Source organism: Garra rufa, chromosome 20 (assembly GCF_049309525.1).
Source record: "Garra rufa chromosome 20, GarRuf1.0, whole genome shotgun sequence".
NCBI lineage: Eukaryota > Metazoa > Chordata > Actinopteri > Cypriniformes > Cyprinidae > Garra > Garra rufa.
Window position 1 is genome coordinate 10,745,072 of NC_133380.1, and position 123,563 is coordinate 10,868,634.

General features: G+C 35.3%; 3 protein-coding genes across 4 annotated transcripts; all 3 read left to right on the forward strand.

Moving 5' to 3' along the window:
- Window positions 1–1,091: 1,091 nt before the first annotated feature.
- On the forward strand, window positions 1,092–65,370 carry atp13a3 (ATPase 13A3). Of its 2 annotated transcripts, XM_073825464.1 has the most exons (34): window positions 1,092–1,227; window positions 21,404–21,494; window positions 26,232–26,319; window positions 26,394–26,567; window positions 37,553–37,735; window positions 37,832–37,902; window positions 37,986–38,069; window positions 38,195–38,264; window positions 38,397–38,531; window positions 40,401–40,473; window positions 40,724–40,855; window positions 42,211–42,393; window positions 42,622–42,779; window positions 42,968–43,156; window positions 44,582–44,643; window positions 44,796–44,946; window positions 45,055–45,171; window positions 45,259–45,285; window positions 45,386–45,539; window positions 49,008–49,128; window positions 49,271–49,395; window positions 50,627–50,799; window positions 51,056–51,184; window positions 51,265–51,344; window positions 51,459–51,501; window positions 52,814–52,923; window positions 53,965–54,061; window positions 54,159–54,231; window positions 54,339–54,504; window positions 54,668–54,846; window positions 55,099–55,187; window positions 55,931–56,011; window positions 59,232–59,324; window positions 61,964–65,370. In XM_073825464.1, the coding sequence occupies exons 3-34, from the start codon at window positions 26,269–26,271 to the stop codon at window positions 62,162–62,164; spliced, it is 3,774 nt and encodes a 1,257-aa protein (XP_073681565.1). In that variant the 5' UTR covers window positions 1,092–1,227; window positions 21,404–21,494; window positions 26,232–26,268; the 3' UTR covers window positions 62,165–65,370. The 2 variants fall into 2 exon arrangements, with proteins under 2 accessions (XP_073681565.1, XP_073681566.1); XM_073825465.1 differs by lacking the exon at window positions 59,232–59,324.
- A 4,112-nt stretch (window positions 65,371–69,482) lies between these two features.
- Window positions 69,483–75,081, forward strand: tdo2b (tryptophan 2,3-dioxygenase b). The gene is made up of 12 exons (XM_073826139.1): window positions 69,483–69,576; window positions 69,666–69,768; window positions 69,883–69,973; window positions 70,060–70,130; window positions 70,786–70,913; window positions 72,035–72,221; window positions 72,331–72,438; window positions 72,522–72,633; window positions 73,735–73,792; window positions 73,910–73,989; window positions 74,075–74,165; window positions 74,419–75,081. The coding sequence occupies exons 1-12, from the start codon at window positions 69,542–69,544 to the stop codon at window positions 74,576–74,578; spliced, it is 1,224 nt and encodes a 407-aa protein (XP_073682240.1). The 5' UTR covers window positions 69,483–69,541; the 3' UTR covers window positions 74,579–75,081.
- An 11,538-nt stretch (window positions 75,082–86,619) lies between these two features.
- col6a1 (collagen, type VI, alpha 1) lies at window positions 86,620–121,614 on the forward strand. The gene is made up of 27 exons (XM_073826389.1): window positions 86,620–86,880; window positions 87,929–88,058; window positions 89,082–89,282; window positions 89,366–89,525; window positions 90,968–91,081; window positions 91,920–91,940; window positions 92,039–92,059; window positions 92,144–92,188; window positions 92,341–92,394; window positions 97,324–97,368; window positions 97,476–97,502; window positions 97,645–97,671; window positions 97,756–97,800; window positions 100,122–100,175; window positions 101,253–101,315; window positions 101,980–102,042; window positions 103,701–103,754; window positions 103,866–103,901; window positions 104,030–104,092; window positions 104,683–104,745; window positions 109,388–109,450; window positions 109,544–109,606; window positions 109,697–109,747; window positions 109,843–109,878; window positions 111,242–111,304; window positions 119,872–119,937; window positions 121,561–121,614. The coding sequence occupies exons 1-27, from the start codon at window positions 86,793–86,795 to the stop codon at window positions 121,612–121,614; spliced, it is 1,770 nt and encodes a 589-aa protein (XP_073682490.1). The 5' UTR covers window positions 86,620–86,792.
- Window positions 121,615–123,563: the final 1,949 nt, after the last annotated feature.

A 123,563-nucleotide genomic window follows, 5' to 3' on the forward strand; every position in this document is an offset into this window, starting at 1 on the left:
TTTGCAGGGCTTCTTTTCTCCTACGTGCCTGTAAACAAAGGTTTCTCAGAAATGACATAAATGTAGAGAGTTCGCAACTACACGCACACATTTTACTAAACAGATTCTGTTACATAGTGTACACTTTGTCTTTTCATAAGTACAGAACATTTCGTCTTCTCATAAGCACAGAACATCCAAAACACAAATTTAAAAGTATAAAAGAAAAAGTATAAGCATTTAGAAAAAGTATTTTCTACACTGTTACAGTATAGTGACAATTTTATAGGATAACACCAAAAAAAAAACCTAAAGATGTTACTACCGAAACTTCCCCAGATTTTTCGGTCGTGACTATAACAGTAGTGACAGTACAGTAGTTTTATGGGATAACACCCAAAAAATCAAAGATATCACTACCGAAACTCCACCAAATGTTTCATTCATGACTGTTATGGTAGTGAAAATTTTATAAGACAACACCCAAAAAAACAAAGATATCACGAACAGTTAGATGTCACTACCGAAACTTTACTAGTGACTTTAAAAATGCGGGACAATTTTTTTTGTTACATAAAGTTTCATAATATATATAAAATATTTTCTTTGAACCTCACTTTTTTTTTCTATTCAAAAAGATGCTTTTAAAAACAACAATGGAAAAAATAAAACAGCCACCTCCTAATTGAAAGTACCCACTAAATGATGATTTTAAATATATATTAAGCTTACTGATATTTTAAATATTATTGTGGGTTTCAATAAATAATAAAAGGATCTTAGTAAACATCTAAGATTTGAATACATAAATGCTTTTCAAAATGTGTTTTTTGGTTGTGGGACAGCAGTTTGCACTAATTTTGTAGAATGGCCTATATATGTGTGTGAGAAAAAGGATGCTACTTCACTTATCAAAGTGTTTAATGACAAACGATTAATTGTATGAAATGCTCTAATAGCCTTTTGGCGTTTTTGCTAAAAGCAATAAACGGTCCAAGTACTGCTCACTGCAGAGCCAGATGGGCCTGTAGCGCGCGCGCTCACACGCACCTGACGCAGTTCCACCGTGACCTCATATCCTCTGCATCACTTCCTGTACATGCTGAGGCAGAACTAGGCAGTCTGGTAGCGTCACACACACTCATCTGCTGTCAGCAGTACACACGAGCTGAGTCCCGCGTCTCTTTGTCCGCGATCCTAGCGCTCTCATCATGACCCAGAGGTGATCCTCGTTCCCGGTGGTTCTGGGTGAGTGCGATTTAAAACACACACACACACACACACGACCGCGCGTGCGCTCGCTCACACGCGCACACAAACACACGCGCGGATCTCTTCATTGATGTGTCAGTATGAAGTCATGGCTGCCTGTATTTCTTCCTCGTGTGTTCTCGGTCAGTCTACGGGGTTTGTTTCATTACTAAATGACTGGAATTAACTCGATAGTGTTTTATAACACTGGAGATTGAGATGTTGATTTATATTGGTCGGTTTAGTCTGTATCGCTGTTGTGATGTGTAGTGGAGTAGCCTATGTGTACTTTGAATTTAACTCCGTTTTATGGTTTGCATCAAGCGGCGTGGTTTAAAAAGAGATAACGTTAGTTCACCCAAAATATGTCCCATGTCCTTCTAAATCTGTATGACATTGTTTCTTCAAACAAACACAAATGAAGATGTTATTCAGAATGTGAGGGACTGACAGCATCAGTCACCATTCACTTGAATTGCATCCTTTTGCCATACAGTGAAAGTGAATGGGGACTGGAGCAGTCATTCTGAAAAAAGTGTCATACAAATAAAATAATTCAATTTGTACTTTAAATAAATACAGTTTGTATCTATTTGCAATATATTTAAAAGTTTGATTTGAGCTTCATAAAACTGAAATATGTATAAGCTGTATTGGTTGATGTTATGTTCATATGAGGTTTGCTGTTGTTTTATGTTTAATTGGGGTGAGATTAGTTTCTTGAACCTGTGCATGTTTTGTTTACCCCAGATTAACACACTGGTGACAGAACTTGTAATTAAATGTTTAATTAATGATTGTCTTAAACCCAACATTACTGTTTGTGTGTCACTTGATCCTTCAGAAATTATTCTAATATGCTGATTTGCTGTTCAAGAATAATTTTTTATTATTAGAATTATCATCAATATTTAAAACAGTTGAGTGCATTTTTTTAAGATTCTTTGATGAATAGAAATATCCAAAGATCAGCATTTATCTGAAATAAAAAGCTTTTGTAACATTATACATATATCATTCAATTTTTTTTAAAGGATGTTTTTTAATCTAATGGATGCTTTAAATTGATCAAAAGTGATGATAAAGTCATTTATTATGTTACAAAATATTTCTATTTCAGATAAATGCTGTTCTTCTGAACTTTCTATTAATCAAAGAAACCTGAAAAAATTTTCAATGTCATAATAAGTGTTTTTGAGCAGCAAATTAGAATGATTTCTGAAGAATCGTGTGACTGGAGTAATGATGCTAAAAATTCAGCTTAAATGTATTCAAATATTAAACTGTTACTTTTCCAATATTACTGCTTTTTCTGTGCTTTGGATCAAATAAATGCAGGCTTGGTGAGCAGAAGAGACAAAAACTTCATAACTAGTGTATACTATCATTAAAAACACTTTTATTTAGCACGGACAATTTAAATTGATCAGAAGTGAGTAAATATGTATATTTTTCAAATAGATGCTTTTTTAAATTATTCATTACAGAATTCTAAAGTAAATGTATCATGTTTTCCAGAAAAACATTAAGCAGTTTTTAACTGTGATAATAATGAAATATTTTTTAAGGACCAAATCAGCATTAGAATCATTTCTGAAGGATCATGTGACACTGAAGACTGAAGTAATGATGCTGACAATTCAGCTTTGCGTCGTGGGAATAAATTGCATTTCAAACTATTAAAATAGAAAGGAGTTATTTTAAATGTTAATGTTTCACAATATTTTTGCTGTATTTTTTTAATTTAATTAATGCAGCGTAATGCATAACAAATATTTTAAAATGATACTGCCCTAGAACTTTTTAACAATAGGGTGTGTTTATATAATTTAAACTAAAACTTGATGTTCAGGTCCATGATTCCATGATGTCCCTGACTAGTTGATGGTTTGCAGCTGCTTTTAATATTTTAAGCTTTAACTTTTGTATTTGTAGTTTGGATTCAAAGTGCAGTCACTAGAGTTGTTCTATTCATAATTTTTCATAAGCTTGTTAGGATGTGGTATTTATGATTGGCTAACTTCAGTATTGATTCCTTTTGGCCTTCTTTATATCTTCTAGATTTAAGTTAAGAGTGATTCACATCGCTGTTTACATGCATGTGTTTCAATATGCCTCACTCTGTCAGTAATTCACTGTTTGTCGATCCAAGCACAAAAGTGTTTCAAGCTAAATTATAAGTTGTTGAATAGCTGCGCTAGTTGAACTTTGGATTTGCTTCAAATAATCTGGTTCTGGTTGCTTCAAGTCTCTGCATGTTGATCTCAGACTGTTCAGAAGTTGTTGTCTTGTTCATGCATGGGCTTTTCTAAATTTTTATGATTGCAGTTAGCTAGCAAAACCTGTTTAAGCACATTTACACCATCTTTTGCTTAGTCTGCTGCACTGAAGGTATCAGTGTTTTGAGTACAGAATGAGTCTGAAGTACATTTATGTTTAAAAGTTTGGCGTCAGGTTTTTAGACAGGAATTTCATCCTTAGGATGCATCAAATTGATCAAAAGTGACAGTGAAGACATGTTAGAAAAGATTTAGTTTCAAACAAATGCTGTTCTTTGGAATTTTATATAAAAGAATCCTGGAAAAAAACTCACATTTAACTGTTTTTTGTTGTTTCCAGTCCACACAGTTATTAAGCAGCACAGCTGTTTTCAACATTGATAATATTAAAATAAATGTTTCTTGAGCAGCAAATCAGCATATTAGAATGATTTCTGAAGGATTGTGTGACACTTAAAGGATTAGTTCACTTTCAGAACAAAAATTTTCTTCAGTCATAAAGAAATAGTTTTTTGAGGAAAACATTTCAGGATTTCTCTCCATATAATGGATATGTATGGTGCCCCCAAGTTTTAACTTTCAAAATGCATTTTAAATTTAGCTTTAAAGGGCTCTAAACGATCCCAGCCGAGGAAGAAGGGTCTTATCTAGCGAAACGATCAGTTTTTGTTTTTCCCCAAAACAAATTGACAGTTTAAATACTGTTTAACCTCAAATGCTTGTCTTGTCTCTGCAATGCCTAGTCTGTGTAATCCGGGTCAATACAGTTAGGGTATGTCAACAAACGCCCGTCTCGTTTTCTTCCTCAATTTCAAAATCATCCTACATCACTGTAGAAGTACCGACCCAGTGTTTACAAAGTGAACATACAAAGATCATCAAATGCCCTTTACAAAAAAAAAAAAGGTAAAACAGCGTTGTAGTTATAGTGATTTTGAAGTTGAAGACGAAAACAAGATGGGAGTTTTTTGACATACTCTAACTGTATTGACCCGGATCACACTGACTACGCATGCGTATTTATTTTGTCAAAAGTATTTAATCGTTTCACTAGATAAGACCCTTCTTCCTCGGCTGGGATCGTTTAGAGCCCATTGAAGCTGCGTTTAAACTGCATTTTGGAAGTTCAAACCTGGGGGCACCATGCATATCTATTAGATGGAGAGATGTCCTGAAATGTTTTCCTCAAAAAACATAATTTCTTTATGACTGAAGAAAGACAGACATGAACCTCTTGATTGACAAGGGGATGAGTACATTATCTGTAAATTTTTGTTCTGGAAGTGAAATAATCCTTTAAGTCTGGGGTAATAATGCTGAAAATTTAGCTTTGTATTACTGGAATAAATTGTTTTAAAATTCACTACCGGTCAAAAGTTTTTGAACAGTAACATTTGTGATGTTGTCTCTTCTGCTCACCAAACCTGCATTTATTTGATCCAAAGTACAGCAAAATCAGTAATATTGTGAAATATTTGCATCATTTTCTATTTGAATATATTTTAAAATGTCATTTATTTTGATTTCAAAGCTGAATTTTTAGCATCATTACTTCAGTCACACGATTCTTCAGAAATCATTGTAATATTCTGATTTGCTGCTCAAAAAGCATTTATTATTATTACGTTGAAAACAGCTGAGTAGAATTCTTTTCAGGTTTCTTTGATGAATAGAAAGTTCAGAAGAACATCATTTATCTGAAATAGAAATCTTTTGTAACATTATGAATGTCTTTTGATCAATTTAAAGCATCCTTGCTAAATAAGTATTCATTTCTATCATTTCTTTCCCCAAAAATTGTATATGACTCCAAGCTTTTGTAAAATGTTGCAAAAGCTTTTTATTTCAGATAAATGCTGATCTTTGGATCTTTCTATTCAGCAAATATTCTCAACATGTGATGGAACATGTCGTTTAGAGCCCATTGAAGCTGCGTTTAAACTGCATTTTGGAAGTTCAAACCTGGGGGCACCATGCATATCTATTATATGGAGAGAAATCCTGAAATGTTTTCCTCAAAAAACATAATTTCTGTACGACTGAAGAAAGACAGACATGAACATCTTGACTGACAAGGGGGTGAGTACATTATCTGTACATTTTTGTTCTGGAAGTAAACTAATCCTTTAAGACTGGAGTAATGATGCTGAAAATGTAGCTTTGAAATCAGGAATACATTACATTTTAAAATATATTCACAGAAAATCACTATTTTAAATAGTATAAATGTTTCAAAATTTTACTTTTGCTGCACTTTGGTTCAAATAAATGCAGGCTTGGTGAGCAGAAGAGACTTCTTTAAAAACATTATAAATCTTACTGTTCAAAAACTTTTGACTGGAAGTGTATTCAAATAAAAAAATGTTCTAATATTTCACACAGACCATTTTTACTGTATTTTTTGTTTAATACATGTATCTTTGGTGGTCATCATTTAACAGGATGAAAAGTTTTTTTTTTATCTGGCTTCAGAGGTCAAGTGTAGGGCGCCGCTAGTCAGACATTGATTTATGTTGTTAAGCGGTGGTTTAAAAGGGGGCAGGAGGGTTCACAACAGCTTTCAAACATTGCAACACTTTTGTGGAGTGTAAATATTATGATTTGCATGGTTAAAAAGCATTAAATGTTGGTGAGTCTTTAGCAGAGATACAATCACCATAGAGCTAATGGACAAAGTGACTGACGGCGTACATACACCTACTTGAAATGCTTTCTATTCCAGGGATGTATCTTTGACATGGTGACACGGACAAACTGGAATTCAGAAGTTTGTCTGTGCGCTTTTGCTGTCATGTCCCGAAGAGCTTTGAGGTAATGCCGAGATTACTCACAGAATACTTTTAGCAGACGTGCTCTAAGACAACAGCGTATGACAGAAAGTTTGCCAGTGTTGAATCAGAGCCGATGTGTGACATATCGTGACATGGTGCAAGTCCCTTGTGCAGCTTTCTGAGTGTTTGCTCACAGAATCCTCGATGGCAGTGGAATTGAGAAGATCTTTTTAGCTGTCTGTGTGTGGTTTACCTAAAACAAGTTCCACAAAAAAACGACTCCGTTCATGGGAGGTACTATAAAAGACACTGGATGAAAATAGTAACTAATGTAGAATTTGGGACCAAAGTGTGAAGCAAAAAGCACTGATTAGAGCCAAAAGAGCCCAAATGTGAAACAAGACTTCAAGAGAAACTGTATGATACGTTTTAACCTGTTTTTTTGTTTTAATTCAATCAGAATGCTTAAAGTCTGACAGTTATTTTATTTATTTTTATTAGAATGAAAGTGCATAACATACTTTGATTTGTAATTAATTAATTTAAATAAAATTTTATTTTTCTCTTTCAACAAGTGTGCCTCAGGCAAGAGAGTCTGACATTTTAATTTTATTAATTTTATATTTTATTTAAATATGAATGTAGAAGTCTTTTTAAAAATTGTTCATAATTTTATTTGAATCAGAATGCATAACAGAGTCTGACACTGAAGGCTGGAGTAATGATGCTGAAAATGTAGCTTTGAGATCATAGGAATAAATTACATTTTAAAATATATTCGCGTAGAAAAGAGTTATTTTTAATAGTAAAAATATTCCAAAATTTTACTGCTTTTGCTGTACTTTGGATCAAACAAATGCAGGCTTGGTGAGCAGAAGAGACTTCTTTAAAAACATTCTAAATCTTACTTGAAAGTGCATAACATACTCTGATTGTAATTAATTAATTAATTAATTAAATTTTATTTTTTCTTTCAATAAGTGTGCCTCAGGCAAGAGAGCCTGAAATCTAGATTTTATTTAATTTTAATTTATTTTATATTATTTAAATCAGAATGCCACATAAATAAAAGTCTGACAGCTAGATTTTTTATTTTAATTGTATTTTTTATTTTATTTTATTTTAATTAGAATGCATAACAGAGTCTGATTGTAATTATCTAATTTAATTTAACTTTTTTTTTTTTAAACATTTATTTTATTTGTTTATTTTTTTGTTTCAATAAGTGTGCCTCGGGCAAGAGAGTCTGAAAGCTAGATTTTAATTTAATTTAATTTATTTTATATTATTTTATTTCAGGATACATGGCTAAGTCTGATTGTAATTATTTAATTTAACTTAATTTTTTCGTAATTTTATTTCAATAAATATGCCTCAGACATGACTGATGAAAAAAGGACTCTGACAGCATAGATTTTATTTTCATGCAGAATGCCTCGTATATAAGAGTCTGACAGCTAGATTTTTATTTTAATTGTATTTTTTTATTCGTTTATTTTATTTTAGTTAGAATCCATAACAGAATCTGATTGTACTTAATTTGTATTTAATTTAATGTTATTAATTAATTAATTTATTTATCTATCAGGCAACAGAGCCTGAAAGCTACGTTCAAAATGTATTTTAATTTATTTTGTAGCATTTTATATTATTTATATTATTTAAACAGAATGTGAAGAGTTTTTTTGTCATTTTATTTTTTTATTTAGCTGAATTCTCTTTCTTGTTAGTGTACTAAGACTTAATTTGTGACCTTGGACCACAAAACCAGTCTTAAGTCGCTGGGGTATATTTGTAGCTATAGCCAAAAATACATTGCATGGTTCAAAATTGATTTTTCTTTTATGCCAAAAATCATTAGGAAATTAAGTAAAGATCATGTTCCATGAAGATTTTTTTGTAAAATTCCTACTGTAAATATATCAAAATGTAATTTTTGATTAGTAATATGCATTGTTAAGAACTTAATTTGGACAACTTTAAAGGTGATTTTCTCAGTATTTAGATTTTTTTGGAACCTCAGATTCCAGATTTTCAAATAGATGTATCTCGGCCAAATATTGTCATATCCTAACAAACCATACATCAAAAGAAAGCTTATTTATTGAGCTTTCATATGATGTATCCATCTCAGTTTTGTAAAATTTAACCTTATGACTGGTTTTGTGGTCCAGGGTCACATTTGTGTTTACTAGACCTTGTTTAAAGGAACCGTATGTAGGATTGTGGCCAAAACTGGTACTGCAATCACTTTCAAAATACTGTAGAACGGTGTATCCCCTCCCTCCCCCCCCTGACTCGAGGTTGCCAGTAGGGCTGCAACGATTCGTCGACGTTGTCGACAAAAATCGATAATAGAAATAGTCGACAATGAATTTCATTGTCGATGTTGTCGCCAGACAACCGAGTGAGGCATCTTTCTGCCGAGAGTCGCACATACGCAGCTTCTATGCTGAGCGATAACATACAGAAATGGCGGCGTCCAACGCAGCAGCTGCGCGTACCAAAACACGCCCGTTTCACACATACTCCGTCTGCAGTGCGGTTTTTTTTTTCACACCCATGTTAACGGATTAGAACGTTCACAATGTACGGACTGCAAACGCGTTCTGTGTGAAAGCAAAACGAGTCTGTGCTTCTTCTGCACCGCATACGTAACGCACACGGACTGTAGACGCACTGCAGACTGAGTATGTATGAAAAAGGGGTAAAGTTTGGGAGCATTTTAGCCTGCTACGGCGAATTAAAATATTACCTGCATGGTTTGTAAAGCAGTCCTTGCGCATCACGGCAGCACCTCTGTGATGCACGAACATTTAAAGAGAAAGCACGTCGGACAGTTGAATGAAACGGAGTTTGGCTGGCCTCGGTAAGATTTAAATAACATGGAAGCCAATACGTTTTGTTTTGGATATACATTTTTGTTTACTGTTTTATTGCTGCTGATGGTTTACAGGAAGAAAATGTTTACTTGATTTTAATTTATTTTTTCTTATAAAACAAATGTGCCTGTCCATTAAAAAAATTATAGAGTTTCTTAATTTATGCATTTATGTCTGTACTGACCGAGCACTGTGCCTAATTGGTTTTAGACAGGGCATTTTTATTTACTTTTAGTATGAATTGGCCTATCAGCAGTAAAATATGCATTTTTTATTGAAGTACCCCCTTCTTTCTTGTGTTTACTATAATTTTCCACATAATTAAAGCAATCTCATGCTAAATTTGAGAAAAATTGAATAATTATCCGATTAGTCGACTAATCGTTTCAATAGTCGGTGACTAGTCGACTATTAAAATAGTCGTTAGTTGCAGCCCTAGTTGCCAGCTAAGCTGCAGGATCCAGCAGGAACCTAGTCTGCTACAAGGAGCTTCCAATGGCAAGTGACGAGTCCTACACAGTATTTTTTTTCTTCTGTTGCTTCACGAGAGATGTTTTGCGAAGTAATTATGTATCGCAAAAATTTACTAATGGCGATTAGCCAAATATTTCGTAAAGATGTACTGTAACACACCGTGTCTACACCGAAGGCGAGCGACGCGACAAAATACAATAGAACCTATTATGCAGTCTACACTGGATGTGGCGCGACACGGCAAATCCCCGACAGTAATCTGCTGCCGCGTTCTATTTATGACGTCATCACACAAAGTTTAAATGATTTGCAACGGTCGCTTTGTCGCGTCCAGTCCAGTGTAGACAGACTTTAGCTGTTGCGGCGCGACAACTGTCGCATCCGGTGTAAACACGGTGTAATACCACATTTCCGTCAAACATAGATTGTTTTCATACCCTGCTAGTGGTGCCATATAAAGCTTTTTATGAACGCATTTAGCACGGCCGACCGTGGAAAATCCACTGTGTACGGAAGCAAAGTTAGCCAAACATAGATGAATCTAACCTGTCCAGGAGAAAATTAGCAACGTTGGCATCTGTCTTCAAATTCTTCTCCGTTTTCAGCCGTCTCCATCTTTCAAAGGCATCTCCTATACAAATCCTTGTTTTATTTCGGACTTTGTCACGACGTATTTCGGATTCATAACGAGGTCTTTTAGGTTTTGTAACGTTATACATGTTTTATCTGACACGTTCATAGCTGCAGGCAGCTGTAACAGAGCTGGCAACAGTGTTGTTTTTGACAACCATCTTAGATTTAGTCTTAGTCTTTTGGACTAAAATGCTTCTTAGTTTTAGTCAAATTTTAGTCACTTCTATATGTGATAGTTTTAGTCCAATTTTAGTCGACGAAAAGTCAAAAAGGTTTTAGTCTAGTTTTAGTCGACGAAAAGTCAAAAAGGTTTTAGTCTAGTTTTAGTCAAAAAAAGGGAAAAAAGTAGTCTTTTAACAAATTAATGTAGGTCAGTAAGTATTTTGCTGTTGGGTAGTGTCACTTATAAGTTCTGAAAATAGCAGATCTATAGTTCAACACAATGTGAGCTTCCGGATCGACTATTTTCACCAATAATTACAATAATGAAGGAATGTTTTAGAACATAAAAGACAAACAAGGATGGAATGCTAAAACGGCTTGCCATACTAGTATAGCAAAGAGTATTTAATGCTAAAACGGCTTGCCATAGCGTCAGCTACTTTTTAAGTTTTAATTGGCATGCACAATAAGCGGAAATGTCATGCACTTTAAACGTCTGACGGACCACCCACTAACATTTTCGTCTATTCTCGTCTCGTCAACGAAAACTCACACACGTCTCGTCATGTTTTAGTCATCAACGAGCCATTTTTATCTCGTCATCGTCTCGTTATCGTCATGAAAAAAAGTGGCGTCAACGAAATGATTTCGTCATCGTCATCGTTGACGAAAACAACACTGGCTGGCAACCCGGATGACGAAACTCTACTGACTTCGTGATTGGTAGATAGCTGGAGGGTGGAGCCTCAGACCAAAACACAAAATGACAACAATAACATCAGTCGTGGGCTGCAACAGTCGCTTTTGAATGACAATAACCTGGCTGGACCACTGTTGTCAGTGATATAAGTATTATCTAGTGACATGTCAGGGCCATTTTATGATTAACTAAAATAAATTTCTTACATACAGTTCCTTGAACTTTATTATATTTCCAGATTGATGAAGGTTGTTTACTCCACCTAAAATCACAAACTTTTATGAAGGGTAATTTACACAAGGCTACAGTACTTTGAAACTATGGACTTTCAAAAGATTACGATTTTATATGTGATGTTTTTCTCCTCTAACCAGCATTGACAATGGGAGTTGCTAATCCAACACTATGTGGCCAGTCTCTGCTCCCTTTCTCCGTTTAATCTTTGTGTTTTTATTTCTGCCCACCACCGTTTTCAAGACCACTTCTTTCTCGATGGGAATCTCTCTCTTTTTTTTTTTTTCTCCACTCTTTCTAAATGGACCAATGCCATCATCTTCAGCTACAGTATGAAGTCAACCGTAGTACAATAAAAGCCTGATATCTTGCATGAAAAGAGTAATGGGATGCTTGAGAATTTAAACATTTGATAGCTAAATTTGAATGGACTTATCAACTAGGCACTTAACTGGATAATTCCTAACGGAGAAGATAAGACAAATTCCCAGGTAGGCTTGGCTTTATTTATCCTGCAGTAGCTTTAAATATTATAATGTGAATTAATAAAAAATATATGTGACCCTGGACCACAAAACCAGTCATAAGGTTAATTTTTTTTTTCAAAACTGAGATTTATACATCACATGAAAGCTCAATAAATAAGCTTTCTATTGATGTATGGTTTGTTAGGATAGGACAATATTTGGCCGAGATATGTCTATTTGAAAATATGGAATCTGAGGGTGCAAAAAAATCGAAATCCTGAGAAAATCACCTTTAAAGTTCTCCAAATTAAGTTCTTAACAATGCATATTACTAATCAGAAATTACATTTTGATATATTTATAGTAGGAATTTTCCAAAATTCTTCATGGAACATGATCTTTACTTAGTTTCCTAATGATTTTTGGCATAAAAGAAAAATCAATAATTTTGACCCATACAATGTATTTTTGGCTATTGCTACAAATACACTCCAGCGACTTAAGACTGGTTTTGTGGTCCAGGGTCACATATTTGTTAAACATCTGACCAACCTGATGGTCAAGAGCTTTGAAGTGTCAGAAGGTTGTTCTTTTTTTCTTTCTTGCGGTGCTTTGATCATACTTTTTTGACCCGAGTTATTGACCGCGATCGGATTAGAGGATTTTTTTTTTCTGCGCCGTCCTTGACTACAGAAGAATCACTTGAAAAATGCATGAGAAAAGCACACATTTGTTGTTCTCTGGATCCCAAATGACGGCAAAAATGTGCCCATGAATTAGTGAACCGCTTGTCCAGCTGAGAGTCAAGCTGCTTTGCCCTGTTGGTGTTTGAGATTCAGTATTTTTTCAAATGTTTTTAGGGTTAGCCGAGTCTTTTCAGTAAGCATATTAGAGGACTTCGAAGCACATTTCCTATTAATTATGCTGAATATTAAAACTAGCATTTAATGCATGATTGTGGACTTGAAAGAAGCCTTTCTGAAACGATTCAGTGAAAACCAAATGCCCTTATTCCAGTAAAACTTGCTCTTATTTCAGTATTCTTTTTCTAAAGTATCATAGTTACTACCAAGATATTTTTTTATAGGTTCATCTGTAAATCAAAGTGCTTCAAGTGCTTGAATTTGAAATATAAGGCCTGGGAAATCCTTGAAAACAGCAATGTTCCTGAAGAGGTAATTGAAAAGTGCTAGAATGTATCTATGAAAAAAGTGTTTCATTTTGTCGATAAGCAACTTTTCACGCAATTCAAAAAACATAACTTTTTTTGCTTATTTCATTCAATGTCAGAAAACAGTCAAGCTATACAAGTAGTAATACTGACAGTGTCGTGTAAACATGAAGATGAAAACTGAGGAACAGATGAACCAAATCAATTGAGTTATTTACGCTGGAACCGCTGCGGTTGATTCAAACTTGTGAATTTGATCATTCATTTCAAGCAATTCACTAGCAAAAACCAGATCAAATTAAAAGAGCCATTCATTTTTGAATTTCAACATCGCTTGGAAAGTTTTTTTTAAAAGCACGTAGTGATGGGTGAAACAAGGCTTTTCGAAACTCTCAATCAGTTAAACCAGTGGTTCTCAATCCTGGTCCTGGGGGACCCCTGCTCTGCACATTTTGTATGTCTCCCTTATTTAACACACCTGTTGAGATCATCAGCTCGTTAGGAGAGAGATACATAAACTGAACTAACGAGCTGATGATTTCAATCAGGTTTGTTAAATAAGAGAGACATGCAAAATGTGCAGAGCAGGGGTCCCCCAGGACACGGATTGAGAACCACTGAGTTAAACTATTGCGTTGCAAAATGATTCACTGTTTCAAAGTGCTCCAGTCAGATTGCATATCGCAGATTGGGACTTCAAATTGTGTATCGCGAATCATTTGATTTAGATTGGAACCTCACGTATAGAGAATAATTTGATTTAGGTTGGAACCGGTTCGTGAATCATTTTGCGATTTCAATGATTCAAGTCAAATGATTTTTGATATACAATTTGAAGTCCCGATCTAAATCAAAGTTCCGATTTAAGTCATTTGATTTGCGATCTGTGATCCGGGTCGTGATCTAAAATGGTGGATGGAATCTTAATTCAGATTGGGACTTCAGTTCGTCGATCGTGAATCATTTGATTTGGCATTGAACTTTGGAGCGCAGAGCACGTATGATTTGATTCTGTTTTTTTTTTTTTTCTTAAACAGTAGAAAACATTAAACCATTAAGGCAGTGTAGTTATAAAAACAAAACAAAGAAAATAGAAAGTAAACATAAATAGAAATTCCCTTTACTTTAGTAAAAATGTAGTATACTTTGTACTACTTTAGTAGTAATACTTTGCATGTGCTTCACTTTATTTTTGCCATTTTTTTTATTTGTGTTTTTTTTAGAATTTAAAATGGAAGACATTGTTCAATAAGTGAGATCTATGATCTGAGTCTTCAAAATAGTCTTCAAAATAAGAAAAAAGTAGTGCTTAAAGTCTTGGAATTTCATTTAGCAGTATCTGTACGAACCCTAGTAAATTCATTATTATTATGAACTCTCCATAAAATGTTCAAAATAGTTTTTCCCTTGATTTTTTTTAAATGACATCTACTGTAATACCAAGTCAACAAAAACTATTTTAAGTTTTTTGTCCTTGGTGAAATTCTAATATTCTTTTAAGTACTTTAGATCATTATGACATTTTCATATGAATATTGTGGTTAGGACTGTCACAATTCCTCGATTCAGTGCAAGCACTCGATTTAAAAAAAATCCTCGATTGCATTTTGCCTATGTCGAGTAACCGGCAATACCAGAAGTGCCGCATTCCACTGACAACAATCCATGAAATGCATTATTAGACGGTTTTCCAGAGTTGCATGATATATTAAACACTTATAAATAAGTATAATGATTTTTAAAGCATAATACTATTGTGAGTTCACAATACTGTCAGAGTCTGCGTCAAACAAACAGTTATTATTTACATGTGTGGAGCGTCTCAAACTCCTCCTCTGCATAACGTGCGCCATTTCATTAGATTTGTAAGGTAAGCAATTAATAATTGACGACGGGCCGTTGAATTCTTAGAAAATAATGCGTAGTGGCTGTTACACCTCGAATGTGCATTATTTTTGTAAAATTCAATGGACAGAAGTCAATTATTCCGCTTATAGGCTTACCACACCTCAGGACATCGATCAGATGATTTATTTCAAGACATTCGTCCGGTTTTTGTCTTTAAACCGCTATTGTGAGTAGGATTAATTTCTTACGCAGCTCATCTAACCCTCTCCTTGCTAGTTCCAAAACGTCATTTTAGACTTAGTAAGGACACTTGAGCCGTTGATGGCAGACTTGAGCAGTTAATAATGAACTTTAGACAGACCGACCGACAGACAGAAAGAAAGAGAGAGATTAAGTGCATGAATTACCTCTCAAGTCTGCGCTTCTCAAAGTGATTGGCAGCATTGTCTCTACTAATAGTGAAACTGTAAGTTCATTTTCTTCAAGACCACGCTGTTGTTTCCTCACTTGTGAGAAATGTCATGTAGTTTTTAAGTTGTTAATCGTCAGAGCAGCGCTAACAACATTAGCGCGTATGCTAACGTGTGCGCAAACCAAGCGGCAACCTCCCGTTCTCTCTATTGAAACCAACACGGAAGTGACTTAAACTGCAATTCATCGACTGGCTGCAAAAGGGAGTCAGTCCCATTGACTCCCCATGTTAAAATGCCCAACTTTACAGCAGAAAAAAGTATGTTTACAGCCTGCTTCAAAAAATGGTTTTGGTCTATATAGCAAGTTTTGCCCTTCATGTCAACTGTGAGGGGGGTGAATTTTTTTTAAAAACTCATCCGTTTAAGTTATATTAAGCCTTAAAGTTCAGCATAATTAAGGGCGTGGCCACTTGAGTGACAGGGGGATTACCGCTGCTGTCACCACTGTCGCGCTAGGCGGGCGTGGTTTCAGCAACCAGCTCCACCCACGTCCTGCCTTTTTGCCCATTTTTGGTTTCAGCAACCAGCTCCACCCACGTCCCGCCTTTTTGCCATTTTTGGTTATCCGGGAGTGACGCGCGGTGACGCGATTCCAAGATGGCGACGGCCGAATCCCGCCCACTATGAGCTTCAAAATAGCGCTTCAGAATCCTACGGGTGACGTCACGGATACTACATCCATATTTTTTACAGTCTATGGTGCAAACTATGTGTGTGCGTCTGTGAGGGAGAGAGTGGGAGAAATAGAATATGTGATTTCCGTACATAAAACGTAATGTTGTGGCAAAAACCTGGAAGTAATCTGTCGTTTTTATCCTATTGTTTACTGTATTTATTTGTTTGGCCAGTGTGGTTGTAGGTTTGGGTTATTTTGCTGTTTTGGGCTGTAATGCCCTTTGAAATAACTGAAATCGTGTGGCGAAGTGATATAGACATGTAAAGGCCCTTTCACACGGTACGCGGCAAGCGGTGGAATAGCCGCGCGGCTGCCGCTTTCTCTTGTAGTGAAAGCGTTTTGTGCAGTTGAGGCGGTGTTCGCGACGCGGTCTAGGGACGGACGTTGCCATAGTTACAACTGTCAAGGTCACATTTGTATTTACTAAAGACTAAAATAAAACGTAACGGAAATTTGTGTTTGTGTCATCCTGTCATTAATTATTGTCATTATTCAAACTTTGGAAAGATATAGTTTATCAAAACACCACGCGTAATAATGTATTGTTTGGGCATTTTGTACGCATTTGTATTTTTACCTGGCAAAGCAAGTGGCGCTCACAAGTATGAGATTTTAGATGGGTCATACAATTCTGGGAAATCCATCACACTTAAAACAACCTTCTCCTTTATTTTCAACTGTCCGTTATAAGTTCAGTTAAATGTTCTATGATTGGTTATTAATAATCCGTTCACTGATTGGTTAAAGCCGACGCGGCTGCCGCCCACAAAAAGATAAAATATTTTTATCTATGGCGGCGCCTGCCGCGAAGCGCCGTGCTCGTAGAAGCGGCAGGGTTTTGGGTGCACAAGCACCGCTTGCGCTCCGCCTCCGCGCCGCCAGCGAAACCGCCCGCGGCTTGCCGCATGTCTCCCATTGAAAATGAACTAGACATGCCGCGTCCCGTGTGAAAGGGCCTTAACGCGGTCAAGTTCTGCCTGGAACTACGTTCGCCGTGCGTTTCCCTGAAAATAATGCACACCATTAGAACGTTCGTCAGCCAATCAGATTTAAGCATTCAACGGCCCAATAGTATAAATCATTCTGAATTTATCATAATTTCTCTCCTAAAAAAATGGCTAAATATTAAAGATTAAGTGGATATGTAAATTTAAATGTCGTTCAGTCAATATTAAACAAGGATTAGATCGTGTAGTAAAGTGTGAAAACAATCGTCAGGCCGTTGGCGCCCTCTGCAGTCATTTTTTATAATGCGTAATGTATATTACCTCTGTGTATTTTATCTGTTTTGTTTAATAAAACCATATGATTACTTGCTTTTGATACTTTATTTGAACAACTTAGTATTGCCTCATTGCTATTATAAATGTATTTTAAGTCATTTTAAAGGCTATTGTTTACTTGGGTCTATTATTATTATTATTATTATTATTATTATTATTATTATTATTATTATTGCACTATTACAAAACAAATATTACCCAGTCCTTGATTAATCATCAGAATAATCAATGATTGCTCAATTTACCAAAATAATCGCTAGTGACGGGTTCATTTGTGGTAATCATTCAGTATTATGCCATGTATTTGGTGTCATCACTGTACTATGGTACTGTCACAGTGTTTATAGGGTTTTATTACATTTTTAAGTGTTTTATAAGTTGTTTTGGTCTAAAATTTGACATCTGTCATCCGCATAGCAATGTCAGTGATTGTATTATAAAATGACGTTGTGGTGTGTTTTCTGTACGGTGTTGAAGACGGACTGATATGGGAAGCTAGGGGTTTTGTTTACATTAATTCATATTTCATTTAGCATGTGTTTGTTCATTTATCGTTTTATAACTGTCTTTGTAGATCAAATCAACAACCTTCCAGCTGGTTTTCTAAAGTCGTATTTAGAAACTTTTTTATTTTTCCTCACCGTTATCTCCCTTTTCCTGCTCTTGTTTAATCTTTATGATTCCAGACTAAATCATGCAACCAAACACGCCTTTATTGTGACACATTAACCCAGCGGTTAACTCCATTGTTCAGGCCATGTAATTATTAAACCCTTACCATCTATCTTGCCGCTTATCAGCGAATATGCCATGAGACTTTTCCGTCATTCTTCACAAGAATATTCCTTCTAAACTTTCGAATGCAGTGTTACTGGAGTCATGCCGACCAAAAAGAGGAGTAGAGTTCAGGTCAAAGCGATGGTGACCCTGCAACTGAGAAAGAATAAACCAAGTGCAGTAAATCTAAAACGTGACTGCAAATGAATACTTTTTGTCTTTTAAAGCTTCCATGAATTATTGCGAGGGCTGTCAGTGGGTCATTGCATATTGTTAGCTGTTGTCTTGAAGCGGGGGTGGAGTGTGTTTTCACTTCTGGAAAGCGAGACTGGCTGTGTCTGACTGCTGAAATGGCTTGTTTTGATGCACGGCCCAGCGAGCACTCTTGTGAAATTGTGTGTAAACGGAGCTACCTGCAGAATACTGACTCAGCGGATGCAGCGCTCTCAAAAAACTAAAAAAAAAAAAAGTACAAATTGATCAGTCAGACAGCTGGAGAAAGCCATGCATGTAGGACGAGTTTGTCAGACAGCTCTTGTGAAATCTCTTACCTGACGCATTCTGAATGAAATGCTGCTCTTGTTTTTCTTCATTCTTTATGTTTTTATTGATTTGAATCTTTTTTCTAAAAGAAAAGAATTATATTGTGGGCTCAATTCAAGTTCACATTTACCGCATGAGCTTGATATCTCAGAACTAATTGCTAGGTCTATGGACACTTGTTGCTTGTCATAAATGAATTTTGTGCTGACAGTTCTTCTTAAGCTTCTCAAATAGGCTAGTCATCCAACAATTGACAAATATAGATTTGTTATAAATTTAGTGTTAAATTGGCATGGTGAAACAATGATTTAATTTTTTTTCCTTTTAATACAATGCATCTACACATTTAGACAGATGACCATTATTGTCATGTCACATTTTTTTATTCTTCCTGTCGCAAGCATGATGTTTTTTTTTAATACATAGTGTGAATACAGTTATAAATAGACCAAGTTTTTAAACTTCATCTGTTTTTGGTTGTTCTTTTAGACTTTGTGTAGACATTTTGGTTTTTATGGCTTCATTTGGATTTATTTTAACACTGCCTGTTTAACAATGAAATTTTGAAATGAGATTAAATATTTATTATAGAAATAAGAAATATTTGTTAATATTTATTAATTTGTGCTTTTTTTATTTATTTACTTGTTTGTGTGTTTGCTTATGCCCATAGTTAAATATTTTAATTATTTATTTGCATCTAAAATTAATAAATAGTTGTTTATGCTTGATTTATTTATATAGAACATATAAATTAATAAATATATACTTGTCCTATTATCTTATTTATGCACTCAAAAATAAATAAATATTTTCTACATTTGTGTTCACATTTTTTAATAATCATTTATTTAAAGTAATACATTTTTATTTATGTAGTAGGGATGCACAATATATATATTTTTTTCCTGATATTCGTTATGCTGATATTTTTCAACTAATTTTGGCCGATAATCGATGCCGACACCAATATATTTTTATTTGTTTGGAAACATTACCAAGTCTTATGCAGAGATTATATCAAATACTTTTTTAATTTTTGATTCATTTTTAACTAAAACAATAATGAAATTTATTATGAGAGTACATTAAACTCATTAATCATTCTTTTTTACATTGTTGAGCACAATTTTTTATTTATTTAATTAATAATTCAACTTTTTAAAAATGTATTGATTGTATGTATTTATTTATTTATTTATTTATTTATTTATTTATTTAACTCATTTATGTTGATACCAATATGTTTCTTTTTGTTTGCAAACATCAACTATTTCCTGTGCAGAGATTTAAAAAAAATAATAATTTTGGTTCATTTTTAACAAAAAACAATAAATAAAAGTTATTTTATCACAAAATTAGTTAATTAATTAGCAATTCTACAATTTTTATTTAAATTTTTTTAATTAAAGTATTATATATTTTTTTAAATATATGTAAGTGGGATGCACTATATATATATTTATTTATTTATTTATTTATTTATTTATTTATTTATCTTCAGTATCCATTATGCTGATTTTTTTCAACTCATTTTGGCCGATAATCGATGCCGATACAGATATATATTACCTCTTGTTTGGAAACATCACCAAGTCTTTCCTGTCCAGAGATTATTAATTAAATCTATTTAATTTTGGCACAAACAATAATGTTAAATAAATGTAAAATAATTAGTTATTTTATTATGAGAGTACATTGCATTCTGAATTAATAATTCTTTTTAAATTTATGATCACTAATTTTTTTATTTAATTAATAAATGATTCATTTTTAAATAGTTTTTTATTTAAATTAAATTATATATATATATATATATATAATAAAAATCATTTTATTCATTTAAATTGAAGTAACTTTTTGTGTAGGCTATATATAAAATTATTTCATTCACAAGTCTGATTTGTGATTTTTATTCACCTTTAAATCAAAACATAGTCGTGATTTTATGACATCAATTACTGCTTAATTTCATCAAAATCTTATCGTTAGCACACCCTAAGCACATGTGAGTTATTCGTCTTATCGTCAAGGCATATCTGCCTAATTTTTCTTACCATGCCAATGCTGATGTAGTTAATTATTAATACATTTTAAGTCGTTATCAGCCGATTCCGATAACATTATGATGTAGTTATATTAACAATAAATGCAATTAAGAAGTTTATTGTAAATCACTTGTATATAAATGCACCATCTGTTGTTTTACACACTGACGATTGTACTAAAAATGTTCTAAATGATCCCGGTTCACACAGTTCCTTGAAAACGACTGTCACTTGTTTTATAGGTGTCATGTAAACACCCCCTAAATAATAAATTACTAAATGAAGATAGAAGCTGTCCAACCAATCAGGTGAAGTCTTGCAATAAAGCGCCAACCCTCATAGTACAGAATGGCATGGTAACCTCTCCGAGCTTTATTTTATTCAGTCTTTTTTATGAATACAGAGTCAGATGTTTTGAATAACGGACTCATGATATAAATTTCCTGTGGGCTTTATGCTGCGCTGTTGGCGGTGTTGTGGCTTATTTATATTTTTCGAGTTCCCAGTATACCAGCCAGACACTGTTTGTTTTGTCAATGTACAGAGCCCTTTTCTATTTAATTTCTTTCACTTGGAAACCTTGAAGCGCTGGTCACTTTAATGTTTTCTCTCACTGTGAGCTGCTTATAAAGGCTCTGTAAATCTTTGAAAATGCTCTCATTTGAGAGAGCTGCAGAATGCTTCCATTAAAAGACAGAAGGCTGTGTGATTCATGGGCTTTAATTAAGATTTCCTCTTTTGTTTTCTCTCAGGAGTCCAGGTCTGCGGTGAGAGAGCGTAAAAGAGAGAGGCCTCTTTATAGGTGAAGGGATTGCCCAGGGCCACAGCGCCCAGAATCTGAAGGTAAGGTAAATCACATTCCTTTGAATATTTTTTTTTCTGCTGCTGCTTTTCTACACAACAAAAGCATATAATAGTAACCTGGAGCTGTCAAGCTGCAAAAAAGACAAAAAAGGCCCTTAAAAAGATGCTTGGTGAGGCTTGTGTGTTATGCAATCTCACAATCTCTGCATTCTTTTTTTATGAATCAGTCTCTCAAACATGTAGAGCATTTTTCACTCTTTTTTTGTTCTTTTCTTTTTCTTTCCTTTTTTTCAAATTCAGTTTTTTCTGTTTAAATTGACACTTTTAATGGTTAAATAAAAAAAAAAAAACTTCTCACAATTCTGACTTTGTATTGCAATTGCGAGTTTATATCATGCAATTCTGACGTTATTTCTTGCAATTTAGACTTTATAACTCACAATTGTTTTTATTTCAAAATTCTGATTTTTTTTTACTCAGAATTGCGGTCCTTCGTGTACCACTGATTTGCTGAGATTTGAGGGGGGGTTTTTTGGGGGTTTTTTAAAATAAATTTTTAGTCTTTTTAGTGCTTTTTTCCTTTTTTTTATAATCCTGTTCACTTACAATACATAGGGCTTAATGAAATTTTATTTTTTTCCCAAATTCTGTTTTATTTGTTCAAATTCCGTTTTTTTTCCATTTTATTTTTACTTTTTCCATTTGTACATTTTCACATTATTTTTTTATGAATCAATCTCTCAAAGAAACATGTAGATCTTTTTTTTTTTTTTTTCAAATTAGTTTTTTTCTGTTTTCTTTTTTTCTTTTTTTTCAGTTTAAACTTTTGACTGTTTTAATGGTTAAATTAAAAAATATTTTAAAAGCATGTTTAATTAATTGAAGTCATGAAACGTACACAATTTAACAGCAATATATTAAAGGTTTAACAATTTTAAGGCCCTATTCATTTTTTTTTTTTCTCAAATTTAGCTTTATTTTGACAATTATCTGACCTAATTCTAATGATTCCATTAAATTGATAATCGAAAGCATCTCTTATTAATTGATTTTATAAAAAATTAGTTTATTATTATTTAGTTTTTCTTTTTTTTCACAACTACTGCTGTGTGTTTACATTTTTCTGGTGAATACATTTTTGTAAATCATTTTTCTGGTAAACATTACTTTAAAAATAATGTTTTAATAATAATTTTTAGTATTATTATTTTTATTACTAGTAGTAGTAGTATTACTACATTTAAGTAATTATAATATTTTTTTTTAGTTTTATAGTTTTTTTTTTTTCCCCCAAGTTAAACCAAATTTATATTTTGACGGGTTGCTGTGAAGACCTTGTAAGTTTCTCTTTGTATAGTATATGACAGTAGTTTTTCTCAAAAGAAACTGGAAAATGCTCATGAAATGATTTTGTGTTTATGTGTTCATATTGAGGCAGCAGCAGTAAAAACACTGCAAGCCTTACACGTGCTTCAGTATGTGTAGTAAACAAAGACATACGTCTGTGCCATTCATTCACACAGAGACGCGGAACATGCAGAATTCATATTTTAGTAGTATTTTTGCGGCTTAATATTCACTAGTCCATATTACATTTTGATTTAAATGTACTGACCTACTTTTGATTTATTAATCCAAAATTCCATGAAATTCCGTGTTACACAGACCAAATTCAGTCATAAAAGTGGAATTTACTGTGAAACACAGTCTCCGTCTGCGGCTCAGGCTGTTATTAATTGGTTTAAAGATGGTCTTTTTGCTGTCATTTGGAAACTAAAAGTAAAAAAAAAGTATAATGACTGCTTGCATACTTATGACACATTGACATGGGTTGGGTAAATAGGCCTGTCAGGTTTATGATTGCAGTGTTTCCTTGCATTCATCGTACAGTCTGCTCTAGAGGAAGTTTAAAAAAAAAAAAAAAAAAGGGCCGCATGTTTCACTCGCGATTTGCGTATATATTGTAGCCGAGAGCGAAAAAGTAGCCATGTAACAGCTGCTCCAGAAAGGGAAAATTGTAGGAAGGGTCGGTCCTAGTTTGGGTTTCCCCTTTCCGTGGCGTGCTGTACGGGTGCGAGGGCCTGATAAGATCAGAGCCTGTGGCAGAGGGCAGGGAACACTGAAACCCGTCTGCCTAACACACACTCACACACTTTCCCTGTTTTCTGCCATGCTGCCTCCCTGCTGCCCTATTGTTGATGTGACCACACCAGCACAGCACAGGTTTCCTCCCTGCTGTCCACTTTCAAGCAGCTCGATGGAGCACCGCTTACAAAACCTAGCAAACTGCCTTCTAAAGAAGCATCCCAAATCTCAAAAGAACAGAGTTGGAATGCTCTTAATAGGCAGCAACTGCACATTCCCTCAGTATAGGTAGCTTAAGGCCCCGATCACACCGAACGCGTCTTTTAGTTCTAAAAACGCGAGGCGCACAGCACTGCCTTTTTTGGCGACTTTTAATAAAAAAACAGTGTGCTGCAGTATTTTTTATGTTGCTAAGCAACGACCAAAACAGCTGTCCTGTCAGTCAAATCAAAGGATTATAGCGCGAGCGCTCTAAAATCTTAGTTTTTTTGCTGTTAATTAAACTGTCATATTAGCAGAAACCCTAAAAAAATACAGCTCCGGGTTACCCACGACAGACACCAAAGGTTTCTCCTCCATTTCTTGCAGTCTCCGGACTTTTTAAGCAACGATAAACTTTCGTCACCACAAAAGGACGAAAGCACAATTTCCACTTAATTGTCTTTACTGTAATTATTAAATTATTATAACTTTTTTTAAATTTACTTACTGTAATATAAAATAACTGCACTTTTCTTTTAAAAATCAGAATCAGCTAAAAGCAGTAATACAAATTACTTCAGTGTATAAATATTTACATTTAAAAGCAATTTTACCTCATTTTTAATTGAGAATTTGTGGGCACATGTTCTGAAAATAATGTCACGATGCAAAAACATCTTGCTAAAATTGACTTGTTTTGATAGTGTAAATATTGTAAAAAGTGAATGAATCATTAAAGGAGTCAGATAATAATTTTATAACACGGGGAGGAAAAAGACTGTCATTTATGGCCAAGTTTGTCTAATGATTATGCGAGCCGGAAAAAGCCTTTTGAATGACTGAGCCCAGTGTTTTTCTCCGATCCCCTGCTCTTTCCTCTGCAGAGAGCTTCGGTTACACACACATTTTTACATTCCTGTCAGTCTTCAAGACAACTACACTTGCGGAGTCATGAAATATTTAACCATCAATCTCTCTCATCCTCAATCTTTGCCTCCAAGGTCCAAAATTAACACCCAGTCAGCACCAAATGAATTTAAAAAACGACTTTGGTGAGCAAATAAACTTTGTAGTTTTTGGCATTCTTACATTATTTATTTTTTTATTAGTAGTAATTAATTAACTTAAATATTATTTCGCCATGAATATAGCCTTTGCTGATGTTTATTATTTATAAAAAAATACCAAAATAACCCTACAAAATTATATTTTTAATAAAAAAATAAAATGCATTGTATAGATTAAAATGATCTATTTTTCTTTTATGCCAAAAATCATTAGGCTATTAAGTAAAGATCATGTTCCATGAAGATATTGTGTACATTTACTACCATAAAAATGTTAACATTTATTTTTTGATTAGTATAATGCATTGCTAAGAACTTTATTTGGACAACTTTAAAGGTGATTTTTCTCAATATTTTGACTGATATTTCTTTATTTAATTTTTTTTGCAACCTCAGATTCCAGGTTTTCAAACAGTTGTATCTCAGCCAAATATTGTTCTATACTAAAAACCATACTTCAAGCATATGTGACCCTGGACCACAAAACGAGTTTTGAGAAAATAAGTGTAAATTTGTCCAAAATGAGATTATTACGTCATCTGAAAGCTGAGTAAATAAACTTTTCATTGATATATGGTTTGTTAAAATAGGACAATGTTTGTCTGAGATACAGCTATTTGAAAACCTGGAATCTGAGGGTGCAAAAAAATCTAAATATTGAGAAAATCGCCTTAAACGTTGTCCAAATTAAGTTCTTAGCAATGCATATTACTAATCAAAAATCAAGTTTTTATATATTTATGGTAGAAAATTACAAAATATCTTCATGGAGCATGATCTGTACATAATATGCTAATGATTTTTGGCATAAAAGAAAAATCGATAATTTTGACCCATACTATGTATTTTTGGCTATTGCTACAAATATACCTGTGCTACTTAAGACTGGTTTTGTGCTCCAGGGTCACATATTTATTAAGCTTTCAGATCATGTATAAATCCTAATTTCCAAAACATTACCCTTATGACTGGTAAATTCACAAATTTAAATAAATGCTTTAAAATAATTAATAAAAAATCTAATAAGAAACAAATAAGGGAATAGGAAAAAATTATGACTCTGTAATTTTGTCAGTTCACCCATCTTTGGTGAAAAAAAAAATCATTTAAACCCTCATAAATAAACCTCGTTTAATTGTCAAATTGGCTCATTGGTTTGCCAGCTGTTGTCTTGGCTCTCGTATGTGTCTTATAACACTCTCAGCGTGGCTTTCAGCTGTAGCGCTCAGGATCGTGACTCACAGGAAGTTCTCAGAGTGTTTGTGTTTACGTGTGCACATGATTATGTGTCATCTCAGGTCAGCTGGTTGTCAATACAATCCAATGGTATAACAGCTGTTGTTGGGCCTCACACAATCCTCACTGTACTACACACACATACACAAACACACACTTAGCGTGTGATCTCTGCATGTGTGTGCAGGAGACCAGCAGTTATCCAGCCAGGACTAAAGATCAAGATGGAGAAGGAAGATCTGAAGATTGTCAACAAGGGTTTGGAGGATGAGATGGTATGTATTCTAATTGTTTCGTTTTCCTTTTTTTTGTATTATGAAGCACATGAGCTAATTTTCTTTCTGTCCAGGAGCTGAGCGGGTATCGGCTGTGCCGGTGGAAGCTGGTTCTGGTGGGTTTGGGTGGTCTTTGTACGGGTGGTTTTCTCTTCCTGCTGCTCTATTGGATGCCTGAATGGTGTGTGAAGGCCACATGCACACGGACCACTGTCAGAGACGCAGATGTCGCCCTCTTACGAAGCACTGTATGTTGTAAACCTCAAGGAAACTCTCACACACCTCACATTAACATGTCTTGCGTATCAGGTTCACCGATAAATGGCCAATTTTAAAATTCCATACTGTTTTGTATAATGTACAAAATATTCATTGCATACAAATATAAATATATATGTATGTGTGTGTGTGTATGTATATGTAGTACTCTCTTAAATTGCAAATGAAAGAGACAGAGACAAGAGTTAGTGGTTGCCCAAGCGGTCCTCTTTGTTGTCTTTAATATACATTGTACTGATACTTTGTTACACGGTAATAATACATAAAAATACTTAAATCACAGTAAATAAATAAATAAATAACCTCCTTATACACATCTGGACATACTCATAACAAATTGGTAAGTATTTCAGGTAAGTATAGTACATTAACAACTCAGTTAAATGATACATGTTTGAAATTTCCTCTTACACAAGTATCTTTGAATTACACAATTACAAAAATAATCAACTGTAACAAATTATTTAAACATTAAAGCATGTGAATTAAAGTTTAGTATCAATTTTAATAAATTTAACTAACCTTAAATTGCAAATGAAAGAGACAGAGACAAGAGTTAGTGGTTGCCCAAGCGGTCCTCTTTGTTGTCTAAAGATGCGCCGCAGTTGTCACGGTAACGGTAACTCTCTCAACTGTCACCAGTATTTATAAAATGCAGCTGGACTCTACAGTGCAAACTTATACTAAACATACAATAAAGTAACTTGAATTGAACACATATGTACATGTAAAAAGAAACAGACATAGCATGGATACAAAATAAATATATACAAACAATAGAATATTTTTATGGCCCAAACTATGCAGGGTTCACACTCTCTCCAACCAAATAAGATGTCGTCCCGACATCAGTATTCTCAAAGTCATAAACTTCGATATATTTCACTTCACACTCATGTAAAAGTACCAGGTCACATGTGATGTTTTCAATACATTTTCCCTTTTTTTTTTTACATTCATACATTTAATAATCACATATCATGTTCCTGTTTCACAGACAGTCCTTGTAGGCTGATAATCAACTTTCTGAATTCAAGTTCAATGAGCTAGTGCCCTAAACAGTCCCAGAATCAAGGCACTAAGGAATGTTCATTAAGAATGAAGTCCATACAGGAAACAATCAAGTTCAAGTGCAGAAAGTTCTCAGATTCAGGCCATTCTCAGGTTCTCCAAGGAACGTTTCAAAATGTTCAGTCCATTTAATTTATCTGGGCCTTTTAACAGTCCATATTTTCAATGTGCAGAGTCCATTTTATCTGTCTAGGCCTTTAAACAGTCCATATTTTCTTTTCGGCCCAACAACAGTTCATTAAGTGTCACAGTCCCTTAGCTGGCAACAGTTATTTGCAATCAGTCAAGGCAGTTAGTGTCAATATGATGGCAGTTTGTCAGTAGAGTTCTGCGGTGCCATCTGAGACCTGGTCAAGTGAAAGTTCATTGAGATTCTTTAAATGGCTGGATAATAGATAAGTGAGGGCTGAGAATAATGGATCGGCATTGGCACCCAAGAATTCATATTTGGTGTCCATGTGTGTATGGGGTGTGGGTTAAAGTCATTTCTTGCATTCTGTACACTGTGGCATGTAGGATTTCCAAATTTTTCATATGTGAACCTCTTTGGTGGTCCTCGTTGTCGGACTCTAGATGGTTCCGTTACAGGATTCCTCCATGCAGGTAAGTGATGTTCTTCAACAGGTAAGTGTTGTCTAGGTGAGTGCCGTTCTTTTAAACTTTGTTCTTCAACAGGTAAGTTTTGTTCAGGTAAGCAGTGTTCCTCAGCAGGTAAGTGTTGTTCCTCAACAGGTAAGTGTCTTTCTTCAACAGGTAAGTCAACATGTTCTATTTCATCTTGTTTCCGTTCAGCTTGGTGTGGCAACACTGACAACTCAACCGTTCGTTCTAACTTTGCTGATGATTTCTCACCAGGAGGTAACAGGCGTTGTGTGGTTTTATTTTGCACCTGACTGTTTGGCTGTGTTCTAAACTGATAGGGTTCAACTTGCACATAGTACTCATCATCACTTTCACTGTCATTCTCTGGCTCATATTCCTCGCTTCTCCCTGCAGGTAAAGCTGTGCTTTTCTGTTGATGTTTTTGCTTTGGTGTGGCATTTTGAGTTGATGTGGTAACCTGAGGTAAGTGATCACAGGGGAGAAGGTGATTACGATGCAACACTCTTGATCGGCCTTTGCCCTGCTCTGGTTTCACTTCATAGATTGGAGTATCTACAGCAGCCTGGCGGATGACAATGTGGACTTCATCCTCCCAGAAATTTCTTAGTTTTCCTGGGCCCCCTTTTTGAGCTAGGTTTCTCACCAGAACTCTGCTGCCAGGGTATAGATTAGTGCATCTAACTTTTTGGTCATAATTTCTTTTGTTTCTCTCAATACACTTCTTTGCATGCTCACTGGCGATCTCATAAGCCTCTTGCATACCCTTTGTCCACCTCTCCACATATTCACTGTGGTCGATGGATCCCTTGTCTGGATTGAGATCAAACAATGCATCAACTGGAAGCCTTGGAGAGCGGCCGTACATGAGGTAGAAAGGTGAGAATCCAGTCACTTCGCTTTTAGTGCAATTGTAGGCAAACACTAGCTTATTCAATGCCTCTTTCCAATTCAATTTCTGTTTTTCTGTGAGAGTTTTGAGCATTTGCAGAATGGTCCGATTGAATCTCTCTACTTGTCCATTTCCCTGTGGGTGGTATGGGGTCGTCCTAGAGGCAGTAATATCACTGTATTTTTGGAGCTGGTCGAAGAGTTGATTTTCGAATTCCCTGCCTTGGTCATGGTGAATTCGTGAGGGGAACCCAAACCTTAGGGCAAAATCATTGAACAACCGGTCTGCTACAGTTTTTCCAGATTTTGAAGTTGTAGCATATGCCTGCACAAATCGAGTGAAATGGTCAACAATCACAAGGATATACTCATAACCTCCTTTGCACTTGTCCAAATGAAGGAAGTCGATGGATACTAACTCAAATGGATGTGTTGTCTTAATGCTTTTGAGAGGTGCCCGTGTCTCTCTGCATGGTTTTTTCTGTTTTATGCATGAACAGGTTCTCAGGACATAGTGCTCAATATCCTTTTGCATGAAGGGCCAGAAAAATCGATCTCTAATGAGGCTGGTTGTGCGGTCAAGGCCTTGATGACCCATTTCATCATGCAATTCCCTCAAGACAATACTCTTAAACTGGGCAGGCAACACTAGCTGCATTCGTTGTGATGTTTTGCGGTGCAGTATGCCATATTCATCCAACACCAGTTTGTCCCACTCACGCATTAGACCTCTAACTGTAGGATTGGCTGACCGACACTGTTTTGAAGACGGTCTTGTTTCTGACTGCAAGTAGTCTATGATTTCTTTGACATTCTTGTCATCTCTTTGTGCTTGCTGAATCTCCTCTTTTGATAATGATTTGCAGGGTTTGTCGCCAATCTCCATGCATGCTGGTGCACACTGACTGATTAAAGTAAGGGGTGGATCTGGGTCGTGCTGGACCTCCACAGCTTGTATTGTGGCTCCCACACACTCTGATGAAAGCTCCTCTGTAAATTCTCTCATTGCTGTCTCTATATCAACTGGCATTCTGGACAGTGAATCAGCATCCACATTCTCTTTACCTGGGCGATAACGAATGGTGAAATGGAAGTCTGCAAGTTCAGCGACCCATCTGCATCCAGTGGCATTTAACTTTGCAGAGGACAACACATAAGTGAGGGGATTGTTATCACTGTACACGGTGAAGGTAGGTGCATAATATAGGTAGTCTCTAAACTTTTCTGTTATAGCCCATTTGAGGGCTAGGAACTCCAGCTTTCCACTGTGCAGGTGGTAGTTTCTCTCTGCATTGGTCAATGTTCTTGAACCATATGCTATCACTCTCAGCTTCCCGTTCTGGTTCTGATACAGGACAGCACCCAGGCCTTGGTTGGACGCATCTGTGTGAAGTACAAATGGTTTGGAAAAGTCTGGGAACCCCAATATTGGAGGTTGAACGAGACAGTCAATCAGCTTTGACAGTGTTTCTTGGTGATACTCTGTCCATTCAATCAGCTTACTGGATGGCACCATGTGACTTTTTCTGTTGGTTACTACTCTGCAGTTTCCTTTCTTTGTGCTCTCAGTTTTCTCATTGCCCTTCAGAAGGTCGTAAAGGGGCTTAGCAATACTTGAGAAGTCTTTGATGTACTGGCGATAATAACTTAGTAGACCGAGAATTTTCCGTAGATCTCCCACAGTGTTTGGTCTCTTCTCTTTAAGTGCTGTTACAGCGACAGTGTCTTCAGGGTCCATTTTACTGCCTTCTGCAGAAACAATGCGGCCTAAGTAGCGAACCTCATTCTTGAACATCTCACACTTTCGTGGCTTCAGCTTTACTCCATGGGCTTGTAGACGTTGCAACACTTTTTTTATTGCTTCAAGATGTCCATCAAATGTTTTCGTGAAAACCAGGATGTCATCTAAGTAGGGCACACAAATTTCATCTCTTAGTCCTTCTAAGCACTCCTCCATGAAATGCTGAAATGATGCAGGCGCGTTCATGAGGCCGAAGGGGATACGAACCCACTCATATAAGCCCCATGGTGTACTGAATGCGGTCAAGTGTCTGCTGTCTGGGGACATAAAACCCTGATGGTAAGCTTTGCCCTGATCTAATACTGAAAACCAGGCATTACCACCTAAACTGTCCAGAATGTCTTGTACTCTCGGGATAGGCTGGCGATCAGGTAGTGTCTTCCTATTGAGGTCTCTATAGTCAATGCACAACCTAAGGCTGCCATCTTTCTTACGAACACACACGATTGGTGAAGAGTAAGGTGAATGGGTTTTCTCAATCCAGCCCTGGGCAATCAAGTCATGCAGGTAGTCCTTCATTTCCTGATACAGTGGCTTGGGGACTGAAGTGTACATACGGACAACAGGAGTATCGTCAGTCAGAGAAATACTTAGCTGGAGACCTTTGATGCACCCAATATCGTCATCTGACCTCGAAAATGAATGGCACTCTTCTCGTAGTAACTGTTTTATTTTGCTTCGCTGGTGCATAGGTAAGTGGCTTACATCAACAGGTGGGTCCCACAATTCTTCACTGTTACTTTCTTTAGAATCTGTGGTATTCTGAATCTCACTGATCATGGCTGTTGTTGCACAATGTGATGCTGCAGCTGGTAGTACAGATTTTATTGATTGTATTGTCCCAAGCTCAGTTTTTCCTACAAGCCTTATCTCATGGTCTGTGACATTCTGTACACTGATCTTGACCACTGGACGACTTCCTTTCTTGAGAGTTAGTAGGGTTTCCAGAGGTTCCAGACCATCTGGACAGTGTGGATTTAAGTGTGGTTCAAACAAGAAAACAGTGTCGTGCTTCATGTATGGCACTTTAACTTGACATTGTACCTGCATTATTGAACGTTTTGGTATATTCACTGTGTCTTTCATTGTCTTCACCAAATATTCACTAGGATTCTCAGTAGTCACAAGATTAATGAAGGTCTGTATTTTATTTTTCTTCATGCCAGGGAAGGCATACTTGACAATCTTGTGCAGACGTCCTTTACTCACTTCACTGTTTTCACTTGCTTCACTCTGTCTCATCACTTGTTCGATCACATTGTAGCCGATTATTGGTTTGGATAACCTTTGGTCTTTTAAGACAAGGACAGGAATAACTAACTCTTTTACGCCATCAACAGGGGAAGCCAATTTGAAAGTAATCTCTACCCATCCAACATAAGGCATACTGGTCCCATTAGCCGCAACAAGCTGTAGGCCACCTGTAGCTTCTGTTGCCTCAGAGATGTCCTTCAGTTTCACTTCAGGTATGTACTTGTTTCTCCATCGTTCATCTACAATACATACTTGGGATCCTGTGTCCCATAATGCCTCAGTTTTGTGTCCTTGTAAGTAGCAGGTTACCAGACATTGTTTGCCAATGAGAGAAGTGACGGGTGAGTATTTATTAACTTGACATGAAGCAGATAGAATGTTATCAAGTGGAGACAGTTCAAACTCTTTTTCTTCATTTTCAAAGTGTTGTTTTGGACGTTGGTGGGACGTTTTTGCAGTTCGGGTCACTCCCTGTCCCGTGGAGGCAACCCATTTCCGTTTAAAGGTGTTCTACTTTGAAATCTTGCACCTCTGGTTCTGCAGCCTGCTGAAAAGTGCTCACTGCTACCACAACAAAAACAATGGGTGCATAATTCCTCTGGTCCCCTTTGCTGGCAATGGAAGCACTGTCTTGTCCTTGGGGGACGTGGCTGCCGAAACTGCTGAGGGTACTGTCGTGGTGGTGTATATTGTTGAGGGGCTGTATTCAACTGTGGTGGACGAAGCTGTGAGGGAACAGCATATCGTGATGGCTGAGGTGCATGCTGTGTTGATGCTGTATGTTGCAGGGGCTGCTGTATTGGCATTAAACATGGTTGCAAACTGTAAGGCTGTGATACCATATACTGTTGTTGCAAAACTGCATTCTGTTGTGATTTAGGATGGTGGGGCTGCAGTGGATAGTGATGTTGTTCAAAGGTGTTATGACTTACTCCCCATGTTTGGTTTGGCAGCTCTTTATTCCACTCTGCTACTGGCTGATAACTTTGCGAGAAATCTTGCAGTGGCTGATGAGTTGCTATTGTCGCCGGAGACTTGTTACTGACTGCAAAACACTGAGAAGCAGGTGAGGGCTGTTGAATTGTCTCTTTAATTTGCATTATTTCATTGCTTAAGCTTTGCAGTTGCGACATCAGGTCAACTTTTGTCTGTTTTATTTGGTGTTTTGGTTCATTTAACTGCGTGACATGAACAGCAGCACTGCGTTCGGACTTCCGTTTGTTTTGTCTCTCTGTCTCATGGGAGCAAGCAACATTTAATCTCTCCAACAGCACTTCATCTGAAATTGTGGGGTCAGACAGGAATGGCTGGAGGTCACTCTGAATACGATCATTCTGTAGGCCAGTTAGCACAGTATGAAGGAACATGTTTTGGACTAAAGCTGGATCATATTTTAGGCCAGACTCATCTTCTTGTGAAGCGAACAGAATTTTCTGTCTCAGATCAAGAACACGAATGAGAAAACTTTGTGGTGTTTCTTTAGCACGCTGGGCCTCTGCTGTGAGCTGTTTGTATAGTTCTGTTGCATTTTTCTCTTGATAGTGAGAACGGAGGATTCTTCGTAATGTTGGAAGAGTGAGGTCTGCTTTGCCTTCAAGATAACTACGCAACTGAAGCCCTGGAGTGATTGCTCTGATGACTGAATCAATGATATCTTGTTCTAGATAGCCTTTATTTAACCCACTCTCTATTTGGCGTGCAAGACTTGAAAATGACAATCTGTCCTTCTGGCCTGGCTCACCAATGAGGCCTGAAATTTTGAAGTCTTTGTGCCACACGGCTGGTGCGATTTGTCTCTGTAATAGGGGAGGAGCACTAACCAGTGTATGATCAATTGCTACTTGTTGCGTTGTTGTACTCTGTGAGATGGTAGGACTTAAGTACATAGCAGACTCATTCATATTTTCAAGTTGTCGAAATGGTCTTTGATCTGTTCTTACTTCTCTTTCCGGTGGTCTTAACTCTGTTCTTAGCTCAGTTCCATTAATATTGGTCATCATCAGATTGCTTAATTTATCATTAATGCTGAGGAGCTCAGCCATGCCTCCATCCTCTAGCTCTTCTAGTTCTTTTCTTAGTAGATGATTACTGAGAAGATTTACTAAAGTCAGGCGAGTTGTGTTTCCAATGTTCTCTGCAGAAATGTTTAAGATCTGGCAGAGTTCTATGAGCTTTCCTCGAGTTAATGTACACAGTCTTTCACCTATTTCTTCCTGAAGGCTCTGAAGTGTATCCATCTTTATCTGCAGTGGCTTGACAGTATGATGAAAGTGGACGTTTACTCACTGACTTGACTTTGCAGCCTCTTGTAGTCACTGTACCTCAAGTGCGTGCACTGCTCAATCAGTTTCGTAAAACCACTTCACTCAGCTGCTTGTCTTGTAGGTAAGTATGAATGTTACAGGATGGGGCTCTGCTGGTCAAGAAGATGAACCACCCTATACACATCCCAGCGGTGCCTCCAAAATTTGTAGTACTCTCTTAAATTGCAAATGAAAGAGACAGAGACAAGAGTTAGTGGTTGCCCAAGCGGTCCTCTTTGTTGTCTAAAGATGCGCCGCAGTTGTCACGGTAACGGTAACTCTCTCAACTGTCACCAGTATTTATAAAATGCAGCTGAACCTCAGTGCAAACTTATACTAAACATACAATAAAGTAACTTGAATTGAACACATATGTACATGTAAAAAGAAACAGACATAGCATGGATACAAAATAAATATATACAAACAATAGAATATTTTTATGGCCCAAGCTATGCAGGGTTCACATATATGTATGTGTGTGTGTATATATATGTGTGTGTGTGTGTGTGTGTGTGTGTATATACATATACATACACTGTCAGTCAAAGGTTTGGGATCGGTAAGATTTTTAATGCATTTAAAATAAGTTTCTAATGCTCATAAAGGCTACGTTTATTTGATCAAAAATTTACAGAAAAAAATTTAATATTGTGAAATATTATTACAATATGGAACAACATTTTTCTGTTTTAATGAACATTAAAAATTTTTATTTATTTCTGTGATCAAAGCTGAATTTTTCAGCATCATTACTGCATTATTCAGGGTCACATTAACCTTCAAAAATCATTCTAATATGCAGTCAGTAAATTTGTATTCTTTCTTCTTTTTTTTTTTTTTAAAGAAATTATTATTTTTATTCAGCAAGGATGTGTTAAATTGATAAAAGGTGACAGCAAAGACTTATATTTTGAATAAATGCTTTTCTTTTTAACTTTTTATTCATCAAAGAATTCTGAATTTCTGAAAAATATCACAGGTTCTAAAACAATATAACCGTTTCCAACATTGATAATTCTAATAATCAATCAGCATATTAGAATGATTTCTGAAGGATCATGTGACACTGAAGACCGGAGTAATGGCTGATGAAAATTCAGCTTTGTATCACAGAAAAAAATATATTTTAATATATATTAAAATAAAACCCTTATTTTATATTGTAATAACATTTTGCAGCAATATTGTTTTTTTGTATTTTTCGGTGTGTATATAAAATTTTAAATATAATACACACTATACATTTTGTTTTATTTTTGTGCTCTATACTATAAGTAAATATTATGAAATATAATTTTTGTTCAATATTATTGGTGTTAAACATACAGTAAAGTAACCAGACAATCAATCAATAAATAAATTAGCACTTAATTATGCATAATAAAACTACAGACATTTCAGAAAGTAAACATTTTCATATTAATAACAGTATTAAATGTGCCTTTGTGTGCAATTTCACACTTTTGCTTTATCAGTGCATGTGTTTCTGCGTGATTTTATGTAGGAGAAGTTAACACTAAATAGTTCACATGCTTCACCTTGATAGTCTTTAGGATAACTATGAATTGCATAATGCTTCTGACGTCATGTTTATTGGTAGATAACCCTCAAATCTGAGGCAGATAATTAGTGAATGACTGCCGGTCATAATTACAGTGCAGTGGTATTCAGCAAATCTGTTTGTGTTGTAACATGAATGCTGGCAAATCTCACCTTGAAATTCTTTAAAAAGACAGTTCACCCAAAAATGAAATTACCCCATGAGTTACTCACCCTCAAGCCATCCTGAGTGTACATAACTAACTTCTTTCAGAAGAATACAGTCTGAGTTACTTTGAAAAAATCCTGGCTCTTCCAAGCTTTATAATGGCAGTGAATGGGTGTTGAGATTTTGAAGACCAATAAAGTGCATCCATCCATCATAAAAGTGCTCCACATGGCTCTGGGAGGCTAATAAAGGGCTTCTAAAGGAAATCAATGCGTTTGTGTAAGAAAAATATCCATATTTAAAACTTTTAAACCGTATTTTCTAGCTTCCACTAACTGTCATACACATGTTCACAAGTGAGTGGTATTCCAGTGGATGACGCAGGATGTGGGCGAGCATGGTGATGAATGTGGAAGTGCATAGAAGAGAGCTAAAGAAACACCGGTCACAAATTAGAAGTACAAAACGAGACTATCATATTCTCACCGGAGCTTACGCTATGCCTACGTTATCCGCTGGAACGCCAATCTCTTGTGAATGCGCATACAACAGAAGAGCTAGAACAGCTAGAGATTATGCTTTATGAAGTTTTAAATATCGATGTTTTTCTTACCTCAGAAGGCCTTTATTAACCCCCTGGAGCCATGTGGAGTACTTTTAATAACAATGGATGCACTTTATTAGACTTCAAAATCTCAACACCCATACACTGCCATTATAAAGTTTGTAAGAGCCAGGATTTTTTTTAAAGAACTCTGATTGTATTTGTCTGAAAGAATAAAGTCAAATACACCTAGTATGGATTGAGGGTGAGTGAATCATGGGGTGAATTATCCCTTTAATTTAGGGGTATAACTTTACAAACATGATAGTTTGTGTACCACTACAATGCAAAGTTTTGCACAAACGCATCAGTTTGCCTCAGAAGGCCTTTATTAACCCCTCGGAGCCATGTGGAGTACTTATAATAATGGATGGATGCATATTATTGGACTTCAAAATCTCAACACCCATTCACCGCCATTTATAAAGTTTGTAAAAGCCAGGATTTTTTTTTATATAACTCTGATAGTATTTGTCTGAAAGAATAAAGTCAAATACACCTAGCATGGCTTGAGGGTGAGTGAATCATGGGGTAAACAATCCCTTTAATTTAGGGCTATACCTTTACAAACATGATAGTTTGTGTACCACTACAATGCAAAGTTTTCAAATTTTCCTACAACATTTTTTGTTTTTTCATTAATATCACAAGTTGTTTTTGTTTCTGCCTGTTTGAAGTGGATAAAGTCAAGTTTTGGATATGTGTGTGTTTGTCTATAGGATGAGTTCAAGCGCTGGTTTCGAGCGAAGGTTCGGATAATACAGGCCCCTGGGAAGGACCCTTATGACAATGACAACCTGGCCTCTCAGACCGCCTCCCCTCAGGCCAATGACCACGCCCACAATCCCTCTGACTCCACCCCTGGGAAAATCACCTGGAATCCAGGGGACCAGCGTGTACCGGTATCACCCGCATAAAATCCATCCCATCCAAAAAAGCATTTTCCACAAATTCTAGTATTTACAAACTCAACTTTTTCTTTCTTTTTTGTATTACAGTTACGTTATTTTACCCTACACAGCACTAAATACTTTTGGAACGACACCATGCAGAACTTTGAAGTATTGAAGTAAGAAAACGCACGTGTTTATAATCCCTGAATCTGCTGGTTGTTTTTTAATTTCTAAAACTGTTGTTTTCACTGTTCTGCAGAGGCCTGGAAGATCAGAGCATAACCTGCTCATCCATCCACTCAAAGCACAGCGCCGGGCTCAACAAAAACCAGCAGGAGTACAGGTGAAACCTTTGCTTGAATTTGTCAGTTGCTCTACCTGGAAGTAAATGTTGCTTGCTGTGCTCAAGTGTAAAGTTGACTTGTTGATCTGTATATATTTGTTGAATATTTTTCTTCTTTATTTTAGGAGATTTTTTTTCGGACTGAATGAAATAGACGTGAAAGTGCCTTCTCTTTTCAAGCTGCTAATTAAGGAGGTACGGCTGAAATGTGAAACTGACCCCCAGCCGGAGAACAGCATGACACAGCACTGCTGACTCTGCTGTTGTGAATATATCTTCACAGGAACTTGAAATAAAGGAACTGATACTTCTTTCTCTCTTTTTCAGGTCCTCAATCCTTTCTACATCTTCCAGCTCTTCAGTGTTATCCTGTGGTGTACTGATGAATACTATTACTACGCAATGGCCATAGTCGTCATGTCAGTCATATCAATAGCTACCTCTCTCTACACTATTAAAAAGGTAAGCAGAAACCATTCGCAAAACATTTTATTTCCATACTGATGGAACGAAATGTTCAGTGAGTAATATAGGGCAGAATTTGAGTTTTAAATTTCAAGATGACTGGTTTGTATGGAAGCTCATTTCTGCCACTGAATAAAAAAATAAAAGGTTATTGCGACTTTTTATCTCACAATTCAGACTTTTTCCCTCTTTTATGAGATATAAACTCACAACTGCAAGTTATAAAGTCAGAATTTTGAGATGTAAACTCACAATTTTTACTTTTTCCTCAGAATTGCATGATATAAACACAATTGTGAGAAATGTTCACAATTGCAAGACAAAAACTTGTAATTCTGACTTTTTTCTGGAAAATTTTCTGGAGTTTATATATCGCAATTCTGACCTTTTTCACCTTTTTCTCAAAATTGTGGGATAGAAACTCGCAATTGCGATTTTATAAATTCCAATTTTGAGAAAATTACGTTTATATCTCACAATTCTGAGTATGAGTTTATATCTTACAAATCTAACTTAACTCGCAGTTGCATGTTATGAAGCCAGAATTGTGAGATACTCGCAATAAACTCACAATTTTGAGCAAAAAGTTCATTTCTCGCGATTCTGACTTTTTCTCTATTCTATTTCTCAGAATTACATTCTTTACATTCTTTTTTTTTTCTCAGAATTGAGAGATATAAACTGTGAGAGAAAAAGTCGCAATAACCTTTTTTAATTAATTAATAATTTTTTTTTTATTCACTGACAGAAATGGGTTTTCCATAGGTTTGTAAGATGTTGATTTAATTTAAATAAATAGCATTAAAATTTTTATTAACTAATAAATAACCAACAATAAATTTCAGTTTTATTTTGTATGATATACAAGATAATTATGTCTAGACTTACTATACATTTTATATTCTATACTATTATAAATGTAGTATTACTAATAAATGTAATTAAAAAAAAAAAAAAAAAAAATATATATATATATATATATATATATATATATATATATATATATATATATATATATATATATGTATATGTATATGTGTGTGTGTGTGTGTGTGTTATTTTATATAAGACAAAAATCACACACACACACACACACACACACACACACACATATACATATACATATATATATATATATATATATATATATATATATATAATATGTGTGTGTGTGTGTGTGTGTGTGTGTGTGTGTGTGTAAATTAAGTGTTTGCTATTATTAACCATTAAATTACCTATATTAATTCCGTATACTATTTTGTATATTATACCACATATTTATTATATACTTTAATACTATAAATTGAGTTCTATTTTAGCATAGTACATACTTTTTAAAATTGAATGATTAAATATTTTATTAACAAGGCTAGGAAAATTAATGAATAAACTATAATAAATATAATTATAATATCACAATAATTAAACAATTAAATCACAGTTATTCATAAGAAATAATTTAGTAATAATAAACTTTTTTATTAAAGACTAAAGTCAACCTATAAATAAATAGTCATTTTCAAAGCAATATTTCTTTTTAATTTTAATGTGATTTTCTTATTTTAGAATAACAAACACTGATGACTCATGCATAATAAAGATAACATTGCAACCTTTTTGATTTCTATGTTTTTACTACTAGATCAGTATAAAGTTTTATTTTAGAGTTATCAAGGAAAGGTGTTTGTCACGGGGCATATCCAAGGTTAAAGTTGATGCTAATTTTCCGATTGCGTAATCAAAGGTCTGTTATCAGTTAATGTGTGTATTTTTATATGCCTATTGAATTATCTATGCTTTATGCTGCCTAGTCAGGTGAATGTTTGTTTGTGCTTCACATTAACTTTTCTTTTTATTGTTTTACAGCAATATGTAATGCTGCACGACATGGTGGCAGCACACAGTACTGTTCGAGTTACGGTCTACAGGGGCGAAAACGGTACGGCTCAGATGTACTGAAAAAGCATTTTTCTCACTCTAAGTATATTTGTAATGACGGGCGCTGCTGCAGGCCTGGATTACCTGCATCAGGGAGCCTGGCGCAGTGGCCAAAATCACAATGAGTCAGCACTCTGCCTCCTGTGCAAGGAAGTATGGGTAATAAGTGATCTGCTGAGACACTGGTTTTATTTCACTGCTCACTCATTCCCTCTCTTCCTCTCTCTCTGTCTTCTGTTTTTGCTGTACAGAAACAGAGGAAGCCCTGTCCACAGACTTGGTCCCCGGCGATGTTATCGTCATCCCCAGCAACGGGACCATCATGCCCTGTGACGCGGTGCTCATCTGCGGAACCTGCATTGTTAATGAGAGCATGCTCACAGGTGATTGGTTGCGTGCAAATGCAATGTCATAGAAGTTGATTAGGGAGGGGGATTTGGTCAAAAGTTTACATACACCTTGCAGAATCTGCAAAATGTTAATTATTTTAATAAAATTACAGGGATAATACAAAATGCATGTTTTTTTGTTAATGTATTTTTGTGTATTTGAACCCAACAATGTCTGAATGATTGAGGACAATTGAGGGACTCATATGCAACCATTACACAAGGAAGGAAACACAATGCATTAAGAGCTGGGGGCGAAAACTTTTGAACAGAATGAAGATGTGTACATTTTTCTTATTGTGCCTAAATTTTTTTTTTTCAAGCGTATGTAAACTTTTGGAGGGTCATTTTTATAAATTCAATTTTCTTTTGTGGACTATATGTAAACGTATATGTAAATATCTTATCTTATTTAGGTCAGTACTAAATTAGAATCATTTTGTATGATCCCTCTTATTTTGGTAAAATAGTTAACTTTTTGTAGATTCGGCAAGGTTTATGAAAACTTTTGACTTCAACTTTATATTCCTTTGAAATTATAACTCATGATCACTCAAACATATTGCAAATATGTGAATCATATATATATATATATATATATATATATGTATATGTGTGTATATATATGTATGTTTTAATCTCTTAAAACAAGGTTTTTTTCTGAGAAAAAGTGTGTTTTCAGAGGGTCTTAAAATATTGGCAAAAGTTTTATTCCCTTACAATTAATTTTTTTTTATTTAAATATATATTTTAAATAAATGTAATAATTAATCAATGTAAGAATTTATTAATTTTAGCTTTCTTCTCTAAAATGTTTCACTTGTGCTAATAAAATGAGCATCATTCTAATTATTTTGTGTTAATGTTACAGATTTCATGTTTATTTTGTGCTTTGTGATCACTAGTATAGAATAACTAGTATTGTCATTGTTTAAAGGGATAGTTCACCTAGAAATGAAAATTCTGTCAATAATTTCTCACATTCATGCCGTTCCAAGCCCGTAAGACCTTTCTTCATCTTCAGAACACAAATTAAGATTTCTGTCACTTGTATTTTTTTTTTTAACAATGTCCTTACTACCTTTCTGGGCCTTAAACATGGAAGTTGCGTTGCTGTCTATGCAGGGATATAAACCTCTCGGATTTATTAAATATCTTAATTTGTGTTCTAAAGATGAATGAAGGTATTACAGGTCTGGAAAGACATAAGTAATTAATGATTTGAAATTTTTGGGTGAACTATCACTTTAACAGCAGTTTTTTCGCATGAGCATATTTTTTATTATCTGTGAACAAAATAGATCTACATGTCTTACAGATGTATCTCTTCTCTCATATCCTACATTCAGGTGAAAGTGTTCCAGTCACAAAGACTGACCTTCCGAACCCTCAGCGGGACAAGAAGGGTGGGGATGGAGACATGATCTATAGCACAGAGGAACACAAAAGACATACGCTCTTCTGCGGCACACACGTCATACAGACCCGCTACTACACGGGAGAAATGGTCAAAGCCGTGGTGGTCCGGACAGGTTAGAAGGCTACTTGAACTACATTATAAGCAACGTCTCTTATACTTTGCCTGGCATTTTAGAATTTTTTTGTCAACTAATTTGTATCGCAAGTATTATGGTCTGTATTCAGCCAAAAAAGCTACCTTAGTAGAAAGCATAATCATGCCTGGCTGGTGCTTTAATATACTGCCTATGTATGCCCATATGTATATGCTTACAGTTTCATTATGTTTTTTTCTTTTGCAGGTTTCAGCACCTCTAAAGGGCAGCTCATCCGCTCTATCCTGTACCCCAAACCCACAGACTTTAAACTGTACCGGGACGCCTACATGTTCCTGCTGTGCCTGGTGGCCGTTGCCAGTGTCGTCTTTGTCTATTCGTTGGTCATGAAAATCATAAATCAGGTTTGAATCTATCTTCACTGTCTTAAAGGAAACGGCAGCATTTGATATTAATTATATAACAGAATTTGTGTATGTAGCTTTGAGCAGAAGTTTAAATGTAAGTTCTAGCAGAGTGTGACCAGTTCAATGAATCTAGTAAATACAGTATGGAAAATATGCACTTTATTGGTATGTTGTGTATCCTGCAGGAACCAGTTAAGGAAATCATAGTCAAGTCTCTGGACATCATTACTATCACGGTGCCCCCTGCGCTGCCGGCAGCCATGACAGCAGGCATCGTCTATGCTCAGCGGCGTCTCAGGAAAGTCGGGATATTCTCCATCAGCCCACAAAGAATCAACATCTGTGGGCAGCTAAACCTGGTGTGCTTTGACAAGGTAAATATGGGAAACTGAAGTCACTTTCTTTTGGTTGTCTTTTGAAAAACAACTCTGCTTTAGTACACACATTTAATCTTGTTATTTTTCATAAATCTAGGGTGAATTTAGGTGAATTATGACATTTTGGCAGCTTATTTATTTACACTTTATTATTTATATTATTTAATATTTATTTTTGTTTAATAATTATTTAATATTTAGTTATTAAACAATGTATTTATTTTTGTTCATCTATTATAATTATTGTATTATAACATTGCTATTATTGGTTATAATATTGATGAAATTTATTATTTAATTTCAACTGGTTATTACTACCAATAATAATAATAATAATAATAATTATTATTATTATTATTATTATTATTATTATTGTACTGATAATATTAATATAATGGATTATTGTGGTGGTGGTGGTGTTATTATAATTATTATTATTATCATCATCATCATTATCATCATACAAACAATTAAGGCTTGCTTTTAGTATTATTTTAATTATTATTCTGTAATATTATCCTATTGTTGCTTGTAATTATCAATTATATTATTTATTTATGTTTAGTAATTATTATTTTTGTATTATTTCATTACTGTTACTGGTAATATTAATACAATCGATTATTAATTAAACGGTTTATTACTACTACTACTACTAATAATAATAATTAATATTATTATTATGAATTATACTAATAATATTAATATAGTAAAATGGATATTATTATTATTATTATTAATTATCTCACAAACAGTTAAGGCTTGCTTTTTGTTTTTTATTCTTATTATTCTGCATCATTAGCAATGCTTTTATTCATCATTTATATATTTTGTTTATTTTTGTTTAGTAATTTGAATATTTAGTTATTAAACAGTGTATTTGTTTATTTTATTATTAATATTGTTGTATCACATTACTATTATTAGTAATAATATGAGTAAAATTAGGTTTTTAATAAACTGTTTATTATTACTACTACTACTACTAATATAATATTAATTATATTAATAATAATAATATAATAAAATGGATTGTGTTGTTGTCATCCAACAAACAGTTAAGGATTGCTTTCAGTAATTTTGAAAAATCTATTCTGTGTCATACAATACATTAGCAATGCTTTTATTTAACATTAAAATTTATTTTTAATTTAATATTTAGTTATTAGTTAAATATTATTAATTTATTTTTATTCATTTATTATAATTACTATTATATCATAACTACTATTATTGGTAATATTAATAATATATTTAATTAACTGATTATTACTACTACTAATAATAATAATAATATAAATTATACTAATAATATTAATATAATAAAATGTATTGTGTTGTTGTTATTGTCATCACCATACAAACAATTAAGGCTTGCTTTTAGTATTTTTTTTATTGTTTTATTATTCTGCCTCATTTCAGACAGGCACCCTTACAGAAGATGGCTTGGATATGTGGGGAATTCAGCGAACAGACGATGGCAGGTATGATCATTTTTATAAAATAACGATAAAGTAATATATTTATAAAATGTGTTACTTACAAAATAATGATAATTATAAATGATCAGTTGCCTTTGAATTAACACTGCAGACCCTTTAATTACATTTCTGACCAAAGAATCTCTGTTTCCTAGATTCCACCATTCAGAAGAAAAAGCAGATGATAAGAGCTTGGTTACAACCAAGTTTGTGTCCTGCATGGCCACCTGTCACTCCCTCACCAAGATTGAGGGTCAGCTCTCTGGAGATCCACTAGACCTCAAGATGTTCGAAGCCACAGGCTGGGTCAGTGTCTGCTGTGACTGGAGAACATTTTCAAATATTCTCATTCAAGTTTTGGAACAAGTTGTACTTATTTATTTTGGTGTCACTCTGTCTATCTGTGCTCTTCAGATATTGGTGGAAGCTACAGAAGAGGAGACGGCTCACCACGACCGCATTGAACTCACTTACGTAAAACCACCCAATCAGCTTCTACCGCCACCAGTAATATCACCTGAACAGGACATGGTAAGCATTTCTTTGATTATTAGAATCTAAATTATTTGTATTTAAAACGTTCTAATATCTTGCTTTTTTTTTTTTTTTTTTCCTCAGGAACTGTCTGAACTCTATGAGCTCTCGGTATGTACAATTGCTAATATTAAATGCATTTATAAATGTTGTTATGGACACAAATGGGTGTTTATATACTGTCTATTTTTTTTTTTTTTTTATCCTGCAGGCATCATATATGATCGGTATCGTGCGGCAGTTCTCTTTCTCCTCCGCCCTGCAGAGAATGAGCGTGGTGGTTCGGCAGATTGGAGAGAGACGCATGGACGCCTATCTGAAAGGAGCACCGGAGGTTGTGGCAAGCCTGTGTAAGAAAGAAACAGGTCAGTGAAAGATCCATCTGTTTTAAAAGGGTAAAAATAGTTTTAAAAATAGTTCATCCAAAAATGAAAAATACCCCATGATTTACTCACCCTCAAGCCATCTTATGTGTATAAGACTTTCTTCTTTCAGACGCATGTAATTGGAGTTATATTTAAAAAAAAAAAGTTCTGGCTCTTCCAAGCTTTATAATAGGAGTGAATGGGTGTTGAAATTTTCCATAAAGTCCATTAAAGTGTATCCATCCATCATAAGAAGTGCTCCACATGGCTCCAGAGGGTTAATGAAGGCCTTCTGAAGGGAATCGATGTGTTTGTGTAAGAAAAATATTCATATTTAACCGTTTAAACCATAATCTTTAGCTTTCGCTAACTGTCGTATGTGCGTTCATGAGAGAGTGGTGTTCCTGCGGATGACATGGGACATAGGCGTAGCAAGGATATGCTAGTCTCATGAGAACCTAGTTTTGTTTACAGCAAAGGAAAACCAGTTTCCTCTTGGCTTGTATCAAAATCCTCCAATATTTTTCTTTACAAATCCTTATTTTGTACATCTAATTCATGTTGTTTTGCTTCCTCTTCTGCCCTTCCATGTTTGCCTGCATCCTATGCCAATCTCTCCTAAACGCGTGTATGACAGTTAGTAAAGATAGAGATTATGACTTATAAAGTTTTAAATATGGATGTTTTTCTTTCTCTCACACATCAAATCGCTTCAGAAAGTCTTTATTAAAGGAGTAGTTCACTTTCAGAACAAAAATTTACAGATAATGTACTGACCCCCTTGTCATCCAAGATGTTCATGTCTTTTTTCAGTCATGAAGAAATTGTTTTTGAGAAACATTTTAAGATTTCTCTCTATAAAGTGGACTTCTATGGTGCCCACGAGTTTGAACTTCCACAATGCAGTTTAAATGCAGCTTCAAATGGCTCTTAACGATCCCAGCTGAGTAAGAAGGGTCTTATTTAGTGAAACGATCTTTCATTTTCAAAACAAATTGACAATTTATATACTTTCTAGCCTCAAATGCTCGTCTTGTGTAGTCTGTGTAATCCGGGTCAATAAATTTAGGTTATGTCGAAAAACTCGTTTTCTTCCCCAACTTAAAAAATCGCCCTACATCACTGCAGAAGTACCTAAGACTAAAACAAGATGGGAGTTTGTCGAAATTCCCTAACTGTATTGACCCAGATCACAGACTACGCATGTGCATTGCATCGCAGAGACGAGATGAGATGAGCATTTGAGGTTTAAAAAGTGTATAAATTGTCAATTTGTTTCAAATGACCTATCGTTTTGCTAGATAAGACCCTTCTTTCTTGGATGGGATCACTTAGAGCCCTTTGAAGCTGCATTTAAACTGCATTTTGGAAGTTCAAACTTGGGGGCACCATAGAAGTCCACTATATGGAGAGAAATCCTAAAATGTTTTCCTCAAAAAACATAATTTCTTTACAACTAAGAAGAGAAAGACATGAACATTTTGGATGAAAAGGGGGTGATTTTTGTTCTGAAAGTGGACTAATCCTTTGATGCCCTGGAGCTGTGTGGAGTACTTTTTATGATGGATTGATGCACTTTATTTTGCTTCAAAATCTCAACACCCATTCACTGCCATCATAAAGCTTGGAAGAGCCAGAACATTATTTAAAATGACTCTGATTGTATTCATCTGAAAGAAGAAAATCGTATACAGGGCTCTGAACCGGTTCAAGGAACGAAAACGAAAACCGAAAACAAATGACATTGAACAGGAACAAAAACAAAAACGAAAACAAAATCAATTGTAATCGTTCTGAACAGAAACGGAAACAGAAATTCCAAATTAACCGGTTAATAACGGTATTTTTATCGTTCTCTTTATTATATCAATTTGGCAGACCAAAAACATGAATTCAAATTGTGTGCGCAAATGCGACGGTGACGCATACACCGTGAAATGCCCGCGAAGCAGACATAAGCAGAGCCCTTTCTGATGCGACGAGCTGGTTACCAAGCACCTGGCTGTTTCATGTGCAAAGGTATGTTTAGGTTTAAGTTATTGTAGCCTAATTAAAACTTGTAGTTAAAATTATGCATTACGTTTTCTTTTGCTTTTATGCATTAAATGTAAAAGCATAACTATCTGGAGTTCTGTTTTGTTTGAGTGAAAATAGCCTATAATTGGCTATATTAGGTAAGGAATATGCCGTAGCCAGCTATGAGGTCACCGAGGTCCGGACCTCGGTCATTTTTGTATATTCAAAAATAAAATGCCAAGCTCTCTGAATGATTATTTAGCCGTTTAAACCACCTCATATCACATGAGTGTTTGCAATTCATGTTGATGCGAGAAGCTAGCGCAGTGAACGAGGCTTGAGAGCGCGTTGAGTGAGAGCGCGTGTGCAGCCTCCGTTTGTTGCCAGATCCACCTATTATACGTGTATTTTGACTCATTTTTCCAATTTATTGTGACACTTTGGGACGTTTATAAAGTGGAAAGCTGAACGTTAGTGTTACTGATATATTAATCTTATTTACAAAACACAAGATTTGAACTTATTTCGGATATCTTTTTCTTTATTTTTGTAATTGCTTGTTTTTCGTAGCAATATCCGGCAACATTGTACATTCATAAAAAAAATCTTTTAGACAATCTGTAATTTAATTGCTGACAGGAAGATAACACAATCGGTAAGACAAACGCAGCGATCATCGTTAATATCTGAAAGAAATGTATAACACTATCAAAAACAATAGCATAATACAAATCTGTTTGTTACAGAATGAAATAGGCTACTATGACAAATAACGTTACCGTTACTGGCCAGCAGGAAGACGTCTCATGCTCTTTAGTCAACGTTAAGTCATCAAAAAAACATTAATTAAAGCGGTGTTTCTCAACCTTACTTCGGACCTCACTAATTTTCAAACCCTAGTTACGGCCTTCAGGTGAACTCGTTTACTTTCGGTTTTAAAGACAAGAAGTTCAGATGACACGAACACGGAATTTGGTTGAATCATTTGTAAACATAATGCCAACATGTTATTAAAAGGCACACACTATCTATCTATCTATCTATCTATCTATCTATCTATCTATCTATCTATCTATCTATCTATCTATCTATCTATCTATCTATCTATCTATCTATCTATCTATCTATCTATCTATCTATCTATCTATCGCGCCGTGTAATAAAATAACGTTATTAACCGGTATTTTTTCTAGAAAACCGTTCTCGGAACGTATTGTTTAATGAGGAACGCAAGAACAGAAACGTTATAATATCGATTCTGCTCGGAGTGAACCGAATGGATTTTTTTTTCGTTTTTAAGCCCTGATCGTATACACCAATAATGGCTTGAGGGTGAGTAAATCATGTAATAATAATTTTCATTATTGGGTGAACTGTCCCTTTAATATCAAATCTTTTTTTTAAATAAATGTTGGCTTAAAGTTGCTGTTTTTTCCTCACAATGCACCACAGTACCAGAGGATTTCGCGGATGTTCTGGAGGACTACACCAAACAGGGTTTCCGGGTCATCGCGCTGGCACACAGACGGCTGGAATCCAAACTTACATTTCACAAAGTGCAGAACATTAACCGGTAAAGTTTAAAGTTTGAGCTCTTTTCTAACACTTTAACAAAACAAAGTCTTTTACAGCATAACACTAAATTATTTTGTAACTTTTATCATGTTGTGCTCAGGATTAATGTTGTACTATATTTGGTTTCTCTTCCTCTGCAGGGATCAAATTGAGAAAAATATGGATTTTCTGGGTTTGATCATCATGCAGAACAAGCTGAAAACAGAAACTCCAGGTGTACTGGATGATCTACGGCGTGCAAACATACGCACCGTTATGGTCACAGGTAAAGAAAACATGACTGCGTCAGTTCAGAAAACCTGGAAAACTTCTTTCTCTCCCTCCGACTTTGCTTCCTGTCATTACTCACTGTCCTATCACAATAATGGCAAAATTGCCATTAAAAATTAATCTTAAAAAAAATTATTTAAATTGTTTTCTGTTTTATATTTTAAACTAGCTTGAACTTTAGAATTTTTCAAATGTATTTTAAAATATAATATATTTCTAAATTTTCAGCATCATTACCCATCTTTAGTGTCACGTGATCCACAGAAATCATTGTAATATGCCAATTTTGTGGTGTTACTAATTTTTTTAAAGATTATTTGATAAAAAAAGATCAAAAGAACAGCATTTATTTGAAATACAAATTTTATATGACATTATGAATGTCTTACTGTCACTTTTGATCAGTTTAATGTGTACTTGCTGAATAGAAGTATTAATTTCTTTCATATAATTTTTTATATTTTTTCACTAGTGGGTGCAGGACACTAAAGTGAGGAGAGCAAAATGAAGTAACTGTATTAAATTCTAAATACAGTGGACTACCAGTAAAATTGATAAAAATTTGGGACCAAAAATTTTATTTGACACTTTGACCTGACCATGTTTTGTTACATACCTTTCTATCAAAGTTATCTGACATTATCAAGATGATTTTGTTCTGACACAGTTTAACTTGTGTGTCAACTTAACTTGAGTTCTTGTCATATTTTATTACCATTTTCTAAATTGTAGCAAATAAACTGTGATAATGTGAGAAATTTTGAACTTTGGTTTGACTGTATATAGTAGCATATACATATAGTTTTTAACAGGAGTTGGATATGGCCATGTTATTTGAAGATGGAAGGGAGTTTAGAGTGACCAGCCTCAGGCAGACAGGAGTCTGGGAGCTTTGAAGCTTAATTCATTAGGTATTCTTGGAATCTCGTCTAATAAGGTTCTCAGGTCTCCAGATTACCAGCCAAGCTCTCCAAAGTTCAGACGAGGCTGAATGCAGCATTGTGAACTTAAGCAGATTGAGTTTGTATATGACTCACTCATACAATCATGAGGAACACTGGGTCATTGCCAGATGCCAGCCATCATCTCTGTCCCCCAACAAGAAAAAGTGCTATACCTTTATACCAGTCTATTAGATGGTCTGAAAGTCTCTGAATGGGATTTAAAAATGACTACTGAAGTATGTTTTTGTAAAGGTTTTCTACGTCTTTTCCTTTTCCATGTAGGTGACAACATGCTGACAGCCATCTCTGTGGCACGAGACTGCGGCATGATTCAGCCGCAAGACAGAGTCATTATTGCCGACGCTCTGCCCCCTAAAGACGGCCAGGCTGCCAAGATAAACTGGCACTATGCCGACAAACCCAGCAAACACTCGAACAAGGCCACTAAACTAGAGGTCAGTGCGCCATCTACTGGCCAGACACAGTCACTGCTGTTTTGTGGAAATTAGGCTAATATGGTTTAAGATCAATCACCAGTATGTGTGGCATATTGACAGTTTTTAGTTACCTTTAGCAAAATCACTGTTATAGTAAGGTCATTTCCAATGGGTGTACACATGGCCATACAATATACATTAATCGATGGTAATCAGCACTTATGGCAAAAAGCATAATCTTTAGCATCTCTGTACTTGTGTTCTCTCATGACAGGAGATGGAGGTTATTATGGAAGATGGGCATTCTGTGGATGAGATGAAAATGCAGGAACAGTATCACTTTGCCATGAGCGGCAAATCTTTTGCTGTAATTATTGAGCATTTCCAGGACTTGCTACAGAAGGTCAGCAAAAAATATAATTTTTACAAATGTTCCTTATGTTGTATATGGTATTTATGGTATTTTAATGGTTATTGGTGTAGCTGGTGCTTCATGGAACAGTATTTGCAAGGATGGCACCTGACCAGAAGACTCAGCTTGTTGAGACATTAGAAAGTGTAGAGTGAGTATTCAACACACACGCTCCAAGAGAGCTGTCTATTTAGTTGTTTATATTTGGGGTTTTGCAAAGTACCACTCACATTTTCTAATCAACCTTTTTTCCTCTTTTCTCCAGCTATTTTGTAGGAATGTGTGGAGATGGAGCGAACGACTGTGGGGTGAGAGACCTCAAAATTTTTAAGTATTTTAAAGGTTACAAAGTCAAAAGTTTACATACACATTGCAGAATGTGCAAATGTTAATTATTTTACCAAAATAAGAGGGATACAAAATGCGTTATTTTTTTATGTAGTACCGACCTGAATAAGATATTTCACATAAAATAAGTTTACATATAGTGAATTTATCAAAATAACCCAGTTCAAAAGTTTACGTAGACTTGATTCTTATTACTGTGTTGTTACCTGAATGATCCACAGCTGTGTTATTTATGTTTAGTGATAGTTGTTCATGAGTCCCTTGTTTGTCCTGAACAGTTAAACTACCCGCTGTTCTTTAGAAAAATCCTTCAGGTCCCACAAATTCTTTGGTTTTTCACAATTTTTGTGTGTTTGAACTCTTTCCAACAATGACTGTATGCTTTTGAGATCCATTTTTTAAACACTGAGGACACCTGAGGGACTCATATGCAACTATTACAGAAGGTTCAAATAATCATTGATGCTTCATATATAAACCCAATGCATTTAGAGTCAGGGGTGTAAACTTTTGAACAGAATGAAGATGTGTACATTTATTTCGCCAAAATATATATATATATATTTTATTTAGTACTGCCCTTCAGAAGCTACAAAAGATACTTGCATGTTTCCCAGAAGACACAATAAGTTAAATTTACCCTGATCTTCACATTCAAAAAGTTTTCACCCCCCTGGCTCTTAATGCATCACCTTCTGGATTATCGGTGAGCATTTGAACCTTCTGTAATAGTTGAATATGAGTCCCTCAGGTGTCCTCAGTGTTTAAAAAATGGATCTCAAAAGCATACAGTCATTGTTGGAAAGGGTTCAAACACACAAAAATTGTGAAAAACCAAAGAATTTGTGGGACCTGAAGGATTTTTCTAAAGAACAGCGGGTAGTTTAACTGTTCAGGACAAACAAGGGACTCATGAAGAACTATCACTAAACATAAATAACACAGCTGTGGATGATTCAGGTAACAACGCAGTCTTAAGAATAAAGTGTATGTAAACTTTTGAATGGGGTCATTTTTATAAAGTCAACTATTATTTTTTTCTTGTGGTCTCTGTATGTAAATGTCTTTTATGTGAAATATCTTATTCAGGTCAGTACTAAATAAAAAAAAATTCATGCATTTTGTATGATCCCTCTAATTTTGGTAAAATAATTAACATTTTGCAGATTCTGCAAGGTGTATGTAAACTTTTGACTTCAATTGTGTCTTTTATGCTTATCATATGTTCTGAAAGTGTCTAGTGTAGCTGATGTCTGTCTGTTTCATCCTCAGGCACTGAAAAGAGCTCATGCTGGGATCTCTCTGTCAGAGCTGGAGGCTTCAGTGGCTTCTCCCTTCACCTCTACAACTCCCAGTATCACCTGCGTGCCCAATTTGATCAGGTGCCCTAACTGCACCACAGCACAGCTCTGTTTTAAAGAATCATGTTTTTTTCAACAAAATTCACTGAACTGTTACATACAGTAACATCATTTATTGAACTTACATTGACGTAATATTTTGACATTAGAAACCCAAAAACATGACATTCCACATTTACAGTTCTGTGCAAAGGGCCACTAGTGCTTTCAGCAGCTAAAAATGGTCAGTTATTCTAGTTTTTGCCGTAGTAGGAAATATATCAGTTTACATTTCCAAACATTCAATTTGCCATTAATTGTAATAATCCAGTGAGATTTTTGTTTGCATAAGGATGCTGACAACAAATCTCACCATCATCCAGTCTGTCTAGAATGACATGAAGAAACAGAACAAACTGAGAAGGACTAAATCCAGAAAACATCTTCAAGAAACTACTATGCGCAAATGCCCCTAATGCAAAAGATGCTTTAAACAGAAAAGATGGTGACACCAAATGTTGATTTAATTTAGTTAATAGAAGTTAATTGATTAATAAAATCTTTTTATGACATTTTTTTTAAAGCATCCTTATTTTACAGCATTTTTACACAGGTGCCTAAACTTTTTAACAGTACTGTAGCTTTTTAGGTAGGTTTCTTAAAGCATCTTAGAGACGTTGCCAAAGTTCTTCTGCATTTAGTCTGTTTCAGTTTTTTGTTTCTTCATTTTTGGGTTTGATTAACATAATAATGTAAGTAAACACAGTAAGAGGACATTTTGTCAATTCCTTAGTTTCTTATTTTTTTTCTTTCTTTCTGGAAATTAATTAGTCTAATCTAGTTAATTATCACATACAAAATGAATGTAATTTTTATTTAGTACTGACATGAATAAGATATTTCACATAAAAGACGTTTGCGTATAGTGAATTTAAAATCAAAGGTTTAAAAAAAAAAATGAATCATTTGGAGTTGATGGGTGCTTGTTTTGGCCTTCAACATTGTAGACGGTGTTTCCCAATGATAAATGTTCTTTGCACAAAATGTCCTGTTTGTAGTCTCACACGTGTTGTTTCTCTACAGGGAGGGCAGAGCAGCTCTCGTCACCTCCTTCTGTGTGTTCAAGTTCATGGCTCTGTACAGTATTATTCAATGCCTCAGCGTCGCCCTTCTCTACTCCGTAAGATCCCCGTCATGATTTCTAATTTTACTAAACTACTTAGTGTAGTTATTACACATCTTTCTGTGTACCCTGATCCATTAAAAATGCATTTCAGATTGGCAGTAATCTGGGCGACTTCCAGTTTCTCTTCATCGACATGGCCATCATTCTTCTAATCGTCTTCACCAGTAAGTATGATTTTTAATGTCTTTCTTGTTCAGCTTGACTTGATTTGAATGGTACCTACACTATTAATTATTTTCTATTATTTCTTTTATTCGCTTTCTCATTCTAGTGAGTTTGAACTCTGCATGGAAGGAGCTTGTCCCCCGAAGACCTCCCTCCGGTCTTGTCTCAGGTCCTCTCCTCTTTTCAGTTCTGACCCAGATTCTCATTTGCCTGGGTTTCCAGATCATGGCCTTCCTTTTAATCCAAAAAATGGACTGGTACTCCAAGCCAGAGTAAGTACAGTGCACTGATCCCTGCAGATCATTAGTAATACTGCAACACACTTAAACAGTCTTCATATTGTTTTCAAACTTAACCTTAGTTGCATTTAAAAAAAAAAAAAAAAAAATCTTACTTCAGCTGTAGTCACTTTTCTTATTGTTCTTCAATTCACAGTCCAATCTACAACTGCTCTGTTCCCCTTCACATGGAGAACTCCACTGAAGAAGAGACTGAAGAACGTATCATGAATGACGTGAATACCACACTATTTTACGTCTCCTCTTTTCAGTACCTCATTGTTGCCATCGTTTTCTCCAAAGGAAAACCTTTCCGCCAGCCCAGCTACAAGAACTGTAAGGATGAACCCTTTTTTCAGCTCGACGCATTCACAGTGCAGTGTAACAAAAGCAGCAGTTTTAAAATATAATTTTTTTTTTTTACTCTTAATTTTTTTTTTTTTTTTTTATATATATAGAGTAAAATGTAAGTGATGTCATTAATATTTGCTTAGTAAAACTAAACTGATTGTTCTTGAAATTGTTGTCTTGAAAACGGGAAATCTAGTTACTCTTCATTAATTGTGTTTCTGGTTGTCTTTCTTTCAGGGCCATTTGTCGTCTCGGCTTTAATTATCATAATTTTCCTGTTTTTCATCATGTTTGTCCCAATTGCTGGAATCTATCAGTTTTTAGAGGTACGTTTGTTTCCTAAAGATTGATTATTTTAGATAATACAAATAATTTTATAATATGTACATTTCCTGATAATTTACTCACCTCCATGTCATCCAAGATGTTCATGTCTTTCTTTCTTCAGTCGCAAAGAAATTAAAGTTTTTGAGGAAAACATTCTAGGATTTTTCTCCATAAAGTGGACTTTAATCGGAGCCAACAGGTTGAAGGTCCAAATTGCAATTTCAGTGCAGCTTCAAAGGGCTCTAAACAATCCCAGTCAAGAAATAAGTGTCTTATGTAGCGAAACAATCAGCCATTTACTTAGAAATAAAATTATATACTTTTTAAACCACAAATGCTCATCCTGCACTAGCTTGAATGAACGTTTGTGGTTAAAAAGTATACAAAATTTTTAGCTAGTTGTAAATAAGACTTCACAAGACCAGGGATTGTGGGATTGTGTGGAGTCCTTTGAAGCTGCAATTTAAACCTTCAACCTGCTGGCTCATGTTGAAGTCCACTATGTGGAGAAAAATCCTGAATTGTTTTCCTTAAAAACCTAAATTTCTTTTTGATTGAAGAAAGAAAGATGTGAAAGTCTTGGATGACATGGGGGTGAATAAATTATCATAAAATTATATTCTGGAAGTGAACTAATCCTTTAAAGTACTGTCCCTTATAAGAGTGTTTTTTTTTTCTTAAAAAAAAATCTTTGAACGATTGTGCGTGTTTGGTTTCATTACATTGTCTAAATTCTCCACAGCTTGTATGTGTTCCTCTAAATTGGCGTGTGGCTATGGTGCTCATCGTGCTGGGCAACACCATAATGTCTGCCTTTGTCGAGGTAAGTGGAAACATCAGACTGTTACACCTGCCATATTATTTGTGCATAATAAACTGCATTATAAACTTTCAAAATGGTCAGTTTTATTATATTATGTAATTGTATTGCTAACATATATATAGTTGGGAAAGTACAGTACCATATTATGGATGAAACTTTTTCTTATAGGATGTGACTATCAGATATAGTGGACCCTTCAGCCAGGGTCATAACACACTGCTCTTGCTGTAACCCAATTAAAACCCTCAAGTGTATTTGATGGGGACATACACTCTACAGACAAATATAAAAATAGGGTTGGGAATCAAAAAATGGTTCTTATTCAAAACTGATTCCATTAAGAGAGAGAAAGTATCATTAATGAAATTAAAGGGAACCCCTGGTATTAAGACTTGTATGGCTTAATATAATGTAAATAATCTCTTACTAAAATATGTGGTAGAAAACCTATGAAAGATTTGTTATTTATAAAATCTGCATAGTTTTATACATATTTTGGACTATGGCAGGCGCCGTTATTCGATACCCTGAAACGGTTGCACTCGGTGAGCAATTGCCACTACCTATTGCTGTTTTTACCACACTCAGCGATTTGCACCACCTGTTTCTGTTTTTACCGCACTCAATCAGCGATTGGCGCCACCTGTTGCTGTTTTTACAGCACTCAGTCAGCGATTGGCGCCACCTGTTGCTGTTTTTACAGCGCTCATTGGCGCCACCTGTTGCTGTTTTTACCGCGCTCAGTCAGCGATTGGCGCCACCTGTTGCTGTTTTTACCGCGCTCAGTCAGCGATTGGCGCCACCTGTTGCTGTTTTTACAGCGCTCAGTCAACGATTGGCGCCACCTGTTGCTGTTTTTACCGCGCTCAGTCAACGATTGGCGCCACCTGTTGCTGTTTTTACCGCGCTCAGTCAGCGATTGGCGCCACCTGTTGCTGTTTTTACAGCGCTCAGTCAGCGATTGGCGCCACCTGTTGCTGTTTTTACAGCGCTCATTGGCGCCACCTGTTGCTGTTTTTACAGCGCTCATTGGCGCCACCTGTTGCTGTTTTTACCGCGCTCAGTCAGCGATTGGCGCCACCTGTTGCTGTTTTTACCGCGCTCAGTCAGCGATTGGCGCCACCTGTTGCTGTTTTTACCGCGCTCAGTCAGCGATTGGCGCCACCTGTTGCTGTTTTTACCGCGCTCAGTCAGCGATTGGCGCCGCCTGTTGCTGTTTTTACCGCGCTCAGTCAGCGATTGGCGCCGCCTGTTGCTGTTTTTACCGCGCTCAGTCAGCGATTGGCGCCGCCTGTTGCTGTTTTTACCGCGCTCAGTCAGCGATTGGCGCCGCCTGTTGCTGTTTTTACCGCGCTCAGTCAGCGATTGGCGCCGCCTGTTGCTGTTTTTACCGCGCTCAGTCAGCGATTGGCGCCGCCTGTTGCTGTTTTTACCGCGCTCAGTCAGCGATTGGCGCCGCCTGTTGCTCTTTTTACCGCGCTCAGTCAGCGATTGGCGCCGCCTGTTGCTGTTTTTACCGCGCTCAGTCAGCGATTGGCGCCGCCTGTTGCTGTTTTTACAGCGCTCAGTCAGCGATTGGCGCCACCTGTTGCTGTTTTTACAGCGCTCAGTCAGCGATTGGCGCCGACTGTTGCTGTTTTTACAGCGCTCAGTCAGCGATTGGCGCCGACTGTTACTGTTTTTACCGCTACCTGTTTGTTTTTACCGCAGTATGCAGTTGGCGCTACTTGTTGCTCTTTTTACCGCACTCATCAATTGGCGCTACCTGTTGCTGTTTTTACCGCACTCAGTGAGTGATTTGGTGCTACCTGTTGCTGTTTTTACCGCACTCAGTGAGTGATTTGGCGCTACCTGTTGTTGTTTTTACCACACTCAGTGAGTGATTTGGCGCTACCTGTTGTTGTTTTTTAGCAACACAACTTGGAAAATAAAATATTGATACAGTGCCACATTGTGCTGCTTTTTGTTGTAATTTTCAGTCGAAGGGCAACAAGAAAATCGATTTAAATCTTCACTGCTTTCTTAGTAATAAGAAGAGGCGAATAGAATGGGAAGATGCCTGTGGACAAATAAACCTTCATAAAGACCTGCGTCTTCGTTCTTTCCATTTTACCCCTGATGCCTTTTGAGGCTTTTAGTAGACTATAACTACTGAAAGAGCTTAAAATGGCAGAGACAAGAAACGCTAGATGCCACCCTGGCAGGATATAAACATGCAATGCTTGTCATGACGCCGCAGCCACTGAAAGAGTTTCTCTGCTCGGATTTCACTCGATATCCTTGTGGAAAATAATCAATGGTACAGCATTTGGTTTAAGCCTACGCTTATATCCATCGCCACCTGTAAGCTCTTCAGTAGCTGTGGTCATTGCATCAGTATTTTATTTTCAGTTGTGTTGCAGTAAAAATAGCAACAAGTAGCGCCAGTAGCTCACCAAGTGCAATTTCACGTCTTTGAAATAATGGTGCCCCCCCCCCCCCATAGTTCAAAATATGTATAAAGTGATGTGGATTTTGTAAATAATGTACTTTTTTTTTTTTTACTACATCATTTGTTTTTATTAAGTTATACAAGTCTTAATACCCAGGTTTCCTTTAAAAAGCCAAAATTTCTTAACGATTCCCATCCCTATACAGACGTAAATTCTGCTCTGCTGAGGCTGATTCACAGGATAAAGAAACAGCATTTATATTTTACCCTATACAGCCAGGCCTTGAATTGTACAGCATGTCTGATTCCATCAGCAGCTCCTTCTGTCTCCCAAAGAAAAGGTCAAATTATTCTCGTCCTCCTCTGGGCGAAAGCTCCTCACCCTAAATAAGAAATGCCAGCAATCATTATAGTGGCATAGCGGCTGTTTGCTTTGCCTTTTAGATCCCGACGACCTCCTGATGCCCCTTTTCAGCCGTTCTTTCTCACCTGTCAATCATAGAACACTAGACTGCAGCAGCCAATCAGTGGGACCCGATCCTGTGATCTCGCTGTATGTTCATTGCCAATGAACAAATGACTTTTAGTACAGAATAACATAATTCTCTTACCTCTTCTGTTTTCTTAAACTAACACACAATCCAAAAAATCACTGCCCTTTCAAGAAATGTATTTAGTTTTTGCTCTTGACAAGAAATAAGCAGAAACAAATGATGACCATAAATCTTTTGCTAGCCATGTGATCCGTAGCTCTCTTCATTCTTCCCGCCCTACTGCGATATTCTTTAGACCGTCGTGCTTGATGTCATCTTATGGAAGCATGTGTTCAGCAGAGACAAGCAGGGAAGCTATGGCGTCTCCCCTGCAGGCCCGACACCACAGGTTGGGAAAAATCTGACACTTTTCACCGTTGCCTTTTCACTTCCTGGTGTCCACTTTCCTACTTTCACTCTTTTCCTTTCTCCTTCCTCCTCCTATCTCCCCTATCTTCCCTCTCACCCAGCACCTTGTTTTAACGTTCGGCCTTGCATGCGCCGACATGATTTTTCTGAACGCTCTCTAGTGCCCCCTGTTGGGACTCTTGTTGTGTCATGCTCCGGGGGGCTTACGATTACCCCACTTCCCCACATCTTCCTCTAATGCTCCTTCTGTAGCGGCAACTACTGCATACGTGTGTAAGCTTTGCGTCTGTTCAAACCGCGTGTTTGCAGTGACGGTGCAGGTATGTGCCAAACAGAGCAATGTCTAACATCTAACAGTGAATCACAAAACTTGCACTAAAGTTCTGATACATTGTGTTTTGTGTTGATTTTAAGCATCAGGTTTGGTTAAAGGAACATTCCAGGTTGTTGGCAACTTAGTGTCTATGAGAATCATTTGTGTTTCTACGTAGGAAATACTGACTTTGAATAACTAACATAGAATTTGCAGCACCATGTAACTAGTTTTTTTTAATATGAAAACCCCATTTCTGGTATCCTCAGCAACTGAGTTAAGTTTTTTGAAATGCACTAATGTTCAAAAGTTTAGTACCTCAGCCAAAAATATTGTCCAAATATTGTCCTATCCCTACAAATGAAAATCTTATTTATTCAGCTTTCAGATGATGTATAAATCTCAATTTCATAAAACTATCCCTTATGACTGGTTTTGTGTTTTTTTTTTTTTTTTTCTTAAGAAATCAATTCCTTTTTATTCAGCATTTTTTGCATTTGAAACTTCTATTCAAATGAAACAAAAACAGCATTGGTATCACAGAAATAAATTACATTTAATAATGTATTAAAACATAAAACAATTATTTCAAATTATAATAATATTGTATAATATAGGTTTTACAGTATTTTTATTTATTTTTTTCAAATAAATGCAGCCTTGTTGAGCATAAGATATTTCTTGGAAAAACTTTCAAATCTAACCAATCCCCAAATTTTGACCACTAGTGTATATTTAACTTCTCATAGACATTAAATTGTGTAAATAACTTTGAATTTTCCTTTAAAGGAATGTTCAGGGTTCAAAATGAATCTGTGGCCTGCTGTTGCTCATCACAGGCAGTCATTTTTACTTGCTTGAATCATCCTTTTAAAGTGGAACTACTTTTCTGTGGATAAACGTCTGGTTACAAGTTACCAGTTTAATTGTTTGCATCTGAAAAGCACATGTAAAACATGTTTTACAGATAAATGCATCACGTATCTTTGTGGTGTCCTCATGTATACAAGTATTTATTTACATATTTATTTATATTTTGAATTTTGGCATTAATTTATATATTTTTTTTTTTATATTTTCAGTTTATGTGCTTTTTAACAATTTGTTAAAACATTTAATCATTTTAGTTAACAGCAACAACACTAATACTGTGAAACTAACTAGCTTGTCATTTTTTTTTTTTTTATAATAGATCTAACATGCAAATAACCTGGAATATTCCTTTAAAGGAATGTTCCGGGTTTAAAACGAGCTCTGTTGACAGTATCTATAGCCTGCCTTTGATTACCACCAAAAAATAATTTTGATGAAACTGTGTAAAAACAAGCAAAAATGGTTTACAGTAATGCAATTACAATAGAAGTCCATGGAGCAAGGCATCTAGAAAGGTTTAGAAAATGAAAAGCAGCGCTCAATTTTGTATATAGGGGGTCAATTTGGATATACAGTCAAACCAAAATGTATTCAGACTTCTTTAACATTTTTACACAATATCACAGTTTATGCGCAATAGTTAGAAAACAGTAATAAAATGACAAGAATTTAGAGTTAAGATGTGTCAGAACAAATTCATCTTGATGTTGTCAGATAACTTTGATAGAAAGGTATGTAACAAAACATGGTCAGACCAAAAATGTTACTGGTAGTTCATTGTATGAAAATCTTTTGGGTGTAATATGTCACAGTTTATTTTGCTATCCTCACTTACATAAATGAACTATAGTGTTCTGCACCAACTAGTAACAAAATATCAAAAATTATATCTGGTGTCTGAATCATTTTTGGTTTGCAAATTAGGTTTTGTCACTTGACACTAGTTTCATTTTAACACTCATAATGCGGAGTATTTTTAAAACATTTATCCCAGTCAGTGTCCTACCCCACATACTTGAGTGTAAACGCATTACTTCATACACAGCTTTTGCTTGTTTTAAACACCTCATGACAAGTCAAAATTATTTTCAGTGGTAACTATCAGCGTGCTATGGATTTGAACCCGGAACATTCTTTTCAATCCCATTTGAGCTTAAAAAGCTTTTGGTTTATCTTGAATAAGCATAAAGAGTCATTACCCTCGCATGTGCTCAGAGGCATGACATTCTGTACAGACCAACCCAAGGCTCTGATTTTGTTTCTAAGGATGAATATGAATTTCTCATTTCATTTATTACAGTTTAGTGTTTCCATTACAGGATTGAATGCTTGGCTTTTGAAGGAAATGATAAAAACAGACTTCTTGTTATCTTCTCTCCACTTCCCCTTGTGTTTTCCCCCCTTGGCCGATGTTTGTCTGTGTGTATCTATAGGGAGGAATTGACATGTTCGGGGCGAAATGCCTTTCCTGGCTCTGCTGCCGGAGGAGGAACGTGCCCAAGGCTCGGTACATGCACCTGGCCCAAGAGCTGAGCGTGGATCCCGACTGGCCTCCCAAACCCAAGAGCACTACTGAAGCCAAACCCGCCTCTCATCCGGACGACTGCTCCTATCAGATCGAGGCCGTTTCCTAGCATCTCCATCAACGCACTCCGTATTGCACGTCCAGGGATTCCTTGAAACACTGTTGAATTTAACGATTTTGTTTAAAATGAAACAAAAAAACACCAAAAAAAACAAAAGGAGAGTTTTTAATAACACCTCTTGGGGTGATTCATCCATCGTCTCTTCTTTTTTTTCTTTTTTTTTTTCTCTGCTGCTCAAGATTTTTTTTTTTTTTAAAGGGGTGGGGTTCACAGGCTGGGAACTGTGGAAGCTCCGCCCACATGGGCATGCGGTTAATCACCGATGTTCCATAAGACATCATGTAGACCGCAAAGTGATTGAACTCATTACCAAATGTGGCTATTTAGATCACCTCCATGTTTTCATGGGCCGGTGGCTCTCCTACGGATATCACAGAGGCTCTTCAGTGGATTGTAGTCAGTAGCGCGTCATCTCTACAGGCTGCATGCTACCGCTTTGGAAACCATCGCTGCGTGCCGAACCAAACCAAACTCTAGTGGCTCACGAATCCAAGATCCAGCTTAATTTACAGCCAGCTCGTTTTTACAAATATATCGACGTAGATATATAATTACACATGATCTTTACTTTTCATATCTCTTCCCATGGAAGAATCGAGGTGGGATTCAATTGTGGAAGGCCAAACATTGTGAAAGCCGTTTGTGTTTAATTCACTTCTCCTGGCGCAGTATCTGGCGATGGGTTTTGGTCCATCCTGAAACCTTTTACCTTTTTACAGTGTCTGAAAAAAAGTCCTGGTTCATTACAATGACACATTTGCATTGGAAATTGGTTATTCGTTGATTTTTTTTTTTTTTCCATTGAGAGGGCACATTCATTAGGAAAAACTACAGGCTTTGAAACTGGAGGTGGGGATTGTTCTGTATCTGAAAATTCTATGATAATCCAAATCAAATCAGGCTGCCAATGGAATCACTCAGAATTGGCCAGTTAACAGTATTACTTGTGCATGAATTATTAACGGTTCTGCTGCTAATCTAGGAAAAAGCGACTTTTTTTTTTATCTTAAATGACAAGGTTCGAAATGTTGCGGACGATCCCACCCCTCCTTCCAGATGTGATTTATTTGCATAATTTATGCATTGCAGTTCAACTATTCTCAACTTGCAGGCTTGTCTCAGTGTATCTGTTTTTTTTGTAGAAAAAAAAAAACATTTTTAATGCCATTTTACCTGTGTTGTTCGTGAAATGAACCACTAAGCAATATCAGGTGATCACCTTTGTTTTTCTCTCTCACAGTTTGTATCGACGCTCATCTGAAAGTCCAAGCCATTGATAGTGCAGGTGAAGAGTTTTGGTCAGTCATTTCACTGAGATCGGTGTCTTTATTTCTTTATTATATACAGTTGACGTCAAACGTTTACGTACACCTTGCAGAATCTGCAAAATGCTAATTATGATCAAAATAAATATGAAAACTTTTGAATGGAATGAAAATGTATACATTTTTGTAATTTTGCCTAAATATCATAGTTTTTCCATTTAGCACTTCCTTTCAGAAGCTACAGAAGATGTTTCCCAGAAGAGAAAATAAATATTTATATTTACCCTGATCTTCAAATTCCAAAAGTTTTCACCCCCCGGCTCTTAATGCAACACGTTTCCTTCTGAATCATCGGTGAGCGTTTGAACCTTCTGTAATAGTTGCATATGAGTCCCTCAGTTGTCCTCAGTGTGAAAAGATGGATCTCAAAATCATACAGTCGTTGTTGGAAAGGGTTCAAATACACAAAAATGCTGAAAAAACAAAGAATTTGTGGTTTTAAGAATCATCTTTGATGTGAAATATCTTATTCAGGTCAGTACTAAATAAAAAATAACATGCGTTTTGTATGATCCCTCTAATTTTGGTAAAATAATGAACATTTTGCAGATTCTACAAGGTGTATGTACATTTTTGACCTCAACTGCATATATGTATATATTTTTGGATAACAAAAAGTCTCATATGGAATAGTAAAATTTGACTATTTAAAAAATACGAATTGCATGTCTATTAGACAGCACTTCATTTAATAATATGCGATTTTATAAACATATTAAAGATGTTCTACGTGAATTTTAAAATGCTTATTGAAAAAGGAATGTACAAATTTTTAAAAAGAACTCTGTAAAGTTAAAGTTCACATGGTAAATCTTACAATCTGATCAGATTTTCTTCCATGTTTCCATTTATTTATTGTTTGCTCTTCAAATGTATGATTTGTTTTGCTGTATGGGGCATTTTTAATTCTTCAGTTTATTCTGAAAAAGGGCTGAATCTCTTTGTATTGCTCCATTTCTGCAATAATTTGGTACTGTTTGATTTTTGAAATGGTATTGATCATCAGAAATAATTGCAATGTGTTCTTTTCAACTGTATTTGTCCAATATTGTAAGTTTGTTTATCATTACAGTGTGTTTTCTGGGCATTCCTTGAATGAGGCAACGAAAAAAGTCGAAAAACATGATCAATTATTCGATGTACCACCTCAAAGCATCGGCTCGCACCATCTACTGAGCCTGGATGGATAAACAAACACAACAATCTTTTTTTTCTTTCTTTTTTTTCTTTGTGTATGTCGCTAATTAATGTGAATGCAATGTTGAATGCTTTTGGGATTGGGGAATGATAAATTATTTTCTTTTTTAATTCTTGTCCTTGTTCTTTTTATTTAAATGGTTTTGTTTGTCTTGATCTGAACTGTGTGGTGTGGCAATCAGTTTCTCTTCCTCTAGGAGGCAGTAGGTTGCTGCTTGGTTTTGGAGAACATCATTCAATCCTTCGCCACAATAACAGACATGCACCTTATGCATATTTTTATTGGTTTTGTTCACTTTTACACCTTCAGATGCACACTGAGATATCCGTCATGTTCTTTGTGTTCCATAGCAATCATTTATGTTCTGAAAAATGACTTTTCCATTAAGTGGGGCCATCTGTATGTCATATCTGCAGTTCTCTAGGATCCGAACACACAGGAATAAGAGTGTTTGATTACTGGAGGTCGTTCAGTACACAGCATTACTCCTCACTTTTGCTTATTCATCTTGTACCGTATGTCGTGTTCATTTTCATGTGAGAACGGTGTTATCAAACATGAGCAAAAGTTCAGCCACTGGTTCTTTCAAAGCTGGAGTGGTGAATTTCCTCAGGGAAATGTGTGTATTTGTAATGATCAATGCGAAATAAATAAGTATGGATGTGGGTCAATGTTCTTTTTATTTTTGTAGAGATTTGTTATATATATATATATATATATATATATATATATACTTTTTTTGCAGCTGTGACAGTCAATTAAAGACATTAACCATAATTAAACCCTCAAGTTATTAAATTTTATTGAGACATTTTAACATTTTTTGTAAAGACAGGATTTCAAAACATCCACAAGCAACATTGTGGGTAACACGACTCAGATAATTCCTTTTTTACTTTATTTTAGAATCATTGCTTTTGTATTTTCCATTTGTATTTTAATTTTAGTTAAAGTTTTAGTAGTTTTGTTGTGGTTTTTGTAGTTTTTATTAAAGTTTTTGTTTTTTTAAAGATATCTCTTCTGCTCACCAAGCCTGCATTTATTTTATCCAAAGTACAGCAAAAACAGTAAAAAATATATTTTTAAATATTTTTACTATTTAAAATAACTTTTTCTATTTTAATATTCTTTTAAAATTATAGAAATTAATACTTTTATTTAGCTAGGATGCTTTAAATTGATCAAATGTAATGATGAAGACGTGATGTTATTCATTCGTCAATTTCAGATAAATGCTGTTCTTTTTTAACTTTCTATTCATCAAAGAAACCTGATAATATTCTACTCAGCTGCTTTCAATACAATGATAATGTTTTTTGAGCAGCAAAAAATCTGAACATTACAATGTTTTCTCAAAGATCATGTGACTGGAGTAATGATGCTAAAAAACAGTCTTAAAATCACGGAAATAAATTACATTTTAAATATATTTAAATAGAAAACAGTTATTTTAAATTCTAAAAATATTTTATATTATTTTTGTAGAGATGTAAATTTATATATATATGTGACCCTGGACCACAAAACCAGTCATAAGGTTAAATTTGACAAAACTGAGATTTATACATCATATGAAAGCTCAATAAATAGGCTTTCTATTGATGTATGGTTTGTTAGGATAGGACAATATTTGACCGAGATACATCTATTTGAAATCAGAAATCTGAGGATGCAAAAAAATCAAAAAGACTGAGAAAATCACCTTTAAAGTTGTCCAAATTAGGTTCTTAACAATGCATATTACAAATCAAAAATTACATTTTGATATGTTTACAGTAGGAATTTTACAAAAAATCTTCATGGAACATGAACTTTACTTAATTTCTTAATGATTTTTGGCATAAAAGAAAAATCAAAAATTTTGACCCAAGCAATGTATTTTTGGCTATTGCTACAAATATACCCCAGCGACTTAAGACTGGTTTTGTGGTCCAGGGTCACATATATATATATATATATATATATATATATATATATATAGACATGTAATTTATTTTTATTTTATTTGCTTTAATATTGTATGTTTTCCTCTTTTTTTCCTCCCCTACTTAAAGCTCTGTAATAAATGTCAAAGACAAAACATTCTTTTTGTTCATTGCTAAAATGGGGTATGAAAAACTTTTCATGTCTTAACTAGGGTACAGCAGGTAATGTTTACAATATGCCTAGTATTTTGGGTGTTATTTAGCCCACTAGTGGAAGCAAACAGAACAAATTTGTTTGCTACGTGAACATGTTTGACTTTTGATTTTTTTTTTACATTTTGATTAGTCACTTATTGTAATTTATTTTCAATACAGGGGCAATACTGGTGACCTCTTATTTCCTATTTATGGAAGCCCATTTCCACCAGGTAAGAAAAATAAAAAGTGGAAAGTTTTGACTTTTTATCTCATAATTTTGACTTTATAAATCATAATTTAAACTTTTTGTCTCACAATTATGACTAAAATCCTAATTTCGACGTGTTATTTTGATATTTGAAGTCATAATTTAGACTTCTCTATACCAGGATCTTTCACTGTAACAATATTGTCATATGTCCGGGAAGGATATTTCTTCACCTGCTGGGTCTCATTGTTGGCTCTGTGTTGGTACAAGTTAACTCTTATGTCAGGGTTCAAAAGACAAACACATCATGTGACCAGTCCAAGTGTCAAGGTCAGTTTGTTCAAGCGCCTCCTTTCTGTGAACTCATCTTTACGTCATTACTGCTTATGTGCCAGAGACCATGTGATGTGTTTATGTTTGCCTATAAATTTGTACATTAACCCGACTTCAAGCTCTGTCTCTGAAATATCGATTTGTTTTGTCTTTAGGTCAGTCCTTCTGGTCGGGCTCCAGCTGATGTGCTGGTCTAAGGAAGATATGCAACCACAACCGTCTGCTCTGCTCTTATATAACGACCAATCTTCGATCCCCAAAGGAAAGCTCTCAATAAGATTTAGTGACTTGGAGACTTTGGTTATGGATATAAATTCCTTTCAAAGCTGCCAAAAAGTGGATAAACAAACACCACAGCTACATGTACTTGTTCATAATGTTAAATTTAATTTCCGTTTTTGGTAACACTTTACAATAAGGTTCATTAGTTAACATTAGTTAACCACATTAGTTAACATGAACTAATAATGAACTGCACTTATACAGCATTTATTAATCTTTGTTAATGTTAATTTCAACATTTACTAATACATTATTAAAATTTTGTTAACATTAGTTAATGCAGTGTGAACTAACATGAACAAACAATGAACAACTGTATTTCCGTTAACTAACGTTAATAAAGATTAGTAAATACAGTAACAAATGTATTGCTCATGGTTAGTTCATGTTAGTTAATACATTAACTAATGTTTAATTAATGAACCTTATTGTAAAGTGTTACCCAATTTTTCTAATTTGATTATTTATTTTCTACTGTAGCTTCTACACTGAAATGTACTCTGTTAACACCACATGGCCTTGACCATAATAAGGCCCCTAACCCTCATGTGCTGCCAGTGGCTGTTTTTGTTGAATTTTACGAGACTAGTAAATATTTACCTAAAGTGTAAGTACACTTTGAAAACAAGACAAGGCATAAAGCTACAAGCACATTTTCAATATAAAGAACGTTTAAATTGATTCCTTATTTTCAAGACAGCATTACATGGTCAAAAGTAACCGATCACAAATGAGATACTTCACAACCACATATGACTGTGCTGTTTAGGTGTCCACTTTTTTGCAGCTGTGCCAGTCAATTAAAGACATTTTTAACCATAATTAAACCCTCAAGTCATTAAATCTTATTGAGACAGGTCAATCATGCCGTGTTAACATTTTTTGTTTCAAAACATCGACAAGCAACTCAGAGGTAATTCCTTTTTTATTTTATTTTAGAATCATTATTTTTGTATTTTCCATTTGTATTTTAATTTTAGTTAAGGTTTTAGTAATTTTGTTGTGTGATTTTTGTAGTTTTTATTAAAGTTTTAGTTTTTTTATATATGCCGGTCAAAAGTTTTTGAACACTTAGATTTTTTTTTTTAAAGATATCTCTTATGCTCACCAAGCCTGCATTTATTTTATCCAAAGTACAGTAAAAACAGTAAAAAATATATTTTTAAAAAATTTTACTATTTAAAATAGCTTTTTTCTATTTAAATATATTTTAAAATGATAGAAATTAATACTTTTTTTTTTTTAGCAAGGATGCTTTAAATTGATCAAATGTGATGATGAAGACATTTATAATGTTACAAAAGATTTTAATTTCAGATAAACGCTGTTCTTTTTAATAAATGTTTTTTGAGCAGCAAAAAAAATCCAAATATTAGAATGATTTCTCAAAGATCATGTGACTAAAGTAATAATTCTAAAAAAAAAATGTTTTAAAATCACAGGAATAAATTACATTTTAAAATATATTCAAATAGAAAACAGTTATTTTTAATATTTTTTTTTTATTTCAGTTAATATATCAAGTTAAATTAAATGAAAAAGAAATGTGACATTGATAACTAGCTGAATATTTATTTTGTTTCATTTCAGTTTTCAGTATTCCAGTTAACAAAAATGGTTTTATTTACTAAGTAATACTCAAACAACCCTGGTCTAAATGAAAAAAAAAAAAAAAAACACAGCTGTAAACTGTACACAACAACACACACACACACACACACACACGTACATGCCTATGTGTGTCTGCTTTGATAGGCAGTGTTTGGCTATCCAGCATTTGATTGGACACTGCAAATCTTTAAATGCCTCACTTTGCAACGAAGCTCCCAGAATCTTGTGATAACCTTCAGTAAACGTAGATAAGATCAATTTCTCTAGGACACTTTGAGGAAAAACATGAGTGGATGTCCTTTTTTGGGAAGGAAGCATCAGTATGTTTTCAGAATTCATTTTTTACTGAAAAAAAATTATTTTTGAAATTTTTTAAAAATTCATTATATTTCTTTTATCTGAAAATCAGATTGTTTACCAGTAAGCCCGGTCAGACAGAAGAAGAGGATGAATCCCAAACAGGTATCAACAAAGCGGCTAAAGGAGGAATCGTCTATGGAGATTACCTACAGGTAACAAGCCATTAACTTTTATAGACATCTGTGCTGTTCTGAATATTAATAATTCATATCTAAGAAAAGCTAAAATACATTACGATGCAATAACTTCTATCTGTTCACTGTTAGCTTGACAAAGTGCTGAACGCTCAAGTTTTGCAGAGTCAAGAGAAAGGTAACAAAATCCACGATGAGCATCTCTTCATTGTTACCCACCAAGGTAATCTTTTTATGTGTATTCATACTATATAAAAACATTTTGATCCTGATTATTGAATCCTGATTATTCTGTGTTTTCTCTTTTAGCTTATGAGTTGTGGTTTAAGCAGATATTGTGGGAGCTTGATTCAGTTCGGCAGCTGTTCATTAAAAAACATGTGAGTTGAACTAACAAAATGAATATTGAGTTGACAGGACCATCTAAAATAAGTAGACTTACGCTTTTAAAGAAAAGAGCTGATTGTTCCTCAAGCTTAACAGCTTTTAAAAATTAAGAATTTTTACTGGCAACAAAGGTTCTATGAAGAACCTTTAACATTCATGGAACTTCTCCATTCCACAAAAGTACAGTAAAAAATGGTTCTTGAGATTTTCAAAATCTAAGTTCTTTTAAAAACTGTTCACTGAAATGTTCTTTTGGAAATCAAAAATGCTGCTTCTCACTGTGAAAAGCCCCTTTTGGAACCTTTATGTTTAAGAGAGTACACTCTTAAAAATAAAGGTGCTTTAAAAGGTCTTTCACAGCGATGCCATAGATAGAAGTTCCACAATTTTGGTTCCACAAAGAACCATTCAGTCAAAGGTTTTTTTAAAAAAAAAACATCTGTTTCTTACCTTTTTATAATCTGAAGAACCTTCTTTGTCCACGAAGAACTTTTTGTGAACCAGAAAGGTTCTTCAGATGTTAAAGGTTCTTTATGGAACCATTAGACAAAAAAGGTTCTTCTATGGCATCATGAAGCACCTTTATTTTTAAGAGTGTAGGTGTCTTTTTTTGTGTAAAAGATTTTTAAACTTGGACTTTGTCCACAGGTTCGGGATGAGAGAAACATGCTAAAAGTGGTGAGCAGGATCCACAGGATCACCATGATCTTCAAACTGCTGGTGGAGCAGTTTGCTGTCCTGGAGACCATGACTGCCCTGGACTTCTTTGATTTCAGGTAACATCCTCAGTCAACACACTTTCATGGTAATTCATAGGTATGTTACATTTTGGTGAATTGGTTGTGAATAATTTATATGAATCCATGAAATTACATTTGCGTACTATCTACTTATGCCCCACTGTCAGGTGGATTCTTCTCTAAAAGTTGTATGTTTCTGTAATAATTACATAGTTTACATACACCTTGCAGAATCTGCAAAATCATGTTATTTTTTATTTAGTACTGATCTAAATAAGATATTACACATAGAAGACGTTTACAGATAGTCCACATGAGAAAATCATAAAAGTTTAGAAGTTTTGATTCTTAATACCGTGTTTCGTCCTGAATGATCCACAGCTGTGCTTTTTTTCTTTGGTCATAGTTGTTCATGAGTCCCTTGTTTGTCCTAAACAGCTGTTCCTCAGAAAAATTCTTCAGGTCCCACAAATTCTTTGGTTTTTCAGCATTTTTGTGTATTTGAACCCTTTCCATGAATGACTGTATGATTTTGAGATCCATCTTTTCACACTGAGGACAACTAAGGGACTCATATACATCCCTAATACATCCATGCATTCTATTATATCATCTATAGCAAGCATACTTGGCAATAAAGCTCTTTCTGATTCTGATTCTGTCTCGATATGCAACTATTACAGAAGGTTCAAACGCTCACTGATGCATTGAGAGCCAGGGGGTAAAAACTTTGTGAATTTGAAGATCAAGGTCAATTTAACTTATTTTGTTTTCTGGGGAACATGTAAGTATCTTCTGTAGCTTCTGAAAGCCAGTACTAAATGAAAAAAAGGATATTTAGGGCAAATAAGAAAAATGTACACATTCGTTCAAAAGTTTTCACCCCCCGTTTTTTCCTTTTGGAGCATCTGTGAGCATTTGAACCTTCTGTAATACAGAAAGAATACACAAAATTGCTGAAAAAATGAAAAAAATTGTTTGACCTGAAGGATTTTCTGAATCACGTGGTTTATGTTAACAATATCCTAATATCTTCATGCCTTATAATTGCTGGGCAATATTATAGTTTACATTTTGCATTGCCAAAAAATCAAGTGGATGAATTAAGTTGAATGAGTTGAATCTTTTCAGTGAATCAAGATGTTTATGTGTTGTAGGGAGTATCTGTCATCAGCCTCGGGCTTCCAGAGTCTTCAGTTCCGTCTTCTGGAGTCTAAGATTGGTGTGCCAGATCATTTGAGAGTCCCCTACAACCGACGACACTACAAAGATAGCTTCCATGGACAAGAGAGTGCGACGCTGCTGAGTACAGAGCAGGAACCTACTCTCCTTCAGCTGGTGGAGGTAAAACCTATTTTTAAAAAATCCAGGATATTCTAAATAGAAATACATTTTGGCTCTCTTTCTGACATAATTAGTATGCTGTTTCAGTTCTATGTTATGTATATTGTAGCAATGGCTGGAGAGGACTCCTGGACTGGAACAGGATGGATTTAATTTCTGGGGAAAACTACAAGCCAACATTGAAGGGGGTTTCAAGATGGAGAAGCACAAACTGGAAGTTCGTCCTGCTTTGTTTTCGTTCCATTCCTTTTCTCAGTAATGTTACTGTGCTGAAGCCTAACTCATTGCTTTGACTTTCAGAAAATGGAAGATTCTGAAGAGAAGCAGGAACTTCTGGCTGATCTAAACAAACAGACTGAGATCTTCACCGCCCTGTTTGATCCAAAACGCCATGAGCATCTTTTAAGCAAAGGTGAGGATTGGCCCACAATGCTTTGCCAGTACTAGTATAGTATAGATTATAATGAGGATTGTTGTTTTATACTAAAACTATTAACAACGTTTTGGTTAGTTGAAATAAAATATAAATATTAGATGAAAAAACGTACTGCAGTTAGTTGTCAAGGCTAACAGAAATCTAACTGGACCCGAAATGGAATTAAAACTAATTTAAACCTAAACAATAATAATTAAAAAAGAAAAAGCATAAAAGTCATTATAAATGAAAGGAAATTCGATTGAAAGTTGAAAATATAAAAAAATATAAGCCAATTCAGAATATTAATAAAAAATTGGATGCCATTTTGGTCAGGGCCTATGGACCCATTTACTCATACAAAGGTAAAATAATGGTAATACAATGGTTTCAATACTTCACTGAAGAAAAGGTCGAAGATTTACTTTTGAACTATTTTCACTCTGGAATCTCTAGGAAATTTTACAAATAATTACTATGAAATGAGAAGTAAAACACTGAATTAAAGGGATAATTCACCCCAACATTAAAATTACCCCATGGTTTACTCAGCCTTAGGCCATCCTAGGTGTATATGACTTTCTTCTTTCAGTCGAATGCAATCAGAGTTATATTAACAAAAATGTTCTGGCTCTTCCAAGATTTATAATGGCAGTGAATGGGTGTTGAGATTTTGAAGTCCAATAAAGTCCATCCATCATAAAAAGTACTCCACGGCTCCAGGGAGTCAATAAAGGCCTTATGAAGCAAATCGATGCGTTTGTGTAAGAAATATATAAATATTTAAAACTTTATAAACCATAATCTCTAGATTAGAAGAGGCAGGGCATTTTTTTATACAACTCAGACTGTATTTGTCTGAAAGAAGAAAGTCATACACACCTAGGATGGCTTGAGGGTGAATAAATCATAGGGTAATTTCAGTTTTTCGGTGAACTATCCCTTTAAACATGAAACTTCATAGTAAAGACTGAAATACTGTTTTTTTTTTTTTTCTAAGACATAGTCCAATAATCTGTTTTATTTACTACTTTTTAAAAAGTATGCTTTAAAGTCTAAGGTGCTTGAATATCAGAATTTCAAATCTATCTCAAAAAGGTGAACGGCGACTTTCTTACAAGGCCCTTCAGGGAGCTCTAATGATTAATTTCTATAGGTATGTATGATTACATTTTATCCAATATCCACTATGTTCATCAAAATATTATTATACATTTTAAATTGTTTTTTTTTTTTCCAATGGAGATCTTAATGCTTACTTTTCCTCTTCCAGGGAAGAGCCTCGATTCCAGGTGCCCTTCCAGCTCTTGACTTCACTGATGGAGATCGATATGCTCATGACCAAGTGGAGATGTAAGTCTTTGATTGTTAGCACTCATTCAGGGAAAAACAGGCAAATTCTGTCAAAATCGCTGACATCACAAACCCTTTCCTCCAGATAACCATGTCTGTATGGTGCACAGAATGATTGGCAGTAAGGCAGGGACAGGTGGATCTTCAGGCTACCATTACCTGCGCTCCACTGTCAGGTTTGTGACCTGAGAAAGATGCATTTTTAAATACTAAACTACTTTGTGTTGTTTTCGACAGCTCATTTACTCATAATTATCTCAATTTATGATCTATAATACACACTTATCTCCACTCATTAAGGTTTACAAGGCTTTTATACAGTTTATTTTCATAAACAGTAACACTTTTACCTCAGAAAAATGCTAAAGATTGACCACAACACAAAGGTTTTTCCATAAATCAACGATGCCTTATTCTCTCATCTTTCAGTGACCGTTACAAAGTGTTTGTGGATTTGTTCAACCTCGCAACATTCCTGGTACCTCGTTCTTGGATGCCCAAACTGAACCCAAATGTCCATAAGTTTCCCTATATGGCTGAGTGTTACGACAGCTCTTACAATTCATACAGCAGTGAGGATTCTGATTAGAAAGATCAGACTTGTTTATCCGCGAGATGTCCAGGAACTCGGGAATAATGCCAAGTGATCAGTCAAAGTTTGTGTTTTTGTTCCATTTACATGTTTGATTGATTTACTGAGATACTGAAAAACTAGAAGCTTCTCTCAAGATGATGTAGATGTAAAGACAGTTTAATGATGAAGTAACTGTGTATATACTAAAGAAATCAAGAAATCTTGTACATACTATTTATATTTTTAACATTTATGTAAAAAATATGTTTTGTACCACTAAACACAAATAGATTTGTCTGATCATTTGTAAATATGCCATATATTTTTGTAAGCTGTACATGAGCACTGGCATATAAACTGTAATTTTGACTATACAGGTTTTATGCAGAAGTTTTAAGTGACAATACTGTGCACTATATTAATAAGCAAAGCTATGTTTTTCTCTTTATGTTACTTGAAAAATAAATACTAAATTCTTTTTAGAATTTTCTCAAACCCTGTTCACCGGCTTCTGTTAGTAAATATTTGACTGCTTTCACTCTGAACTGCTTTAAAATTATAGAAGAAATATTGTTTCATTATTAAAAAATGCCATACACTTCTAAAAATAAAGGTGCTTTAAAAGGTTCTTCACAGCGATGGCATAGAAGAAACATTTTTGGTTCCACAAAGAACCATTTAGTCAAAGATTCTTTTAAGAACAATCTCTTTCTTACCTTTTTATAATCTGAAGAACCTTCTTTCGCCACAAAGAACCTTTTATGAATCGTAAAGTTTCTTCAGATGTGTAAGGTTCTTTATGGAACCATTTAGACAAAAAAGGATTTTTTTCTATGGCATTGTGAAGCACCTTTATTTTTAAGAGTGTAGTGCTAATATCTGAGATTTTTTGGTAATAATATTTTCACAATGTATTCATCATGAAGTTAATATTAGTATTTACTAATACATGATTTTAAATCAAATGTTGTATCTGTTAAAAGTAGTTACTTCACGTTGAACTAACATGAACAAACATTAACAAGGATTAACAAACAGTATAAAAATTCCTTATCATTTGTTTGTTATATAATCCATTACCTAATGTTAACAAATAAGGAAGATTTATTGCAAAATGTCATTCGTTTTCTCATAAAAAAGAAAGTGGTTTATAGTTAACAAATTCAACAAATCGCTTCCAACTGGTGTACATTGGAATACATATAAAGCTGATATCAACCGCAATTTAAGATTTTCTTTCTCTCATAAACAAACACCATGACTGACCATGTTGCTCTGCTTTGATTCATTTAGTTTGATTTATACTTTTCTTATACGTTTAGTTAGTGATCCAAGAAAATGACGGATGTCTGTAAATCCTCTAAAAGGTTACAGCGATATATTTTACAAAACAGCTTTTTGTTAGACACCGTATCTTGCAAATAGTACATACTATCATAGTTTTTGACAACTATTTTCATGCGAGACAATTTTATTATTACTGCATGAGATTATGAATGTTCTGAATTCTTTTCTTAAATCAGCTCAAGTTATGACCAAATGTTTATACTCAACTTTTTCATGTCCTTTTTAAGGTTTTCACACATTTTTAAGATAATTAAGTTAACCTGTAGTACACTTTCTCTTTCTACACATAAAGCTTGTGAGAGCTGTGAGGTTAGTAAAAGCACATGGTGGTTTGTGTAATATGTAGGGAAACAACGTGAGTTCTGTTAAAAAATTAACTGCACTGTCCACAATCATATTTACAGAGGACATGAACCTGCTGAGGGAGTGTTTACATAGAAAATCAAAGAAGTGCACAGTCATTGGGCCTGACAGAAAGAGCAAAGAGGAACAGACAAACAGACAGACAGACAGATAGATAGATAGATAGATAGATAGATAGATAGATAGATAGATAGATAGATAGATAGATAGATAGATAGATAGATAGATAGATAGATAGATAGATAGATAGATAGATAGATAGATAGATAGATAGATAGATAGATAGAGCTGTACTTGTCCACAAGAGGGCAGAGTGTATCCAACAGTAAATGAAGAGGTTGTTCTGGCTATGGAAGCGTCATTAAAATGAAGAAAAAAATCTTGTTTAATGGCGTACTTTCATCTTCTGTTGCAAGCTCTGGTGAAAGAAAACAAACTTTTAAATCATGTAAAGTGCCTGACTATCTATTATTAGTAGGCTACAGTGTAAAAGGTTCTTTGAAGGATGTACAGTAAGTGACAGACGGCTCGGCCAGTGTGTTGCTGGACATACTTTCGCTGGGTTGGACTCCAACTCAGGAAATCTGTCTCCTTTGAGGGATCCAATTAGTCCCCTTAGCATCACAGTTGATTGTCCTCCCTCCTCCAAGCATTTCCTGCAGTTATCTCCAATCAAAAGCTGTCAACACGGAGCTGGACCACTGAGGCAGTGAAACAAAAACATACAGACGGAGTGACATGTTAAGAAAACCTGCTCATTGCCAGTGTAATTCATCATGAACTAGTTTTTCCTGTCAGAATGTTTCTTGTGAACTATTGATGTTTCAGTGGAACCAATTTGTGAGGTTGTCTGTGGTATGTTCATTGTTTTTTGCAGATATTGGCAGTCCAGTATCTTTCTCTAGAGAAGCAGATGTGATTCCGCTTAACAACGTTGTTTCTGTAGAAGTCTCAATAGATGCTGTTTTTTGTTGTCAATGCAGCCCCTCTCAGATCGCGATTTTCAGGAGAAAGAGCAAAGTTACTCCATCGGCTTTCTCCATCTGGTTGGCAGACTGCAGTTTAAGATTAATGGAAGTGTCACTGCGTTCGCGGCCGTTTGAGTCCAACTCAGGTCTGTGTTTAATTAGCTGCGGCTCTTAAGCGCAAGGCCTTGATGACTGCTCCAAATTGATCCTCTGAGAGGTATTTGTAGAGTGATTAGACTTTTGTGGTCAGAATGCAGTTTTCTTCAGTGTTTTGCTCTCATTTTCAGTCTTTCAGTCTCATTACACCCTCAGGAGGTGATTTAATTAAGTGCAGCCTCAGCTAAACACTGTTCATTTTTCCATGACACACTTGTGAAAGCATCACACCTTACCACACTCACAGACTGGGCACTGAGAACAGCTGGTATCCAAGTTCCCGTTCACCATGTTCCCATGTTTTTTCTTCTCTTTCTATAAGAATATATACCAAAATGACAATGCTTAGCCTACAGTGCATTCTCCCTTAAAACTCATAACAGGACTTAAAACAATAGACCAAGATTCCACTGAAATTCAACATTGACTGTGTACATTCCACTATTTTAATGCTTTCCCAAATTTTTGGTAAGCCCGTTTTACATTTTTAAATGTTTCCCTCCCAACATATGACAGGATATTAACTAGAAATAAAAAACATGCAACATTTTTGAATATACAAATCATGTAAATCTTTATATAGCTAAGTCATTTATTATGTAGTGCATTTCACAATAGACATTGTTACAAAGCAGAAAATATAGTTTATATATAATGCTCTACTGTTCAGATGTTTGGGTAAGTAGGTTTTTTATTAAGAGAAATGAATACATTCAGGAAGGATGCATTAAACTAAGAAAGACACCAAAGACTGACTAAAAAATCTGTTTCAAATAAATGCAGTTCATTTGAGCTTTCTACTCATCAAAAAATCCTACAAAATAAATAAATAAATAAAACATCATGGTTTCCACAAGAATGTTAAGCTGCACAACTGTTTTCAGCAAATCCGGATATTGTAATGATTTTTTGATAGATCATGTGACACTAAAGACTGGAGTAATTATGCTAAAAATTCATCACAGGAAAAAAAAAAACATTTAAAAACATAATAAACTAGAAAACAGAATTGGTAATTCTAACATTACGGTCATCGTTTTTAATAGAATAGGGCCTACATTATATCCGGCCGGGCTGCCGCAGAGGGTCTAGCCGCAGAAGACCAAAATATTTCAACGCATCCGAAGCTCAAACTGGAGCTGAAATTTCTGCATATGATTGGAATTCCACGCAGCTTCCGCACTAGTCTCCATTGGAAATGTATGACTTCCCGTCTGTCGCTTGTAAGTGTTTGTGGAAAGCCGGCTAAGCCTTGTTTTTTTAATGATATACTGACACAAAATTCAAATAATTCGCAAAGATTGCTTTTTTGGCGTCCAGTGTAGGCTTTTGGTGTATGGAAGGCCAAATGGATCAAAAACACGTGAATTTCGGTTTAGTCAAAAACACGTAAAAGATGCGTATTTAGCGCGTATTTGTGGCATCCACACGGGCTGAGAATCGATTCCGAGGCATTGGGAATCAAGAGTTGACTTCAAAGTTTGGAATCGGTCTGATCAAGGGGAATCGACTCTTCAATCAGAGCTGTTCTAAGTTCGACAAAAGCTTATCTATGGATGCCTCTTAAACTGAGGGCCTTATCCTGCGAAGGCTGCATATCTCGGCTGCTAAGTCATCAAACGTCCCTTAGCGTCAATTCACATCTGAGTTTGAGGATGCAGCCTTAAGTTTGAGAAGCACCTGTTAATTAGCCTCTTGCTGTTTAGAAGTCTGATTCGTTTCCACAAAAGTTTCGTTCAGATAGATCGTTTTTAATGAACCAGTTCAAAAAACAATTCAAAAGTTATTTTATGGCGGAACTGGCTCATGGAGTGCACAATTTTGAGCGCTGAATGTCAGAATAGATCATATTTATGGAGGGTCTTGATCTTATTTCCATCTTAAATAAGTGCTATTTTTTAACCTTTCTCTCAGCCAATGATAATTCGGAAATGAGTCGCATCTGATTGATATATAAACCACAAGCTCTTATTATCAGTGTTGTTGTTTATGTTCTGGTTATTTTGTTTCAGTGTATAGTAATTTTGTGCAAAACATATTGTAAAGCTGAACTGTGCACATGTATTTTAGACACTTCATGTTTTGTTTTATTCATGCAATAAACGCATGTCCACTACTGAGCTGTGGGCTATGGCTAATTTCATGGGCAATGCAGACAATATTACAATTTAAAATCAGTCAGAGATACAGAAATGTATCGTAATTATACAAATGAAGCTTCATATTATGAGAAGGCTACTTTCGACGACCTTTATAACCTGCAGTCATTGCGAAATTGCAGTCATAGTTCCTTCATTTAAAAAAAAAAAAAAACAAGAATCGAAAAAGAACTAAAAACAACAGTAGCTGTGTTTCCATTACACTTTAAATTGTGCAAATTGAAATTGCGAATTGAAAATACGCCTAATGGAAACGCATTAATTGAGCAAAAACTCCCATACATCACAAAAAAGTTTTTACCCTCGCATAAGGTGTTTTTTTAGGCAATTCAAAAAAGGAATATTTTGCAAAACAGCAATGAAAACATTTTTTTTTGGCCATTTACAGGTCACATTCGATTAAATATATCCCCCCAAAAAAATCAAGTTTCAGTCGTATAACATCGGTTAATGGAAACGCCGTCATACTCAATACTTTTTAATTGACATTTATAAAATAGCGCAAAAATTTTGCGCAAATCTGTAATGGAAACGCAGCTAGTGAGGAATCGCTTTTTGGAATTTCGGAATCGAACAGCCCTAGTGTCCAGTGTAGACGGACTTTACATTTATGGAAGGCCAAATGGTTCAAAAACATGTGAATTTTAACACATCAACAACACCTAAAAATACACATATTTAACGTGTATTACACATGTATTTGTCGCGTCCAGTGTAGACAGACTTTACGTGTATGGAAGGCCAAATGGTTCAAAAACATGTGAATTTTAACAATGTAAAATATGCATATTTAACGTGTATTTCACATGTTTAATGCATGTTGCTTATGTGTGAAAAATCAGATCATATAGATGTTGCAGTGCAGCGCAATGTGACGACAGGACAACTGTCGAGCCTGGTGTAGACACAGTGTTATTTAAAAAAAAAAAATCACAATATTACTGTTTTAATATAGTCTTTCAAAAACATGAAGTCCCTAGACTTTTATCACTTAATTTATTATTTTTATGGTTTCTAAAGAATATGTGTGTTTCCCCCCCCCCCCTCTTTTACTAATAATAGCTGCTGTCATAATGCTACGGTTCTGCTATATGTTTTATCTAAGTGTTTTAACTTGTTGTGTGGTTGCTAGGGCATTGCTTACTGGCCGTGAAGACTCATCCTCCAAGTTACTACGGTATTCTGATATTGCTCCAGTCCCAGTTCTATTAAGTAAGTCTGTTTCCCCACCCATTTTATTGTTCACTGCACAAAGTATGATTGATTAGTAATAGCATACTTCCTCATCCTCATTAACATTTGAGCTGTCATCCAGAGCACAAACAAAAGGAAGAGTTTGGGTTTAAGGTTCATCCCAATGTATCAGTAATAGTAATTACAGTTTATTTAAATTTGTTCTTTGTGTAATGACTGTAGGCTTTGCTTCTCTTCTAACAGGTGTTTTTGCAATAATGTGTTTTCCAGACTTTACAGCGCTGTAATATGTGCCTGCCTCCATCTGTCACATGATCACATGATTTGGAAAAGCTGAGAAAGGTTGCATCATGGTTTTGCTGAAGCATAAAACAGGAGATAACACTAATGTGCATCTGTGCAGTCTGGGATCAGTTTGTGTTCTCATTAACATGGCCAAATATCGCCTGAATTAAACCTTTCATGTTCCTACAACATGTGTAGGTGATCTAACGTCTGCAACACCATGTGACAACATCTGTTCACCATCTCACCATCTCTCAAGTCTTAAATACGCTAGAGGAAATGGGGCAGAATTATTCTTGTGCAATATAAATAATGATCTTATCCACATAGATTACTTTGGTTTATATTGCAACGCAACTCCATCATTCAGTTTCATGCACGTGCTGTAAAAGTTTTCATAACTCTAGTAAAATTGCCATTCGTATTCAAATATGCTTGGGGCAGTTCTCAAAAGCTTATGATCTCATCACATGGAAATCTCACAGGCTTTCCTATTTGGATCCAGATCTGAAAAGGAAGGCAAGGGTATTCATTTGGTGAAAAGTTGGGATGTTTCCCAATGCTCCAACCAAATATATGACAGATGAATTATTCACAAGAAGGTCTAAAACACATGGATTATTGTTTTTTTGCAGATCAATGCTTTCCTCTGTCTCTCCCTTACTTTAGACAAAACCTCCCAGAATTCTAGAGTCCATCTCAACACAGCTGTAGAGCTAGAAAAAAGATGTCATATACATAAATAATGTATTGATAATACTACTATCACTACTAAAATTATTTAAAACATATTTTTAAAAGAATATTTACAAGAAAAATTGTTTAGTAGAATTTATTTACAAAAAAAAAAAAAAAAATTAAATACACAACACATTATTTCTGAAAAAAAAAAAATATTGTGAAACCATTAAAATAGAATCCAGAAAATTAATGGAAACAAAAATTTTAATAAATCGCTGTTAAATTGAGTAAGTTTCATGATTTCAATTAATTAGACATGCTTTTTAATTAATATTTTTTTACATTTAACCATTAAAACTAGTCTAGAAAAATTAAAATGAAAAAAATGGACCTTTGAATAAATAAATACAATTTAATTTAATTTAGGAAAAATAAAACGCATTTTACACCCTATACTTCTTGAGCAGCAAAGCTTTGCCATCTCTGGAAAAATTACATTTTAAAATATATTAAAATAGAAAACATTTATATTTAATTATACTAATAGTTTACAATATTACTGTTTTTACAGTGTTTTGAGCAAATAAATGCAGCCTTATTTTTTCAAAAATAAATCTTTAAAACTTCTGAATGATCCATATTTGCACAGTGTGGGGCGTTTATGTTACCTGCTGTTTTATGATTGTAATCTAAACCCTTGAGGCTCCCTGGACAACCAAAGGTCAAGCTTAACCCCCATTTAACATGTCAGAATAACATTCGTTTTAAAGGCCGTGCTCTTTGACCTCTCCGTCTGCTTTGAACTTTCTTCTTGTCTGTTCTCACATCTAAAAGTCTTAAATCTTTTCTGCTTTTTGCTCTGTCTTACAGTATGCGTCTCTCTCGCACATAATGGCGAGGAATCCTGATGTCATTCGCTTCCTGCTGCCCATTCCGAATGAACAAGCGCAGCTGTCAGATTCTTCGCAGATTTACAGTAAGCCTCCACTATTAAATCCTGATTATTGCCAGATGCTTTTCCCCCCTTTTTCCTCTCAGTCTTAGGGTACAAAATGATTTTTTTCTTTCTTTCTTTCATGGAGAATGAGATCAGTGGAAAAAGCTGAGCTGAGCTCTGGCCAAACATTGGACTCCTAATAGCATTTTCAAGGAGAAATGAATCCGTTCTTGAGGGGGGGGGGGCACACCCATTTCCCTTCAGTTGCCACTAAGCAACTATTTTGAGCCAAAACAAAGAGTAAACATCCTATTTCACACTCTCACGCTCCCACCATGAAGCATGATAGTACCACATTTTTTGCACGTAGTACCTTGGCGTACCATGTAAACATCATTTAGCACCATGGTACCAGCACCATGACTCGGTTTACCCAGGGACCACCCTGATCTCCCTCTCTGGCTCATGCAGTGTTCATTACGGACCGAAAGAGGAAAAAAGTATTCCTCTATTGGTGAACTATACTGCTTTTTTCCCCTCCTCTATTTTACGCAACACTGCTAGATGTACAATGAATGTAGTGTCTTCACTTTACCCACTTTGCCGTCACTCTTTCCCAGATTTAAAACGTAGCTGCTCTTGCTTGGACTCTCTCAAAGTAGTTAAGATGTTTTCCCACCCTCTCACACGCGTGTATGCGAGTCTGTCATTGTGTACGCGAATGAATAATGATGCCGTTCTTCACTCACAATGTTGTAATTATAATGTTCCAGAGTGTCATCTTGAATTTACTGTAGTGCTAATGGGAGACATTAACCCAGACACAAAGCATTGTTCATCAACTCCAGATATTCACAGTCCTGAGTGAAATACAGTTCCACTGTCATCAATCGAGAAAAATATATGAACTGAAATTTTATATATCATCATTTATCTCAATTGATAGCATAATCTCAATCCAAAGATCTCACCCAATATGTTTTGTAATTGTTTAAGTAATACAAGCCTTATTTATTTTATATTTAGCCCTTAAAATGGCAGAAGACATTATCCACCTTTTTCTTAAAGGGATAGTTCACCCAAAAATGAAAATTTGATGTTTATCTGCTTACCCCCAGGGCATCCAAAATGTAGGTGACTTTGTTTCCTCAGTAGAACACAAACGAAGATTTCTAACTCAAACCGTTGCAGTCTGTCAGTGATTTAATGGCAGTGGATGGGCACCAAACCTTTGAAAGTAAAAAAAAAAACATGCAAAAACAAATCCAAATTAAACACTGTGGCTTGTGACGATACATTGATGTCCCAAGACACGAAACCATCGGTTTTTGTGAGAAACTGAACAGTATTTATATCATTTTTTACCTTTGGCTGCAACGGTTTGAGTTAAAAATCTTCATTTGTGTTCTACTGAGGATACAAAGTCACCTACATCTTGGATGCCCTGGGGGTAAACAGATAAACATCAAATTTTCATTTTTGGGTGAACTATCCCTTTAAATGCCTATGGGTGAGACTTCCAGTTCATTATCCACTATAAAGTTTTTTCACAACACCTCATCAATGGGCCATATTGGCAGCATGGAACATAAACAATGCCACTTAACCAAACAAAACTTGAATATTTTGCTGATTATTCCTGCTGAAATTCGTCAAATGTCATCATGTTTTGGGCTGTACTAGACCGGGATAAACATTTGGAATACTATAGACTACCAAAAGTTATAACAAATCAAAGAGATAAGTGAAAAAGACTGAGGAACAAAAGACGTTTGTGGTTGGCCAAACTAAACCAAGATTTCAAGGGCAAGAATCTTGAAAACATTTGTGTTTGTTCTTATCATTTCCAGTCAGGTAGGTGAAATATTAGGCTAATATCTTAATTTAACACTGCTCGTATGTATTTTTACCACATGTTAACTTTAGTTTGTCACAATATTGCACCCTTTCCTGCTTACTAATTGCATCTCTATATGATTTAACAGCTTCCACATGTTTTTCTTCTTCTGTAGTTTAGACAGTATAAATTGGCAGAACAATGTATTCATAGTAGATTACCCATGCAATGATGCTGTTGTTTACATCCGAGCATTACCAAAATGGCCGCGCATCCGGATAACTGACAAAAATGTGAGGGAAGAATAACAACGTGCAGTTAACAGTAACACTTTTTGCATTACAAACCAGTGTGTTCATAATTAAAATAATGCATTAAAATAACATGGTAAGACAAGTTTGCAATATCAAGCAGCAAAACGTGCTGTTGTACAGCTATAAATACCTGGACATGGATGAGACTGCATAAATGTACAAATGGCCGCGCCCTTTCTTACTGGAAAAAAGATGGAAAGACGAAAATGAGCCAAACTGCTCTCCATTTTGGAGAAGGAAGAAAAAGCAAACATTCACTTGCATAGAAGTATGAAAACTCTTTAATTAACTCATATTTAAGATGCGTGAGACAAAATTGAGCAAAGCTTGGTCTCGTGTTCATAATTCACAGACCGACATAATAAAACCCGCACATGGGTGGCGCTGTTTCTCTTTCAAAAACAAGCATGAACAAGGGTGAACGAGGGCGTGGCGTTATTTTTGCCGCTCATATGTTCCTCTTCATTCTTTCTTTCTCTCTCTCGCCTCATCAATTGGTCTACATGTAGACGAGATGCAGATGTGGAAAGACCTTTACCCTCCCCCTCTGGAAGAGAAAAGACATTGTCAGATGTCTCGTTTATTCGGCACTCTCTCTCTCTCTCAAACTCTTCACCCCTCAGCTCTTGAAAAGTGTGTATCTTTTGAGTGCACACTGACACTGCACAACCTCTCATACACACATTTCATCACAAAGACTACATCACACATCAAACCCCTCCTGAAAACACGGCTCTTTCTGAATAACCGCATCAGGATGGCTTATTCTCTCCCACGGTATAACTCCACACAGAGCATCTTTCTGCTTTTGCCCATCCAAACCGCAGTGCTCCAAGTCACATGCACATTCACACACGCCAAAATGTTAGTCATTTAGTTTCCAAAGGTATCCAAAACTTTCTGGAAAAAAACCCAACAACCAACAGTTGCTGGAATAACTTGGTATTAGAGACTTTATCATTGTAAAAGGAAATAAATAAAACGTAATAAATACGGTGAATATATTTTTTCTACCAAATAGTCAAAAATACATTGTATGGGTCAAAATCGATTTTTCCCTTATGCCAAAAATCATTAGGATATTAAGTAAAGATCATGTTCATGGAGATATTTTGTAAATTTTCTAACGTAAATAGGCTATATCAAAAATATTTTTTGCTTAGTAACCTGCATTGCTAAACTTCATTTAGGCTATTTTAAAGGCGATTTTCTCAATATTTAGATTTTTTTCACCCTCAGATTCCAAATTTAGCTATCTCAACCACATATTGTCCAATCCTAACAAACCATAGATTATTTATTAGGCTTTCAGATGATGTACAAATCTCAATTTCCAATAACTGACTCTTATGACCGGTTTGGTGGTCCAGGGTCACAACTAGCTATAAGAAGACATTAAAGTTTCATGATATTTCAAACTACTGGATTATGTAGCTATGAAATTCATGCAATAATGATTATTAAATGTATTATTGTTAGTTTAAAATTCAATTATATATTAAAAATAAACATTCTATATTAAAATTAAATGTAATATGTAGTTACGTGCTATTATTAGGCTATGCATAGAATGCAATGCATGTTTTATCTTTTGTATTACAATGGTGTCATTGCGCACCAAAGCGTCTTCAAACAGAAATAGGGTTTATTGTGGTTTACCCACAATAAACATACTCATGTTCATCAAGCACGTATTGATTATACACAAACCTCACATTTTCACGTGTTTTAGGGCCTAACATTGCTGTATAACAGCAGCACAGATATATCCCTGAAGTAGACAAGAGTGAACCGAACTCCTCCTTCTCCTCCCTCTTGTAAGGCGTTTCATTCTGCTGTGCGCTCTGAGCGGACGCGCCACCGTGCCACTGTCCGCTACTTCATCTCGAACCTGTTTTCATATTTCATCTGCAATCATATCACTCCGTCTCTCCTGTGTGTCCCTTAACCTCAGTTTGCACGGTTAACGTGCAGTAACATCAGGATCTATGGCGCTTAATGGATATATATTGACCGCTCTGTGCGCACTTTGGGCAGGGATCTTCGCTCAGGATGTCCAAAGACCCTCATTCAGAGGTACGTATAAGTATTTTTTCTTCTATGTTGCATTGATTGTTTTTATTTGTAATGGATAAATATGTTTTGCATGTTTGGTATTACTGCTATCTCTGTGCGTAAAAGTCGATTACAAGTTATATTAGACAGATATTAAATGCAGCTGCGAATAAACGATCGACATTCTGCACTGTATGCGGTCATTCTTTAGTGCATTTAACATTTTATATTTAGTTTTAATAAACATAACAAATTATATTAAGTTGAATAGAGAAGTTTTGAATTGTAGTGTATAGTATTGTGTACTATAGTCGTGAGTTATATCATGCAATCATAGAAAGTTACAGACTAGGATGGCAGTATATGCAGGAGATTCTTCTTCAATGCATCGAAAATAAACGAAATTATGGGTAGTGAGTTATAATTCAACAGATGATCTTGAATTAAAGATTTGTTAAGATGCAATTTATGTTTTTGCTGAGCCCTTGTCCCTCTTTGGAAGAAAGGCCTTGGTTTGGGCCACATTTATGGATTCTTTCTATATAATCTGTGTTTAAGTTAGGTAAAGTAATAAGCAAAGTAAATATTTTTAATAGAGTAAATCTTCAAAAAGAAAGATTTTGAAGTTTATTTGATTAGGTTAACATTTTATGACATTGGGGTAAGTTTAATTATATTTTAATCTGGATGCATCTGCACATACCTGTAAACAGTATCTCATACACTTTAATATTGTTTTCAAAACACCTATAATGTCACATGACTGCAGGGTTGATGTCAGGTGATGCTAATTTCTCAGATTGATAATTGAGCAACAACTTTATCATCCACCGATAGGGGGAGCTCATTATTTTTTTTCTAACTAACCAATTATCATGACTAGGAAGTGATAGATTAAAGTTAATAAAAGCTGAAAGGTAATATTTATGTAGTGTTGTGAACATGAGAATGCATTTATATTATTTACACAACCAAAGTCACATTAGAATCTTTTTCTTGCTGATGTTGTACCTGAAGTATGTAAACCTCATAGACCCATAAAGAATGGATTCTCCGCTTTCTCCTGCAGAGTGTCCTGTGGACTTGTTCTTTGTGTTGGACACATCTGAAAGTGTGGCCCTCAGAGCCAAACCTCCAGAGTTTTACATCAACCAGATCAAGAGCTTCACTAAGCTGTTCATCGATCAGCTGAAAGACCTGTATGTTATCTTTAAATTACATTTTACATTTGCTAAACACATTCTGAGTGTTTATAATATCTAGCATGTGCTTTAAAAGGTTCACAAAGTATGTCTTGGAAAATGCTGATTCATAGAATGGAGACTTCCTTTGGAGGCTGCCATATTGAAATCACATGACCAGACCAAGTTTTTTACTTCCTTTGTCTTTTTTTTAAAGTGCAATGTAATCGATGACATTCAATGATTTTTTTTATAATGGTGAAAAGCATTTTTTGCATACTATTAAAGTTTTATTAATATTTTTAATAAGCTTTTAATTTTATATTTTCAGCTTGTATTAAAAAATTACTTTAATTTTTTAGTAATTTGTGACCCTGGAGCACAAAACCAGTCTTAAGATGTCTACCTATTGTAACAATAGCCAATTATGGATCATAATGATCAATTTTACTTTTATGCCAAAAATCATTAGGATATTAAATAAAAGATCATGTTCCATAAATATATTTTGTACATTTTTGATTAGTAATATGCTTTGCTAAGAACGTCATCTGGACAACTTTTTTTGCACCCTCAGATTCCAGATTTTCAAATTGTTGTATCTCAGCCAAATATTAACAAAATATTATAACAAACATACATCAATGGAAAGCTTATTTATTCAGCTTTCAGATTATGTATAAATCTCAATTTTAAAAAATGTACCCTTATGACTTGTTTTGTGGTCCAGGGTCACATTTTGTAATTTTTATTAGTTATTTTATTCATTTTTAGATTTAATTTATTATTATTAAAACTATGTTTCAGCTTCAATTCATTTGCAGTTAGATATTTTAGAACTTCATATGAAACCTATTTCAGTTAGTTAAACAAATGTTTTAAATAGTTTGTTTCATTTTAATTGACGATAATAACCTTGGTTAGTACTGTTGTATCAGCCAACCAAAAAACATGTTAGTGCTCTTTTAAAAATGAATTTACATAAATGTTTACTTTATTGCTTTGCTACAAATTTAATTTGATCTGTTGTGTTGCTTCCAGGCGACAACCGTGCGATCGCGATGTGACGTGGAACTCTGGAGCGCTGCACTACAGTGACGACACCGAGCTGGTGATGGGATTGGTTGACCTGAACACGAAGCGTTCTGACTTGAAGGCTGCCATAGACAAAATCAAATACATCGGCAAAGGAACATACACCGACTGTGCCATCAAGGAGGGTATCTCTGAGCTGCTCCGAGCGTATGTGAACTTTATTGGCATTACTTAATAACTACATATGCATTTTAATATGCGTGTAAATAACCACATGCATCTGTCTGCAGGGGTTCACATTACCATGAGAATAAGTACATTGTGGTGGTCACCGACGGTCACCCTGTGACCGGCTACAAGGAGCCATGTGGTGGGATCCAGGAGGCCGCCAATGAGGCACGACAACACGCTATCAAAGTGTTCGCTGTGGCCATCTCACCTGACCAGGAGGTACGGTACACATAACAGATGCTATCTTGGATCTTGAAGTGCATTGCATGACATTTTCTGACATTTGAAGCTTACAATGGGTTTCTTGGTGGATACTGTGACTTTTAGTTGACCAAAACGAAAATTCTGTCATTAATTACTCACCCTCATGTCATTCCAAACCCCTAAAAACTGATCTTTAGAACACAAATTAAGACATTTTTGATGAAATCCGAGAGCTTTCTGACCCTGCATATACAACAACACAACTGACATGTTCAAGGCCCAAAAAGGTAGTAAGGACATTGGTAAAACAGTCCATGTGACAGTGGTTCAACTGTAATTTTATGAATGTACACGAATACTTTTTGTGCGCAAAGAAAGCCAAAAAAGTTATTAAACAATTTCTTCTACCACAATGTTATTTTTGTCATCTTTGCGCACAAAGTTGCATTGCTGTTTATGTAGAGTCAGAAAGCTCTCAGATTTTATCAAAAGTAACTTAATTGTTGTTAAGATGAACGAAGGTCTGACAGGTTTGGAATGAAATAAGGGTGAGTAATTAATGACAGAATTTTCATTTTTTGGTGAACTATCCCTTTAAAGGCCATTTTGCGTAAAAAGTCAAAACTCTGCCTCTAGCCTCTAGAAAAGGTCCTGATTTTATGAAAAAATGTATGAACTACTTTAATTATCTTATTAATATTTCAAGATGAACTGAAGCAACTTTAGTTTATTTAATTATCCGCACATTTTTTTTTTTTTTTAATCGTTACAATATATCAAATCTGATCCATCAGGATCATTATTTTATAGATTTATCCATCTTTCGATCATCATTGTATTGCATTGCATTTTATGTGTCCCCCCTACAATAAAAACAGAGCTTTGTTCATAAAACTAAGCATTTAAATATCATCTTACTAAAACATATAATTGGAAGATTGAGAGTGACAACTGATATTTTTATGCATTTTATGCGAGTAGTCTGCTATACTATTATAAAAAGCTCACTGATTTACACTTCAAGCTCACAATTTAAAAGAATTTAAGAAACTGCACCAAACTACATATTTTTACTCAGTTTGGGTGTCTGAATCAAACAGATTTGCTTTTTCACTCGAGTTTCAGCTCCATGTTCTTCTAGATCATATAAATAAATAAATAGCGTAATGTATCAGTTATGATCCTTTAAAAAAGCATATACAATTTATTTGAAACACATAGCAAGTAAACAATATAAAATTGCAACTTAGCTGTAAATCAGTCATCTTTTTCCTTTGTAAGTGGGTGACTATAATAAGCAGCAGTGTGGAGTAGACATGCCCACGGTCAAAAGTCTGGCCACACAAGTATACACAAAATGTGATGCTTTTGGTTAGAAACAAGACATTTATTTCTCATGCAAATGTATTTGGACAAGCACTAATGTTTGCCTTTTCTTTCAACTGTCTTCTTCTCAGGACACCAGACTCTCTATCATTGCCACAGATGTGAACTACAGACAGAACTTCACCGCTGCAGACAACTCCCGCTCCACGCAATTGACCACTATAAACTCCATCATCCACATGATTGTGAGTGTCGTAACACAAACTCACCACAACAAGCATGTTTATGTGGTTTTCCTGTGGATTTATAGGTCAGACTGACCAAATACATACAGAATTAATTTGTCTAAAGACAGTGATTATAAAACATTGCTTGGAAAAATTACACTGGTGTAAACATAAAGTGTACCTTGACCTAGGCTATATGCACTACCATTCAGAGTTTGGGTCAGTATTTATTTTTTTCCCTTGAAAGAAATGAACACTTTTATTCAGGATTCATTAAATTGATCAAATGAAACAGTAAAGACATTTATACTTTCACAGATGATTTCTGTTTCAAATTAATGCAGTTGTTTTGAACTTTCTATTCATTAAAGAAACCTAAAAAACCTGGTTTTTAAAGCACAGCTGTTTTCAATATTGATAATATTTAAATGTTTTTTAAGCAGCAAATAATCATATTAGAATGATTTCTGAAGAATCATGTGACACTGTAGACTGGAGCTTTGCTATCACCAGGAATAAATTACATATTAAAATTTAAAACAGTTATTTTAAATTGTAATAATGCTTTACAAAATGACTTGTTTTTACTTGTTTTGATCAAATAAGTACAGCCTTGGCGAGCGTAGAGTATCAAAAATATTAAAAACCGTGCCATCCCCAATTTTTTGAATGGTAGTGTTTCTAAATCAGTTCTAGTTTTTAGGCTCAATGCAAAACATGTATCTATTTATTAATTCAGATTTCACTGAACACATGAGCATCAATTATGGCAGCTATTGTAATCAAGCCATTTAAGCTTGTGAAAATTGTGTAGATTTTGTCTAATGTTATCCTCTTTTTTTGCTTTTCATTCTAGACAAATGAAACAAAGGATGTGGTATGTAGTCTCTTCATAGCTTTTCCAAATGTATATGCAATACTCATTTTTATTTCGTACATTAGGATATTAATTTATCTTCTTAATCTTTCCTTTAGTGCTGCTCCTTTGACTGCAACGTAAGTAACATTGCTTATCTAACCCATTCAAACAGATCTTGTATAGTTTTCTGTTTCTAACTGTTTGGTGCAATATCTTCACAGGCCCCTGGAGGCCCTGTGGGACCCCCTGGTGATGCAGGACAAAGAGTAAGTACTAAAAATATACATTTTTATGTCTTTATATTGCCTCTTCATCCATACATATAGAAACCACCTGTTGATTCCTATGAAACGTTACATGTTTAATTCATTCTCAGCATGCATGGGCAACTGTGGCCTAACCTTTTCTTTTCCTGCAGGGAGAGGATGGAAGACCAGGCATGCCAGGAGAGAAAGGAGAATATGGTCCTCCGGTAAGCATTTGCTATTAGCTTTCAGATATACTCCTGTTCAGAAGTGTTTACATCTGACATTTCTGACCTCCTCCACTCAGTATCTGATCCAGAAAACACTCAGGATCAATTGTAATGCGGAACTTTGATGGTTAAGCAAGCAAAACTATTGCTCTTATTAAATCTAGGGATTTAAGAAAAAAATTTGAATTAATAAATGAATTAATTTTGTTTGCATATAAATGTGTGTTAGCAATGTGTGGACACCACCCTACAAAGATAAGAATCCATTAATTTCCATTAAAAAAATCAATTTTTTAAATCCCAAAAAACCTCAACAGTCTGAATTATCAAGCTGTTTTGACCCACCAGGCCCCGCCAACAAACACTGACTGACATTCCCGTATTAGCATATTTCCGCCCTCAGCCAGTTGTATACTGTCCACCATTTTCTCCAAGTTAAAGCAGCTGTAGCGACAACAATGTCTCATAAGCAGTGCAGGTGTTTTGTATTTGAATATAAAAGTGAACATAAGAGTCTTAATTTTTTCCTGACATCAGAGCCACTGAGGATGCAGTGGATTAGTTTTGTTTTTGATGGTAACGCGCCACCAAATACACAACAAATGGAAGAGAGGGGCGGGGTGAGCAGTAGCTCATTAGCATTTAAAGAAACATGCACCATCAACGGGTCGCTGTGAACAGATCTATTTTTGACAAGGTAAATAGGGCGTTGTTTTACATGACCATTGAGTCATTTTTACCAAAATTTGTTATGGATATTTCATGAAGACCCTAAAGAATAATCAAAATTTGTGGAAAATGGGCATCCGATCAGATTAAGTATTACATCTAGGTACAAAAAAAAAGAAATCTGTTCTGAATCAAAAGATTCGCCATACACGCTTTGAATTCCTGTTTTGAATCAAATCATTTGTGATACGTGCTTTAAAATCCCGTTCTGAATCAAATGATGTTTGATCATTTGATTCATAATGGGATGAATTCCTGTTTTGAATCAAATGATTTGCGATACATGCTTTAAAATCCCGTTCTGAATCAAATGATTCGCCATACGCGCTTTGAATTCCTGTTTTGAATCAAATGATTCACCATACGTGCTTTGAATTCCGATTTTGAATCAAATGATTCACGATACACGCTTTAAAGTCTCGTTCTGAATCAAATGATTTGCCATACGCACTTTAAAGTCTTGTTCTGAATCAAATGATTTGCCATACGCACTTTAAAGTCTTGTTCTGAATCAAATGATTCACCATACATGCTTTGAATTCTCATTTTAAATCAAATGATTCGCGATACGTGCTTTAAGGTCTCATTCTGAATTAAATGATTTGCCATATGCACTTTAAAGTCTCGTTCTGAATCAAATGATTCACCATTAGGGGTGGGTATCGTTTGAATTTTATCGATTTCGATTCCGATTCCGATTCCACTTATCGATTCCGATTCTTTTCGATTCCCAGTTTCGATTCCGATTTAGTAAAAAAAAAAAAACAACAAACACAAAAGTCAAACATTAATATATTAAACATGTTTATTTTCAGTGCTAGATTGCAACATATTATTTTATCACAGGGGTTCTCAACCTTTTTTATATCAGGGCCCCCTTCTTCTCGGGTCAGTTTTGCAAGGCCCCCCTATGCCTGACATTTCCTCTAAAGGTGTTTATTTTTTAACCTTTTTTATTAACCTAAACATTAGTTTTGCCTTTTTATTTTTCTCCTGCATGTTATAAAAAAAATCAAACAAACTTTAAATTAAAGCTATACTTTTGAATTTAAAAGAAAATCCTCTGCTCTAACTTTTTAACATGAATACACATATACAGATTTAAAGCACCTAAATTATTTAATTCAGACATTCTTCACAACTTCAGAGTACTCTTTCTTAAGTGACTGAATATCTACTGTTTGTATTTATTATAAAATAAACATATAAATGAAAAATACAGTAAATACATTGTAAATCTGTTTATGCTGGTGCTCATATGTGCTTAAACACCACTGACCCTTACAAGATCCACCTCTATGGGTAAGCATTCATTATAAAAAACTCACAGGACATTCATTTTGAAAACTATGCAAATATTTTGAAATTTCACGCAAAAATACTATGGATCAGAGCACCGAAAGCATGAATAGTTTGTGAATCAACAGCGGACTTATGCGTGCCTAATGTACGACTCCGATATACAAGAATGAATACATTAGGTATGCGCGAGTTCGTTACTATTACTCTGGTCATCTTTGCCTTTACATTACCGGGAGGGTTTGTTTCATGCAGCCAAGAGATAAAGTAGATACCTGTCTTCCCGCGGGGGTATAAGTGACTTTTATGTGGGCTTTTGCGGGACGAAATAACATATATTCCTTCTGGAGTGGGCGGGCGCAGGACTAAAATCCGTCCCTTGCAGATCTCTAAGATGAAGTTTGCGTGCAGCGGTAGATTTGTCTTCGGTTTTTACAAAGCGTAGACACACTTTTAAACGCTTACCGTGATCCATCTTTTCGACTGATGTTTACATTACCACGTAAAGTCCTGGCAGATTGCACGCGCGGAAGGTCCTGGCAGATCACTAGATGGAAAAAATGCAACCAGGAATCGAAACGAGGAATCGAAATTTTAATATTATAACAAGTATCCGATTCTTTATCTTAAGTATCCGATTCCAGAATCGGAATCGATTTTCGATTCCCAACCCTATTCACCATACATGCTTTGAATTTCCATTTTGAATCAAATGATTCATGATACACCCTTTAAGGTCTCGTTCTGATATCAAATCATTCGCCATACACGCTTTGAATTCCCGTTTTGAACCAATGATTCGCGATACGCGCTTTAAAGCCTCGTTCTGAATCAAATGAATCATGATACCTGATTTGAATTCCCGTTCTGAATCAAATGATTTGCGATACGTGCTTTGAATTCCTGTTTTGAATCAAATGATTCACCATACGTGCTTTAAAATCCCATTCTGAATCAAATGATTCGCCATACGCGCTTTAAAATCCCATTCTGAATCAAATGATTCGCCATACGCGCTTTGAATTCCCATTTTGAAAGATTCATGATACACCCTTTAAGGTCTCGTTCTGATATCAAATCATTCGCCATACACGTTTTTGAAATCCTGTTTTGAATCAAATGATTTGCGATACTTGCTTTAAAGTCCCGTTCTGAATCAAATGATTTGCGATACGTGCTTTGAAATCCTGTTTTGAATCAAATGATTTGCGATACTTGCTTTAAAATCCCGTTCTGAATCAAATGATTTTTGATCATTTGATTCAAAACGGGATGAATTCCTGTTTTGAATCAAATGATTCGCGATACATGCTTTAAAATCCTGTTTTGAATCAAATGATTCACAATATGCACTTAAAAGTCCCGTTCTGAATCAAATGATTTGCCATACGCGCTTTAAAGTCTCGTTCTGAATCAAATAATTCGCCATACGCGCTTTGAATTCCCGTTTTGAATCAAATGATTCACAATATGCACTTAAAAGTCCCGTTCTGAATCAAATGATTTGCCATACGCGCTTTAAAGTCTCGTTCTGAATCAAATGATTCGCCATACGTGCTTTGAATTCCCATTTTGAATCAAATGATTCGCGATACGCGCTTTAAGGTCTTGTTCTGAATCTGAAATGATTCGCCATACATGCTTTGAATTCCTGTTTTGAGCCAATGATTCACGATACACGCTTTTTTCGGAATCAAATGATTCGCGATTCGATTGGAGGGCTTCGAAACAGTGAATCATTTTGCGTCACAGTGGTTTACTGATGCGGAGTTTTACAAAAGCTCAGTTGATACTGTGTGCTTTGCTCACTTTCTCTATATAATTTATTCGTTGTTTGAAATGAAATCATTACAATTAATAGGCCTAACTTACAACGTTTTTATGAAATTGTGATCATGTTAGATGGTTTCCGTTGTATTAAAAACATTTTGTAACATGCAGCAGCGTGTTTACCACCACGCAAAGCTGAGGGGGAACCCCCCCCCCCCAAACGGAACACGAATGCGAAAGGTGTTGTCACATTAGCATTAGCAAAAAAGGTTCATTGTTTATTGTTAATAGTGTAGAGATGAAGCACCAAAATCACTTTCAAACCAAGAAACTTTCTGTTGGTCAAAGTTGCGAATATGCATGATCAACTTGAACCCATTGCAAACTGCATGAGGAAATATTTCACCCTCACACAATTTTTTTCCTGAAGAATAGTAAATATGTCCGCACCTTAACAATGAAGCTGACATATACAGCTGTCAGGTAAAAAGTTAATTGCTGGAGCCTGTTATTGTGCTGATTAATACTTTTCACATGGCTATGAGATCAATGTGTCGAATAAATGTTCCATGTGTCCCTGGATTTCTTTGTTGATAATCCAATCAAAGCAAAACCTTCGACTGACCCTGAGGTCTTTCATCTTCTGCAGCTGTTACAATTTCAACAATCTGTCAAAGTGTGCTTTTCCATGAAATTGCTGGTGGACTTCCTGTCCGCCACATGCATGCAGTTTTACTATGTATGTAAGGATGTTTTCAGAAATTTGGCCCTTTAAGTGTCATAAAAGAGGCTGACACACCCACACACACTGGAAAACACCCAGCTATGCTATTAAACAGCATATGCTGACTGATCCAGCTACAGCAAATGCTGATTGTGTAGACATAACAAACATTATAGCATACGGTTGACACCATAAAGCCCTGTAGGAATATTTTGATTAAAGATACTATCTCAGTGACTTTAATCTGGCTTTATCCTTGTTTATCCTCAATTAAAGCCTGTTATTGTCACATTAAAGTTCGGGGTGATCTTAAATAGAGTCAAAGGGGACAAATGCCTCTGCATTAGATATTTATATTACAACCACATCCAGCAAAACTGATGTTTCTTTTCTTCTCCTATTAGGGAAATCCTGGTGATCCCGGTCCAGTCGGCTACCAAGGAATGAAGGTCTGTCTTCCGCCCTCTCTCACAAATATTTACATTCTGTTTACATTACAGTTGATTTGTGCGCTCTCGCTGAAATAATAACCTATACTGTGTTCCTTTCCTTCCAGGGAGACCAAGGAATAAGAGGTGATAAGGTAAAAGAGACAGAGCTTCCTTGCAGATTAGATGGACGTTTTTATCAAGAGCACATTCCGAGAGTCTGCAGTTGATTATTTTATCTCATAATTCATTCTGGAACTGCAAAATGTAACAAATACACTTCTGTTTGATCTGCAGGGAGAGAGAGGTCATAAAGGCTTCAAGGTGAGCTTTCTCTTTAATTATTCAGTCTTGCCAGTTTTTACCAGTTGTATATCGTGCTAAATTGAATCCCAATCTTTCTTTTAGGGAGACAAAGGTCACCATGGTCTTGATGGTGTTGATGGACGTAAGGTAAGAGCTTCCTTTAAGGCATTTTAAAGGCATAGCCCAGCAAAAAAATTATGATTCTGTCATTGTTTACCAAATCTGTATACGTGGATCCAAAATGAGATATTTTGCATAATGTTTGCTGCTATTTCCCATATGTTGATAGTGAATTGTGTCAGGGATCAGCCAAATCTAAGAATGATTAAAAAACACCATAAAAGTGTGGATAAAATGACCTATATGACTAAAATTTAAAGAGACGAGATTGAAAAACCTTCCATAGTTTTCAAATCTTTTTCGTGTTTATGTACAGTCACTCGCCAGGTGTCAAAATAACAAATGAGATTTTAGGTAGTTTTAGTAAATAATGCTTTACATTTTGGTCCTTCATACAAAGCTATCAAATGGCCTTCAGAAGATTTGGAATATATAGTGTGCAAATTGTATGATATGTTTTAAATTGTTTTTTTGTCAGCAATGTCCGCAATGTTCTGCAAACTTTCGTTAACAAAAACTATGATGAAAAATGTTTGTCAAGGAGGTTTTTCCATTGAATAAAACAAAATGAGATGACTATAAGGTCAATAAATGATAACTGTAGTTATATAAACATGTAATATTGTTGTTGATAAACAACAAGACTAAAATGTATTTTAAAAAAGAAAAACTCAACCAAAACCTCTTATTTTCATAAAAAAAAAAACTGAAAAAAATATTATTGCAGACTACACGCCTCTAATACACAAGCTTTCATCTATGCGGTTGCCAGATATCCAGAGTTTAAATCCCCAAATAAGAAATTCTCTGTTAAAAGGATACATTTTCTGCCTGGTGTTTTGCTTAATATTTGCAATCTGGCAACCTCAATCGCTGTTCTTTTAATAGAAAATTATTGCAATTTGGAATTATTGGAATTACTTTTAGGAATGTGCATTTCTAAGTTTTTGATATTAATTTATATAATAAATCTTAAATCACTACACTAGATGAGGTAAAATAAGCCATGAGTCGACATTTCTTATAGGTAAAAGTGCAATAAGCCTACTTGAAATGTAAAATCAATTTCTTAAATGACAACAACTGTTACGTATTGTAATTTTGAGCAAAAAGAATTGTTTCATTGGTTTAACCATTGTACAGCATCACGAAAACGTCACAAGTTTTCATTGACTAAAAAGCTAGACTAAAATACTCAGACTAAAATACTCAGACATCGACTAACTAAACAAAAACCACACAAGGTTGACTAAATATGCTAATAACTAAAAAGTACATTTAACACAGCCTAAGACAACTAAGGGCCAGATTTAGCCATCTTTTAGCGTTAAAATAGTACTGTCAGGATTTACTAAAGATGCGCAGTGAAGAATTAGCACTGAATTAGCATTGCGCCTGACCTTATTGAATATGCGTTTGTAGGAGTTTCCCCTTCAGACGCAAAATTTATGAGAGGAGAGTATTAAAATGAATGACTCAATGCGTTATACTTACGTTTGTGTTCGTCAAATTACTGGTATTTGCGCCATTATTTAACAGCCCAAAAACGTCTTAAAGCAGAAGGTAATTTGTGCTGCTCTTAGTAGATTGCAATGGTCATTATGGAAATGATCTGGCTGCGTCTGTGTTCTTTAATGCATGCATTGTCATTAAATCACAGGCTAAATAAAAAAATGGCTGACAAAATGAACACTACTGCAAAGTATCTCCTTTTGTGTTCCACAAAGTATAAAAGTTGAATAGTTTTGAAATTACATGAGTAAATTAAATATTGCCGAATAATGCACTGCTGTTAGATTTGATGTCATTTCTCTCTCATCTTCCTGTTCTGCTTTCTCTGGCATCCTGTGTCAGATTTCAGGTTAAAAGTATGTGAACAATCGATCCTGACACTGTTTGACACTTGTTCCATTTCTGCTTTGTGTCTTTCCTTAAGTGTGGAAAACAGCCTAGTTTTGTGTCTCTGACCCTTGACTTCACTTTGTCTTCATCCTCGGGCCATTTTGCTCCTCAGTTAGTTCTCAACATGTACTGTAACTCTTTCCAAGGCATTTTCCACTCAACAAATCACAGTCCCTCGACTTCACTCCCCCATCTGCACATGATACATCTGAGTTCACAGTAAAACTTTATCACGGTGTGATTTACAACATGTAAATCTTTCTGTTGTTATTTTCAGGCTCCATCGCATGCAATCTTGATTTGTAATGTCTTTCCTTAATACTTTACTTCTTCACTCTTTCTTTGCATGATGTGACTCTCAAGTTAACTACATACAGTTCAGGGCGGTTGACTCCCACCATGAAGAAGAGTGTTTATGTTTTGTGTGTTTGTATTTAATTTCATAGGGTGAGCCAGGATTCCCTGGCCTTCCTGGCTGCAAAGGGTCACCGGGGCCAGATGTAAGTAATATTACTTGTCAAAAGTATGTAATTTTTGTAATACATTATAGTTTCTTGTGCAATGTGCATATGGAGATTATACGCAGATGAGGTCTTGCATAATAAAACACATTTTAAACTCCATATATGGTTATTTTGACAATGACATGGTGCAGAATTACACTTGTGAATGTATGTTTACAAATCTGCTACACTCACAATAAAGGTGCTTCACGATGCCATAGAAGAACCTTTTTTGTCTAAATGGTTCCATAAAGAACCTTTAACATCTGACAAACCTTTCTGTTTGATAAAAGGTTCTTTGTGGCGAAAGAAGGTTCTTCAGATTGTAAGAAGGTAAGAAAGAGATGGTTCTTTAAAGAACCTTTGACTGAAAGGTTCTCTGTGGAACCAAAAATGGTTCTTCTATGGCATCGCTGTGAAGAACCTTTTAAAGCACCTTTATTTTTAAGAGTGGCATAAATGGGATTTATAAAGTGAAATTTGCAAAGGTTAGAGTGCAAAAAAATCTTTGTATAAATCTTGGCTGTTTGCAAAATATGGAATTTGCAGCAGGTTTTATACTTGAGCAAGTGTTTACAGGGCTTTTGCGTGTTCATGGACTGCGTGTTTGCATGTTCACATTGTTCCTTTGATCCAGATGCAATTGAGCTTCTGTTGATCCAGATGCATTTGAGACTTATAGATTAAGTTATAGATCCATACGTTTAGATATCAGCATCTAATTGGCTGAGAACTTGGATCTAATTCGCCTATGAAAGATCACCTCACTAGGACCATAGATGTTCCCGCCCCTTTGAGCAACGTTCATAGGTTGTGCAGTATGTCAGTCATTTTTACGAGCGGCTGTTTCCACTCAGCCTGCATCTGGAGAGCAGGACGTGGGATGTTTGCCTCATGAGCAGCCAAACATTTACCAAATTTGACATCCAAGCTGCTTTCACAATTCTGCACAGTGTTTGTACTTTGTTTGCACATACATAAATACATACATAAAAGAAAAGTAGGATATTTGGTGGTATGTTCTTCTACTTTCTTACTTATTCATAAATAAACATTTTATTTTTTTTCTGGTAGGGTTTGCAAGGAGAACCAGGTCCTAAAGGAGATCCCGGCCAGTATGGACCCAAAGGAGGAAGAGTAAGAGAAACAAAAGAAAATTTTGTTTGTGTTAGAAATCAAGATCAGGCAGCAACAAGAGCTCTCAGTCTCTTATGCTCATCAGTACTGCATTTATTTGGTTAAAAACACAGTAAAACAGTAATATTGTGAACTATTTTTACAGTGTTTTCTATTTTAATCTGTTTTAAAATGTAATTTATACCAGTGATGCAAAGCTGAATTTTCAGCAGCCATTACGGCAGTCTTCAGTGTCACACGATCCTTCAGAAATCAGGCTAATATGCTGATTCTCTGCTCAAGAAACATTTCTTTCTTAGTTTCTTTCTTAGAACAAGTTTCTTAGTTCTTGTTCTTGTTCTTAGTTCTTACAATCACTTGCTGAATAAAAGCAAAAAAATCTAGCCAGCATTTGATGAGATCACATGTTTATACTAAGATCTCTGACATTTGATTTCTGACTTTGTTGTTTTGGCAAACCTGAGCACAATTTGAGACATTTTCTCAGGAGACATTATGAGATTATTGAAAATTTTATTCAAAGGTAAACAAAAAACATCTGTGGCACTGGAGACTTGAGTGTCATCTTAAAGAGATGTTATGTTACCTTTGACCTTTTATAAATAATTTCCAGCAGTAAAACATCTTCAGAAACATTTCTTATGGCTTTGATTGTTGCTTTCAGGGAGATTCTGGCAAAGACGGTGAAGCAGGAAGACCTGGAAACTATGGGCCTTCAGGTGCAAAGGTATGGAGGAACATTTTGATCTTGTATTAAACATAATTTCATGTCATGACTTTTAACTGGTAAATACAACATAATCTTTGACATAGTACCTTGCGAAAGTATTCATACCCCTTCATTTTTTTCACGTTTTATGTTGCTGCCTTACATTAAACTGCTTTAAATTGCTTTTTTCCACATAAATCTACACTGCATGAACCATAATGTCAAAGCAAAAACATTGTCAATTGTCACACCTTTGTAAATTTAGTAAAAAACCTAAAATAAGTTCATTGCATAAGTATTCATACCCTTAACTAAGATCTTACCTGAAGCTCCTTTACAGCCTCAAGTCTTTTAGGGTATGATGCAACAAGCTTTGCACATCAGCATTTGGCAAGTGTCTGCCATTCTTCTTCTCACCTCTTCACTTCTCAAGCTCTGTCAGCTTGAATGGGGTCTGGCAGACATTTTAGGTTTCTCCAGAAATGTTTGATTGGGTTCAAGCCCAGACTCTTGCTGGGCCATTGAAGGACATTCACAGAGTTGTCTTTAAGCCACTCTTGCTGTGTGCCTAGGGTCATTGTCCTATTGGAAGGTGAACCATCTGCCGAGTCTGAGGTTCTGAATGCTCTGGACTGGGTTTTCATTAAGGCTATCTCAATATTTTGGTGCATTTTGGTGAAGCTTTTCTTCTACTCAGATGAGTCCCTCAATCTCTGCCGCTGAAAAAAAGCCCCAAAGTATGAAGCTGCTACCAGCACACTTTACTTTTGGGATGGTAATCTGCAGGTGATGAGCAGTGCCTGGTTTCCTTCAAACATGATGCTTGGAATTGAGGTTCATCAGTCCAGAGAATCTTGTTTCTCCCTGTCTAAGGGTGCTTTAGGCGCTTTTTTGCAAATTCCAAGTGTTTTCGTGTGTCTTCACTGAGGAGAGGATTGAGTTTGGCCACACCGCCATAAAGTCCAGATCGGTGGAGTGTTGCAGTGATGCCCTTCTGTAGGTTTCTCCTATCTCCACATATGATCATGGAGCTCAACTAAAGTGACTATCTGGTTCTTGGTCTACTCTAACCACTCTAACCAAAGCCCTTCTCCATTAATTGCTCAGTTTGGCCAGGAGGCCAGCTCTAGGAAAGAGTCCTGATTGTTCCAGACTTATGGAGACTACATGCTTCTGTGAACCTTCAATGCAACAGATTTTTTTTCTCTGAACTCTTCCACAGACCTTAGGGCTTGGCTTTTGCTCTGATATGCATTTTCAGCTGTTAGACATTTTATTGAGAGGTGTGTGCCTTTCCAAATCATACCCATTCAATTGAATTTGCTACAGGTTAACTTCACTCAAAGAGTAGTAACATCTACAAGCAATATGAATGCTCCTGAGCAAATGTCAATTGTCCCAGATAAGGGTATGAATACTTATGCAATTGAATCATTTAAGTTTTTTATTTTCAATAAATTTGCAAAGATGTTAAAAACATGTTTTTTTTTGCTTAGCTATTATGGTGTATAGAGTGTAGATTCAACGTAAGGCAGCAGCATAAAAAACATGAACAAAATGAAGGGGTATGAATACTTTCGCAAGGCACTGTAGACGTTGTTTGACTTGATGAGTTTTTACAGTATAACTACTTTCAAAGAAAAGGCTTATCTGCAATCCCATTGTTGTTGTTATAGGGAGAGAGAGGTCCTCGTGGAGCCAATGGCGATAAAGGCGAGAGAGGAGATGACGTAAGTGTTTTCACTCTTTTTACACTTTTTTAAAGACTTGGATTCTTAACATCCAATTGACCTGCTTTTAGTGTTATCTAACAGTTATTCCATTTCCTGTTCGTTTTTTAGGGACCACCTGGACCAGATGGCCCAAGAGGAGAGAGAGTAACTAAGCATTTATATTTACTTTTGTCCTTGTAGCTTGAAGTGTGGATGGTTGTGTTTTGTGCTGTTTGCAGATTTTACATTTTTCATGTGCAGGTGATCTGAACTGATGTGCTTTTCTATTACAGGGCACAGCTGGTGAGAAAGGTGAACAAGGTTCCCGTGGTAACAGAGGACCCAGAGGCGACATTGTGAGTATATATTTTAGGCTGTAAATTCCTCCATAATTATGTCATAAAAGGTCGAAATTATGTCATACTAGGTTATAACTATGAGATAATTCATAATTATGACAAAAAGTTTGAACTTTTAATAGGTTATAACTATGACAAAAGTCGAAATTATGCTATTAATGGTATTAAGTGAAAAAACCTTTTTGTAATAGTTATGACGTTTATATAAAGAGCTGAAAGGTTATATAATATGCAGACATCTTTCTGCTTATTTTCCCCTCATTAATACAAATGCACAAGAAAGCAAATTGGTTTTATTTTGATTTCATGTCGACTTAAAATACGCACAATATTCTCCAAGTGAAATGGCTCTAATGACTCTCTTGTTAATCAAACGCACATTTTCGTAACTTAAATATATCTGACACATAATATGTGCATGGATATACATTTGTTTCAAACAAATTCATTAGATATTAATTGTGCATGTTCTGTTCGGTAAATTGCTTTGACAACTTAAGCCTTTGGTGCTCATGCACCCAAGAAGAAAATAATATTTTGAAAGAATGACACAAGTGAAGTAACTGTGAACTTTCTAACTCTGACAGGGTGAACCTGGGCCTCGGGGTGATCAAGGACGTGAGGGATCAGCAGGGCCAAACGGAGAGCCGGTGAGTGACTGACAAAAACCATTACGAGTGGTATACAGCAGATTTTGAGTGTTTAAGACTGTGTCCTTCAGCCTGATCCAAGACATTGCAAGAGTTCAAGCCTCTAAACTCAACCATTTTATCATCTTTATACATTTATACACTTCCTTACATGTTAATCCAGAATTATAAAGAGCAGAATTGTGTAGTATGTAAGACATAAGGGCTTGAACAAGGATGAAAGCTTATGACCTCAGGACATAGGCATTCTGAGAGGCCCTCTGAAATCTCTGAGATCATTGGACCTCTGGGCTGTGTTAGAAGGTAACTTGAGGAACAAAGAAATACGTCCAGTGGTTTAGCCATTTGTGACGGTTTGGGCAGTGGGAGGAGAAAGAACAAAAGCTATATAAGTTCCCAAGGTCAGATGGACTCCAGATGGACGATGTTAGACCGGCAGGGCGAGTTCAAAACTGAGCAGCAGATACAGTTCAACAGATGTATTTTAATACCTTAAAGCATACAAATGTTCCTCACTGACAGAAATATCTTACACTCTATGTAGTAAAAGATGACGTTGAGTGTCTGTAACTCATTTAGGCTGTAAGTTCTTCCACCCAGGGCCTAATTACATACTATAAAAACAGATAATTTCAAATAGAAATGCACTGGTGATTGGTGATTGCAGCGGGTATGTAAGAAATTATGCTGCTGCACATATAACATATGTGACCCTGGACCACAAAACCAGTCTTAAGTCGCTGGGGTATATTTGTAGCAATAGCCAAAAATACATAGTATGGGTCAAAATTATTGATTTTTCTTTTATGCCAAAAATCATTAGGAAATTCAGTAAAGATCATGTTCCATGAAGATTTTTTGTAAAATTCCTACTGTAAACATATCAAAATGTAATTTTTGAATAGTAATATGCATTGTTAAGAACTTCATTTGGACAACTTTAAAGGCGATTTTCTCAATATCTTGCACTCTCAGATTCCAAATTTTCAAATAGCTGTATCTCAGCCAAACATGGTCCTATCCTAACAAACCATACAATCAATGGAAAGCTTATTTATTCGGCTGATGATGTATAAATCTAAATGTTAAAAAATTGATCCTTATGACTGGTTTTATGGTCCAGGGTCACATATGTGAAATTACCAGTAGCAGATCTACACAGGTGGAGCTGGGGAAGGGGAAGGGTTTCTAAAGCACGCTGCAACTGCTACAGCAGATACTAGCTGAGTATTTAAATGTTGAGCAGCAAGCTCACTGGTTGCTGATGCAACAAAAATCAAATGCGCCATGTAAATAATTATGTAATTATATCAGATTAAGTAGAAGGGTTTGCGCAATCAGTTTCATGACAGAACTCTGCATTAAGTATAACCAGTAAAAGATAATGTACAAACATTATTATAAATTACAACCTCACAAGATGATCTGGACCCTATGGAAGCCCACATATGAAGCCTCATAAAATTATCAGATAAAAAATTTATTTTGTGACATAAAAGGTTTTAACTTTTAATGTCATACTGACTTGCCAAAACTTATGTCAAAAGGACAATTTTTTTCCATGATTTTGGCTCTTTTTATGACATAATTTAAACTTTTTAAGTCATGATTTTAATCTTATGGTTTACTAAAACATGATATATTTTGGTAACACTTTACAATAAGGTTCTTTAGTTAACATTAGTTAACCACATTAGTTAACATGAACTAATAGTGAACAGCATTTATTAATCGTTGTTAATGTTTATTTCAACATTTACTAATGCATTATTAAAATCTTGTTAACATTAGTAAATGCAGTGTGAACTAACATGAACAAACAATGAACAACTGTATTTCCGTTAACTAACGTTAATAAAGATTAGTAAATACAGTAACAAATGCATTGCTCATGGTTAGTTCATGTTAGTTAATACATTAACTAATGTTTAACTAATGAACCTTATTGTAAAGTGTTACCTATATTTTTTCTTACATGGGGTCTTGTATCACTCTAAAGGGGCTTATTTTGCAATAACTGTCTGAATATTAAGAGCTTCTTAATATAAAATAAATAAATTAATAGATTGATAAATCAATAAATTCATAAATAAATGTGACCCTGGATCACAAAACCAGTCATAAGGGTACATTTTTGGAAATGGACATTTATACATCATCTGAAAACTGAATAAATGAGGGTGCAAAAAAAATCTAAATATTGATAAAGTGACCTTTAAAGTTGTCCAAATGAAGTTCTTAGCAATGCATATTACTAATCAAAAATTAAGTTTTGATATATTTACGGTGGAAAATTCACAAAATATCTTCATGAAACATGATCTTTACTTAACATTCTAATGATTTTTGGCATAAAAGAAAAAAACAACAATTTTGCCCCACACAATGTATTTTTGGCTACACCTTTGGTGGTCTTAGCTGATCTTCCACCCTTGCCAGACTTTCTGGATTTAAATCAAGTTCATCCAAAAATGAAAATTACCCCATAATTTACTCACTATCAAGCCATCCTAGGTGTATATGATTTTCTTCTTGTAGATGAATACAATCAGTGTTATATAAAAAAAAATGACCTGGCTCTTTCAAGCTTTATAATGGCAGTGAATGGGTGTTGAGATTTTAAAGTCCAATAAAGTGCAACCATCCATGATAAAAAGTGCTCCACATGGCTCTGGAGGGTTAATAGCACTTGTGGAGCACTTTTTATGATGGATGGTGGCACTGTCTTGGACTTCAAAATCTCAACACCCATTCACTGCCATTAAAAAGCTTGGAAGAGCCAGCACATTTTTGGAAATAACTCTGATTGTATTTGTCTAAAAGAAGAAAGTCATATACACCTAGAATGGCTTGAGGGTAAATGATGGGGTAATTTTCATTTTTGGGTGAACTATTCCTTTAAGATATTTTTTTCGTTGTTAAACCACCAGCTTGGTCAGTCTAGGAGACTAGTTTAAACCAGCTTTAATGTATTTATCTTGTCTCAATCAAACAATTTCACTAGTTTTTAGTTGTTGAGTAACATTTATTAGAATGGTTCAGCTTTAGGACGGACAATGAAATTGATTACACATGCCAGACCAGATTCAAGATTTCCCAGTGAAACAAGCTAATCTTCTGAGATTTCGACCTTGGATTCTTGAGGCTTACAACATCACCAGCTGCACCACAGAACTCCATGCATGCTAGTTCTGTCAGCACTTGACTTTTCTCTACAGCTCTTGTAAACTGTCAGGCCAACTGCGAACAGACCAACAATTTTCCGTTGCCTCTCAGGACTCTAAATTTCCTGTGCAGCTTACGTGAGAGTGTTTGGAGCACATGCGTGCCCGAATGGCTCCTCGTTTCATGCTTTTCTCAAAGTCATCTGTTGTTTCTCAAAAACAGCCGTTTGTGCAGCCCAGCTGCTCTATAGGTTCTCGCATAATCTATGTTAGGGACTAGGCTGCCGTTATCCTAACTGCTCACTTTTGTGCTTGAAGTTGTTCTTTTTCGCTATGAGTAACACTCGTTTTTTATTGGTTTTGTCCTGGCAGAGGTATTTTCCAGTAGAGTTTGAGTGGGTGGGATGGGAAAGAACCAAGTGTTCAATAGGTGGAAATCTGGATGGGTTTTCTGAACTCATGAGCCACTGCTTTTCTCAAAGCCTGCTTTTTTACTGATTTAATTCACCCATGTGTCAGAATCCCCTCTTCGAAATGTAATGCTACAGTACAAAAAAAACACATCTTTTTTACTGAGTCATTTACCAAAAGTGTATTTTTAGTCAATGACTCAGATTTTTAAGGCTAGCAAAAAGCTAAACATTAGATAACTGTATGAATCCAATATGTGGTCATTTTCTTATGAATGGCTCTCTGTCTTCAGTATCCACACCCTTGAGTCTTGAGTGAATTTTATTCTTTAAACGAGACAGTTACTACAATTTATTATAAAATAATGTAAAAAAAATACATTTGTAATATTACATTGTATTATTATATTACAATGTAATAAAATTATTATTATTATTTTTTAAGTCTCTTCTGCTCACCAAGCCTGCATTTATTTGATCCAAAATACAGCAAAAACAGTCAAATTTTGAAATATTTTTACTATTTAAAATAACTGATTTCTATTTGAATATATTTTCAAATGTAATTTATTCTTGCGATCAAAGCTGAATTTTCAGCCTCATTACTCCAGTCTTCATTGTCACATGATCCTTCAGAAATCATTCTAATATGCTGATTTTATACAGTTTTTTATTAATATTATTATAAATATTTAAAACAGTTCATTAAATTGTTTTCAGGATCAGCATTTATGTGAAATAAAATGCTTTTGTAACATATACACTATACCATTCGAAAGCTTTTTTTGGGGAAAGAAATTATAGAAATTAATACTTTAATTTAGAACATTTATAGTGTTCAAAAAGATTTCCATTTCAGATAAATGCTGTTCTTCTCAAAGAAGCATGAATAAATTCTACTCAGCTGTTTTTAGCATAATAATAATAAATGTTTTTTGAGCAGCAAATCAGAATATTAGATTGATTTCTAAAGGATCATGTGACTGGAATAATGATGCTAAATTTCACCCCCAATGTATGGATTCTAATATACTCAAATAGCAATATCATTTTTCCCATTTCCAACAGGGCGAGCCAGGAAGGGCAGGGGCACCAGGTTATCGCGGCGATGAGGGTCCTTCTGGACCAGAGGTGGGTAATGTTAACTAGTCTTTCAATCTGATCTATTGTATTGCTGCATCTACGACTTATCTACATTTCCCATGTTTCATGTCTGTGTTTTAGGGAGCTAAAGGGCCCAGAGGAATCAAAGGCGCCCCAGGAGACAGAGGCCTGATGGGAGAGAGAGTAAGTTAATCCTGCTAATCTTCAGAATTGGTTTTAACTAACCAAAAGCAGTTGTCCATTGGTGTAACAAAGTTTGTTTTACCTGCTTAGGGTGAAGATGGACCACAAGGAAATGGAACTGAGGGCTGCCCTGGCTTCCAAGTAGATGACCTGTCAATTTATTAAACATCTTGCTCTCAAAGCTCACATTCAGTGGAGTATCTGTATTGATTATGTGTGTATTTGTGTCATTTTAGGGTTATCCTGGACCTAGGGGAGATCCTGGAGCACCTGTAAGTATCCCAAACCTTATAGAAGATCTGTTTGAGAAGTAAAATCCTATTCATTTCTTCTGCTGAGTAACTGATTTGGATTGATTATCAATAACACATTTATTTTGTTAAGTAATGATATATGTTCATGTCAGTTTAAAAAAATAATATTTACAGTAAAGTGGCTAATTATTCTGTAGAGAGATCCATTAATCAGAGTTGCCGTTGCAAAAAAAAAACTCAGTCTCATGAATCATTGCAAATGATGTAATCAAATCTGCTTACACGCTCAAACAGTTACACTAACAGTCAAAAGTTTTTGAACAGTAAGATTTTTTTTTAATGTTTTTTTAAAAAGTCTCTTTTGCTCACCAAGCCTGCTTTTATTTGATCCAAAGTGCAGCAAAGGCAGTAAAAATTCTTTTTACCATTTAAAATAACTGTTTTCTATTTGAATATATTTTAAAATGTAATTTATTCCTGCGATTTCAAAGCTGAATTTTAACATCATCACTCTAGTCACATAATCATTCAGAAATCGTTCTAATATTCTGATTTGCTGTTAAAAACATTTATTATTATTAATATGTTGAATACAGCTGATTAGAATGTTTTCAGGTTTCTCTGATGAATACTGATGCCAAGCTTTTGAATGATATAGTGTATCATTTGACAAAATGCTGATCTTTGAATCTTTCTATTCGTCAAAAGAAATCCTGAAAAAATCCGCATATTAGAATTATGAAGACTTGAGTAAAGATGCTGAAAATTAAGCTTTGTTCACAGAAATAAATTACATTTTTAAATATATTCAAATATAAAACACATATATTAAATAGTAGAAATTTTAAAATTGTACTGTTTTTGCTGTACTTTGGATCAAATAAATGCAAGCTTGGTGAGCAGAAGAGAACATAAAAAATCTTACTGTTCAAAAACTTTTGACTTGTAGTGTATATATTTGCATATATTTATATATTTGTTTGAATATTTTGCATTAATCAGAAAATATCCTATTCCCTTTACTCCACGATTGAGTATATAGCTCACGTCTGTGGTTCCCATGAAACTCAAAATTATTTACCGATTAAAAGATAGCCTCCATATGGAAGATGATGTTTATATTGAGAATAATGATTCATGTGATTCATTAGTTGGTTTTTATTAGCATGCCTAACCGATGATTCACAAATGTCTTGATTCATCAGGAGTTAGCGCATATGTGTCTCACAGCAGGAACTGTGTATCGCAGTCGAAACACAACAGATGTAAATTGTCTAGACTAAGCTCCGAGTCCAGACGTTAAGAGGAGACAACAGATGAGCTGACAAGATCTAATCTCTCTTCTTCTCTCTTGCTCTTTCTTTAACTTCTCACTTTCAAGGGTGGAAAAGGAACCCCTGGACCCAAGGGAGATGATGGAGAGCCAGGAGACCCTGGATTAGATGTAAGTCATTTTAGATGCTTTCTCTTCTTTGGCTTCTTTAGTCCAAGTCTCTTCTTACTCCAAGTTTTCAATAGCATGCATATCACTTTCCCCTGTTTTCCTTCCCTTTTGATCTCTTTTTCATTAAAATCTTCTCTTTTAAAGGAATGTTCTGGGTTCAATACAAGTTAAGCACTATCTGAAGCACCTATCATCAAAGGCTTAAATCAGAAATGTGCAACTCTTTTGTTAAAATACTGGCAGGTATTAAAGCAGCATCATGCAAATGCAAACATTTGCAGACACCGTTATGGAAAATTGCCATTCCCAGTCAGCAATGATTATTTTTTTCAAAACTTAAAGTTTTAAAGGGACTTGTATGGCTTAATATATCATAAATGAAATATGTAGTAGAAAACCCATTAATTATTTGTGTTATTTAAAAAAATCAACATTGGTTTATACATATTTTGGACTATATGGGCGCCATTATTTCGATGACGTGAAATGGTTGCACTTTGTGAGCTACTGGCGCTACCTGTTGCTATTTTTACCGCAACACAAATCGGAAAAAAAATACTGATATGGTGACCACAGCTACTGAAGAGCTTACAGGTGGCGATGGATATAAGCGTAGGCTTAAACCAAATGGCGTACCATCAAATTTTCCCCAAAAGGAGTCTAAACGCCACGGAAATAGAGTGAAATCCGCGCTGAGACACAAGCGTCGACATGTTTACATCCTACCAGGATGGCATCTAGCGTTTCTTGTCTCTCTCTTTTAATAGTTGTGATCTACTAAACGCCTCAAAGGCATGAGGGCTGAAGTGGAGAGAACAAAGACGCAGGTCTTTAAGAAGTTTTATTCGTCCATAGGCATCTTCCAATTCTTTTCTCCTCTTCTTATCGCTAGGAAAGCAGTAAAGACTTGCATCGCTTCACTTGTCGCTTTTGGCTGAAAATTACAATCACTGCACATTGTGGCATTGTATCGGTATTTTATTTATCAAGTTGCGTATTCAGAGTTGTGTTGCGGTATAACATAAGTCCTTCATGGGTTTTCTACTACATATTTCAGTAAGAGACATCATTTATGTTAAATTAAGCCATAGAAGTGTTTTGAAGATAAGCCAAAGAATTACAGGTTTGGAATGACATGAGGTTGAGTAAATGATGAACTTTCCATCTTGCTCTCTTGTGTATCGGTCACACATACATCACGAAGAATCCTGGAGCCTCTCTCAGCGTTTTGTTCGCTGTCTCCAGTGTTGAGTTCAGGCAGCTGTGTATTTCTTGTTGTCATGGATTCAAGGAAACGAAGTTTAAGAGGCTAATCTTTTTTAAGTAGACTGCTTTTATTTACCTTAGTTTCAAACAACTAGAAAGGAAGTTTTAAGATACTTGACTTTCAGCTTTTTTTGTGAGAAAATCACATCAGAGCCAAGTTTCATTTTCCCCAGTAAACTTACACAGAGTAAACGAGATAGCCAGTGCAAGATTGAAGTGCTGAATGCTCGCATTAATAAACACATCTTTTTAGAGACGTGTAATAATTCAAATCAGTTTAGATAAACAAGATGGCTTGAGAGCAGAAATTCGTTGGAAGTTCATGTTTTCTAAAACACTTTTCTAAAGCCAGACTCCTCAGCTGGTTTACATTTTTTAACAGCCCCCACACACTTTTAGTCCAACAGATGTGCTGCTGAAGAGTCACAGGTTTGGACACAGTACTTTTTTTGTGCCTGATGATTGATTTTAGATGGTGGAAGTTGTTGTGGTAAAGAGGTTTAGATTTGGTCAATTAAATGAAGACTCCTGCTGTCCGGTGTTTTTAGAACAACTAATAGGACATTTGTTGCAGTGGAGGCTTTATAGATGTTTTTTGGCCACTGCAAAAATCCTCCTTTTTAGACATAAGTTTATTAGTGGTTCTTGTTAGTACATACTGTAGTTCACCATTTTGGCACTTTGTATGTACCACATACATGAATAATCCCTTAAAGGTGACATATCATGAAAATCTGACTTACTCCATATTTAAGTGCTATAATCGGGCCCCCAGTGCATCTACCAACCCAGAAAAGGTGAAAAAGAACAACCCAGTAAACTTTCTCAGCAAGCTTGTGAAAAAACGAGTCGCTTAGATTTAGTTTTAGTCACTGTCTAGTCCAGTCCAGTGTTCAGTTTAGACAGCTGTGTATAAAGTTTAAAAGGCTAATCTTTTTATTTTATTTTATTTTTTTTAAGTAGTCTGTGTTTTTATTTACTTTAGTTTCAAACAACTAGAAAGGAAGTCTTAAGATACTTTATCCTGGTAAATTTACACAGGTTAAACAACACAGTTTGCATTAATAAACACATACTTTTAGAGATGTGTAATAATGTAAATCAGTTTGAATAAACAAAATATGTTGGATGTTTAACTCTTTTCTAAAGCCAGAATCGTTAGCTGGTTTACATTTTGTAATGGCAAAACAGATGTTTTTTTTTAGCAGAGTATCTGAGGTATAAGCTGTAGAGGCACAGTCCTATTCTGGAAAAAAGGGGGCGGGGAGCAGCAGCTCATTTGCATTTAAATAGGCATGCATGAAAACAGCATGTTTCTGCTTCAACTCAAAATAAGCATTTTCAAAAGCGATATAATAAATGATCTGTGGGGTATTCTGAGCGGAAACTTCACAGACACATTCTGGAGGCACCTGAGACTTATATTACGTCTTGTATTAAGGGCCATTGTATGACTTGGTGTGCTATTTCTTTTCTAAAGGCGTAGAGTTGCATTGTACTTATCTATGGCTGTTTCTTTGTCCTTTCTGATCCCACACATGTCCAAACATCCCAAAGATACAATCATTCTCTGCCCTGTCTGTGTTTACAAGTGGAAATATTCTGATTTCATCCCAAAATAAACTGCTCCATCCATCTGGAGTGGTCAGAAAAAACACTAGTAGCCTGAAAACAAAGAGTTTGATCCTGTGCATTCATCATTCAGACTTATTCCCATCAGGAAATAGAAGTCTGTGGGGACTTGACAGGGAGCCAACTGCAGATATAACAGCTAATATTGTTGTTTATGTTGTCACGCTGTGCACTTCTGCGGTAACAAAGTTTGGGAAAATGGCCTATGCGTTCATTGCTTTGAACATTTTGGCCATTTTGCACATCTGCGGGATTAAGATAGCAGCGGTTTCTTCTTAGACAACATTTTAGAGCTCAGTCTTCATTTGATCTAATCAGCGGGTAGATGTTAAGATGTTTGTTTTGTAATCCAAGACTCCAAATTTGGATCCCAATGGAATAAATTGTAGAGCAGGACAAAAGCATTGACTGCAAACTTGTAATGTCACGCTATATATCTGGAACATACAGTTGAAGTCAAAAGTTAACATAGACCTTGCAGAATCTTTGTGTATTTGAACCCTTTCCAACAAAGACTATATGATTTTGAGATCATTTTTTTTTTTACACTGAGGACAACATATCCAACTTTTACAGAAGGTTCAAATGCTCACTGATGCTTTAGAAGGGAAAAAAAACGATGCATTAAGAGCCGGGGGTGAAAACTTTTGAACGGAATGAGAATGTGTACATTTTTTCTTATTTTCCCTAAATATCATATTTTTTTTCATTTAGTACTGCCCTTTAGAAGCTACAGAAGTTACTTACATGCTCCCCAGAAGACAAAATAAGTAAAATTTACCCTGGTTTTCAAATTCAAAACGTTTTCAAGATTATGATATCCCATGATATAAAATGACCTTGAGTGACGAAGTGAATGTCGGCTGTAAACATATCACACATGCTTATAGACCTTTTTCCTGAACACGGAAGTAAGTCCGACTCTTAACTGAAAGAATGCTTTGCATTTCCGGTCTGCATTGTTTCTAGTCAAATTAGGGTATATTCCGAGCTAATAAACTACTGTTAAACCTATTAAAGTGTTTTTAAAAAGCACATGGCTCCATAGTGCCATCACTTGGCAATGTCGAAATGACCGTCATTTGTCAGTGCCTCACTTTAATGAGTGTGTAGATGACACGAAGCAGCGGACGTTAGCTACATTAAAAACAGATGGACGCTAGGGTTCCTATGGAAACCGGAACAGAAAAGCATTCAATCTGATGTTAGAATTTGTAATGGCGGCGCTCATCGTTCACTCAGGAAAAAGGTCTATATCAAAGCTGTGAGCTCATGTTGAATTTTTACATCAAAACAATCTGAGTTGCTTCATTGTGGTTGTACACAAAATGGCAATAAATACATATGCTCACAAGCTTTCATCTCCAGTCATCTGGAGTCGATTTTTGGTGATCTAACGCCCAGACTGCTTCACTATTCATCACAGTGTTTGTCTTTGTCCATGCAAAACCAAAAACTTCAAGGAAGTGGTGGAGACGCACATATGTGGAAGAATTGTTTTGCAGCTGTTCGGCTTTTCATGGTTCTTTCTTTAGAAATTATGTTCTAATTTTAAAATGATTGCTTTCTCACACCAAAAGCAGGACAGTGAGATAATAGAGAGGGTTAGTTTTTTGTTTGTTTGTTGGGAAGTGATTGATTTAATGCACACTTGAATGTTTAGGCCCCAGAAGGGCCTTTATTAATTATGTGGGATGTTTACATGCCTCACATTTTGCAGCAGATGTGTGTAAACTATTTACACATAGTGATCTTTCTATTGAAGACGAACTGTATACCCTTTCTGCAGACTTCTGATATTGGGTGCATTTACTAATGCTGTTGCGAATTTATGCTATTGGACTTGTTCAGACTTGTTGTCTTCTGTAGTACCCAATGTTGCAACCCTGCAACATCTACTTGCGCTGTGTTAAAAATAGTGTTCGGACACATTTCGGAAGACAACTCATTTGTTTAGCTAGAAGAGATCGTCACTTAGAGCATGTTTGACGCCTAAAACATAAATAAGCAATGGCTTTAGACAGATGCGCTCACAGTTCAACCACACACACACACGCACTTTTTACAATAATTAGAAACGTACCCTTGTGTTTATCACCTCTCTGTAACTCAACTGCTCACAAGATCCTGGGCTGGTGCTCGTTTCGGAGGGTTTAATTTTACTGACTAACGACCCTCTGTAAAAGCTTTGAGTAGTTTACCAGACTAAGATTCATTTAGACAAAGGAAACGTGCATTTGGTTGCGCAAAGATCTAAAAGAAGCAAACTGAGTGTAATTCCAAAAGTAATCATTAGCAGAATTGCAAAGGCCATATATTCAAATGTTTACTATGTGTTTTACAACCAAATCTTAAAGACTGGCCAGAGGCTCTTCATAATAAACATCAGATTGGGAGGGAATAATATCCAGAATAACGCAGAAGGAAGAACAATTTAACAAGCTGAAACGAGCAATGACTTAAAGTTGGAAGTTAAACTGCTGTGAATGTTTGGACTACAGAAAGGCCTTTTTATTAATCAAACGCAATGTTTACATGATATCTAAACATTTTGCAGCATATGTGTTTCGGATGTTTAAACTTTACACACAGCTGATCTTTCTGTTTATAGGAGGAGAAAACTCCTGTTATTTGTGGTTTTTGCTGAGGCAATTGCTATTACTCATTTTTAGGGTTCAATTTGTCAAACATTGCTGTTTAAATACTTTTAGAATTAATTAAGCATGATAGCAACAACCAAAACGACTAAGCAGCCAAATAGCAACATACTATGACAGTATACTACAATTCTGACTTTATAACTCGCAATTGTGAGTTTGTATCTTACAATTCTAACTTTATAACTTACAATTCTGACTATAATTTTGCAATTCTGACTTTATAACTCACGAGTCTATATCACAATTTTGAAACAAAAATTTCAGAATTGCGAGAAAAAGTTAGAATTGTGAGTTTATAGCTTGCGATTCTGACTTTATAAATTGCAATTCTGACTTTATATCTCGCAATTCTGAATGTATAACTCGCAATTCCGACTGTATAACTTTCAATTCTGACTATATTTTGCAAGTCTGACTTTATAACTCATGAGTCTATATCACAATTTAGAAATTTTTTTTTTTTGAATTTCGAGAAAAAAGTCTGAATTGTGAGTTAATATCTTGCAATTCTGACTTTATAACTTGCAATTGTGAATTTATATCTTACAATTTTGAATTTATAAATTACAATTCTGACTTTTATATCTTGCAATTCTGACTTTATAACTTGACATTCTGACTTTATAACTCACAAGTTTATGTCACAGTTCTAAAAAAAAAATTCAGAATTGCGAGAAAGTCAGAATTGTGAGTTTATATCTCGCAAATGTGAGTTAATATCTCACGATTCTGACTTTATATCTTGCAATTCTGAATTTATATCTCAAATCGGAGAAAAAAGTCAGAATCACAAGAATTTGTTTTTTCAGAATTGTGATATACACTTGTGAGTTATAAAGAGATATAAGAGTTATAAAGAGATATAAACAATATAATATAAAAGTCTCTTCTAATTCTTAGAAAAGTTATAAAGAGATATAAACCAAAATATAATATAAAAGTTTCTTCTAATTCTTAGAAGAGTTCTGAGAAAAGTCTTATTGCATGTCTAAAAATAACTTGTTTATAATCTGACTTTACATCTCACAATTCAGACTTTTCTTTAAAGAAATTTCACTATTAAGATAAAAAAAGTCATAATTGTGAGACAAAAAGTCACAGTTATTTTTTTTTTATTACACGGCTCTTTGGAATGCTTGATTCTGATTGGTCAGTTGAGACATTTGCAGGTTCGTTCTTTTCAAATAATCACAGCTCCAAAGTAATAACGCATAGCCGGTACTACTTGTATGTTTAAAATCCCTCCGTGCCAACAAAGATTACCGTTTGGCGCCATCTTGTGACAAACACTGGACAACCACAATTAACAATGGAAAATTTCGACATTAATCTATTTAAATTGTCTTACTAACGTACATAGTTTAAATGTTAGTCACGTGGTACTATATCGTTTCGCGGAAGGATAAAAATGTTAATTTAAAACAAATATGCCAATAAAAGGTTTCAAAATCATATTCATTTCCAGTTTTTTTCCTTATGTGGCAAGTAGCCGTGTAATAAGCGGGATAATGTACAGGCAGCCTGTAGTTATCGCGAAATAAGCCCCTTGTACAAGATCACACTGTCGGGGCTTATTTCTGCGATAACTACCGGCTGCCTGTACATTATCCCTTACATAAGCTTCCATAGTTTGAAGCTCAATCTACTTTTTATTGAAAATTATTGTTTATTTTATTTTGCTTCTCCCAAGATTCCTCTAGTACAGCTGCCAAGTGACGGTCACGTCATCTGCATTTGTTTGAAGCATGCGTAAACTGCATACGTTCAGTTGATTATACATATTAACAGTGATATGTTTATTTTTCTTGGTGAACATGTTCTAACTTAGGAAAATTGACATATTTATTACGTTTGCATTAATGCTAAGTGTTTGATTTAATGGTGTGTACATTATTTTGTATACATTGATATTCAGGGCCTCACATCTGCTCCATATGAGCCATGAAGGTGCTTTGCTCCTCCTTATGTTTAGTTCTGTCTTTCTGCTGGCCAAGACTGTTTGGAAATGTTTTTCTGTCCTTGTAAACAATTGATTGGGTTCCTCCGGCCTCTCCCATTCCCGAGGGGCCCACACTTTGTCTCGTATCTGTCAAGGTAATCACAATGAGCCAAAACAATATTGGCATGATGGCATCATTTAACCTCGTCCCTACTGTGAGCTTGCTAGCAGAACGTCTGTGACAGTTGTGGACTTTGAAGTGAGGAATTTGAAGGTAATTGAAGCAGCATGGGAGAGACGACTTGGAAACGGGGACAGGTGGTTAGTATTATCTCACCGCTTAACCGTGATCTGGCACGAGACAGATATGAAGGAATGGATGTATCTGGCTGCTAGGCTGGAGGCAAAACTTTGCAGAGGCAGCTGAAATATCGGTGACCGCTTAAATTGTTTATATGGAGGGAGATAGTTGTCTGGGAGAGTTTTAAACAGCTGACCCTCATGTCGTTCCAAACCGTAAGAACTTTGTTTATCTTCAGAACACAAATTAAGATATTTTTAATGAAATCCCAGAGCTTTCTGACCCTACATAGACAGCAATGTAGCCACGTTCAAGGCCCAGAAAGGTAGTAAGGACATTGTTGAAATAGTCCATGTGACAGAAGTTCAACCATAATTTTATGAAGCTACACTGTAAAAAGTCTTCACCAGTTTCAACTTAAAAACTTGAGTTCAGCAGCTGCCTTAAAATTTTAAGTTATATCAACTTAAAACTACAAGTCATTTCAACTCACGACAATAAAATTAGTTAAAATGACTTGTACTTTTAAGTTGATTTAACTTATGAGTTTAAAATACTTGCATTTTAAGTTGATTTAACTTAAAATTTTAAGGCAGCTGCTGAACTTAAGTTTTTAAGTTTTACAGTGTACGAAAGTGCTTTTCGTGCGCAAAGAAAACAAAAATACTGACTTTATTCAACAATTTCTTCTCATGCGTCAAAACAGCACAGCTACTAATGACAACATTGTATTTTGCCAGGCTAAATGTTTTTATCTTGTGTTCCACAGAATGACAAACCAGGACCAAATGGGCCTAAAGGAGCTAAAGGTCACAGAGGACCTGAAGGAAAATCTGTGAGTGCAGTATTTCATGTATTTAACATGTGTTTACTGAATATTTCCCTACTGGAGTATGTAATGTAAGGGTTAATTATAAAAGTTGATATACAGTCCAATCAAAATGTATTCAGATGCCTTTAACATTTCTCACATTATCACAGTTTATTCGCTATAATTTAGAAAATGGTAATAAATTATGACAAGAACTCAAGAGTTAAACTGTGTGAGAACAATCAAAAATTCAGACAACTGTTAATATGACAATATTTACACAACTATCAATACTTCGTAGACCAATTACCAAGTAATGCTTAATTTTGTTCAGTCTATGGTGTAAAAAGGTCGTATTAGCAATTAAAGAAAAAACATGGGCAGGTCAAAGTGTCTGAATAATTTTTAGCCCCAAATTTTTAGTCCACTGTATGTATGTAGTTTTTCTTATTTTGCTATCCTCACTTACATAAATGAACTACAGTGTCCTGCACCCACTACACTCTTAAAAATAAAGGTGCTTTTAAAGGTTCTTCACAGCGATGCCATAGAAGAACCATTTTTGGTTCCACAAAGAACCATTCAGTCAAAGGTTCTTTAAAGAACCATCTTTTTCTTACCTTTTTATAATCTGAAGAACCTTCTTTCGCCACAAAGAACCTTTTGTGAAACAGAAAGGTTCTTCAGATGTTAAAGGTTCTTTATGGAACCATTTAGACAAAAAAGGTTCTTCTATGGATCGTGAAGCACCTTTATTTTTAATGATATCTGGTCTCTGAATAATCTTTGGTTTGACTGTATATGTTCATATCATGATTCATGTTCTCCAACTGAAGGTTCATAAGAGCACAATATTCTGCACAATTTATGGTGCTTATGTCAGTATCCTGGCATACTGTAAACAAATCTCTATTCTGGATTAGTGAAACAAACATACCGATCTGGTGTTAGATTTGAGTCTCGGAACATTTGAGATCTGCATCAAATGCCTGACGTCCGACGTTCGAACTTTTGTTGAGAAACTCAATGGAATGTGATCAACAAATCTAACCCCAACATTATGGCCAAATAAAAGTGAGAAAAACAAAGTTTTATTGTTAGCTTGATATAGTATCAAAAACACCACTGGCCACATTTGACATGTTTAGTTAACCTTAAAGATGCCAAAAACCTAGACCTGAACCTGGTTAAAGATCTAAAACAATCTCCAAATCAGATGCATTTAGATGATTGGCGTTATTTTATGTTTAGAAGTAAACAACCAGGCTCTTATAGTGTTTAGAGGAGCCAAAAGACGTTTTTAAGTGTACAAATCTGCAGTTATGTAGAACGGTGCTAAACAGCAATGAGTTATGGGAGTGTGGGAAGGGAAATTTCTCTCAGCCTGCAATTTTGTGATGTTCCTCTTTGCCACTGGATGACATCCAGAAAGGAGGAGACTTGACGGTTTCAAAAATGCTCTTATTTGGAATGAGATTCAGAGCTTCTTTGCTTTGGCAGGATTACATCTGTGTAGCATGTAACAAAGCAGACAGTGGCCTTTGCACAGACCTGTTTACGATATATTTTAGAAGGAGTCATGTTTGCATTTGGTGTGTGACTTCATGTGCACATTGTGCACTTTAACTGTTTTGTTTTCTTGCACAGGGACCACCAGGGCCACCTGGGCCTCAAGGAGCTGATGTAAGTGAATTTACTTGAAACAAACTGAGTTTTTTCAAATGCACAAATCGAAGAAAGGCACATATTATTGGATATAGTCTAATGCAAATGTTCCAGCACAGTTTCCTGTGTTAGCAGACAAAGAGCAGTGCAAAAGGCGACAGTGCTCTTCATAATAAATTCACTGTTATTTTGGTGAATTCCATATCGCTGACAGTCAGTAGCGATGGAAATCTCTAGCCAAGGTCCAAGAGCATACTAGACTACTCCTTTTGTGCAATAAAAGCATCTTTTAATAGCACACAACAGCTGGATTGTTCCAACTGCATATGCTAAGAAATGAATGCATGGCACTATAGGGTCCTTTGTACATTTTTTAGTTGATTTTTTATCTCAAAAATGATGTACTCACCCTCAAGTGTATATGAGTGTATATGACTAGTCTTTCAGACGAATGCAATCTAAGCTATATTAAAAAATGTCCTGGCTCTTCCAAGCTTTATAATAACAGTGAATGGGTGTTGAAATTTAGAAGCAAAATAAAGTGCTTTGTGTAAGAAAAACATCTATATTTAAAACTTTATAAACCGTAATCTCTAGCTTTTGTTAACTGTCTTATGCGAGAGAGCAGGGTTGCCAGGTTTTCACAACAAAACCCGCCCAATTGCCACTCAAAACAAGCTCAAAACTAGCCCAATCGCTTTTTGACGGGGATCCCCCAGTAAAAACTGCGTTCAAAAGTTTTTTTGACAGGGTTCTTCTGGTAAATTCGCATTTTATGCAGGTGCTAAATGTCACTTTATTGGGGTCAGAGACAGGACATTTTTTATATATCTCTGATTGTATTCGTCTGAAAGAAGAAAGTCAAATACGCCCAGGATGGCTTGAGGGTGAGGCAATCTTGGAGTAATTTTCATTTTTGGATGAACTATCTCTATAAATATTTAGAGGCCATTAGACCATTTCAACCATTATAAAATTAAACCGGTTGTTATTTTGATTTTAACGCTCCATCGTGACAGATTTATTTAAAGGAGTAGTTCACTTTCAGAACAAAAATGTACAGATAATGTACTCACCCCCTTGTCATCCAAGATGTTCATGTCTTTCTTTCTTCAGTCGTAAAGAAATTGTGTTTTTTTTAGGAAAACGTTTCAGGATTTTCTCTCCATATAATGGACTTCTATGGTGCCCCCGAGTTTGAATTTCCAAAATGGAGTTTTAATGCAGCTTCAAAGGGCTCTAAATGATCCCAGCCGAGGAAGAAGGGTCTTATCTAGTGAAAGCGATCAGTTATTTTCTAAAAACATTTACAACTTATATATATATATATATATAATATATATATATATATATATATATATATATATATATATATATATATATATATATTATATCTCAAACACTTGTCTTGCCAAGCTAGACAAGACGAGCACTTGAGATTAAAAAGTATATAAATTGTAATTTTTTTAGAAAATAACCCATCGTTTTGCTAGATAAGACTCTTTTTTTCCTCGGCTGTGATCGTTTAGAGGCCTTAAAGCTGTATTTTGGAAGTTCAAACTTGGGTCACCATAGAAGTCCATTATATGGAGAGAAATGCTGAAATGTTTTACTCAAAAAACACAATTTCCTTATGACTGAAGAAAGAAAGACATGAACATCTTGGATGACAAGGGGGTGAGTACATTATCTATAATTTCTTGTTCTGAAAGTGAACTACTCCTTTAAGTCTCTTTTTTTACTGGTGAGAAAGATTTAAATTCTATTTTAGTAAAATAATATTTTTAATCAATAATAGGGGAAATTCAATTCCTCACGACCTCTTTATCAGGACTCTTATTGTATACGGATATAGTATGTGCTTTCACCCTTCAGCGCCAGAGGAAATGCAGTTTCAAAAAGTGTATTTGCAGTAATTGTGAGTCTTTAGGGAGTGTTGTGCAGAAAGTGCAGCAGAATTTCCTGTAATTAAAACAACATGGACT

Bases quoted from the DNA above. Each gene is read 5' to 3' on its own strand.
- col6a1 (XM_073826389.1), top strand. From the start codon at position 86,793: ATGGCGCTTAATGGATATATATTGACCGCTCTGTGCGCACTTTGGGCA. The intron at 89,526-90,967 runs GTACGGTACACA...TCTTCTTCTCAG, and splicing joins CCATCTCACCTGACCAGGAG to GACACCAGACTCTCTATCAT. The intron at 100,176-101,252 runs GTAAGTAATATT...TTTTTCTGGTAG, and splicing joins AAGGGTCACCGGGGCCAGAT to GGTTTGCAAGGAGAACCAGG.
- tdo2b (XM_073826139.1), top strand. From the start codon at position 69,542: ATGAGTGGATGTCCTTTTTTGGGAAGGAAGCATCA. The intron at 72,439-72,521 runs GTTCGTCCTGCT...TTTGACTTTCAG, and splicing joins TGGAGAAGCACAAACTGGAA to AAAATGGAAGATTCTGAAGA. The intron at 74,166-74,418 runs GTTTGTGACCTG...CTCATCTTTCAG, and splicing joins TACCTGCGCTCCACTGTCAG to TGACCGTTACAAAGTGTTTG.
- atp13a3 (XM_073825464.1), top strand. From the start codon at position 26,269: ATGGAGAAGGAAGATCTGAAGATTGTCAACAAGGGTTTGGAGGATGAG. The intron at 38,265-38,396 runs GTACGGCTGAAA...TCTCTTTTTCAG, and splicing joins TCAAGCTGCTAATTAAGGAG to GTCCTCAATCCTTTCTACAT. The intron at 38,532-40,400 runs GTAAGCAGAAAC...ATTGTTTTACAG, and splicing joins CTCTCTACACTATTAAAAAG to CAATATGTAATGCTGCACGA.